Consider the following 144,179-nt stretch of genomic DNA (forward strand, 5'->3'; position numbering starts at 1 on the left):
CGACAAAATACAGAATAATAATTTGTATTGTATACGTGTACCTCAGTGAAGTAATGAACAAATTCTTCCTTTTCTACATGCCCATTATCTGGAGAATGAATGAAGGGGGATTTAACTGTGTGTCAATAATATCTCCAAAAATATACAGATATCTTCAGGATAGACAATAAGAGAATAGAAAATTCTTACCATTGGTATCAATTTTCTGGTAATAAAGATCTAGATCTGACACAGTTACGAAACCATCTCTATTCATGTCAAATTCATAGAAAAGTCCCTGTGCGATGATGTTAAGCTCTGGTTCGTTATGGGCAAATCTACTGACAAATTCTTGCTGCGATACTTTGTGGTCATCTGCAGTTAAGAACTTTTTTTTAAAGACAAACACTAAATCCAATAAACATGGATCGATTCTAATGAAATGTTTGTATAGATTGTGACACCCATAATGCATATAGTGTTGTATTGCTCTATTGAAAGAAATGTGACAAAAAGTTAACTCGCTTTATCCAAATGCAAGATATATTCACAAAAAGTACTGACGTTTTGCACTTGACAACTAGAGATATCACAAGATAGCAATCATCGCAAAAGCACCTGCTTTGTCGCATATTATATGTTAAGTTGAAGGTCCACAACTCTTAAAAAAGGTCAACAAAGGCCAAACTCAAACTTGATCTGTAACCTATTGGTGTAAGTTCATGTATAATTATCAGTTTTCAATCCAGTTGCAAAAAAGTAGGAGAAATGTCTAATCCCAGTAAGTTGCTACGTTCAAGATCTATAACGCTTTCAAAAGTACAATGAAGGTAAAGAAAGCCCAAAGTCAACCTTGTTCTGTATCTCATTGATATAAGTTCATGACTAAAATTTTCATATCAATAGCTGCAGAGATAGATTCAGAAAAGTCAGGAAAACTGCTAATGCACCGACGCATACACACACTGATCACTATAGGGCTAGGCGGTGCCGTAATAGATTCTTTGCACCCCATCCCACTCATCGACTTCCTTAGGAAGTAAAAATCGAAATTGCATTCTGGGTAACACATTGATTAGCATATGATTAACACAGTTCACACTGAGTTAGCTAAGGATTGTGTCGAAATTGAGACTTGTCTGGGTAACCTAAAACAAAAATACATTCTTTTACATTTTGAAACAAAGAACCACAAATGACAAGATTGCTACGCGTAGCCATATGTCCCCCACCGCCGCAAAAAGTTGAAGCACAAAAGTTCCATAACTCCTGTAATATTTGTAGAATCAAAATTGTGGTGGAATATGATCAACTACATATTGTGACTAACAATCCTGCAAAATTTGAACAAAATCCATACAGCGGTCTCTGAGGAGTTGCGTCCACAAAGTGATCCTATAGTAATCCAAAAAAGTCCCATAACTCCTGTAAAATGGCGGTGCAATATGATCAACTACTGATGATGACTAACAATCCTACAAAATTTGAACAAAATCCATAAAGCGGTCTCTACGGAGTTGCGTCCACAAATTGTTCCTCTAGTGTAGAATGTACAAATAAGTCCCATAACTCCTGTAATGTTTGTTGAATGAAAATAGCGGCACAATATGATCAGCTACATATGGCAACTAACAATCCTACAAAATTGAAACAAAAATTCTTTGATCGGGTTTTGAGGAGTTGCGTCCACAAAGTGTCTCTATAGAGTAGAATGTACAAATTCAACAAAGTCCCATAACTCCTGTAAAATTTGTATAATCAAAATGGTGGCGCAATAAGATCAACTACATATAGTGACTATCAAACCTACACAATTCGAACAAAATCCGTTGAGCGGTTTCAGAGGAGTTGCGTCCGCAAAGGCAAGTGGGACGCACAGATGCCGGTGTTTCTATGTCCCCTTCCGCGATACGGTTGGAGACAAAATGACAGGAAATAGAACCCTTATCATGCATGCCTTTCATTTCATTTCTCGTGTATCTAGACTCCTAGAGCAAAACACTGAGTGGCTAAAAAGTCGGGGCAAATAATCATACCCCTGAGTGAAGCAGGGTGTAAAAATGCCTTACGGCACAGAGGTTTTTTCCTCTCATACTACTATCAGGGATGTGAAGGAACTTTCCGTTCCAACTGATTAAACTGCTGTGAATACTAATTTTAAACTATTTTTATAGGTACATATTTCCCACCAAGAATCCGATGTGTCAGTCAGATGTAATGTATTGTAATGATTCAGTTTGGATTTCAATAGAAGATTTTGTGTCGTAGACAAAGACACTTCTTACGATTTGCATCATAATCATCAAATATATGATGCATGTCCGCGGACTCGAAGTGACCATCACCGTCTGTGTCCACTGTAGTCCACAGTGTTGTGACCTGGGTTCTCACAATGCTTTTGAATTTCTCCACTGCAGACTGTGTATGATCACTGAAATGTATGGAATATGTCATACATGTATACATGTAATGTTTTCCCGGGAGAGAGGAAATATCGTTAGTTCAAAGACCAAAGTCATACTGCGGTAGATGAACATTGACAAATAAAATGTACCTATGAGGGGCAGCGAATGTCCCAGACACAACTAGAACCAGCACAAGACCAATCATGTTGATGCTACAATTACATCAAGACAAGATATAACACCACTGACTTACCATTAAGTTGCAGTCCAGCAAAGAATTATGAAGTATAGAAAAAGTGTTTTATTCTGAAAATTGAATATGATTATTTTGAAGATTGATTGATTGAATATTGCTTAATGTTCTTCTCGAGAATATTTCACTGATATGGAGACGTCACCATTGCCGGTGAAGGGCTGCAAAATTTAGGCCTATGCTCGGTGCTTACGGCCTCTGAGCAGGGAGGGATCTTTGTCGTGTCACTGTTTTTGCGGTTTCAACCGAAGGATCGCCCCATTTAGTCGTCTTTTACGACAAGCAAGAGGTACTGAGGACCTACTCTAACCCGGATTCCTATGGAACTTATCTTGAAAAAAATAGAACTGACGGTGTATGTCGTGAACACCAGAACGACTTCTAATTTATCGAGTGTGTACAATTGAAGATAATCGACGGGAAATTTCTGATGCTTTTTATAAAGATTCATTTTATTGCCAAAATACAGATTTATCTGCCCTTTTTATAAGAAATCCGTACGCATTGGTATCACCTATCTCGCACGTGCAAAGGCCATGCTACAAACGACAATACCATTGATGGTATTCGATTTGGAGATTAAAATAAGCAAAAGTGGATAGGTAGCTTTTCATTGATAAATCTCTTTCTGGGTGATTTCTTTGTACAGATGGGTACTTATACGAAAACAGAGCGACTTACCTTTTCAATGATATGATTAACTCAGTCACTATTGTATATGTGTTTATGGATGATTTAGACAGAACAAAAAACTGGCCTCTATACCTATAAAAGCTGTTATAATACGTCAATCAAGTACAAATGATACCACTCATCTGGATGATATAGCAAGAGACTCTTACCAAATTCTCTGGAACAAGAAATGACGATACAGATAATCCCTTGACCTTGCCTGATAAGATGTCAGAACGAACGTCCAAATTATCGAATCCTTGTAATGCATTGAATAAGTCAGTATTGTACATGTATTTAATACAATCCGTTCAATCTGATATCAAAACGAGATGTGTATAACAAAAACTGACCATGGATACATGCATTGGAGAATTCCCCAGTAGATATCTGGCTATATAGCATTAACACATCTGGGATAAAGCAACTACATATGTACATATATATGAGAATTTTCTTCCTCAGAAAGTTCCAGATATATTATGACGTATCTTTGGCTTTACATAAAAATACACGAATAATCATGAACCACATCGGTACATTTAGTTCTACATTATGAATGGTACCACATATCATAGTGAAAAAATAAATTAGTCAAAATAAGTAATGAAAGGTGACGTATTATCACGAAAAATTTCTTTGATGACCAGGTGCGTAGCTGCCTATACGCAAGTACGCAGCTGCTTGCACATCATTTGCGATTGCGAGAGAGAGAGAGAGAGAGAGAGAGAGAGAGAGAGAGAGAGAGATCTATTTTGTGAGATCTTTGCCGTTAAAATATTTGAGCCTAAAAATAACTGCATTATATAGTCGGAGGACGTTAAACAATATAAAATCAACATATAATTTAATCAGCATCATTATGTCCATCCATTTAATCAATTTCAAAGTCCTTTTTGAATTTCAAATCATTAACAATACATGTATGTCAAATACCACTTTAATGTACATGTAGTAGACGGATTAGGTTATTCTTAGTTATCAGTAACATTCACCATATATATATCACTCGAAAACAACGAGAAAAAGAAACGTAGAACGAATGTAAAGTCATTCCAAGTACATACAGTTGGCATAATAAAACACTTTAGAAAATAATTTTGTGAATTCTATTTTTGGAAATTGAGAAGAAACCCTTTTTACCGGTATGCACAAAAATAGTTGATTTAATTGGTAAACCCAGGACCCATTGGTGGCCTCAAGGCGGCCCCCAGACCCCATGCTATACTTTGCGTACATTTCATTGTCTTTCTGGCTATTGCCGTCATATTGCATACTAATGAAGTGGCGGATCTAATATTGTGAAGATGTTTTTGAGATTTGGATTTTTCCAACTTCTAAAAATATCAACTGCACATGGCATAGACTTTTTTTTTTTTTTTTTTTTTTACAAAAAAGGTTTCAAATGGAAAAAAATGTTACACTTGAAATGAAAGTGTGCACAAGACCTAGAAACAGAAGAATCGAAACGTTTGTTGAAAAGAGCATCACCAGAATGTATTTTTTCGCAGGCATCATACTTTCACAAAATAAAATTGGACCATTCATTGAAACTTCACCGTATACAACGTCACGTTCGAGGAGTCGTCATTGTATATCACGAGGACTCGGCTCCGAAGCGGATAGAGTACAGTATCGGTGAGTATGAAATCGATTTTCTCATGAAATATACAATATTTCTTCAAAAATCATATTGCATAGAGTGTCGTAGATATATCTTGATCAATCAAATTTGTCACCCAATTTCAGCAGCCCGTACTTACCTCAAACACTTCGTTCGCGTTTCACGAGTTACAGCTTAGAAATTGATTATTTAAACTCATCTTTCTCGGTCATTTCATGTCTTTGCCTACTTGATTTGTTTGGTAGAGAGTGTCTATATCCCGATAACATGATTTTTTATGATCATATCGCCCGTTTTGTCACATTGCACATGTAATTCGCATAAAATCCCACCAGTTTATAATGTGTCACATGAGGGCTAGAATTAGGTATCCCGCGAGGACTAGGCTCCATATTTTGGACTGTTCGTCAGGCTTTCAATTTGACATTTGGGCGTCTAAACATGAAGTTAATATTACGATTCTTTTAACATCACATATCTATTAGTTTTCTTTTCATATTTCAGAATAAAATATGACGCAAAATGAGATTGTTACCAAAAATATAACCTTTTATCTAATTTGTATAAATCGCAATTATATTGGATTCTCGATAGCTAATATTGCTGAACAAGGGATAATGTAAGGAAAAGATTAATATCTAATATCCAAACTACGCACATGGTTTTGACACAATCAGATCAAACTTGTGTATATAGTATAATAGAATACTGTATATATACATGCAAGTTTGCTCACATTGTGTTAAAATCCTGCGATGCTACATATATCTTGAATTCATAAAATTCTTATTAAAGAGGAGACAATACCTTCAGGAAGGAAATATGTATAAAAGTGAAGGTTCCATGGAAACATGAAACGTAAATCCAAGTTACAGCGACAGTTCACAAATGCCAAAAAGTGTCAACTTCAACATAACAAATCGTCTGCTCATTGTTGGGAAAATCCAAAAGTTACTTATATTCATAAATAAACATTGACTAACTTCCTCGACATCTGGCTTAATTTCTAAAGGTTCCTCGCTGGATTAAAAATGACGACCTCGGTGATTTTTCACTAAAGGCTCAAAATACAATACTATTAACTCGAAGTGAACATACTTGCTTATTATTCCAGATCTGCTGGTATACATGTGACATATTGTTAAAGTTCGATAGCTTCACTAAACTTCCTTTCATATTTAAATAAATTTTCCCTAAAGTAAGTTAGTACAAAAAAATAAAAGGGGGGGGGGGGTACATGTACCATGTGCTTGTCGGTTCGCTGTGTTTTAATATTTGATATTTCATATCAATTCGGTACGTGGAGATCAAACTTCATTTATTTCTGATATATGGAAATGTAGAGGAGGAAGAGGAGATCATGCTGATTGTTCTGTCTTCTGTTCAAAATTGTCACTGAAGCTCAGAATAAATTCTGAAATCTCTTTAGTTATGAACAATCTTTCAAGAGTTGAATCTACATACCAGTAGTTATTGTTGAATTATCTATTCTCCTCGTTTCTTGGATTTAAATCTATTTTCTTATAAATATAGTTTGTTTCATATGGCCACATGTTTGCGCATTCAGACGTCATTGAAGGTTATGTTCATTATGACGCCAGAGCTCATGAATAGGACGAAAATGTGGGACATCCGAAAAACTATAACGTATAAGCTACAAACTGTACCTACATGTATACCATCAACTCCATGTCCTGTATTCAGATCGCCCTCATCTGTTAGAAACATACTTCTACACCCCTAAAAGGAAAACACAAAACGAACAAGTCTTCAAGTAAGATTCTTGCATATAATGCAAAATAAGCAGCAGAACATTTTATTATCGCTTACATGTATGTTAATTAAAGAAGTCCACTAAAGGTGACAAACTGGTCCGTCCCACACAATTCTGACGAATAAATAGACGCTAACATACAACTTGGCTAACGGCTAAAAATATTTATTTACTTACAAATCTAATTCTGGGCCCTGTCGAGCATACAAGCTTAAGAAAAGAAGAAAACAAAGTGACAATCAAAAGGCCAATCAAAGACAATATGTACATACAATATGTATATACACAGGGGCGGATCCAGGAATTGAAATTAAGGGGGCACAACTTCATGAAACAGGGGATCTTGGTGGGGACCCAGAGGGCGAGGCCCCCGGAAGCCTCTGGATTTTTATAGATTATATAGATATTGAAATATGTTTAATATGTTTTCATTTTTCCTATTTTCTGCCATTTATAATGGTGAAATTAATAAAATGACACAATTTTTAAAAAGGATTTTGTGGAATAAAATACAAGTTCTCCTAATAAAAGTAGCAATAAATCAAATGATCTTGAAAATTTTAGGGGGGTTTGAGTCGGGTGAGACCCTCCCCTTTAAATCCGCCACTGATACATGTAACCACTTTTATTTCTACAGGATATGGAGTCAGTTGATGATGAAAAGAATCATTTTGCGGTTGACATCGATTTGCTGGATCATGAAGAAGAAATTAATGATAGAGAAAACCATGTCTGCGAGATTTGTGGCAAATGTTTCAAATATTCCAATTCGCTTCAGAAACACCTCAAAATTCATGAGGGCAAGGACCATGAATGTCAATTCTGTGGGTTGAAGTTTTTGTCTGAATACTACCTCAGAGGACATACACTGTATATTACGAAAACACGAAGACAAACGAGAATGCCTTTGTCCGCAGTGCGGTGAATCTTTCAGATACAGAACATCTCTTAATAGCCACATTAGATTCAAACATTATGAAAAGGGCGTCCATTGTGCTGTATGTGGGAAAGTTTTTCAAGACACTTTTAGTATGAATAGACATCTTGCCACACACTCGGAAGTCAGTGAGCAGTATGACATATGTAAGCAAAAATTTCGGAATGTTTCTTTACATAGGAAATCGTGCAATACCAAACAAAGCTATTTTCATGTGTCATTTGCGCAAAGAAGTTTCTTGCTAAAAAAATACCCACAGAAACACCTTAAATTAAAGCACCATTCACCTGACCAGTATAGATGTCAGGGGGCGGATCCAGGAATTGTGGTTACGGGGGGCGCCACTTTACGAAGCAGTGGTGGGGGTCCAGGGGGCGAAACCCCCGGAAGCTCCTGGATTTTACGGGGCTTGAAATATTTCTCCTATAAAGTCAATTGTACTATTTTCTATCATATTGATAAGGTGAAATTAATAAAATTATCCAAATTTTAAGGGTTTTTTTGGAAAAAATTAAGTTCTCCCAATAAAGTAATTCAAGAAATCAAAGGAGTTTGTCATTTATTTCTCCTTGAGTGGAAGAAATTATTGCTTCTTTTATCGTTTAGTACATTTTCCGAAAGAAGATACAGCGATTTATCTTAAGTTTGAAAATTTTAGGGGGGGGGGGGGGCGCCGGCCGGCTTAATCCGCCACTGGATGTCAGTGTGGAAAGATTTTCAGCTACTCGTATTCCCTCAGGAGACACCAGCACAACGTCTGTACATCAAAGAACACTTTGTAAGGAACCTGATCTACATGTTCGATTGAAATCTGGTTAAATAACTTTTTATTGACAAAATAACTTTTGTTGGGAAGGACAACTTTTTACATCTACATTCATTTTAGCTCAGATAGGCCATTGACTTAGTGTATCGTTCGTCTTTCGTAAACTATTCTTTTTTACATATCCTGCAGGGAATTTTGAAGATCAATTATTTATTTCTACTTCTCAGACAGAGTCAAAAATATATAGCTATATTTGTTAATTTTGATGACATATTCCGATTGTTGTTGATCTCATCTTGTATTTAATGCTCAAGAAGAGTTTTAAAATGTGCAATAAATTCAATTGCAGCAATAAGTTGTTATTATCTAGTCAATAAGATAGTTATATATGAAGATCAGTCTCGTAATTCTATGCCAAGTCGTTTTGTTGGTAAAATTTAAGATTCGTGTTTCCTATGATATTGTCTCACAGATAAAGCACCTCTAGATGGAGGCAGTGACCCAGATCTGTTCCCGAACTTAATTGTTCGTCTACTCTTGCAGGATGGCTGGTCAAACTGATGATCCCTGAATAAAAGGTACAAGAGATATTGAATAACTGTATGCATGGGACAACCACGTATATGCAGTACATCAATAATTTAAAGGATTTAGATAGAGAAAATGCAACTTGGAGTTATTATATTAGAAGATATAGAATCTACTATGGCATTTTCTTCATCAGCCTCATCGTCTGCTTCACATCCGTCTGGATAAACACCGCTTTCTTTAGATGTTCCTATCCAAAATCCTCTGAAATGAAAAATTCTTTCTCTCCAATACTGCATTGAGGGTAATTCAAAGTGAAATCAAATTAAAATCTTACAAACGGATATATTAGCGCTGGTAAACTTGATAAGGGAAGGAACTATGAAGTCTATTTCTTTATGCATCGTCATGCAACTGATCTAAGACATAACCACGTGCAGACCGTGTATTTCCATTAGATGTACATAGAAATGCTTTGACAACATGATACTGAAAACTTTTCTATTTCAAATTAATGGCTTTCGAGTTATATATACAATATATACACTGTGCTTTTGTGAAATGTCCACAGGAAACAGAATACTCGTGAATAACTAGGCAGGGAGACTATGCATAAAAATTCATCTCTGAGATACTAGTATTTTCCTACCTATCCTTCGATCTTTGATATCAAATACTATGATTGGATTATAAAGGCATTTGTTAGGCATTGTTATTACCTAATCTACTATATAAATTGATATTACATATTTTTTTCTGTTTTCCAACTTTAATTAGCAGAGAAATGTCCACAAAATAATCAGGAGTGAAACAGTTCATCACGTGACCTACTATTACCCGATCACATGTCACGTGAGAAATTATTGCCCGAATAGCAAATTAGGTAATAAAACAATTATTTCATGCCTATTCAGGAAACAGTCAAACCTATTGTCGCTCGGTTGTGGAGAAGACGTGGAAAACTGTTGTCCTCGGCCTACGGCCTCTGACAACAGTTTCCCGGATCTTCGCCACTACCTCGGGACAATAGATCTGACTGTTTCCCGAGTAGGTTATACGGTTAAATCTATCCATTACCTTTTTGGATTACCTTTGCACGTCATTATTTCCACCACACCCGAAATAAGACTTGGAAGATCACATGCTTTTATCGACACATGAGAAATTGGAGACAGTGATTGCAGAAGACCAACGGTTGTTTCGGCCGCCAGGCTTTCCTACAGCTCTGATATTGTACGTGTTTGTTAGACCGTGTAGTTGTATCTTGCTGTCAGTGTCAATCAGCATGCCTTCAAATGTAACACTTGGTATTCCTTTAAAATATCTGTTCACTGGTGGAAACTTAGTGAAGTCAATGCTATCTAAAAGGAAAGTTCTCATTTCTAATAAATGTTTTATTCTCTGTATTGCTGGTATTCCTGGGCTATCACTAGCATCATATCAATTCCTCACCAGCTTTGTAAGTTCTGCAGCTCTGGCAAATCCATGGTTTCTCATCCAATTTTCAACTGGCTGAGATATGTGTCCTTGCGTTCGTAACGCTCTGCTTATCGATGAGATCTTCAACTAAAGGCGTAGACAGTTTTGTTTCTTTTGACCTAGCACATGTCCGCCATGCTTCCGATGATATCCCACAAATTCCTGTTGTACTCGTCCTAACACGCAAGTGAGTTAAATTGTGGGAGCAATCAATGCTTTTGGAAAGAGGACTTCCTGTCATTTTGCATCGTTCTGACTGAGAGAAGCAATAATCAACGGTAGTATCTGTTCCTTCTATAATCGCAGGGCCAGTGGAAGGAGCATTATTTTGCCATTTACGCAATTTATTTCGAAAAACGAAGGCTGCATATGCTGCTCTTAAAACTGCCTTTGGATATGTTCTTGCTTGAATGATTTAGTGGCTATCCTCTTCAAAGTAAGGGTTTTTACATTTGATATTTCTTTTAGGATTTTGTGTAGAAGTACAAACGTTAGGTATTCCCAAAACTCTGCAAAGGAAGTTCACTTTTTCACAACCAAATATAATTTCGGTAGTTCCTTTCTCAACTCGTCGTATAAACCGTCCAAGTCTGGATGTCTGAGCCTTTGAAGATTCTACACTGTAGACAAAATATCTATCAGTTGTGTGTCAGTAAGATTTGACCGATTCGAAGCTGTCGTTTCCTTGTTTTGAAAGCTGCGAAGTATTCTGTTCCTTATATCATCTGTCAGGTTAATGATCTTTTCTGGCTTGTTAGGAGAAGCAATTGCTGCTGACTTTTCTATGTCGATTACGTCATCAGTTGTGTTGGGTATTAACTGATCAGATTGCAGGGGATTTTCAAAGTCTAAATTTATCTGTCTTGTATCGCTATTTGCATCCACTAACTCTGTTATTTCACTTGAAACACTGGTGACTGCAGTGTGAAGGTCTTCATCGTCAGTTGCGAGCATTTGTTCTCTTATCGAACTTGGTAGCCAATCGCTCTGTGTAGATTCTCTTTGCTCCATGGACTCGTTGTTTATTTCCATGTCTACGTTATATATATCAAAGTGTCTGTTTTTAGGACAAACATTTCAGCAAGCACCTGGCAAACGTAATATTCTGGAAGTGAATGTGTACGGTAACTTTCCTTTCGTTTGGATAAGGGCATTTGATCTCCACTGCTGAAATTACCTTTTCCGATTCTCCTGAAGAATCTGGAGCTTTGTGTCTGATACCACCATCTGGTGAGACGACACCAAGCACTTCTACTTCTTCTCCTGGAATAACATAACACCCCTCTTCGAACAAAATGACATCTTGGAAAGTAAACTGGCATTACTCTACCAACAAGTGTAGCTAAAGCATTTATTTCGATAATACTTCTATGTTCCATACGTTTTTGTGTCTCTTCAGATTCACTTATGCTAGTATCCTCAAACAACTTTGAAAAGTGTAGCTTTTGCACCTAAGTCCTTTTAAACCTAAAGCTGAATGTAGAGTGCTTCCTGTTATTCTTGCTTGTTTTCTAAATAGATGCCAAATTGAAGACCGTTGTTTCAAGTATCTAAGTTCAATTTCAGAGATGTCTCTATTTGGTTCCTTTAATATGAGAGTATTTCTCTGGTAAGATATGTCTACAACGTTTTCCTTTGCATAATTCTGATGCGTACCAAGTATGAAACTGGTCGACTCTAAAATTGCACTGGTTGTTATCAAAGAGTTTTCAACCAGTTCCGGTCCTTTAATTGAAATAGGGAAGCTTGTAATCCGCTTATGACGAAAACGAATTCTGCCAATTTTCTCCAGCCATACTCTTGAATTTCAAAAGGTCCATTTTCTGTCTAATAATCAACTCTCTGTATTCTTTTGTCCTCTCACCAACAACTTGAATAACATTTTGCAATTTTTGAGAAATTAGTTTTCTCATTCTCAGTTACATAATCCTTTTGAGCAGTTTGAGAAATGCAAACTGTTGCTCCTTTTAGAGTATTAATTTGGTTGTCAAGCTTATTTTTCCTTTCATTGTAAATGATATCCTCAAAACTGAACATGTCACATCCCCCCTTTCGAGTCTACCCCCGCCGTTACCTTTTTCCCATATAGTATGAATTCCCGTGATGGGTGACGTCTTAATACTGCCAATACAGGTTCCAGAAACCTGGCTGGATAACTTTTGCTATGTCTGAATTCTTACTGTTGTAGTCAACCAGGGTAGAGACGCTTGGAACAGCAAAATTTATTTGCGATTATTCTGAACTGCTAAGCCCCGGATCAGCTACGCCTTCCAGGATTTGACCAGTGTTTTTAGGTCCGCTCATATAATACAAAATATTCCCATGATATAATCTGTATCCCGTTTTCCAAAACCTTTTAGTAGTGTCCCAGTACCACATTTCAGATGTAGTATTTGTTGACACGAATCTTACTGTCTCAAGAAAAAGTAACAAAGATATATTGTCTAAAGGAAATTTGTCCTCAATCACGAGTCTTAAAAATGATGAAAAATCTGATGCAATTCCACAAACTTTCAATTTTTCAAATTCTGCTTTGAAATCAGTAGCACCAATATCCTCTTCATAATTGACACTTAACAGTGGCGGCTTTAAGGGGGGCGCAGCCGGTGCTCCCCCTAAAATTTTCAAATTTAAGGTAAATCATGGTATCTTGTTTCGAAAAATGTACTAAACGATAAAAGTAGCAATACTTTCTACCACTCCCGGAGAAATCAATGACAAAATCTTTTGATTTCTTGAATTACTTTATTGGGAGAACTTAATTTTTTTTTCCAAAAATCCTTAAAACTTGCGCCATTTTACAAATTTCACCTTATCAAAAATGATAGTACAAATGACTTAAATAGGAGACATATTTCAAGCCCTATAAAATCTGTAAAATCCAGGAGCTTTCGGGGGTTTCGCCCTGGACCCACTGGGGGCCTCAAGGTGTTCCCCAGATTCCCTGCCTCATAAAGTGGCGCCCCCCATAACCGCAATTCCTGGATCCGCCCATGCTTAAATCATCATTTTCTACAATTCCGAATTTAGTAGGGGCTGATGAAACGTTATCGTGATGCTTGTGCTGCACATGTGGGGGGTTTCTTGGTGTGAACATCTTTCTCCTTTTTGGTGCAAGTCCTTTCAAGGGTGTGCAGGTATGTGTTTTGTCATATGAGGACGATTTGAATTTAGGACATGGAGTTGATGGTTATGCGTACGTACAGTCCATGACTTATACGTTTTATTACTTTTACAGAAAGTCCACTTTGTCATCCTATTGAGGGGAAGATTTGCTTTTCTTTCGTGTCATATTTTATTCTGAAACATGAAAAGAATACTAATAGATATGTGATGTTAAGAGAATCGTAATATCAACTTCATGTTTAGACGCCCAAATGTCAAATTGATAGCCTGACGAACAGTCCAAAATATGGAGCCTAGTCCTCGCGGGATACCTTATTCTAGCCCTCATGCGACACATTATTAACTGGTGGGATTTTATGCGAATTACATGTGCAATGTGACAAAACGGGCGATATGATCATTAAAAAATCATGTTATCGGGATATAGACACTCTCTACCAAACAAATCAAGTAGGCAGAGATGAAATGGCCGAGAAAAATGAGTTTAAATAATCAATTTCTAAGCTATAACTCGTGAAACGCGAACGAAGTGTTTGAGGTAAGTACGGGTTGCTGAAATTCGGTGACAAATTTGATTGATCAAGATATATCTACGCAATATCATTTTTGAAGAAATCTTGTGTATTTCATGAGAAAATCGATTTTATACTCACCGATACTGTGCTCTCTCTGCTTCGGAGCCGAGCCCTCGTGATACACAATGACGACTCCTCGAATATGACGTTGTATACAGTGAACCTGCTCAATGTTTGTGTTTCTGCAAAAGTTACTCTTAGTTTCTGACATCGGAAAGGGGGAATACGTACATGTATTTTATGAATATCCTATATTCGTTTTACCAAATACATAGACTAGAATGTAAGGTGCATGGAATAATGATTGCATTTAAGTAAAGCTATTTTAATTCCAAGAGCGTGACCGAGAGTTCGAGTCATACTCGTGCCATGGCTGCGTCAAACCTATGAAGTAAACATTGGAAGTGATTGCTCCTTCGCCAAACGCTCGGCATTTAGAAATGAGAATTACAGATCTTTCGGATATGACCTTAAAGGGACTGGTTCACGATTTTTGGAAAACATTAAAAATATAACTCAGTTAATATTAACAGCAATATTTTAGCCTTAAATCTGGGGTACCTGTAAAGTTCGAAACGAAACGAAATCTACCGAAACGAAACGAAACCCACCGAAACGAAACCCACCAAAACGAAACGAAACCTACCGAAACGAAACAGATTGTATAATCGAACTCTTAATTATGATAATTAAAAATGGTATCTTAGGCCCCTGTGAAAGTTTACACATATAAATAAAGTTCACCTCCCCTTTGATGTGGGCTTTCGGCTTGACTGATACAAAGTTTTAAAAGTTGGAAAGGGGGGGGGGGGTAAGCACAATACACTTAGATCGATATCCATTTCTTTTGAAAATTTCTTAAACAATACATACCGCAATCGTTGTTTACAAACAAATAAACTCTCTAAAATGAGCTTCTGTGATAATGTGTTCATCTGTAACCTTATTTCTTATTTGAAATCTTTTAAACACATTAGACAGTTTTTGATCATTAAAAGTGAAATGCAAAATTTTGGGGAAAGCCGTGAATCAGTCCCTTTAAAAACAGAGGCCCCGTGTCGAGAAAGACGTTGGCACGTTAAAGAACCCTCACTGTAGCAGTAAAAGCTCCGCATTGGTCTAAATTTGTGGAACTTCACTTGTGACGTCTCATTATGAATGAAAACGTAAACCAACCAACCAACCAATCGGGTGATCAGAGTAATCCATTGTCAAAATCATGTCGGACTGCATTTTACCCAATGACGGTTTGTATTTGTGAATTAGATCGTTTTAACGACTTGCAGAATGCTGACATTAAATGAGACTGTTGAAACTCCTGTAACATTAACCTGTTTGTCAGTAGCCATCCTCAATTTGAAACCTGACAATACATAGAACAAGCTCTTGCTAATCCAATCCGTTCAGAGACATAAACACCATATACTGTACAGATGATAATGGAATATCGATACATAAATATAGGAAGTTGACGACAGTGAAGCTGAAATCATCCTTTTTGTCATGTAGTTGAATCGTTAGTTTGCCGTTAACATCTTTATTCAATAAAATATCTAAGTGTGAAGCAGATGTGGAAGACTCTGCGGTGTGTTTTATTTCGAATTAGCAGCTGGGATATATCGAAATGACATATGAATGCAAATGGTTATTGTTAATAGATAAAACGCCGTCGATATATCTAACTGTCGAGTTGAAGGCAACAGCAAGATATTTTAGCTTTTGAATAAATTCTGTCTCGTAAGAATATATAAATATGTCAGCTAATAATGGAACATAATTCCTGTCCTTTATTCCAACAGACTGATGGAAGACCTGATCACCACGAAAATATTGTCAGAACTCCGGCATCTTTTTAATATCAGCCTCGGAGTACTTGTGCGTAGAATCAGAGTGGTGTTTAACAAAGTGACCGATCATAAGATAGGAATGTTTCCTTTTTCCATTTCTATTGAAGAAGCAACTTTCGATGATGCCAAAAAGTCTAGTCTTTAATTTACTGTGATCAATGGTTGTATAAAGTGTTGAAAATTCATACGTTTTACGTTGTATCTCAAACGTTTTGATTCAACATACAATGTATTTCAAAATCAATACTCGTATTTTATAACAATATGAATTTGATATTTCACATATAAATATGATCATACAACACACCATCAACTGAGCTGCGACTTAACTGATTATGATAGACACTGCAGAACCAGGAAATCCCGAGTTTGGTTTTTAGTTCCTGGCGCTGTCCCGCTAAGACAGTTCAGATTGGTAATGATAGTCTCCTCTCCAAATATAGAAATGCCACGAGAGATATGTACAGTGGGTAGGTTAATTGTATATTGTTTAACGCCCCTCTTGAGGATCTTTCACTCATTGGAGACGTCACCATTGCCGGCGAATGAATGCAAAATTTAGACCTGTGTTCGGCGCTTACGGTCTTTGAGCAGGAAGGGATCTTTGTCGTGTCACACCTGCTGTGACACGGGACCTCGGGTCTCATCCGAAGGACTGCCCCATTTAATTGCCTCTTACGACAAGCAAGGGGTACTGCGGACCTATTCTAACTCAGATCCCCATGGGACTGTTCGATAGGAGTCGGCAGGAAACGAACCCTTAATGCTACGGCTTGGGCATCACGCATAACTCTAAACTTGTGGCACTTCATTTACGGTTCGTGATGTTTCTATATGAGTTCAATATTCTAGAATGAGACGTGACAACCCCAAGCAAACAAAACATAATTCTAAACCATTTCCAAATCTCCAGGATAATCTCTATTACTTCACGAGAGAGAAAATGAAAATAAAAAACTCTGTAATTTGTTAACTATTCTAATCTTAATTGAAAGTGATATAATAATTTATAATTGTACAGCATTTCTTTTGGCCCAATGTTCTCTGTCATGTTTCATAGCAATTGTTCTGCCGTTCCCGACATACATGTGCGTTGCATAAACAATTTAATTATTTGAGCAAGAAATAGGGCTAGCGGCGGTGTGACAGGTCATCACTCAGGGAATGCTCTCCCCTCCTATAAGTACCTAATCCAAACACTGGTTTTTGCAAAAATCTGGTTTTCCCTAATTCTTAAATTTGTATTTTTCATATGATTTATGAGATTGATAACTGTTCGTAATACTAACCTTTTTCATTTATATCAATAGTTTTCGTTTCCCGTGGGGATCCGGGTTAGAATAGGCCCTTAGTATCCCTTGCTCGTCGTAAGAGGCGACTAAATGGGGCGGTCCTTCGGATGAGACCACAAAAACCGAGGTCCTGTGTCACCGCAGGTGTGGCATGATTAACATCCCTCCCTGCAAGCATAGGGCTAAATTTTGAAGCCCTTCACCGGCAATGGTGACGTCTCCATATGAGTGAAAAATTCTCGAGAGGGACGTTAAACAGTATTCAATCAATCAATCAATAGCTTTCGTACTATTAAAGACAAACCCCAGTATATGTAATGGCAAAATCTGATGCTGAATCTTTCTCTGCATCTCTTATCAAGTATATCAAAAATATACAATCACCTTATGATGTATTTCAAAATAAATTTATTAAGGTATCAAAATATACTTCAGATACAGATGTGAGCATACAAAATACGATCTTAATTGTAATACCTGTTGTATAGCTCTTTATGTTAGACACTACTTCTTTGGCAATTAATTGAAATGTGTACTTCTTTTTGAAGCTTGATGGCCAATTCCAAAGATGGCCAAGGTCACAAGAACAAATATCTTGGAACCAGTAGAAAGATCTCGTCACAAGAAATGCTTATGTGCAATATGAAAGGTCTAATATTTACCATTTAGAAGTTATGACCAATGTCAATTTTTTTAAAAGTAGGTCAAACTCCAAGGTCAGCGTCACAAGGTCAACAATTCAAAAAGTAGGTCAAACTCCAAGGTCAAGGGTAAAACATGTTGGTACCCACGGAAAGTTCTTGTCACAAGGAATAGGGTCGGAAAGTCTCGTTTACTTTCACTTTCGATTTACTACTTCCGGGCAGCAGTCAAAAAATGTCACTTTGTTTTGCTTTGGTTATGCTCACATGACAGCGTTAAAATGAACCTACAGCCTATATAGATTCCCTACTTATGCAAAAAGAGGAAGAAGTGGATTTATAGACCCATCTCATGACCGTACGGTCAGTGAAAATGTAGGCGGAGCCTAATCTAAACAGATGTTATTTACAAGGAGTGGCCAGGGTCTACCAAGGTGTTAATTGCTATATCCCATGGCACTCAAAGAAATACACAGAGGCAGAACATGGTAGAAATCTACCTGTCCATGCTTTTTTTTATAGTTTTGATATACACAGGACCTGTCTCAGGGACCTCTGCAGAGTTTCTGTGGTCATAGTGTTTGAATAATGGTTGTATTCCTAAGGGTAGCTGACACACATTCTACACCCACCCCTCTTTCTCTCTCTCTCTCTCTCTCTCTCTCTCTCTCTCTCTCTCTCTCTCTGTCATTGACTCAATGAATAATTTCTGTTATAAATATAGAGGTATCATAAATTGATGACATAAATTATTTCAATGGTTACAAGTTTTAAAACTTATTGTGCAAATTATTGTTTGATTTCTGATTGTGTAATTTATAATACATGTATAGGTATATAGAGGAGGGAAATTACAATTATATTGAAATTGCATTGTTCAGGGGCCTTTTTAAAAACAATTGAATTACAAGAAAATAGCAATTGTGGACAGGTCATTTGCTATCACAACTCAGGTATACTGGGCTTCCTCAAGATCTAAAGAATGCCTGTAGATACTGGCTGTTATTGTTATCAAAACACCTCTCTGGGGTAGCCCCAGACCACAGTGTCTGCAGATGTCACTTCACCTGAAATCATTGTTAAATGTTTGATTGGCAGGCAGCTTACAATTTGGGGGTGTCAACTTAAAATTGGGTCTTTAAACAAGTCTTAATACTTATATTTTTATAGTTAACTCACCGATTGAGAACTCAGAAGCAGTGAGCTTTACCCACGACCGGGTGATTGATCTAAAACATATTTAACTGAATATTTTCGATAATAAACAGTTGTCAAGTTGAAGGGTTTAGTTTTTTATGAGTTACAACTAACATTACATGACACAATTATACAGTATGTTACTTTTGATAAAGGAGACAAAATGAATGCAAAAGGGACGGGGGGGGGGGGGGGGGGGGGGGGGATAAATCAATTAGCTGGGTAAAGTAAATATATGCAGGTATCTATTTGTACCATGTTTTGTCAATCTCCCTGATTAATAGTTGATCATCTAAACTTGTAATAACACATTTTTATGGGATGCTGATAGCTGGGGGGGGGGGGGGGGGGGGGGGGGGGGGGGGGGGGGGATTTACAAGGCAATGCAGTTTCTCATTTTCATTATGTTTTAATTAATAATGATATTGCTTATGTTTTTATTGTGACCCTCACGGAAAATGCTACCAATTTGGAAACAAAAAAATTTCAAAGACGATTGGGATCACTGAAATAACATGTTTTTACAACATTTACATAATACAGGACCTAGAAAAAGTTTTAGATACACATGTACTTCATTTCTGTATATGTGTTTGTAAAACACTAGAGGCAACAAAGAAATAGTAAACATTCATCCATACATTCAGATCTTAAATTAATTCAATTTAGATTCTGGCGTTTGAATTCTTCTTGAAAATGAAAATTTTGATACAAGATGTTTATTTACTGTTTAATAATGCAGTGGTGGGACAAGAGGGGTGGTGGTGGTGCCATCCCCCATTTGGTAGTTCATATGTAACAAATATGGGGATTTGGGTTGCAATTTCGATAATTTTAATTTACACACATACCTCTTTTAGGTGGATAGTATAAATTACACTGCCCCCCCCCCCCTCCTTTGCAAATTTTCTTGATCCACCCCTGCAATACTTTTAATGATATTCACTTGATGTCTATGCTTGTTACAGATGCTGTTATATACATCATTTCCTTTAGAAGTATCAATGTGATGGTGGCTGTTATGAAGAGAATGGGCCCTTGTTAACAACTTCTAGGATGGGCAGTACAAGGGTTCATACCAGTGATCAATTTCTCATGACTCTTATGAAGTTGCACCAAAATCTAAGGGATCTACATTAGGCAGGCCAGAGGGCTCAATGCCGAATTTACCTCTGAAAGAATCGCAATGGATACAACAAACATAACACTGGATTTAACTTTTAAAATGAATAACTAGTCATTATCTGACAGTAACCACATTGTGCAAAATTTGTCACTTATCACTTGTGTAGCACAATTGTTCTGAATTCTATCCTGGATCCACCTCTGATGGTGACATTGTTGATCACTGAGGTGTATTGGAGATGTTGAAGCCAGATGATATATGATTCTTGTTAATAAAGGATTTGATATATTTGATAAACTTTAATCAGGAGTGACATTGAACATATCACCTTTTCTTTCATCAAAATCTCACGTCAGCAAGGATGAAGCACAACTGTTACAAGACCAGGAAGAGTCAAATTCATGTGGAGTGTGCAATTGATAATTAAAAACATCCATATTCTAAATCATATACCTTCACATTACAGACATATATATCTGTCCACTAAGATTTTCAACTCTTGTACATTTGCAAGTCCTCTACTAACTGAAGGAAATAGCTGATATGAATTCCACAATTTATTAAATCTTACCTTTGGACTTAGATACTATAAATGTACAACTTCTTACTCATATTATTCTGCATTGTCAAGTTGTATTAAATGTATTCAAGTAAATGATAAAGTGAACATTTATTTAAGGTTGCTAGTCAAAGAAATTGTTACAATGGTGATTCATGCACATCTTTACACTGATCATTTGTAGCAAAAACAAAATAAAACTAATGGAAGAGATTTGAATTTTCACAAGTCTGTCTAGTTGGTTATTGCAGAGAGGGCACAAAGGCTCAATCATGTATGCCAAGTATAATTCCCATAATTCATCTAGAAGAATGAGAATCACTTCCATGTTCATAAGTGTTCAAACTATGAAATCACAAGTGGTGCCTGTGAGGTAAAGCTGATGGAGAACTTGATGCCAATAACCATGGCTCTCTTTGAGCTACAGCGCACCTTCCGGGTTGCACTCTGAAAATTTTACCCCCCAAAAAAAAATATTTAAAAAGACTGACATCCACTATGTCTATATATTCTTTCATAAAAATACCAATGCTAGATAATTCTTCTTTGGACATTCAACATTTTCTTATAGCATAATAAAATTTATTTACTTATACCACTGTCTGATAGAATTTGTAAAGAAAAAACTTCATAATGATATCTGCATTTATTTAGTAAAAAATCCCTATATGTTTGCACAGGCATCCTTTGCTGTTGCAGAGAAAGAACATTTTTAAAATTTCTATATTGTCTGGAGATGCATTCATTTTTGGTGAACCTTCATATTTTGGGATCACCTGAATTTACATGTATCCAAGTATTCATTACAGAATGAATATCATTTAATATTGATAGCTTGACGAGCATATATTGCATAAAGAGCTCTGGTAAGTTACCTATATTCTGATTGCCTGGGTGGATACATTTCTCTCATTGTCATAGCTTTACGAGGTGCAGACTTAGGATGCTTTATCCAGCTGTGTTGTTTGCCCTTTTATATCTAAAAGATTAACATTGTAGTCATTGTCACACAAAACATGTAGATTATGCACACTAAAATGCAAATTCAAATTGACTATCTGGACTAGTCAATATTTCATAATATACATATAACACATTCTATCAATTCAGCTGAAATTCAGATAAACCAAAATTCATAAGATACACATGTATTTATATCTACAATTCCATGAAATATGCCAGTGGCGGATTGAAGGGGAGATAGACAGACATGATTCCTAAGAAAAGAAAAAAAGCTGAAGGGGGGTCTGGGGGTCCTCCCCCAGCGGGGTGTCAAGGGGCAGCGCCCCTGATCTGGGGGTCCAGGGGGCCGAAGGCCCCCGGCCGAAAATGGCTATTTTAACATTTGAAAGCCCCTCAGGAATGACCTCCAGAGACCCATATTAAAGTTGAGAAGGTTTAAAACCAACTATTGACTGCCTTCTCCAGCTATTCCCATTTCCATACATTACGTAGGCCCTTATCGATAGTTTTTACATCGCCACCTCGCTGCACAACGTGTGCAGACATGGTTTTAAAACGAGATCAGTTACTTAAACAAACTGTTGAGTTTACAAACCGAATAGTGAGACGACGATTCAACCAATGAACAATCAGAAGACATATGTAACTTGAGGAAGGTGAAGATAACGAACAGTGATCAATCTCATTTTACAACAAGTAAAACCCGCATCAATGACGGAAAATTCCGGAATACTAACAAAAGCGGATTTTAAAATTTAGAGCGGAAATGAGAAATCCGGAAAGCGGAATTCCGCTTTAAAGCGGAGAAAAATCATGTCTGGATAGATCTCCACCTCATGACCCCTGCACCCCCCCCCCCCCCCCAACGAATTTCTGGATCTGTTCCTGTATGCAGTTTTAAATACCAAATGTATATACTATAATATTATAAATTACTGCAGCTACATAGTGGAAACAAAACTGACTCGTGGGATTTCCATATGTCACTGGTATGATTAGTGTCAGTAAAAAGTTCTGTCTTCATTTCATAGAAATATCTTTATGAAATAATTTAGATAAATTTCTAAATGAAACTGTAAAACGTTCAAAATCATAGAATAAAATAGGGCTATATATCCATGCTATACACAACAGGAAAAAGTTTTATTCTTTTCTAGTGCTCTAGCGTTTTCACTCGATTCAGATTATTACGGGGGGGGGGGGGGGGGTACCACAACATCAATCAAGAATCAGTCTAATCAGAACTATGCAAATATATTGCTGAGATTTTGATCGAGGACTTTCGATATCTTGAACTAAACTCTGAGATATAGATGTATGGGTGTATATGATGCAAACGACTGTATAGTGCATATGATGCAGACGACTCTATAATGTAAACATACCAGTACTTTGTTGGAAAATGTCTCGTATTGACGCTTGAACAACCGCTGTAATAACTCAGAGCTCTATCTAGAACAAATTTTCTAAACCCAGTTGTTATCCACCGCTCTCTCGCTTTTTGTAGTAAGCTATATGTGGTTTTGAACGTAGCGAGTCTAGTACATCATTGATATACCATCCTGACAACTGCCCGGAAGTACGATTTCACGTTATTTCTCGCGAGTCACATGACGAGACTTTCACTCATGTGAAATATCAAAGTTCTAGCACTCACTGTTCAAAAGTTGTTAGCAAGGTTAATTTTTTTTAAAAGTAGGTCAAACTCCAAGGTCAAGGGTAAAAAATGTTGGTACTCACAGAAAGGTCTTGTCACAAGGAATACTCATGCGAAATATCAAAGCTCTAGGAATTACTGTTCAAAAGCAAGGTTAAAGTTTCAGACAGAATGACAAAAAGGACAAAATCAATATGCCCCCCGATCTTCGATCTCGGGGGCATAAGTTCCGTTGGGATCCGGGTTAGAATAGGTCCTCAGTACCCCTTGCTTGTCGTAAGAGGCGACTAAATGGGGCGATCCTTCGGACGAGACCGTAAAAACCGAGGTCCCGTGTCACCGCGGGTGTGGCACGATAAAGAACCCTCCTTGCTCTAAGGCCATAAGCGCAGAGTATAGGCCTAAATTTTGCAGCCCTTCACCGGTAATAGTGACGTCTCCTTATGAGTGAAATATTCTCGTGAGGGACGTTAAACACTATACAACCAACCAACCATCGGGGGCATAAAAGCAAGGTCGTAAACGTTTTCACTTTATATTGTAGATACATACATGTATGTGTAATGTACATAATGACTAGCCACTGCTGGCTCAGGTATTCGTTACTAGCAATGCATGTTCACCTTTGGTCCGGTTTACATGGAACACCAAGCACCATAAGTCATTACATCGGGACCTACATACACAATAAATACACGTTAAGTTACACAGACATTAATACAAGTCATTACTCACATAGTCCACCATACTAGATACGGGGAACACATGTAATTACAGATGGCAGCGCTGCATTACTTAAACTTGTATTAAATGCTTACTTCACGAATTACACTCACTTAGTTCACTAGAAACTAAACTGCATTGATTGTAACTTACACACTTAACAATTATGATAAATTACATTCACATTATGATACTAAAAATACGAGAGCCATATGAATACATTCTACCCACTCATATTTTCTAAATAAATACACACTATATAAACGAAATAAGTTCTCAAACAAAAGCATTAAAATACTTTGAAACAATAGTTATCCGAGGACCGTAAAATTAAAAAGAGAGCCGGAGAGAGAGAGAGAGAGAGAGAGAGAGAGAGAGAGAGAGAGTATAAAAGTAAATGTTTCACTCACCTCATAAGTCGTGTCTGTAACTTTACTCAACGAATTTCGAACTTAAGGTATTCAATGTATAATGACCATATTTCATATCTAATAAATGGATGGTGGAATATTTGTAATCATGGTATCATTTTGAAGGGTTCATCAAATAAAAATAATCCACCATAGGAATTTTCAAAATTTTGTTTACTGCCTGATTTATTTCACCTAGAATTTAACATTGAAGTATATGGGAAAAGCATGTTTTATCACAATATTTTAAAAACAAATTATGTTTTCATAATTATCTCTTGGTAAAAAGTTACATACACTTTCTTTTCATGAAAATATGAAATAAAATTAACACACATTTTTAGAAAATTAGATTTTTCTTATTTTTACAAAGGGCAGACAACTCTTCCAAAAGGTCTTAAGTGCAAAAAAGGTCAGCTTCTAATCATTTACCAGTCATGTGAATTTCATTTGCTTCACTTTCATCATTATTTAACAATAACTTTTTCTGTTGATCTAAATCCTTCAAAATTGTTCATTATCCTTTCATTATACATGGAATACCTTAAATTTAAGAGTTTGACAAAATGAGAATTTGCAGGGACCCTTGCTTTTGTGTTGCGTGGAACACGGTCCGAAGAGAGTGAAATCTTAAACTCAGGTGAATAAATACAGGTATCGAGGGGTACTCTGAAGGGTGTTTGGCTAGAGGGGTCCTCTATAGGATAACTGTAAACATACTATATAAGCATGTAACACCATAAATATGACAGTGTTGATGTCCTGACGTATCCCTCATATATAGACCAAATTAGAACAATATCACATTTTATTATATAGCTAATAAATAGTCTAATATAAAATCTGCGTAAAATCTAGAGAATGTAAGCGTTCAATATCCTGAGAATTTATTGAACGCTAACTTTGCATTGCGTAAATTGTATGCACCCGAAACATTCCGAATATGAGCGTTCAATATTGACGTTACCGTAACGACGTAAACAAGCGAAAATGGCAGACGACGGTCCTCCGAATCTGATAGAACCGGTATTTGATATTTATTTAAGCAAAATGTTTTACTGTACATAAATTAGGATGTCCCCATTTACAAAATCAGTTTGCTTCATGCATTAATGACGGGCTAAATATTGAACAGTTAAGAAATGCATGCTGTTGTACACTGTCAATATTGATGAATTCTCGTCTATTTTAGAGTAGTTTGAGTGAAAAGGGATATAATTTAACAACTAAATACTTTAGCTATATAATAAAAGGGTTATTGAACTTATATAGGTGAATATTGGCACTCGTTGGCTGTCAAAATGCACTCGCAAGCTCGTGCATTTTTACAGCCAACTCGTGCCAATATTCACCTATATAAGTTCAATAACCCTATAGTACAGAATCCCTATATTTGACGAAAGGATATCAGCGTCTTGTAAATAAAATACACTGTAGTCAACGTATATTAAAGATTGCCACACGTTACACACCTCCCCCTTTTTATTTGAATTGGCAACAATACATTGAGATCCATACAAATGTCTATGATTAATCAAGCTGATCATAATCGCTTACTATTGTATTGTTTCCCTGTCCTTGTGAGTAAAGTTGATTTACTTTTCACTTTGAAACTAACCTCTTGGAGAAAGCCTGCTGCCTAATCCATTTATGTTTCATACATAATAAAATGTTGTTTAAATTAAACTAGGCCTAACCTTAAGACGGGAGAAGGGTTGTCACCAGGATTCACATCACTGGTTGGGGTATACCAAGTTTCATGAAAAGGAAAATGGAAACTCGGCTTGAGGGGTTGCTATTTTTAGATTGGGGAAAAACCAAAAGTGTGTAAAATAAAAATATAAATAAATCGTAATTTAGATCAACCACTGCTTCAGTTGTAGTATGACGTCAAAATATAGACCGTGACGTCTTACATCTGTCATTTTAGAGATTCACGGGTACTTTCCTAAAATGCATTATAAACATGATAAATGGCAACATTTACAAGTTGTGTTTTGTGTAACGTACACTTGTTGCTTAGTGACACAATAGGGCTGCACAGGGTTCGGCGAGATTTCGTTTCTGGAGATAAACAAACATGTCGAGTGTCACACGATACTTAGTGCGATGACGTTTTCGATCTTATACTGGGGATATTACATATTGGGAACAAAATTTTTAGTATCAAATCTTGAATAACTGCTCATTAACATCTGTTGTTAAGATTACTTACGTAAAAGAGATGTACTATGTCTGTGGTAAAACACGAAGCTCAAGGTTCCATGCGAGACTGAAGCTACAGAGTCAGCTGTTACGGTATGTTAAATTTTAGTCCTTTGAGAGATATAATATAGATTTTAATTAACAAGAAACTAATTTTTTATTTCCAATAATTCTAAAAGCTATGTGATGAAGTTTTAAAGGTAAGAAAAACCATACATCACCCCCACCCCCCAGCCAAATTTCAACATGAATTAAAATTATCCGCGGCTAGCAGGTTACAGTTATTGTCAAACCCTGAGTATGCATATCAGTATTCAGTTACTCCTAAAGAAAACTACTATAAAGGTGACTGACTCGAACTAACTTAATTTATATGCTTAGATCATAATTGGTAACATCAATAATCATGGAAAACAGCACAATCCATAAAATTTTGTGAATGGGCATAAGAAAGAACAAATCACTGCACAGCTGGCATTATTCTCTATGTTTTTGTATTTACACAAATAATAGATAAGTGATAGCAAATATCAGTAAAATATAATTGAAGAAAGCTAACAAATAATTAAAGGGGAAAATGTATATATATTTATTATGTATTTGTATTATAAAACTGTCTTGATCCCAGTACATTTGTTTGATCTTTGTTTATAAAATGAAGACAAACTAGTGATTTATTATAGTGAGAGTGTGCAAATATTATATTCATATTAAGCAATAAAATCATTATCATAATTGAAAACCTCATAATTATATAACTTTTTTAAATTCTACTTTTCAAAATGTATTCATTTCAATTATTAGATGTATAGGAATGTCTTGAAAACAGATGTCAAACAATCATCGATGTAAGATCTTAAGTCTGTACCACCTCGGGCTCAACAAACCAAAAAGGATGGGCTCTATTCCTTGCACTGTGCAGATAACCGAATTGTCAACAACAGGTAATCACATTTTGATGAGTTACTGCTAAGCTTTACATGTAAGAAATGTCAATATACTGTATATCATAAGATTTGGTTTCTTATAAATAGGTGCTTCTTTTTTATGTCAGCATTTTATAAGATTATTCTGTTTCAATCTTCAACAGCAATGCATTGGAAACTGGTTCCTGACCATCTGTACCCATCGACTTGGTGGGTCTACTGTGAAGGACCTGATTTCAAGCCATGACTCTCCATCTACTTCATAACCACAAGACAGGCACTAGTTATTGATAGACTTGTAATCTCATGTCATTGCCAAGAATATATTGTACAATTTGTGTGTCATAAATGATCAAATACTACCACTCTAGAGGAAAAATCAATTAAATGTAGGCTTGACTTATGTACATAAGTATCTACATTAAATTGTATGAAAAGAAAATACATGGTGTTGAAGACTTTTATTTTATTTTTAATACTTAATCTGTATTTGTATATCATAAGATATTAAAATCAACAAGAGCAAAGCAGCTTTCATAATCTGTCCTGGAATGGATTGCTCTGGTAATTCGTTAATCCAGTGTCACTTTTCACAATCCAATAAACCACCAAGCAGTAGGCCCATTATCTTCAAATAAACTGAAATTTAAAAAAAAATCACTGTAAATAGCAAAGAAGAATAGTGTACAAGGAAATAATAAATGCATTATGGAAATAAAACTGCAGAATTCAGTTAAATATATGGAAATGAAAAATTACACATCCCTTCCATTGTTAGATTCAAGCATATTTTTCTGCATCTGCACAACTGTTACAAATAAAGTTTGAGATTAAAAGATTGATTGATGTCTGATAAAAATCTAAATTCTTATCTTGATGGGTCAAAAACAAATCAATGCATGAAAAGGTGTGTTTTCTACATGGGATATACTTTGATGGTATCTAAATATTGATATTGAATAAAAGTTGACCACAGCGCTACATGTACATGACTGTATTAAATAAATGATTATATTGCTTTATAGAATTATTTGGATCAACATTCATCAAATTTAGTTTCATAGGTAGGGGTGAAAATACTTGCATGTGAATTAATGTAGCAATTCGAGTGTTTTGTCATACATTTAAAATTTTGCCCTAATTCTTAAATGTGACATTCACAATATCCGAAACCCATATTAGTCCAGTACAAAATAAATATAACCGGGACAAAATTGCAACAGAATTTATTTTTATCACATATGGATATACATGATGATAGAAGCATCATATTAAAAATCTAAAGAAATCTACAGCGGGGAAAGTAAAAAACGTCGAGTTTAAAATTTCGCATACCGAACAAATTCGCCGTTGCAAAAACAGGTTACCGTACGCAACGTTACTTGGCTACCGTAATCAACAGTTCACAACAACGTGCTGTGTACAACTCCTTTTGTGCGCTACATGCTATTTTCATGATGTATGGTAAGGAAATATATATACAAACCATGAAATTAACATCATACAGTTGTTTTAGAAATATTTTATACATTTAAAACTGTCGCCACTTACAACTTATTTCTTATCGTCTGCTATTTATAAATATAACTTACATCTAAATCCTTCAAGAAGCTATACGATACGATTTTCCAATTTTTCAAGTTTGAGATTGCAATTAGAACTGACATAAAATTGCATAAAAGCATTATTTAATCAAATAAATGGATAGACTGACTTTAAGTATTTTGTATTTAAGACTAACTGTGTAGGAACATCGCGGCTGCGGTTTTATTTCTATGGAAGCCCATAAAGAAGAAAATGAGGTAATTATAAGCCAATTTCTTTTACGCGTTGGTTTTCAAATATTTAAAATTTAATTTTAATTTTTATATTTGAAAAATAATTTATCATAACAAATTATTTGGTTTCCGATAATAAATAACGTTCAACTTAAAAATCATGCACTCGGGGAAATAACTAAGATTTAATCAAATATTCATTAAGCATACTCGGCAAGTAGATAATTGTTTTATGCATTGAAGATTCTGATACCATATTTACAACATTAATACATATAACTCTATTATCATATTATTTTGTGGTTTAAAATGAACGGTACATTCTTTTGTGACAATATTTCGCACATTATAAGGAATTATAAGGACCGTGCTATTTCAGTTATCGTTGATGAAATATGAATTTTTATATCTTTTATCGTGATTTTTCATGAAAACACTGTACATGATTTTTAAAAAGATTACGTTTTAACAATGAAGTTTTCATAAGTAAATCCAAATTATTATTATTAATTTAGGTTGGGCCATTTATTATTATTGTTATTTTGATTTGTATTGTGTTATTTATTTTGTTTTGTTTAAATTGCCTGTTTTTCCAAAGATGAGGAGATTGAAACAAGAAATCTCAAAGCTAAGCAATTTATTTTCCTTTGTTCTATAGTATAATTCTAATGAGCAGGAAGTTTAGAAATTTACTTTAAATATCATATACCCTATTACACCTTATTAATTGTAGTATCATATAGGTAAAATGATTTCATTTATTTCTAAGAAGACTTTTGAGTGTTAGTCATGCTTATGTTATGCTTAGATACTTTCGGTCGTTTTACTCGATCGCATATTAATATCTTAAAAATATCAATAAAATGAACTTCCATTATCAGTAGATATTATCTATCAAGAGGTTTAAATGCGTTAATTCAAATTGATGTCTATTTCAGTCCGGAGACGATCTGGCTTTGTATTACACTTGCCAACTTTGTGGGGAAGAGCTTGGAAACAGTGAGTACTCAGTTCTTACTGCAAAAGGATGTAGAGGAATCATTGATGCAGGGAAAATGAGGAAAGAGAATATATACGTTTCTCCAGGCCAGAGAGTTCACAAGGATTGTAGAAGCAAGTACACAAATCTATTGACAATTAAACAAAAACAAGCAAAATTTGAAAACTTCTGCCAAACCCCAAATTTACGATCTAAGGAAAGCTTCAATCTCTCAACTCACTGTCTCTTTTGCGCACAACCAGCAAAAATATCTGATAAAAAGAAGAGGCCCAAATGTTTTCCCAGTCAGAACCTCTGATTTTCAAAATAACATTCTAGCAACCTGTGAGGAAAGGAGAGATGAATGGGCTCTTCAAGTAAGTGGAAGAATACAGTCAATAAACGATCTTCATGCTGCAGACGCATTATATCATCAACCATGCAGTGTAAATTTTCGAACCCTTAAACAAATTCCCCTTGTATTCTCACCATCCAAACATGTCAAAAAGCCTAAAGGTAGACCAAGCTCTCAAGACACAAATTTTCAAAAAATAGTAACCATAGTGGAAGAAAGTTATGATCAATTTACCTTGGCAGATCTGGTATCCCATATGAGAAGTGTATGTGGTGATGAGACATTTACTCCAAAACACATGAAACGTCGATTGATTGAACACTATGGGGACAACATCATTTTTACCACCGAAAATGGAAGACCAAATATCATAACTGTAAAAAAGGCAGTTGCTCCAATTTTACGAGAATTTCACGCAAGACCAAAAAACCAGGATTCAGATTCTGAAAAACGATCCATTATTGAAACAGCAGCCAAACTGATCAGAAACGATATGCTTAATATGGACTCGAAATCTGAAATGTATCCATCACCAGCAGACATATCATCCACTGAAAAAAATCTTCAGTATCTTCCAAAGAGTCTAGTGAATCTTCTTCGTGAAATTACACTAAGCAAAACCGATTTGAAAATTGCAGCTATTGGACAGGCCATTGCACAAACAGCAAGACCTCGAAACCTGCTACCACCATTACAATTAGGACTTGGTGTCCAACTGCATCACCAGTATGGGTCTCGTTTTCTTATTGAAACTCTGAATTCTCTCGGTTTCTGTTCGTCATACTCTGAGGTAAACAAATTTGAGTGTAATGCTGCTTTACAACAGGGGACAGATTTGCACGGATTCAAAGGTAAAGAATTTATCCAGTATTCCGCAGATAACGTTGATCACAATTCGTGTACTTTAGATGGAAAAGGCACATTTCACGGAATGGGGATCATTGCCTGTGTAACACCGGGACTAGACAACTCTGGATCTTCAATAAGAAGGCTTACAGCTTCTCAAGAGGAAATAAAGAGAGTTGGTAATATTGCTGTGAAATACTATGAGCAGACATCAAACGTATTTTCAACACTGACGTACGACGAACTGAAGGAGATTAGAGAAATTGACAACCTTTCAAGACTGGACTTAACTTCTTCCCTTCTCTGGTCATTACGAGAGGAACAGCCTGGATGGTCAGGCATAATGCAGACATGTCATAAAGGAACACATCCTGGGAAATCCTCTGTTAAGTTCCTTCCCATGATAGATTTGAGTGCAAGCGATTTAAGCTGCATATACAGTACAATGCATTTTGTGTGTGATCACGCTAGAAAATACAATGTCTCACCAATCCTAACGTTTGATCAACCGCTCTTTTGGAAAGCGTCAACTATAGTGGAAAACGAATCTTCAGAGAGTCCTCTTAAAGATGTAGTTCTTAGGTTGGGAGCTTTTCATACACAGATGAATTTTTTGGGCTGTATCGGACACATCATGGGTGATACTGGATTACAAGCCGTTTTAGAGACTGTCTATGCCCCAAATGCAGTAAGCCACATTCTAACAGGAAAAGCAGTAAGTAGGGCTGTTCGTGCACACCAGCTTGTTGAAACTGCATTGTATTCTATGCTATGGTCCAGATGCTTCACTGATACATGTCCGGATATGAAGGTTAGTGTGACAACAGGATGCGCCGAGAAAGCCTTTGAGGAATCCCTAGATTCTTTGTCAAAAGAGAATAATGTACCTCCAACACAAAGACCTCACAAAAATGATGTTTTTTTTGAACGATTGCAAAAGTCATTCAGTCTCCTCCAAGAGAATGCAATGTCAGCGGAGGACTTTTGCGATACAGTTGAAGTAAAAGCACTAGAAGAGACACCACTCAGTCAAAAGATATTCTTCATAATCATAATTCTGACCTGTGTTTTAGATTCATTTAGGTCATGCTAATGATGCTTTGGATTCTGGTATGAAACAAGTTTAACACAAGATTTCAGAATTGAAAACGTGCAAATGATATAAAACATGAAATTCTACCGTTAGGCCAACATGGACATTTTAAGGTAGAATATTTATGAATGCATATATACATACATTTTACAGACCACATGTATATTGTATCTCCATGGATAAACTCGATGAGAGTCTAATAGATCAGTTAATATTATTATTAAGCTTGTCATCAGTACCGTATGCTGTATTTCATAGATCTCATCTGTCTTCTCCCATATCATTGACGGATCCAGGATTTCCGAGGGGGGGGGGGGGGCATGTAAAAGTCAAGTTATGAAATATTAGCCAAAATACTCAACCATTGTGGGTGCCAAATCTGGAGTTTTCATCTACATATGCCAGTAATGCCTTTGTGGCGGAAGAAAAGGGGGAGGGCTAACAATCTGCCACTATATGAAAGTCGAAACTATTAAACAGCTGTTAAATGGTGAAGAGGGGGGGGGGGGTCTTTATCCTTCACACCGTCCTTAAATAGCTATTGCTTCTGTTGTTTTTAGTCATCTCTGCAAATGTAAATGTATATTTACGAAATATTTATTCGTGAAATACAGGGAAAACGTGTAAATACGTGTTTTGACATCGATTGTTTACATTAGTACCTGCATTGGTTTCCTCGTTTTTTCGCCAACCCGGGAGTAGATAGGATCCTGGACATCTTACATGTTCGCCGTAAACCAAGTTGACAACACGCAAACACGAATAAAAAGTTATGATCGTTTCTTTTAACTTAAATAAGCCAATTCACAGTCTATTGCTATGCTGAGAAATGTGTGCTTGTCTCCGGAAGTTCTCCACCGGAAGCGAGACTGTGTGGCCCTATTTGGAAATTCCTACTCCGCCTCTGGAAATTCTAGAGTTTACAATAGTTTCCCCGCTAGATGGCGTTTTTGTAAGTAGAATATATGCGAGAGATTTCGAGTATTAAGTGGGATAAAGTCAAATATATAAATCAACAGCTTTTGAAAACAACATATTTGACTTTTCATGCTTGATGCTTACTGATTTTGACTCTTAGGCATCTTGTCTTAAGACTCTCAATATATATTTATGAAATAGATTAAATTTCACCTGCTTTTAAACGTTTCATTATAATTAGAGGCCTATATGGAGACACCTAACTGTTGAGACTTATAACGCAATCATTGCCGTATTTACCGGCCCTTATAGCTCGTTCGTCCCATTAACTGTTTGCCTCATCATTATTTTTATGTCCTAAACGTTTATATGGATTTGAAAGCAATCTCGTAATTTTTCAAAAGCATTATTTTGTATTCATTTTCACTAGCCAAGCAGCTTGAAGAAATACACACATGTAGAACATTTCATTTTGTATTTCAAACGTCCAATGTGATCTTTAACAGGTAACAAGGACTATAGTGGTTTTTTGAATAAATACGTCCATTACATGAGCATATATATGTAACCGTCATGTATTTACTAGTAATCAAAACACAGACTGGTGGTTCGGGTTCTTAAAGCTCTTTATTAGATCCTAATTCTGGAGGATGATCTAAGAGTATGTAAAATAATTAAGTTCTCTCTCACTCTATCATTCACACTTTTAGTTATATTAAAATAATGATTTAAAAATATTTATAAATTAATGTAATAGATAAATATGCTGTTGTGTTTGAAATGACCACGATTATCGTTGCTTTCGTGTGGAATTGAATGGTTTCAACTGTATTCAATTGCGGCAAAATCATTCATGAATTAATTTATGTAAGTTTTCGAACGATTCACATCAAATGTAAGCTGAAATAAATTCAAACCGAATCGCGACAGATTTCCCACATACTTTATGAAGGCTTGGACAGAAACGAGGGGGATAGAAAGACCGAATATAAATAACCCCCTCGTTTCCACAGAAACTATGTCGGGACTTTTAACGACGACCAGATAAGAACTTTTTTAATTTTTGGAAAAGGGAAAAAGTTCCATGGGGCTAGAATTGGAGAGTATGGTGGGTGTGGCAAGACGGTAACCTCCGACTTCAAAAATTGCTTCACAAGCTCAGATGTATGTGATGGAGCATTATCATGAAGTAGACGAACATGCCTAAATCCTGACACAGGGTGTCGTTTATGATAATATTTCTTGAGCTTTTTTAGTATAACATCTCGGTAATACCGACCTGTAACACATTTGCCCTTCGGCACCAGAATTTGTACGGCTATACCATCACATGAGAAGAATAATCAATGAAGAACCTTCTTTAAGGCCTACCGTGTTTAGTTAGCCATATTTTGTTTCCAATTTTTCTTACTGGTTCGAGATAGTGAACCCATGTATAGTCACCGGTAACAATGTTTGCAGATTTTCTTTAAATTTGGGAAACATTTGAGCAATTGCTTAGCGGTTTGCACTCGTACCCGTTTTGGTGATCTGTATATATATGCGGTATCAATCTGGCAGAAATAGTTCGTACTTTCAAAATACGTTTCAAAATGAAATGCACCCGCGATAGCGATATGCCAACAGCTTGGCAATATCACGAATCGTGTATCTGCCACCACTTTCAATTATTTCCCTGACTTTTGAGACATTTGTCTTTCCTGTTGCAGTCACAGGTCGGCCAGATTTTGCTGCATCTTTGATGGAATCTGTGCCAGTCAGAAATTTCTTTCTCCACCTACAAACTGTCTCATAGGATACCTTATCAGACCCATAAATTTCTCCCAATTCAGTAAAAATCTGCATTACCGAATGACCAAGTTTTGTGCGAACTTTTATATAAGCTCTAACTTCTTCAATATTCTCAAGCCATTTCCCAACTATTTTTACAACAGTGGTCAACGACTGGCTCTATTGAAATGACTAAAAGTTTAAAACTATGTGGAGCTGAAGGCTTGTGTTTACACCGTTGGAAAGGTACTTAATAGAGCTATTCAAGAGTATCATCATCCACGAAATCGTGCAAAGCGTTATCGCGCTGTGGTACAATACACATTACATATCGAACAGCCCTCGTAAAGTTACTATCAACATATAAGGTTATTATATAGTAAATCTCTCTCTCTCTCTCTCTCTCTCTCTCTATATATATATATATATATATATATATATATATATATATATATCCAATATTAAAAGTCAAGAAAAAATCAAATAACATTTCACTGCTAGTGCTTTCGTCTTTAATGCCTCTTCAAACAGTTATAAAATGAAATGGAATGAAATACAATACAGCTCATTATATATATATATATATATATATATATATATATATATATATATATCGGTACCAGTACATCATGGAACAGTTTCTTGTATCTTAGACACTTATGGTAGTGTTTTCTAACATGTTTCTTTTATCTCACCTATCTTTTTCATGTACTCAGTAACAACATCTCTCTAAAATTCTATCGGGGACTATACAGAGTGTCTTCTGACAAATTTCTTTATCTCACACATCTCTCTCTTGTACTGATTTTGAAAATTCTCTTTACAACTCTATTAAAGACTATATGGAGTGTCTTCTGACAAGTTTCTTGCTATTGTACTCAGTAACTACCCCTCTCTCTCTCCACAATTGTATAAGGGACTACACAGAGTGTCTTCTGATATGTTTCTTTATCTCACACATCACCATATTGTATTCTGGTAATCGGTGTTTGCGCCAATTTTTACTGTGTTCATACACCAGTCTTCTTGTCCTCTCTAAAGCAGAAACACCTTCCCTGTCTAACAGATAGTCATGTTTCCTACACTTCATCCTGTCTAAAAAAGAGCCATGCTTTCTGTACCTCACTCTGACATATACGTCCACCCCTGCCTCCAGCAGGATTTTCACCTTCTCTGCTCTATATCTAATATCAGACCTCTCATCAATCAATGTATATAATAGATGTCTCACAGCAGACTTCTTATTGGCATGGTATGTATCATACAACTGTATCCACTGATTGACACCCAGACCCATTGACAACAAATGACTCAGTGCATCACAGTCTCCTTCACTGATTGTTCTCCACAAGTATCCCTCTCTATCCACACACCGCGCTGCTCTGTTTGTCAACACGACATTATCCCTACTGTCTGTTTTAACTTCAGCATGTCTGATGTCCGCCAGGCAATTAAAAAGGTGTGCATTACCATCACATGGAATCAATTTATTTTGTTCCTGTACGAGATATTTCACTATATCTAGTTTGTTCAGTATTAATGATCTATATACTGCTGACTCACGAACATTTACAACCTGAGTAGCCCAGTCAGCTCCATGTTCCATAAGACATTTTACTATTGATAAAGGACCATTTCTTACTGCAGTTACCAGTGGTCCATTCCCATGAGTATCCCGTAGATTTACATCAGCCCCTGCCTTCAACAGCTCCTGTACCACAATCGCATATCCTCCCTTACATGCAACATGAAGAGGTGAAACATTATACATTTCCCCATATTCATTTCTACTGACATTACCTATCCCATTAATTGACTTCATACAGACATGAAGCAGAACTGTTTTGACAGTCTCTACATCACCACTATAACAACTCAATAGAAGTAGTCTAAATTGCTCTTTAGACATCTCTGTCTTCTTTTGTCCAATGTAATTAATCCTACTCTTGAACCTTTTAAATATTCCAGATTTAAAATGGTTTGGAGTGTTTTCTGCTATTCTAAATAATTCACTTATTTCCTTGTGTCGTTCAGTCTGTTTTACTATGTATCTTAGGACTTCATGATGTCCATAGTAAATCAGCCAGCTGATCACTCTCACATTGCATGTGAATTCATCCCACAATCTTTCCCCCTCATCATCTCGTTTATACCTCTGATCTAACAGCAACTTCTGTTTTAATCTCTCATCCCTCCACTCAGTCTCCTTACTCTCCTCCAACATCAGTTCTTGTTTACTTACTATCTTATCTACGTTTTCCTGACTGGACAGAAATAAGGATTTCAATTCTTTGTATGATTTTGTCTTTAACAAGCCAATAAAAGCCCGACGCACCTGGGGATGTTTTAAAACCTGATTCATGAAAACATCATACAGCTCCATGTTCTGTATGTCTCGGTACAATCTTTTTGCTAACAGTGGATATTGATCCTCACGTAACCTTATACACAGATCAAACGATTTCTCTCCCCCATTGTTTTGATCACCACTCACCTCTTTTCCATCACTATCATTGCTACTCTCACTGTCATCACTACATTGAGAATCACTCTGTCTCTCTCTCGTTTTGTTAACAATACGTGGTTCACTTGTCTGTGGTTTTACATAATTAGCAATATAACTACTACTCATATACAGCAACATTTGGTCAGGAAACTGTTTGCCATAATGTTTAGCACAGATTTCAAACATTGAGTCATGTATAAATGTGTAATGTGCACCACACTGTTTTGTGTATGTCCCCTCCATTGCTGACAAAGCATTCACAAACTTTAAAGTATCAATATTTTTCTTTAATCTGCAATTCTTTAGAACCTCCTGTATAATTACATTCTTTTCCGTATTTTTGGCCAAAATATGTTCAGAAAGACGATTTTCATTCATCATACACAGGATAAGCGTTGCATAATTCACTTTGTTATGCCTTTGCATGTCATCCAATTCACGAATGACACATTGGAATGGATTCATAAAAAACTTTGAACCAAGAACTTGAAATTTTGCTTCTTTTGAAAACAATTTACAAAGAAGGGGAAACATTCGAGATGTTGATGTCAGCAATGCAGGCAATATTAGATCTACATCTAAACCATACTTCTTGAGAATCTGCATTTTGTCATTGTCATCTAATGCATGATCAGAACTGTATAACTTGATCACAGTTTCTTCGTTGGTAAGAAATGATTTGTAAGGTAGTGTCTCATTGAACACAGCCTCTCTACATGTCATCAAAGTTTTGGACATAGCCATGCAAGGACTTGTTATTTTCTGTTCATAATCAGTCAACACATGTAATTTGCTTTTCTGGAGACCGAAGACACCTACCACATCATCAATAACAAAAACCTGCGGGTTCCTGGGGTCACCATAATCCTCCCTCTTTCCGACGTCTTTAATAGGTACAACTTCATAGCCTTCCTCATGGAGCTTGAGGGCGATGTGGTGAGCTGTGGCAGACTTCCCAGACCCAGGCACACCAACAAACGTTACGTAAGGTTGGTTTCTCACTTTCTGCATCACTGTCGGAAAGCTGTGGGTTTCGAAGTAAAGCTTATCTTCCTCTCTCCATTTCTGAATATCAATATCGTATTGCTCTGAAATTACATGTTAAAGAAACAGCTGAATACCAATAACGATGTTTTTATTTCAGAATACACTAGATGTTTTAAAATAAAATTTTATATAAAGATATTCTGATAGCACTATTACATAATGAAGTGCATTGGAAATGGATTACAACATTGTACTGGTTTCTGCCTGTGTATTATTTGAGAATATTTTCTCATGTGGAGATGTTGCCAGCTTTAGCCTAGGTGTAGTGCCCCAAACTTTGACTTATCAATACAAGGAAGCAAAAACCCGAAAGACACGTGACCTTCACTTTAAATGTCGAGTTCTTGGAGAAGGAACAGTCACTAACTCTATTAAACGTCTTAAAGGCCTGATGCTGAGCAAGGAACATAGTTCCTAAATCTACCACAACCGGTCCTATACATTTGTAAAAATAAAGTGCATCACTAGTTACACGATACGCTCGTATGCAGCTAGAGGTACGTGAAGCTTATCTAGGTTTGAATGGTTGAAGTCTCAAGCTATGACACTGTCAACTGCTATTCAAAAACGAGGTCAGTGACCTACTTTTCAATCGCGACACACTCTCAAGATGCATACACTGACAATGTTAGGTTGTCGTAGACAGTGTGTGAAATAGGATCCAGACACGATTTGAATATGAAAACTATTTCCCCCGAAAATTCCAGGTCACAGATACCTATATATGGATATAACACAACTTTCTTCAAAAATGCGTCAAGTTCCCATGCTTAATAGTCCTAGTTCATTGCATGAATGATATGATAAGAACACGATTTGTATACGAATAACCAAAGCATTCCAAAATGAGGCCAGTATCTTACTGTTGGTTCAAAATACGTATAGCCATAACATTCCAGAAGGAGGCAACAGTGAACAATGATTTGCTAAACACATTCCCATCAAATGATACATGTGGGATAGTCCAAGGCCTCATAGTGTGTAATATATGACTGGGACACGAAAAGACAGAAGGACGGGGTTGACAGATATATCTATATGGGATCTAAAATTGTCACACGATATACATTGTAACTAACCAAAGCTCTAGAGCAACAAGACATATTCATCAACATATACTTGCTCCTTCCCCAAACAGAAATGCAAATGCAATGCATTTTCAAAATATGATAATCTAAGAACCATCCAGGGACCTGAACCCAGACGTCATAAATCTAATTTCCTCAATGTAATGATAATGCAAACAGTTTGTTTGCTTGATGCACAGCCGTAAAGAAAATTTTATGTTGCATTTTCAGTACATAATACAAATGACAAATCTAACCTAACCTTGGTACATGAACCCGCGGGTCATGAATTTCACCTTTGATAGAGAGCTCAATGTCCGTTATAATCATGCAAATATTTTGCCAGAATAAAAGAAGTAAAGATGAAGAATACCTAAAATATAACACATTTTCAATATACATGTACATGTATGATTAACTTAGCTCCAAACCAGGGTCTGGATTCTGAATACTGGACTCATGTATTTCCCAGTTTTGGTAGAAGGTTCAGTGCTCAGTATTTTCATACAAACATTTGCGTCTGTGATGTCCAGGTGGAAAGAAGATATGCTTTTGTATGATATAATGCATTTATGATACATGGCCAACTTAGCTCCACCATGTGGCCACTTCGAACCCATGGTTCATGAGTTTCACAGCTTTAGTAAAGTCAGCAGTTCATAAATTATATGGTCGTTGTATTTATCTAATTTCAAATACAACCTATCATCAGATCAAATGCTGTATGACGTGTTTCATACTAATCGTCAGTTTTTTACATACCAAGATTACTCTATTTACCTGATCACGATACGAGGTTCACAGCAAGTGTGGCCGGTCAACAGGGGATGCTTCCTCCTCATACGAACCTGATCCACCTCTGGTGTGCTCAGGGGTCCGTGTTTGCCCTACTCCTAATTTTGTATCTCTTGTAGGAATTATGATATTGAACACTGTTCGTTATCTTCTCCTTCCCATCAATAGCTTGATATTCAATAGTAAACAAAATTATATTTGAAGATTACATTAATTCGATGGTTTTGGTCACATCCCTAAGACCTAGGGGAGACCATGACATTCACAAATTTTGTTCCCCTTGACTCATAAATGTTATATACCAAACTTGGTGAAGATTGGTTTAGCCGTTTTGGACAAGTGGATGAAGTTATTCAACAGTTTACAATCGGCGCACGACCGAAAACAGACGATGAACTACGACGAAGGAAAACAGATAACAATAATTCACCAGTGACTCTAGTGACAAAATGCTCTTTAATAAGTGTTTTTTTCCTATTGACATACCTCTTACATTTGAAGGAATGGGAGTCATCGTTAATTTCTCCACTTTATCTAAAAACAAAGAAAATATACAGGTTTACTTAATCAGATGATATCATATAAAACAATACTAGTATGTCATGCTTATGTCCTCTTACATAGATTTATAAGCACCTCAAAGGTTTCTTCGACAACCATTTACATGTAATAATATGTTCATAGGAAATATATCAGAGTAAACTTAAAAGAAATTGTTTGATTTGAAATATCGCTAATTTTGTCATAACTATAATTCTACACCAACATTTTCTGTTTGCATCATTTAGAATTGCTTCATTCTTAGCTCGGTCTGACAATAAGTTGCATTCATATGGGTGAAATTGAAATATTCCACTTCAATTATTACCATAGAAAGTGAACCAGTGTGAATTAACAAAAAACCCTATTCCTCAAATCAATTATAATTGTTCTTGTTAAACTTGTAATCCTTTTCTAATGGTACAACAATCAGTATCCACACTAGTAAATAAACATAACTTGCGAATACATATAGTATACTATTATGAAATGTATATACATCATTACTACAATAGCTTGATCCGAAGAGTCGGATCAATTCCTGTTGACAAACGCGGATTATCAGGTTAAACGAGACACGAAGCATTAAGTTTGATCTGATGATCCGCGCCTGTCAACTAGAAAACTGACACGGTCAGCAAGGGCCCCGCTGAGGGTTATTAAAGGAAAGTGACATCTGTATTTGATATAGCAATGTTTGGGGCTGGTATATATGTTAGAATTAATAATATATAAAGATACATTGGAATGCCAATTTGTGAAAAAGGAATGATGAAGCATATTTATGAGACACTTATGCAATTTAAATTACTTCTGTTTGACACACACTCATTAACTCAAACACAACAAAGTGAAACAAAATCCCATTGTAATAGGGGATTCAGAATGGATAACTGGTACAAAATTATGAATTTGACATATTGATGTCTTAGAAAAGGAAATTCTGACATCGGGGCTCTAAGCTTTTACAAACACATTGTCATTTGATAAAAGTGTTCTACATTTTTAAAAATAGATATTAATATGCCTTTACATACATGGGTGAGAAAGTTTCCATTATTCCTAGCCAAGACATACCATGTATGCGCAAAAAATTCATAAGCAAATATCAAAATACTCACGTAGAAAATGTGGACCTTACCTTTTCGAGATTTTCGCCGACGAAAGCTCGGTAACAGTAATGAATAAGGTACACTCATTTTGTATCTGTTTCGTGACTTTCTTTATTAAAAGGAACAGTTCTCTAATGTGTAACGTGCAATTACTACATAATTCAATAACTTGAAGCATGAAGCAGTTTCCCTTTTCAACGGATATAAGAAATTTTATTTCGTATTCCGATCCCGATCGAAAGTTGTTCACTGGGAATGACGTGTTTTAATTCAATATACATGTAACATCAAGCATTTTTTTTAAATATCACATAAAAAAACAACCAAATATATACACATACACAATGTTGTAGAGTTATTTCTTGTAAATTTTCTATATATCAATACAATGCATATCATAATTCAAATTGAATTATCCCCATAGACAATGGTAAATAAATACGGTCATAATAAGAAAGATGATGACATTCAAACAGACAGACAGAGTGACATGACTTCAAAATCTATAGATATCTTCCTCTTATTGTAAAGTATTTCTGTACAAAATTTGAAAACTGTACAATGAAAACTGTTTGAGTTATCGTGTCACAAAGAAAGTGTTTATAATAACAAAGATAATGACACACATACAGACAGACAGACAAAGTGACATGACCCCAAAATTTATAGGTGTCTTTCTCTTATTGTAAAGAATTTCTGTACAAAATTTGAAAACTGTACAATGAAAACTGTTTGAGCTATTGTGTCACAAAGAAAGTGTTCATAATAACAAAGATCATGCCATACAGACAGACAGACAAAGTGAAATGACCCCCAAATCTATAGGCCTCTTCCTCTTATTGTACATTATTTCTGTACCAAATTTGAAAACTGTACGATAAAAACTGTTTGAGTTATCGTGTCAAAAAGAAAGTGTTGACGGACAGACGGACGGACGGACGGACAATGTGATTACTATTGGGCTTCCCGTATTTCATGCGGGGCCCTAACTAGACGTGATCCAACCACGAATCAAGTTACTGTAGTAATGATGAATTTATCACATACCACCTTATGTCTTCTTAAATCCACGTTTATAAGATAGTAAATGGATTCCAAATTATCACAAACACAAACATACAGTGAAATTATTTATTGCGTACGCAGTTCTGTTTGTGACGTGGTCGATATTTTCCACAAAAATGTTGCGTTGATGTATTGTGACGTCATCAGTTTCAGAGAATACTGATACGGAATCAGAAAACTACAGTGTGGTGATCTGGAAAATCGGATCACACTCTGTGAAATCATCAGTATCAAAAAGCGAAACATTGATGGGTATACAATAAAATACAGTATCATTATGATGATTCAAAACTGACTGCAGAATTCTAACTTACTCTTAAGGTTGTCAACCATTTCCCTCGTGCTGTTATCCTGCTCCACCTGCTTCCTAAGTTCTTCTCTGTATTGTAAATCACGGTCAGGATCCATCGACTCGTGACGTAGGAAATCCATCTCCTTTTCATATCTGTTGCCGTTGTTAAGAAAGACATCCAGAACCACCATAGCTGATTTGATGGTGGACCAAATGGAGTTAAAGTCTGTGTGGGACATGAATGGAACAGAGTGAACACAACGATTCCGGATCAATCGAATCCTCTCGATGCTGGCAGAGAGACTCAGATCATGTGGGTCTGGATCATTGCCCCATCCCTTGCAATGGGGGTGAATGCCAGCTATGTTTCTCAATAAGATATATAGTAATGATATGTCCATGTCATCGTAATTGCCCACGTAATTTCCATTTTGAGGTAAAATGAGGTCTTGCTGAACTGCCGTCAGTCGAGGAAGCTTATGTTTTTTTTGTTTGATGACGTGAGAAAATGATTGTGGCGTGATGTAGTAACGCAGTGTGTCACGGAATCCATCCGTACATGGACCCAGTACAACACGACAAGCTCTGTTGGCGTTCGTTGTCTCTGCTGTAGATGCGTAAGCAGAACTTGCCATTTTTTCTATCAAGTCGGGACACTAATCTGTAAAAAGAAAACATAAATAGTGTAACGTGCGATTTATATCTATCAACGTCTACTTATTAAGAGCCTAAACATTTTCTAACCAGTAACTAGGGGCAAAACAATATGCTTCCTTCGCGATACGATATATTTCTTACAATTTTGTCACGATACATTTATTTTCCCTAAGATAAATTTTCATTATAAGCATGTTAAAAAGAACAAATGTCATGTTTTTCTTTCACTTATGTCACCCAGACTCAGAGACAACATAAACCCTATGGACTTGATTATCATAGAAATTGACTAGAATGAATTGAATTACATGCAAATTGATTCTGTTTGGAAACTATTCATATTTTTAAAAAATCACCTAGATAAATGATTTTAAATCATTTTACTCCTACCAGCAACCGCAACACCAATTGCCAAGCGAACACAACATTTACAAACCAGCAACCTAATCATCTGCTGACCAGCATCCTCTTCATCTACTAAACAGCGACCTCAATATCTATTGTATAGTGACTATAATCTAGATACCTAAGCATGCATTAAACAAGCACTTCAAAACTTATCAACCTCAACATTACTAATTATGAACCTTAACATCTATTTACCAGTATCCACAAGATTTACTCACCAGCAACCACAACATCAAATAATCATGTACCACAACATAAATGACAATCAACACTCAATGATTAAGGATCTCGTCAATTAATCAATGGTCAGTCTCCTCAACATATACTGACCAGCAATCACATATCGTCGTAAGAAGCGACTAAATGGGGCGGTCCTTCGGATGAGACCGCAAAAACCGAGGTCCCGTGTCACAGCAGGTGTGCCACGATAAAGATCCCTCCCAGCTCAAAGGCCGTAAGCGCCGAGCATAGGCCTAAATGTTGCAGCCCTTCACCTGCAATGGTGACGTCTCCATATGAGTGAAAGATTCTCGATAGGGATATTAAACAATATTCAATCAATCAATAACATATTACATGTAACTGAAAAGCGACCATAACATATACTGATAAGCGACTACATATTAACTGACAAGTGATCACAATATGAAAGGTGAAAATAACGAACACTGACCAATCTCTAATGAAGACTGATGGTTCATGATGGGTGTGACCGGTCAACAGGAGATGCTTAGGCTATCAATATAAATTGCTGTGCTCCCGCTAAAATCCAAGTCAAAGTTAGAGTAGGTCAGTAGGAAATAAATCACATCTTTTTCCTCAATTTTGATGTACGAACGCACAAAAAGACATTCTGATTGCAATTTCCATTTCAGTTGTAGGTATATCTATATATTGAACATTGGGGACTCATTTTTCACGATGTCAACTATGATTGCAACTTTGAAATATGCATATCAATGCAAATAAAATTACCTAAAAAGTAATTACAAGTGTCAACTCCAAAACATTTCATTTCATAATCTCTTGAACAATATAGAAAAACCATGGTAACAGGGGCGTCAATCTTCGTAAACTGGGTCCTTTTAATGAGAATGTGAATCCAAATAAGTCAGATAAATACAAGTATAATTGAAAACAAACTTTAGGAAGTTATCTAAAAAAGCTGTTCATCATACACGTGCAATATTGATAACTTTGAAACTGAAAGCTGTGTTATCAACAAGAGTGGAAATAACTCATTTTTAACATGAATGTTAGTGCAAGATGATATACTAAACCGAATAGATAAACATATATGCATGGATTTACATTTAGGCATTGTAGTGAATGTTTGTTATACGTAAATCTATAAAAAAAACAACAACAAGAGTTTGTACACAAGTACATTAAACACTGTCCTCATCAACATGTGTGTATTACACTACTTGTGTAAAAGCTCATATTCATATTGCAAAGGAAACCCACCTGTTTGTCTTGGGTCTGAATGAGACATAATACACATTGCTATTGTTTGAATTTTATAAAACGGTTCTTTATATGAAATCAAAAATAACCTTAGCAAAGAAGCATAAGATTCGCAGATTGTGTAGAAGTTCTAATAGGATAAAAAAAAAAACTGAAGTGACTCACAATAAGCATACAATATTTACAACATGTAAATGTATAAGTTCAATGATAATCTCAAGTTAGGCACTTAAAAGTTACAGAAGTGACTTTCAAACGATAATGTTCAAACCGCTCTGTTATACGCAACTAAGCTTCACTGGTCCCTTAACAAAGAGTTTGCGGAATAGGCAGAACCAGTCTAATATCTAATGAATATAGCGTAGGGAGTCAGCCAGTGAAATTTACATAATCAAATCACCTTCATATTAAATGCTGTAAACTCATATACGGACTAAATGTATATCTATTTGGTATCATCATATTCCAGACGTGGAGAGGGTATCGGTCTCCATGATCTTTAATAAAAAAAAAATTCATTACTAATATTGTTCCTGTCAGAAATAATGAAGAGGCATCTCATCAAAAAAAAAACTATATGCATTTTTTTTTTATATGAAAAGATTGTTCAACGAAAACAAAATGTGGGGACTGGGAACAATGGCAGTAAAACCATTCCCCCTTCCATTCCTTCATTCTTTGTACACTGTATGTTCGGAAATACATGTAACACATACCTGTCATTGTCAATTGTTTGTTTGAAGTACAAAGTGAAAACACGATTACTTTTCATATGTGTGTAGCGTGCTGTGGACTGCAAACCATTTTACATCCATGCTTGACACAATGGCAACGTTTATCTAACACTTGTCCTAACCATATGTATTTCCGTAAACAGCCCTCGTAAAATTCCAGGCGGTGTTTTGAAGACTTGAAACCGGGGCATTGTCTTCCGTAAACGCAAACCTATAATTTTTCACCTTTTGTCTTTTCCCTCCCCCAAGATCATTATTTTCAGTCTCATTTTTGAAACGAAAAAACCGAAATCAAATTTCATTGTGTTGACGATGATTCTGAAGAATATCTTGGTCATTTAGAAATGGTAAGGTAAGTCTAACACCGTTGCATGCTCTAAATTCCTGCATGACCTACTTACATGTATGATCGGGGGAGTGCCCCTCTGAGACACCGATCTCTGTCCTTCGCTGTCAAAACATAATCGTACACAAGTTCTTTCTCGTTCACGATCGACTTGGATCTTACTGTGTAGTTAATGTTTTTTACTGTGGTGCACACATTTTTGCTGTGTCGGGCAAAATTTTCCGAGTCGGAACTGCAGTCAAAACACAAATGCAAATCCCTCATGACTCGTGTATAGCTTAACGACGTGGCTTCTAATTATAGATTGCACCAAGTACAGCGATGCATAAATTTGCCTATACAGGTGGCGATAAACCGGAAACGCGATGACGAAAGAAAAATCCAACTGGTGGCAAAAAAGCAGCTACGCGCTTTAAAGATTAATCAACCTTCCACTATTTCGATCTTTTCTCCTAAGTACGAGATGATGGAATGTGGATTTATTTTAATATGATACTAATATGCTTTCGTATGATCCCCACCTTGGAGTTTCCAGTGGTTTATCCTATTCTTAATTTTCTATTCTCATTGGCTAATAGGATTTAAGAGATTAATTGCTCTTTGTTATCTTCAACTTTTTCATTGTCATTTTGTTGTGCAAAAGAACTTTATTTTATAATATGTTTTGGTAATGTTTTTGTTTCTTTATTTGTTTTCTCTGTTTTATTTTTATGTGAAAAGGTGAAAATAACAATAGGTGATCAATCTCATAATTCACATAAAGAATGCAAAATTAAGAGCATGGCAAACACGGACACCTGGAATCACTCGAGGTGGGATCAGGTGTGTAGCAGGAGTCCTAGATATTGATCAGGTAAACGGAGTAATCCATAGTAAAAAAAAAAACAGGATGTAAAGAACGGCCTAACAATTGGTAAGTAACATGTTTGTATTGGTAAATTAAATTAGTTATAACGACTGAAACATCAACTTATTTGTCAGTAGCGCTGTGTCGATTTGAAAACTGATCACACACAGAGCAAGCTTTTGCGAATAGAATCAGTTGAGGGACATAAACACCACATGCACGTGATAATGGAATATTACTACACATATAGGGGAAACTGACGATAGAGAAGCTGAAGTCATCACGTTTGTCACAAAGTCCATTTGTTACTTTACTGTTAACATCAATATCCGCATACAATACCGATGGTCCAAGATTTACGTCCAGTGTACGTAGTAACGAGTGGCATTGCATGCACCCCACTTTTTAAAACAACACATACTTTACCACTGACAACATTCATTTTTCGATATTTTTACATGCTCATTCAGTCAACACTATGTTAGCTGTCTCATTCTATTGTGCTTTTGCAGGGGGGGGGGGGGGGGGGTCAACAAAAATATAAAGGGTAAGGGTTGCGACCCAAGATGGCACTTTTTTCTGTTGTTAAGGAGGGATTCAAATCTTCAACGAAACGAGATGGGTTTAATTCTTGCAGATCCATCACTGCCTTTACCTGTTCTACTTATTTAAAGCATTGTGAAGAAAAAATGTTCATAACGTAATCCAGTAAATTGCTTCCAAATTAGTCGAAGGTGCAAATATTTAGAGCAATCATTTACATCCTTATTTGAATAGTAGGTTCCATTTCTGATTCGGGGAGAATGAATTCTGAAATCATTTACAATGTGTAAGTAGATCATCTAAATTTCCCATTTGTCTACAATATTCGTCGAACCAAAAATTACCCTTGCAAACTGACGGAAACGCCACTTAGGGTGCTTGTCACCACGATCAACTCAAGCATAAGAGGTTTAAAAAGAGCCGTTATCAACATCCTACATCTTTACATTATATACTTCAGAAATGTGCAAATAAGTTGTTGCACACGGTAGAAAAATATCTTGGGGGTTGAATTATCAAGATATTCATTCCTAAATTCAGAGAACCTGGGTCTTTCCGTTACGAACAGAACTTCATCTCTAATGTGAAATCCGTCGAAGATTATGCCAGACGATGGACTAAATATGAAAAAGAAATTGATACCTTGCAATAATGGATTAAAAGTATAATAAGATGAATATCAAATTCCCGTATTAGACACATCAAAACAAAAGTACGTACCATCTATCCTTCTGTGTTTAGTAAACCAGAAGAGATAAAAGAATTAGATAAGTTTGGTTCCACCTGACAAAGCTTGTAACAACATTGTCTTTGTACGGCTCATTATTAAAACTGTATTTTAAACGAACTTGGCATTAATACCACTTTTGGTAATCGTACCTATACTCCAACTGCCCTTTCAAAAGACGAAATTCTTCAAAACCATGCTTCAGTTGTTGACACATTTAATACCCCTAGTCAATGGGTTAGATGAGTATGAGTTACCGTATCTATACTGGATTCCTAAAGTTCATAAAAAGCCTTACAAGCACAGATACATTGCTGGATCCAGTAAAAGTTCTACCAAGCCCCTATCTTTGCTCCTCACGAAAATATTAACAGCTGTGAAGAAGAAAATTCAAACGTACTCTGCAACTACATATGCCAGAAGTGGTGTAAGTCAAATGTGGATTCTAAAATATTCTAAACTTTTAGTAATGAAAACGTGAAATCACAAAACCTTTCTCAAATCAACAACATCAAAACGTATGACTTTTCAACTCTTTAAACGACCATTCCTCACGATAAATTAAAGACTAGACTTCTTGACATCATAGACAGTTGCTTCTTCAGAAAACGCAAATATTCCTATCAAATGCTGTCTGACGTGTTTCATACCGATTGTTAAGCCGTTCTTGGCACACTGATTTGACTGCGGATAACTCCGTTTACCTGATCAGGATATGGGGCTCACGGCGGGTGTGACCGGTCAACAGGGGATGCTTACTCCTCCTAGGCACCTGATCCCACCTCTGGTGTGTCCAGGGGTCCGTGTTTGCCCAACTATCTATTTTGTATTGCTTGTAGGAGTTATGAGATTGATCACTGTTCGTTATCTTCACCTTACATCTATTGATCACTCATCCAAAAATTACTTTGTTAAACGTGACTCTGATTCCACGCACAAGTACTCTGAAGTTGAAATAACAAATACACGTGTAGGCTGGAGTTCCTCATTGACAATATCTTCGTGGTTTTTGATGATCAGGTCTTCCAACAGTCTGTTAGAATCCCCACGAGAATCCCCACGAGCACGAATAGTGCTCCTTTGTTAGTTGACCTGTTTTTATATTCTTATCAAGCAGAATTTATTAAAAAATGACTACGATTCCGTAGGGATCCAGGTTAGAATAGGTCTTCACTACTCCCTTGCTTGTCGTAAGAAGCGACTAAATGGGGCGGTCCTTCGGATGAGACCGCAAAAAATGAGGTCCCGTGTCACAGCAGGTGTGACACGATAAAGATCCCCCCCCCCTTGTTCAATGGCCATAAGTGCCGAGCATAGGCCTAACTTTCGCAGTCCTTCACCGGGAGTGGTGACGTCTTAATATGAGTGAAATATTCTCGAGAGGGACGTTAACAATATTCAATCAATCAAAAATTTCTACGTGAGAAGAAAAAATCTCTTCCTGTGGCCTTCAATTCGACATTTAGATATATCCACGATGTATTATCTATTAACAATAATAATTTTCATTCATATGTTTATTCAATATATCCCAGTGAACTCGAAATAAAAGACATCACAGAGTCGTCCACTTCATACTTAGATATTTTATTGAAAGTAGATGCTAACAGCAAACTAACAATTCAACTTTATGACAAACGGGATTACTGCAACTTCTCCATCGTTAACGATGTATTATAGGATTAAGCATTCTTTTGGAAGAATTTATCGATGTGTAAACTCCGGACATTTTACTCACAAACTGAATAAAAGTACTTTTATGTTAAGTTTACGCATCGATAAATTCTTCCAAAAGAATGTTTGATTCTTATAATTCCAATTCATTGACTTTATTAACAATTGCAAAAATTTGAATAGTTACCCGCACTATGTTGTTTGTTTTCAGGCGTGTATGAATACATCGCGTTTTCGGATTTATTGATGTGTGAACTCTTGTTCAGCTTTATTTTTGTCCAATCAAAACAATTGTAATAAATAAGATTGGAATTATTATCTATTAACAATAATAATTTCATTCATATGTTTATTCAATATATCCCAGTGAACTCGAAATAAAAGACATCATAGAGTCGTCCACTTCATACTTGGATATTTTATTGAAAGTAGATGCTAACAGCAAACTAACAATTCAATTTTATGACAAACGGGATTATTGCAATTTCTCCATCGTTAACTTCCCATATTTATGTAGCAATATTCCATTATCACCTGCATATGGTGTTTACATCTCTCACCAGATTCGATACGCAAGAGCTTGTTCTGCGTATGATCATTTTTTAAATCGAGGCAGGCTACTGACCAACAAGTTGATGGTGCAGGGGTTCCAACAGTCTGTTGTACAGTCAACCATTTACCAATTTCAAATTTAATGAAAGCAATTATAAAATCTATAGTAGTTTTTTTCATTTCAATTATCTGATCAAAGTTTTAATGATTATTTTTCAAAATGCTTAACAATTTGTTGTTTTTATTCATTCTTTGAAATTTTATTGTATAGTTTCAGTGGTAAATATGTGTTATCCTCAGCAAAATATGCTGTAATCAAGAGTTTAATCAATTGACTCACATCAGACTTATTAAAATCATTTGATAATACGTTCCTTTTTGCATTAAACAAAAGTATAGTTGAAAAAATGCAACACAGTCTTAAATATAAAAGTCCTAGACCAGTAGCTCTATAAAGAAATATAACACATGGACACAGCATAGATTTATCTAAACAAATTAGCAGTGAAAGTAAAATTTGGTCATCATACATGTATGCGGAGTATTCGACCACATAAGCAGTTATTTTTCTCTCCATTCAAACTCTCAAAAAATCTTATATTTCGTGCTGTTTAACAAGTTGAGGATTGACATTATCCTCTCAGGAGGGTTTTTCCACGAATTCATTGGTGGAGTTCTCACAGCTACCAGCATATCATATTTTCCATGCAGAAACAAGCAAATCAAGCTAAGCTGGACACTTAAATAGGTAAGCCGGTGGTCAGGGCCTCCATCTGTGTAAATCAGAAGTATAGGTTTTTGGTCTTGCTCGAGTTCCAAGATTTTACTTGCTTCAGTTATGTGTCGAATTGGTGACGATGGCTCCAATACCAAGTCTTTCACACCTACATAAACTTGGCCCCTATAAAATGACCCATATATGGACTTTGGTATATCAAGAAGCATTGTCACACTGGGAACTATACTAAACTTTGTAAAGTCATGATCAGACACTGCAAAAATCCTCTCCTGGCCAACTATGACTCTTTTACCACGGTCCACTGCTGCAACTGGGTGGTTTGGTTCCCCCACTTTATGTTTGTCATCCATACACACAAATGTTGTAAACTCTCGAAATTTCACAGCCAATTCTTTCAAATACCGAAAAGCAGCTGTTGCATAGTGCATGTCAATGTGCTCTTTTCTTAACTGACGACTTTGAACTTGGAATTTCACATCTAATTTTCCTGTGTACTGTAATGAAGAGTATGATGTTGCGTTCTTAGGGGCAAACTGAAATCGCAACCACTGCTCACTTGGTATAGGTGTATCAGGTGGGCAAGTTGATGCAACTTGTCTGCGCAAATCTGGAATTGACATTGCTGTTGCTAAGTGTGTGAATCTGTCATGTCGCCGATCATCCACTGCGGTTTCCACCACAGACTCTATATACTCTTTTGTTTTCTCAAAGAAAATATCATATTTTGAAGGCTGCCCCTTGTTGACCTCACGCAAGTCTTGCAAAATGTCTGGATCTTGCTGATCAAATGCTTGTTGAACTCGTTCATCTACTTCTTTTTCTTTTAGATGTGAGGCAGCACTGTTGTCACCTGTCAGGGACTTGTACACATTTCTTGCATGCATTGGCTTCAAGGAGCATATCAGGGATGTTCTGTCTATAAAAGCCCGCCGCATTGCTCTAGTGTGGTAAGAGGGCATGTCTTTCTGAATTTTCTGAATCACCTCTTGATTTTTTGATATTCGGTCTTCCTCAGTCTGATTTCCTGGGATTTTCCACAAAAAATTGTGTGTTCCAAGGCTGTTACCAGCTGCAAAACGATCAAGTATGCACTTGTGGGAAATGGCATGGTTAATATGCTCAATATAATATCTTCTGTTGCGAGTGTCAGCTGGGGTATATTCATCAACACACATTGGCTCAAACTCCTTCAAAGTGTCCAAATGGCTTGTCAATGATTTGTACCGTGAAAAATAGGAGGGTCTCACAACATATTTAGGTTGAATTAACTTTAATGACTGCATCTCATCCAAAGTGCGTACAGGAAATGTAAGACAGTGATTTGTTTTAGTTTTTTCTAAAGATTTTTTCAAGTAATCTGAATATTTGTATATCATCTCTGCCAAGTCTTTAACTGCAGTTTTAATCGGATGCCACATTGGTCCATTTATCCAGGCTTGCTGAAGAACAATGTCAAGCTGTTGAGCATGTGCCAGTAAATTTGATCTGTCCATTTCTGGCTTTTTATGCTTTGATTTAGATGGATCATTGAAACCAACCAAGTGTTCAAACAACAGAGGATGAAAAAAAAACCTGCTGTGGAAACGATCAGTGAATGGATCAATGTACCAAAGGCTATTTGTCACAGCATTCAAAAAGTTCTTACCAGACTCCAAGCTTTCTGTTGTGAATCCTAGCCCAGCTTTCTCTACTATATGTAATACTTTATTGTACACGATGCGTTTTTTATTATCTTCGGCTAATGGAGACGGAAGTGTAAGACGTTTAGATGCATTCATTAGAACTTTAAATGCATCTGTCCGGGGTTTCACTTTATTGTTGACATCAACAGAACTCGTGCAACTTTCTTCATTGTTTGGATGTAAGGTAAATCTTATGTAACGCCCGAACACAGAGACTACTTCAGATAAGCGCAGTGAAGGCATGACACGATCAAATGAATCCGTTTTGGAGCGCCCGACTTCTATAGTGTACGAAGAACTTAACAGCTTTTCTGGGAAAGTGAAAAATGCCAAGTCCAACTTTCCATATTTCAGATCTTCGTAAAATTCTCCTGCCGAACAATTTTCACTATATCCCCCAATTATGCTCCAAGGTAATATAACAGAAGTACCATTCACAATTTGTGCAGATAACAGAGACATGATCCCGCGAAAAAAACACGTTTCTTTCATAACAGAGATGCCCTATTTATTCCGAATCACTTGAGCGTTTGTTATTTTTTTCAATAAAAGAGAAAACCTATAATGATAAGGTACGAAAAATCCGGGAAAATAATAATATAAAAAAAGCCAGTGCGGCGATGATTTTACCGATGCGGCGCTGCCTGAGAAACTATTTATAAATTTTTTTTGGCCTTATATTCAGATATTTACATTGCCGATTATTTTGTATTTGATATACTTACAAACTGTAATGATAGCCATTTTCTCATGAATGCGTAGTAATTGTGAACAATGCGCGAATGGATTTTGATAAATATAACAATTTTATTTAACGGTTGACAATTGTCCGACAGAAAAGAAAAGAAAATGTTAGTTTAAGAAATAAATTTCAGTTTGAAAATAACCCACTTCATGAAATATGCTGGCGTGAAGCCTCACAGTTCATACCCTCATGCAGAACTTAAGATCAAACAAACAGATCTAAAAAGAAATTAATCAACAATAACCTGTTAATAATATGCATGAAATAAAAGGAAGATACATATTCACATCATGGAAGTTGTTTTTAAAATGACCCATGCAAAGTAAGTGTATTTACTTGCCTTCTCTCTGATATAAGTGAATTTTGTTCGGGAAGAGTAAACTTCCTTATTGAAATCCCATTTTTTACGGAAATGCCTGAGTGAGACACGGTATCGCTTATGCGTACTGCTGATAGGTTATCAGTTTTTGTTGGGTATAAATAAACATATTGAACAATTACAAGTTAATGAGTTAAACGTATTTAATAATTTATCACAAATGTGATCAGTCTCGGGTGTAAATTAACCGTTACCGAAAAATGTCTATAAGAATTCATATCTTCAAAATTCTGCCTTATGTTATAGATATGTAAACTAACGGCAACGTAATCACACATGGCAACAATACACCCCCCCCCCCTTTTGGGGGACAACTGTTTTCGATATTATTATACCTCAGTATGAGAATTCTATGCAACGCGTAATCTGATTGGTCTAGAAAGTCACGTGCCAGAAATGATAAATAGAGAATATTACATGGTAAAATCCATATCGTATGTCATATCAGCCCGAGTGGCCCCATATCAGCCCGAGGGCGGTCCTTCGGATGAGACCGTAAAAACCGAGGCCCCGTGTCACAGCATGTGTGGCACGATAAAGACCCCCTCTGCTCAATGGCCATAAGCGCCGAGCATAGACCTAAATTTTGCAGTCCTCCACCGGCAGTGATGACGTCTCCATATGAGTGAAATATTCTCGAGAGGGACGTTACACAATATTTAATCAATCAATCAATCAATCGTAACGTACAAAATGTTCGGGTCTCTGATACACGGTTAAATCGCCTGGTTTTAGTTGATACAAAAACAAGCATTTAAACTAGATGCTGTCATGAGACAGTAATACCCGCACGTAAGTGTTTGCCTTTAAATGTACTCTCTGTCCAAATGGCGGATCCAGAGGGGAATCCGGGGATTGGCACCCCCCCCCCCTTTTCTGTGGGACATCTTTGTAGTTTGTTTTTTGTTTTTTGTTTTTAAATATGATACTGCTAATATTTGTAGGCAATTATTTTTTATGTACAAGTTGAATAAAATATTAACTAGCACTGGGTGATACACGTATATTTATTTTTATCGATTCATTTTTTTTTTTTTCTTTTTTGGATTCGTGGACCCCCCCCCCCCCCCCCCCCTTCTTTTATATCGCTGATTCCTATAATGTTTAACTAGCAAAGAAACCACAGTGTGATTTGGCTACGTCATTGCATCCTCAGTTCCAAAAGGGGATGAAGAAGTTGACTCAGTAATTTGACAACTAGGCCTAACGCTATTAAAACAAAGTACGTACTTAAAGCCAAACCTCGATATACCAAATCTTCAAAACATGACTGAATTCATCGTTTAAACTTACATTTTCACTACATACCGTTTCGACTGCCTACCAGAGAGAGAGAGAGAGGTGTCAATAAATCGAACTTCTTTCCCATTTCAAAAGAAAAAAATTGCGTTGTCAATAAAACCGACGGGGCTCATATTACTTCGCATTGGGATGGTTTTAAAGGGCAAGTGACTGTAATCGCAAATGAAAGTTCCTAGCAGAAACAACACATAAGACATGGGCGGATCCAGAAGGGTGGGGGGGGGGGGGGTCCAGGGCGACACACTGATAATATATTTACGATATTTTCGTCAGATGCAAATATCGCTTTTAAAAAGAATTCTTAAAAAGTACATTTGTATATGTAACATAATTTTTTTTTTAAGAAGTAGACAATTTGAAAGTGAAAAGGAAGTGCCAGAAAATGTTCAGAATGCAGGAGTTGCACCATTTACACTACAGCTTCTGGGGGCCTAGGCCGTCCCCAGCCTACTGGGAGTAACCCCTCTCTCTCTCTCTCTCTCTCTCTCTCTCTCTCTCTCTCTCTCTCTCTCTCTCTCTCATTTCTTTGCAATATCAGAAATAGATAGCGGATAGACGTTGTGAAAAGTATCTAAACGATCAAGTGCTGGACCCCCCCCCCCCCCCTTTCTCCACTTCAAAAATTCCTATATCCGCTTCTGTACAAGATATACTTCACAAGAGATAGAATCCGGCAGTAACTTGAAAATCCAGGTTTTCTGCAACTCGTCGTAGTTACTTCAGTGTGTAATTTTTAGGACAAGTTTAATTTTTAGTGAATAACATTCTCAAACAAATGTGATAAAAGTTGATGATCAGACATCGTCATATTCCACTTTTCCCCTCTCTAAATATAACTATGATCATTTGACCCGGCATGACGTTTTAGTGAGCAAAATATTTACGAAGGTAATGTGACCAGGGTTAAATACTAGATGATATAAAGAGAAGAAATAATGGAGTTTGAATTATATCAATGTTGTTTATTTGTGTTTGAATGCATGAGGTGATCATTGTACATTGATAAAGTGGCTTTTTATAGGATCCGAAACAGTGACATGTGAGAAAGTTGGTTGGCGGGGATTTCTACTTTCACTTTTGAGGATGCAGTAAACGGACGACAGGAGGGGAAGCTGCGCATTTCCTCGTTGGATGATTTGTGTACATGTGTGGACGTGGATGTCATTTCAGTGAGTTCACTTGGATTTGAGAGGCTGAGCAAAGGCACAAAGAAATTGTTTCCTGAGTATAGAGTCTGAACCGAGGATATTGCATCATTCCTGATCAGGCAAGTCTGGCTTCATTTATTTTATTTATCATTTCTTTTTCTTTCTTTTTTTTGAATTATTTTTTATTCATTTATTGGTTTACAATATTACAGAAGGTGAAATGTACATGTTTAACTATTTCTGTGTATCATGTATGTGTATTTGTTGTAATTTTTAATTTTCTTTGGGAGGGGAGGGGCTGTTATCAGTTTGTGTAGAGTGTCAGTTTTGTGTATTGCTTAAAGATCAGTACCAGTGTCCTACTGTTGAACATTGGGCAGATATGTAAATTGGCACTTGGTTGGTTTATGCAGTCCTCCCTGACATTGACAGGGCTTTCCCATGGAGACTGTTTTCCAAGTTATGCGTAGAGTGTCAGTCATCTATCTGTGTCTCGCAAGTACTTGGTGCAGACAGCTATCATGCTGAATCCCGTGAAGGAAGGAGATATAGACTTCCTTTGGAATGACGTACATACTCAATGTTGCGTCGCTTGTGGAGACCCACATCTTGAAGAGTGACCTTGACTTTTGACCTTGACCCCATTTTTAAAGGTCAACCACCTAATAATTTGTGGAGGAGAAAGTGATCTTGACCTTGACCCACTTTCAAGGTCATTCAAGGTCAACAATCCTAGAATATCATGTGACTACTCCTAAAGATGTAGATGGAGCTTTATGATAGAAAACGTCATTTTTCGGCCCCTATTTGCCCCCTGGGGCCAATATGAAAATTCTGAAACCTTATTGCACATCTACAGGACATTACTATTCAGCTCCTTGAATATCATGTGACTATTCCTAAAGATGTAGATGGAGTTAAAGTGACAAGCTTTGTGATAGAAAACGTCATTTTTCGGCCCTTATTTGCCACCTGGGGCCAATATGAAAATTCCGAAACCTTATTGCACATCTACAAGACATTACTATTCAGCTCCTAGAATATCATGTGACTGCTCCTACAGATGTAGATGGAATTTAAGTGACAAGCTTTATGTTAGAAAATGTCATTTTTCAGGCCCTATTTGCCCCCTGGGGTCAATATGAACATTCTGAAACCTTATTGCACATCTACAGGACTTTGCTATTCAGCTCCTAGAATATCATTTGGATTTCGCTGTAAATGTGGACACAGTTTTAGTGACAACAACCGGGACAGACGGACGGACCGGGATAAAAACAATATACCCGAACTTTCTTTAGAAAGTGCGGGTATAATCAGCATTCAAGGAGAATGGAAATACAAAAACTGGTTATCATACCACTGTATTTCGTTGGTTGTACCTTCTGATACGTCGATAGCACAGTTACCGTTAGGGCGATCTCCGCTACATGTACATACAATTATAGATGAGCGGACTCCAATTTCAAATGCACTTTTGTAGTCTTGCTTTGTTTCGGTATAATACACAATTCATTGCATTAATGTTCGGGAGATATGATGATTTATTCAACCAAGAGAAATGATTTTCTTGGGTGAATATCTCCCTCACTATCATGCAATAGTTATATAATATTGACTTCCCCCTCCCCTCGATTTTTTTAAATTATTAATTAATGATAGTGGAAATATATGAGTGAAGCGTTGAAGCTACTGCCTTTACGTTTATTTTGGCCGATTGGCATTTCTGTAGTTCTCTGTAGCAAAGACGGAAAAGTCGAATTAATTTCAAATTTGGGCTCGGACTGCACAATATGCTCGTGCAAAAGCAGACGATATATCATACTCAAACTATCTTTAGAAGGTACGGGCATGATAAAGAAGTCCACAAAAGGTGACAAAATTGTCCTTCCTACGCAAATCACTAGATCCTAACATACAATTGACTGACGACATGTATCCGGTTTTATTTGTGCTGGGTATGAATTCAGTTGGTGATAGGGAGATAGTAAATAAATATTGTTTTGCGGTTGACGGTGATTTATTTCATCACGAGGAGGAATTTGATAATGGTGGAAATTATGTCTGGGAGATTACACACTTTCCCTTTCGCTAAATCTGGATGTATTTCTTGGTATATATATATTTCGTTCCAAGGGTGTACAAGTATGCTTTCTAACAGATACATGACGGCGATTTGAGTACAGGGCATAGATTCGATGGTTACATGTAGGAGCTTAGTTTTGCGGATAGCCCACTTTTCCATCCTATTCATGGAAAGATTTGACTTCTTTCGCATCATATTTAAGTCTCCCAAGCGAAGTTTAGAGACTTGTTGTTTTTGCTCGGTTCAGATGAAACAAGAAAACATGGACACACTTTCCAGTCATATTTGATATCTGATAAAGACAGAAACTCTTACCTCCTTGGCTTGAGAGAAATGGCAAACAAAAGTGGCCAATGTACATTAGATACACTGAGAGAGATATTAGGGGATATCTCCAAGTATCACCAAGTGCAGAAAGAAAACCAATGTGGTACCCCAGTTGGACAGGAACTATTAAAAAATATTGTTAATACCGTGTCAGACAGTGCAAGCACAGAAAAACACTTCAATAATTTATTGCAAGAGTACAGAAATGAAATTTTGCCTGATTTGATATTAAACTATGACAATCTTGACCACAAAGAACAGATGTTATGTGGTCAGATAAACAATTTTTTCTTGTGGGTTTAGCAGATTTATGCGAGGCCTCTATGAGGAAGTTTGAGGTTGTATACCTTGATGGAAAATTAGTTGGATGAGCCCAAAAACCATAACTGCAACGGTATCATAAGGCAGAGAGTGGCACTTTGCGACTTTTTAGAACTGCCAGCAAAGCCTTTCCATGGGAGAAGATGAACGGAATGGTGTATATCTACCTTGGAAGATTTACATTTCTTCCAAGAATGAGAAAAAACCACATTCAAAGATTAAAAAAAACAATCGTTTCAATATTTTTATGATTATTCAAGCAGTATACTACCATCATGAAGATATGCATTTTTTTCCTTGCCAGTGTGCATGGAACTGCAAATGATCTTCTAAAGGTAGTGAAGTATGATTTGAATGAGCAACTGTTTTTGGCTGGGGCAAAAGTGCTGGGACTTATTTCAAAATTTGTAACTGCTCCACTTTGGAGATTGATAGAAGCCCCTGGACACATTCTTGACATGAATGAAAATTACAATGTGTTTGTTAACTTTTCTGGACAGTGCATCAAAAGATACTGAGATTGCAATTAAGTTCTAATGTGGGAATGATACCCCCTTTCAAACTGAAATTGACAAACACGATGATGTGCTTAAAAAGCTTCTTGAGAAAAATGAAGAAATGGAAGTAGTAACTTTGCCTCTTTTGCAAGGATTGTTTTTAGCTATGAAGGAACTTTTGAAACGAATTATACCGGAACATTTGCCTGGAGGGAAATTTTGAGATACATCGCCTGCTATTTCTGATAAAACGGCTTTAGCAGTGAACCACAACAAATAACCAGAATTCAATTTTGGTCAGTTAGACCACCTGATTTCTTATCGGCCAAATGCGTCAGTTCTAGCTAATGAAGCCTATCTTATGTATTCATACAACAAAACAAATGAGTGGCTAAAAACACTCCCCTCTGATGAAAAAGACAGAATGTTTGAGGAATCAAGAAAGGAAGGAAAGGCGGTAAGAAAGAAATATAGAGAAAGAGTATGTGATATACAAAAAATACGACTGGAAGCACAGAGACAGCAGCAGGAAGAGCTGCAGAAAATTGAAAGACAGAGAATTAAGAAAGCCGAGAACATGACAAATGATTTGTACTTTTATGGTCTGTGGCAAAATATTCAGCAGGTGGAAGAGGATATATCAAGAATACAGGGAAACAAGAAACAGGTCATTAATGCTTTGCATGCACAATTGAAATTCCGAAAAAATGTACTTATTAATAAACAGAAACACCCAGATGCTAAGGTTTTCAATCTTTCAAAAAAAATGCAAGTGGAAAATATGATAAACTTTCAGTAGATGAACTTTAAAAATGTAAATAATCAAAAGTGCTGCAAGTGTTCCCACCACAGAGGCAAAAGTTAAGATGTTCCTCTTCTTGTTGGCAAGATCATTGACCATTTTAGGGACACTTCATACCAAGGAAAAGTACTTGGGGTGGTACCAGGATTTCCAGAATGGTATAATGTGAAAAACAACAATGATGATGCAATTTATGCATACAATTCATTGGATGGTTACAGGAATGGGGATGTAAATATTGTGATTAATCACTAATCCGTGTTACTCAAATGTCAAGTAGGACTTGCTGTGAAAGGTTCAAATTCATTAATTCATTATTTACTTGAGCACAAGGGATGTGTTAGATGTGTAAACACTATATATCTGTATATATCTGAATATATACTGAAAGCCATGAGTTTTTGTGTTAGAATTTCTTTTATAGAATTAGGTACTTTATGGTGTAAAGAGAAAAGAAAACAGATTTATTTTGTGTAAGATATCGTTAAAATGGGGGCCTCCGTGGTCGAATGGTTAGAGCATCGCGCTCAAAATCACACGGCCTCTCACCTCTGTCGGCGCGGGTTCGAATCCCGCTCACGCCGGTAAGTGAGAAAGTTTCCCAGTTTACTTTCGGAAGGTCGGTGGTCTCTTCCCAGGTACATTGTATCCGGGTTCTCTCTTCCACCAATAAAAACTGGGCGCCACCATATCAATCAATCGTTAAAATGTTCGATTTCATTCTGTTTGTTTATTAAATTTCAGTGTTCTGGGGTTTTTTGTTGTTGGATATTTTGCCTTATTTCCAAGGTTTTCATGGTTTTATTTTTTGTTTTTGTTCATACTAATATTGTTTTAAAACAATAAATTTGTTAGAAGTTTTAATTGTGCATGCAAATTTGAATTCCTGTCATTTTTCAGCTAAGTTTATTGTTTTATTACAGTGTATGTATAAGTTTTAACTTTTTAACATAACCCTTCGACTCACTTAGTATGAACTCTGATAATATGAAATTCTAGATAGCATGAAATGAAAAGTTTAGTCCCTACAACACACGATCTTCTATAATTTACCCACTTAGTATGAAACCCACTTAAAATGAAGTGATTTTTGCAGTCCCCAGGATTTCATATTGAAATTAATTATTTTATATATCTACATGCCCATCAAAACAAATAATTGTTGTATTTTGATATTACAAAGCATACATTGCTTGTATTTTAAACGTTTAGTAGAACAAGCAAAAACGCTGCGACAAAAAGATGATCAGGTGTTTTAATACATTTCTTTAAAATTCTTATATCTCAAAAAATTATATTTACTCGTACAAGAACTGGTTACTTTAGCAAGGACATTCTAAGATTTATGTATCCAAAAGTCTCAACTTACATATATACACATGTATTCAAAGGTGAATTGTTTATCAAATAATGAAATATCCTTATTTATAGCCAAGATTCTTGTATATTTTTTATTGCTATTAATCTAAGTCATATTTTCCATTTTTTCCAGGTTTTTTCCCAAGCGTACATACTTATTAAACAAGAAATTTGCATAATTTACATCAACAGATTTATTGAAAGGAAATTAATTTACTTTATTTATACTTTGAAAAAATAATTTCATTAAGTTTTGTTTTAAAATCTCTTCCAATATTCAGATTACAGCATGAGGTCAATTATTTGGCATATGTAAAAAAAAAAAAATGCTATTATTTTAAATGGTCATTTATTGATATTAAAATGCCAATAACTTTTGTTTTTGAGATATCTTTGATATCTTTTTTTTTTAATGATGAGGGAGTCCGGGGGTTTTGATGTATGATTTGTAATTTTAAAGTGTTTTTTAAAAATGCTTGGGTATTGCTAATATTAGTCCTCCTGCGACACATTACAAATTGGTACGAGTTTGTGCAAATTGCATGTGAAATGTAAGTAAAAGGGCGATGTAATCATCAGCAATCATGGTATCGGGACATACATACTCTCTATCAAACAAATAAGGTAGGCAAAGAGATGAAATGACCACGAAAGATGGGTTCAAATCATCAATTTCAACTTTGTAGACCCACTCGTGAAACGTGAACGAAGTATTTAAGGTAAGTACGAATTTCTGAAATTCGGTGACAATTTGACAGATCAAGATATATCTACCATACTCTATGCAATATGATGTTTGTAGAAATATGGTGGATTTTACGATAAAATTGATCTCATTCCTTAATTTTTTCCGTGATTATAGAAGTCACTGTTCCGACTTTTTGTAGTACATATAATTTATTAATACTTACGCGTACTGATTTGTCCAAACACATGGATAAACAAAAAAAAGTTTTTATTTTTGTTGAACATGTTTTGTGATGAGGCAGATCTTTAAAAAAAAAAGTGATAAGTCGAAAAATATTCAATATGTCGGATATCGAATGGTCCGGGACTGTTCTGGGAAGTTTTCGCATTATAACTTTAAAGTTATAATTAATTAAAACATTTCACCGAAATTAGGTTGTACACTACCTGACACTGTCCAAGAAATCAGGCCACTGTTTACAATATAGTAGTTTTATTGTTTGTCATTCATATCGTGCATTGTGTTTTCGATTCTTGTGTTTGACGAGAAAAAACGACGTGTATTAACAAAGCCCTTGTCGCACTGGACAAAAACTACCATTATAAACACATTCGCTATACTGAGTTTGAAATTATGAACGACCTTTCATTTTGTCTTTGGTCAACTATTCGGCATGACGGATTACATATTGCATTCGTAAAATCATTATATAATTTTCAATACGGAGAGAGATAATTTATGTGAAATGAGTAACATTTAATTTGGAGCTCCAATTGACTTTTTAATAATAAAGTTTTATTTACTGTATATGCTATCAATAAATATAAGATAACTAATGCACTCCATTATTGAAAAATTGTTCTCAAATTCATTTTAATTCATTCAATTCATGTGCGCATCAATTTAAACACACATTATAAAAGTCGTTCCTGTATGCAACATTATTTAATTGTGATTCCCCGCGCTTGCGTGAGGTTTCATCTAGTTCTGTATGTAAAACTTATACGGTACCAATTTTGATGCACCAGATGCGCATTTCGACAAATAATGTCTCTTCAGTGATGCTCAACCGAAATGTTTGAAATTCGAAATAACTATGAAGTTTTAGAGCTAAATATAGCCAAAAACAGCGTGCCAAAAAAGTGGAGCCAAATTCGTCCAAGGATAAGAGCTATGCATGAGGGAGATAATCCTTAATTTCGAAATGAATTTCTAAATTTTATAACAGCAATTAAATATACATCCGTATTTTCAAGCTAGTAACGAAGTACTTAGCTACTGGGCTGTAGAGACCCTCGGGGACTAACAGTCCACCAGCAGAGGCCTCGACCCAGCGGTCATAATGTAAAACTTATACGGTACCAATTTTGATGCACCAGATGCGCATTTCGACAAATAATGTCTCTTCAGTGATGCTCAACCGAAATGTTTGAAATCCGAAATAACTATGAAGTTTTAGAGCTAAATATAGCCAAAAACAGCGTGCCAAAAAAGTGGAACCAAATATAATATATGTGACACATTAAGCTTGTTTCGTTTCTGCAATCTATTGAAACTCAAAATCTAATAATATTCATGTTTGCTTCATTTACATACATCAAGTGGTACTTCAACATTTTATAAATGAATTTAGGCGAACCTACTTATATTTTAAGTTCTGCTGCAATTTTAACCGGAAATATCCAATATTGAAACCTTAAAAAAAACGATACTTCATACATTTATATATTTTTTTAACTCTTAAGTGCTCTTCCATAAATGATACTACAGTGGAGCCTCGTTAATCTGGACACTTTAGTTCCCAGCAAAATCGCCTGGATAAATGAAGCGTCCGGATAACTGAATCGCATATTTTCTATCTTTACATAAGTAACCAATATGCTTATTTTATTGATGCGTAGTGAATTAAACACATTCTATCATTGGATTTGACTATTTGCATTAGTAAATAAATCATGATAATGTTAACATATACATGCATTTCAAAGCACTAAAACTGAAATATACGCGTGCAGTGTATTTGCCTATGCTTACATTGTACATGCATATTAGCACTACAAATAAATACAACTGATACAAAACTGTATCGTATGCACTAAAACAAATAATGAAACAATAAATCATTAGTAACTAACATATTCATTTACACTTCAAACATTCCATCACACTTTTACTTCTTAAAGGGGCCGGTCATTTCCATCCGTCACGGTTCACGGGTTCGGCGGTCCGTTAAAACAATCTTCCTCGTCCAAAGTTGATTTAAGAAGTTCGTGTTTATCATGTCAGTTGACAACATTCTTTAACCAAAATTCCATCTACTAACGTTTATATTTTTATTCTATAATTATCCAAGCCAATATCGGGAGAACAAAATCGTAATATTAAGACTTACTACTACTTTGATCTAGCCACGCGCACCTATTATTTTCATGATGCGATAATAACGGAACAATACACGGGTGAAACCAACATTACGGACATCTACAGAATTTAATTATAATTTTCCTTAAAATGGTAATTTTCTCACTTCAACCGAAAGTTTAAAAATTCGAAAGCAATAAAGCTCTACAACAATCGATGACAAGTACAATCTACATGCGTGACATTTTAAACATAAAAAACTTACTACATATAAATGTGCATGAACATACATGTAGATTTCATGCCAATCTACAGTATAAAATCCAGAATCTAGAAGTATAATCTACACTCTTTAGATTTGAATAAGTCGATATCAATTTACGAATCAGTACAACTGATATGTGTAGCAGTTCGATAAAACATGTCATTATGGCATGATGTTTAATTTATTAATACTATTAGGCTATTGATCAAGATTATAAACTACAGATTTATTTACAAAATTCAACACTACACGCAATACAGATCTTAAGTGCAAATATTTGCAATACAATGTCTCGATCGGCACATGCTATCTAACTGACATATCACACACAGCCTAATTAAAGAAAGGTGGTGACGGGTACAGGTAATCGCTTCAATTAGACCACTTGGCTTCTGTTCTTTACAATTACGCCTTGTTTAAATTTGTCCAACACAGATCTTCCCTAAAAAAAATTACCGTCCGGATTAACGGTACAATTTTCAGTGCCTTTTACTGTTTTTTAGTACAAAACAAAAATGACCGTCCGGATCCGGAACGCGAATTTCCGGATTAATGATGCAAAATAACGTATAAAAATTCAGTTCCCTAGAAAAATCGTCCGGAAGGTGAAGCGTCCGGATTACCGAGGCTCCACTGTATTTATGTTTTTTTTTTGTAAGAAATACATGTATCTAAATTGTTTCTTAATTTTGTTTCCATTTTTAAATAGAATATTTCATATTACAATTTCCGTACGTTTCCTTGCAAATAGTTCAGCATATTAAAAATTATAGCGGCCGATTTTATGTTTTTGCTTCAAAATAATTTTATTATCTTGTATATGCTGATGCATTGTCATAAAGTCATTGACTTTGGTACTGTTTAGACTGTCACTATTACATTTCTTTCACTCGAGATCAGAAACTGGTCGAAATGAATTGTGGAATCGTTCATCAGTCAGGGAAACCGAAGATTATTTTCATTATGTATCTTTGACTAAATCGGCATGTAGTAAGAGGCAGAAAAAGGGGGGGGGGATATACGATCTTCTTCCATGCGGACTCCGGACGTGGCTTGAGACAATGATCATGATTCATAATTCAAACTGTTTCATTGCGTAAATACTAATGCATTATACAATAATAATTTAATTCTTATTGTATCCTTTTCTCTGATTGGTCAAATTCCAATTGAGGAACGCAAGTTATTTTTGTATAACCTGGTTTGGTACGGGGACACACCCCCTTGACAACCAGAAGCCGGAACTATTTTTTTTTTTCTCTCTCTAAATTTACATCACAGCACTGTTTTCAGCCTTTTATGGAATAGAAAGTCAACGTGTACAATAAGATACTTCAGTTTGGTACACATGTTGTTTTCTCGTTGTCAATACTGGCATCTACTTGTACGCAAATCACTGTTGTAAAACATCTTTCTCTGTATGTATGGTCGAATAATAGATTAAAACAAGGATATTATATTCGAATTAATGATTTGCCAAGTAAGCATTACCTTGTTCATTTTGAAATACATTTATCACTGGGGAAAAGGGGGTGGGTGTTTCATTGCTTGATCCGTCTTTCAACAAGGCAAACAAAAATTCATAAGTCACATTTTATCACATGACGTCAGACACATTGACATGTAGATCGCGATTTGTCACTTGCTTACATATTTTCTTGTGTCGGATTTAGTATTAGCGACAACGTTGCATACAAGGGTAAGTTTTCATGTAGTAGAAGTTTTCACAGAGTTAAAAGCCGCAAATTATTGCATTTTCTGATATTTGAAGATTTATTTTGGGTAGGCCTAAACAATGCAATTTCCCGTATTTTCTCAATCTGTCGGAGATGATCGACTTCAAAGTCGATCTCTATCTCTAAAGGGCAGCGAAATACGCATTGCATGCATAGTCTACACAATATTTTGATAAATGGCTAGGCTCCGTAGCACTAAGATTAAAGATGGCGACCTTCACAGCTAGACGCTTCGTGTCGTTGTTGCTAAGTGAATCATTGCGCGGCTCAGTTGACTTGTATTTTTCCGATTTTATGTACATTTTGATAAACTAAGGTTAGCATCTTTGTCTCTTGCATTAAATTATAAGGAATGACTTTAATTCTGGGGCAAATTATACGAGTATAACCTGGTTTGGGTCAATTTACGCTTTTTTATAATCGCGGATTATAAAGCGTAAACTGACCCAAACCAGGTTATACTCGTATAACTTGCCCCAGAATTAAAGTCATTCTTTAAATAATTACAATACTTATTATCATTATTACTAATGCATTGAAAGATTTGTTATATAGGAAATAATAATTATTTTTGTATTTAAATAATGGTGTAAATAGATACACGTGTATATGCTAAAACATTGAATAATATCTGCAAGATTATTTTTACTTAGATTTTTCATTGTGACCGTGTCAAATGAGTAGATCTTAAAACTTATCACATTGTTTGTAAATCTTATCACTTCCTTTAAGGTTCACACTCTGGTCCCATTGCTATTCTTGGATTTAAAAACTTTTTAAGATCGTTTTCAATATTTCTTTTCACATTTTTACTTAATCCAATGTAGCATTGTTTAGTGTGGGAGCCTTGGTTGAACAAAAATTTAGTGCGCCCGGAAAAAAAATGAACATAGTGTACATACACACACCACTATAGCTTCATGTACCCATGCGCCATGAACATAATTGATATACATTTAATTTATATTAAAACTCACTCATCCTGGGCACCTGGTCCCACCTCTGGTATGTCCTGGGGTCCGTGTTTGCCCAATTTTTTGTTTTGTATTCCTTGTGGGAGTTATGAGATTGATCACCGTTCGTTATCTCCGCCTTTCCTACAATTGGTTAAATCTTTCGGAGCTTGTGTGTAGAATCAGAGTGGTGTTCAACAAAGTAAATTTTTGAATGGTGATTGATCACAATATATGAATATTTCCTTTTTTCCATTTTTATTGAAGAAGCAACTTTCGATGATGTCAAAATGTTTAGTCTTTAATTTATTGTGAGCAATGGTCGTATAAAGTATTGAAAATTCATACCTTTTACGTTGTATCTCAAACTTTTTGATTCAAAATACTATGTATTTCAAAATTTACCAAGAGTAATGCTAGTATCTTTTAACAATATCACTGTCATGATCGTGTGCAGGATTGGACAAAAGATGGCAGACAGCAGTTCAAATCAAAGGTAGGCTCTTAAAACTCTTCATTTTACCGACTTATTAGACGACGAATTTATGAATTTAAAACACTGCCTGGCCAGGGAGGCATCATTAAGCTGATTGGTTGTTGGAATTCTTACTCATGTACACGTACAACTGTAAATTCATTGATCGAAGTTGACGATGTTCTCTCGATAGAACTCGAAGCGGGCGAAGATGTTTATAATCATGTTTTCATGCATTTTAAGAAAGATACTTTGGGTAAAATAGACTCTCCACATATCTTTTGATGCACACTTGAACCAGTGTATGCGATTTGTCCCTTAAATTGCCTTGGTTAAATATATATCTTGACTTGAACATTTTCTAATGCGCAGGATTGGACTATGGTCGTTTCCACGATAAACGTGCCGGATTGGACTTCAATTTTGGTTCAGGATTGGACCCTCTTTTTATTTTCAAAATCCTTTATATTTTCGAATCTCGACTTCACTTTATCATATTTTAGTTTGATTAATGTAGATTCTCAGACATTTCCAACATGACCATGGTGTATTTTGAATTTTTTTTACTGTTATCAAATTACATCGTCGTTTAAGTTCCCAACGACTACAATTGCTAGTGTAAAAATATCCATTCACTATCTCCTTCAATTTGAACCAATATAGCAGATCTATACATGAATCATCAATCTTTGCTTACGACATATCCAGGATATATAAGGCCATTTTGACCTATAAAACACGTGCGAAATTATCATCATTTTATAATCCTCTGTAACAATATAAATTCGACGTTTCCTGAATTCAATTAACCCGCTTACATATTCCCTAATTCCAAACTCTGTTACATAGATTTTCTCCTTTGTGTCAGGTATCAAGCCCTAGAACTCCATTCCATGAGATGGGTACACTTCGAATATGCGACATTTGTGGTGAGGAATTCAAGAACAATTCTGAATTGCGTAGGCATGTAAAAAGGAAACATCAATCAGAGAAATTGTCTTCGTTTGTGACCAGTGCAACACACGCTTTTGCACATTATAAAAGAAACATGAAGTAAAAAAAAAAACTACATTGTTTTCTGAATACACGAGGTGCATACATATACCATGGCATCCGTTTTATATATCCGTTTATGTTCAGTATGAAACGATTATTTTTACGGTATTATGCTTTGTTTTACAGAGATACTACTAATCTTTTACATTGCATTTTACACATGTTGATTTGTTATTTCATTGAACCAGAAGTGTTCTTAATTTTTACTTGTTATTAAATATATTTCAATGTTATTGTGTTTGTATTGAACTGATAGTAACTAGTGAAAAAATTGTATTGAAGAGTAACCTCTCATCTGAGCAGCAAATATTGAAGAAGAAGAAACACCATGGACAAAACTGCTTTTCATTTAGGTTCATATTTCAACTACAGGAGTGATATTGCGAATTTCGGAGAAAATATCGTTTTTATTTTCTTTCATCAGTATATGCTCTATATAAGGTTCAATTCAATGTAATTACAAGAAATGAAAGGTTTTAAAATACAAAAATGCTGATATTTACTACATTCCAACAAACACGTTTACCGTAAGTAATTATCCTTGTATGTGAGTTGGCCTCGATACCTTGCATGACATATGCACTCAAGATTATTAGAATCAAAATGATAGGGAAATTTTTCAAAAGATAATAAATCTCGCTTTAACAATCAAAACTGGTTCCAGCAGAAGCAAACATATGAAAGGCACAAATGCATGTGGACAGATCATTAAGTATTGAAAACATGAACACCTCAACATCTTATATTATTGTCTTTATTGTCATTGAACAGCTTTGTGAAATGTAAACCATCATGCCTGAAGAGATTATTATACATGTACGTCAAGCCATGCTCAGTTTTAATAATTCCATGCAGATATCACAAATGTTAAGTGGTTGGGAATCGAGCATGATCTACATGTGTATATACAATATAAATATATTTGCTTCTGCAAAATGAAGACTTTTCAACATATTGATCTTCTAGAACAAGACTCCTTCTAACGTGTGGCAGAACTTTAGATTCATGTGCGCGGTGAAATTCTCAAACACTCTAAGATTTTCGAGCTGGTTCTTCCGGCTTACTGATAGTTCCTTGCTCCATGTGCTCTTTTAGGTTTGTCAAAACCATGGTTTTAGTAGCAGACATAAAATAGAACACACTTCATTCACTTGCAACTTTTAAGCTTAAGGAAGTCCGCTCCTGACTGGATCTGTAAGAACATAATGCCTGTATTTAAGAAAGGGTTTAATCCTAAACCAAAATTGAGGTCCAATCCGGCACGTTTATCGTAGAAACGACCATAGTCCAATCCTGAACATAAGCAAATGTTCAAGTCAAGATATTTATTTAACCAAGCCGATTTAAGGGACAAATCGCATACACTGGTTCAAATTTTCATCAAAAGATATGTGCAGAGTCTATTTTACCGAAATTATCTTTCTTAAAATGCATGAAAACATTAGAAACATCTTCGCCCACTTCGAATTTTATCGAGGCAACATCGTCAACTTCGATCAATGAATTTACAGTTGTATTTGTACATGAGTAAGAATTCCAACAACCAGTCAATTTAATGATGCCTCCCTGGTCAGGCAGTGTTTTAAATTCATAAATTCGTCGTCTAATAAGTCGGTGAAATAAAGATTTTTAAGAGCCTACCTTTGTTTTGAACTGCCGTCTGCCATCTTGTTTTGTCCAATCCTGCACACGATCATGACAGTAAATATGAGCTAAATATTTCAGATATAGATATGGTCATACGACACACCGTTAACATAGCTGCGACTTCTCTGTTTATTATAAAGAGTGCAGGACCAGGAGATTCCGAGTTCGGATTTTACTTCCTGGCGCTGTCCCGCTAAGACAGTTCACATACACTGTAGGTAATGATAGTTTCCTCTCCGAATATAGAAATGCCACGAGAGATATGTACAGTGGGTAGGTTAATTGTATATTGTTTAACGCCCCTCTTGAGGATCTTTCACTCATGTGGAGACGTCACCATTGCCGGCGAAGGACTGCAAAATTTAGACCTGTGTTCGACGCTTATGGTCTTTGAGCAGGAAGGGATCTTTGTCATGTCACACCTGCAGCGACACGGGACCTCGGGTCTCATCCAAAGGACTGTCCCATTTAGTCGCCTCTTACGACAAGCAAGGGGTACTGCGGACCTATTCTAACTCAGATCCCCACGGGACTGTTCGATAGGAGTCGGCAGGAAACGAACCCTTAATGCTACGGCTTGGGCATCACGCATAGCTCTAACCTTGTGACACTTCATTTACGGTTCGTGATGTCTCTATATGAGTTCAACATTCTAGAATGAGACGAGACAACCCCAAACAAACAAAACATAATTCTAAACCATCTCCAAATCTCCGGGAGAATCTCTATTATTTCACGAAAGAGAAAATGAAAATAAAAAACACTCTTTAATTTGTTAACCATTCTAATCTTAATTACAAGGTACATATTTATTATGTAGGTACATTGTATAGATCGTTAGTCTGTCTCCATCAAGGAGATACTCAGTCTACATAGACAGCAAGTCTACAGATCAATCGTAAGTCTATCCCACCAAAGGTACATATTTGTTATGTAGGTACGTTGTATAGATCGTTAGTCTGTCTCCAACAAGGAGATACTCAGTCTACATAGACAGCAAGTCTACAGGTTAATCGTAAGTCTATCCCACCAAAGGTATATAAAGGCTCATTGGAAACCGAGAAAGAGTAGACACCATCACAATATTTAACATGGCTTCACCACCAGGCGGTCCGATCGAGATTTGTTTCTCGTTTGATACGACTGGATCTATGTCCAGTTCCATCAATGCTGTTAAACAGAATGTCCAAGAAATGATTCAAAGACTTCAAACGGATATACCCGGTATCAGAATCGCTGTTTTCGCTCACGGAGACTACTGTGATCGGAATTCTTCTTATGTCACCAAATACATAGACTTTTCTACAGACTTGAAGGAACTGTGCCAGTGGGTGAAAAATGTGGGGTCTACTGGGGGTGGCGACTCGGATGAGTGCTATGAACTGGTTTTGCACGAAGTTCAAACTCTGAATTGGACGCCCGGAACTCAAAGGACACTTGTGATGATAGGTGATGCCCACCCACATGATGTGAATTACCCAGACAATAAATTGAAGCTGGACTGGAAGCAGGAAGTCGAAAAATTAGCAGTGATGGTGAGTAAATTGATAGGATGCCTCAAATTGTCCACTATAATTGTAAAATCCTGCAGTTATCTTAGCATGTACCTTATATCGTTGAAGATACCATAGCATGTATCAATTATAAAATTGTAGGGTATCCGAGTATATGGAGTGCAATGTAGAGCTTCGGGTGACAAGAGAACCCATGACTTCTACCAAACACTAGCCGACAAGACAGCAGGCAGACGAGTAGAACTAGACCAGTTCTCCAACCTGTTTGACTTCATAATGGCCATCTGCTACAGAGAACAAGGAGCAGAATTTCTGGACATCTATGAACAAGAAGTACGACAAAGAAACGCTAGAATGGGTCTTCATAAAGACTTGAATGCGATGTTTGGCGCACTCAAAGACGGACAACCTTCTACGTCTTCATCCACTAAAGTGGCAGATTCGCCAGAGTCCAAAACACTTCCCTACAAGCCGGCCCTGAAAAAGGTGTCGTCATTGACAAAAGTTCCTTCCATTGTAAATCTGAAGAAAAAGACTTCAATCATTCACGGGGTCAAGAAAACAATTGTCAAAAGGTCTTCTCGCTCCGTTGTAGATAGGAAGAAAGCGAAAACTTTGGCCATTTCATGTCAAAAGGTATAGAAGTCAAATTATTCCACCTTCACTGTTTTCAACAACAAGGGTTGATATTACTGATTCATATTTCATTACTTATTAATTGTGAATCAATATTTGATATTTAATGATATTCGTATCTGGTGGTAATTTCAATTATCAAGATGAAGTAATTTATCATGAATGGAATATTTCTTTTGCAGATTGATGCTCTGAGAAAACTGAAGAGGGAGATTGTCCCCGATACGAATTTCTCCATGAACAGGATACAATGGTCTCCATGGGAACTCGCCATTACTCCCAATCGACCTGAGGATGACGCTGAATGGGTAGAAAGATACAGAGGAAGAAAGGGTTTCCGAAAATCTACCATCTGTGGAGGAAAGACATTCCCTGCAGCTGTGTACGAGTTCTCGGTGAGGAAAACTGGTGATTCCAAACGTTTTGTTGCATACTGTAAAATGTCCTCGGGATTTACCAAAACAAGGTGTTGGGAATCCCGTCTTTTATCAGATTCTGACGTTCGATCTCAAGTGAACAGAATGGTTTCTTTGGGATATTTTGTGTTTGTGCGCAGATGTTTGGTTACAGACTCTAACAAGAACACGATAAAGAAGTCTCTTTTACGATATGACTATGCATGGAGACGTGTAAGAAATGTTAGAGAGTCTCACAGGGATATGGAGATGGTTTAAAAGTAGTGTCTACCACGAAAAGATGAACAGCAGCTATGATAATTATGTTTTGTATGTTCACATCTGTATCTGAATCATTTTGATTACCTCAAATGGTTAAAGTATATTTTAGTACCTGAATAAATTCATTTCGAAATGCATAGTGTGGTGACTTATACTTTTGATATATTTGTTAAAACATGTAAATAAGAAAGATGTAGTCTTGGAATTCCCAATATACAGATTAAGGTTGGTCTTAGTGTGAATCATAAATGCACTAAATAAGAAATCAGTAGGGTCAATGAATTATGGAGTGTCGTTTCCTACATCTATCTTTGTTCTCTCCCTCCATCTATGTTTAAGGGTCACAGCTCGTTGGCACGCAAAAGAGCGTCGTCGTGATGCTTCATAAAAGAGTAGGCTTATTAAATAATAATAATAGCTGACAAAGCTAGTAACAACATTGTCTTTGTAAGGTTCATTATTACAACTATATTTTAAACAAACTTGGCATTAATTCCACTTTTAGCAATCGTACTTATACTTCAACTGCCCTTTCAAAAGATGAAATTCTTCAAAACCATGCTTCAGTTTTAGACACATTTAATATCCAAGTCAATGGGTCGAATGAATACGAGTTACCGTACCTATACAGGATTCCTAACCTACATAAAACCCTTACAAACAAAGATACATTGCTGGATCCAGTAAGTGCTCTACCAAGTCCCTGAGACAGCAACACAAGAATACAACGATATAAGGCCTCAACCGTGCACAGCTTTTTGTGCACCGTAAATCGAAGGTTTTTATAAGGGGTGGATCTGTAGCTCTCTGTTCCGTCACAATATTTTTTCATAGCGCTACACTTCTGCAGCTAAGACTAACTATACCCATAATTATCCGTTGGGTGTATGAAATTACGATATCACACATAATTATCAGTGTACTGAGTCGTTACTTATTTTCGATAGTATCTTAATTTCGATAGATTGTTATTTTTAAGGATAATTCGGTAGTTGTGACGTCATTTTTCGGAACATTTCCCCCAAAATCAGCGTCAGTAACATAGAGTGTCAGATAGCCGAAAAGATCGAGAATTAAAAATGCTGTACAAAGAGGAAACACTACAATTCTTATGCACCTATTCAGAAAACGCAATTTTCCCTGCATGTAATGCCAAAAAATTCACAATAAACCCCTGATCAGTTTTTATTGAAAGCAGCGCCCTATCGACCTATGCTGTCGTCTGAAAATACACTAATAAATAATTCTCTCTTTTGGTGAACTTTCGGTTCAAGAAAAACGTATGGAAACGCAGGAAAATATTCATTGCATTGAATTTTTTTTATTGATTCCTTGTCGATATTTTCCGTCCAGAGAGGAACTTATAAGAATGATGACCCAGAGGCTTAGGCAATTCTTTCCAGTCGGTAAAAGATGAAATGAGTGTCAATGGTGCTGCCAAACGTTTTCAACTCTCCTAGACAACTTTAAGATATTATAAATGGGCGTATCAGCGTCATCAAGACCTCCACAACCTTATTAAAATTGTTTGAAGTTGCCTTAAAGTATTCAATGTATAACGACCATATTTCATAATTATCTAGTAACTAGATTGTGGGATTTTTATAATCATGGTATCATTTTGAATTTTGTTCACTGCTTGATTTATTTCACCCAGAAATTAACATTGTAGTCTATGGGAAGATCATGTTTTGTTGAAATATTTTTGAATGAAATTTCATACAAATCTCTTGATGAAAATTTACAAATTATTTCTCTTTATGAAAATATGGAAAAAAAATTAATCATTTCCACACACATTTTTAGAAAAGTAGATTTTTCTTATGTTTACAAAGAGCAGATAACTCTTCAAAAAAATCTCAAGTGCAAAAAGATCATTTGCCAGTCCTGTGAATTTCGTCTACTTCACTTTCATCACTATTTAACGATAAACAATTAAGCTGATTTAAATCCTTCAAAATTGCTCATTATCCTTTCGTTATATCTTGAATACCTTAATTGTTAATTTTTCGCGTAATCAATTTAATAAAAAAAAAAGAAAAAAAAAGAATATTTAACATTATTCTATTTAATGTTGTTTTAACACTAACAGCGCGCCATACTCAATATCGGAAATAGGTGACGGTAAGCAAAACAAATTTGATCATGGCGGATCTAAAAAAAAAAATATCTAGTTGAAATACTACCTGGGTTTCGATAGTTTTAAACAAAAACAATCCAGCATATATGTCAGATATAGTTAATTGATTAGGACAGATAAAATTAAGGTGAGAAACAAATTGCTAAATATATTAAATTTGTAAAAATTGTATTGCACTATCGAAAACCGGGGACGCCAGGATATAGATTTAATATTCTAATTACATGAAATACTTTTATTTACAAAGTTACATGTATTAATCTTAATTTTTGACATGCTATAATAATTAGTTTCATTTAAGAAAATTTAACTCAATCTGCAATTAATAGTTCAATTAATATCTAATATACTTACTTATTTTAAAAGACAGAATTCATAAGGTTAGATAAACAAATTCGTTTACCGATATAGATTAATGAAATTAAATCAAATGATAAAATAAAAAATAAATAAACTTGCACGTTTTATGTGAAATACTGATAAAACCGGTAACATTTAGGGCACAATACAAAAAAAGTTTCATATAATTATTATTTCTATTGATTGATTGATTTATTTATTTTATAACAAATAGATAATGGATTTTGAAATCGCGTTCGGAACGCAGTTCATCAAATCTTCCTACGGACGTCGATCAAGGGCTCTTTCCTCTCTATACACACTGTGTATGTGGAGAAAAATATAAGCCTGTGGGTATGTACATTGAGTTTTCAGGAAAAAGACAACTTTCCTCGTTTTGTGAGAAGAGCGGCTGGTCCCTGAGCATTAAGGATGTATGGCTTCAGACTCTGGAAAGACAATGAAGATGGTGGATAGGACGTCCTACATTTCAAGGCTTGGGTAGAACGCCATCCGACGAACTGGAGCCACTTCGATAATGATGAGCAAGAATACGGTAGAAGGCTAGTGGAGTGATCCGTCCTCAAAAGAGGAAGTACAGACATTGGACGCCCGTACTCATCAACTCACTGACAGGTTTTGATATTCAGGTGATGGACTACGCAGATGTTGTCTCCTATCTTCCCCATCTAGAGCGACATGTCCCAGAGTTGTTAATGCTGAAGTGAGCAACAGTTTTGTTTTGTTTTTCATTCAATTAAATTGCCTTTCTGACAATGTTTTTAATTGTATGTACATGTCTTGTGCATGTGTGTTTATGATGAAATGTATATTAGTTGTCTATATACGAGAATGAAAACTTTCCCATGCAATAAAATATATTGTAATGTATGTACTCTATCATTTAGTCACCTGTAATTAATTTCCTTTGTTCTATGATGTCCTTACCTGTGCACCATTCCCATTTAGCTAAAATCACTCACACCTCGATATTTCAGAATTTTAGCTAAGTGAGAAGAGATCCTTAGGCCTTCACTTTTTGGGGGGACAATGTCTGCACTTCCTCCAGTTGTAACGCTCATTATATATTGTATTTAAATTAGATTGACTGACTGGTTGTTCCTTCATCTTATTATGGCAATCAGTAAAAGATAGTTGAAATATGAATTGAATCCAGTGACACCCCCCCCCCCCCCCCCCACCTCACCTTGAATATTTAAAACTTTGAGTTTGGGTTGAATTAAACATTTTACTTATTTTTAAGTGAGTTGTGCCTTTTTCTTTTCCAAAAGTGTGTATATTTTTCACTCCACTTCCTGTTGCTATTTTATCAACTTCCCAATAAACAGTAAAGCAGCTTGTCACTGTTCCGTGATAGCAGTTACATGTAAGTTGTTCAATTTCGATCTGACGCAAAATAGACACATAGCCAGTATCATTCCACATCATCAGTATCGTCATACAAAAACACTGACTGGAGAATGCTGTACAAAAGGGTAAAGCATCGAGATTTAACAAGAATGACATATTCATCTGGTAATATTGTACACAGAACGCAAATACAATGACACTTGGTGCATGGGGTTCCAGAATATTTCAGTAATAAAAGATGCAGACTCCCTCTGGATTCGCTTAGGGACCCCCACTAGTAATATGTTGAATTCTGAAGTATTTTGACATAAAATAAAATACAGAGCTGCAAATGAAAGCTTAGTACATGCAAAGATTCACATCCCTTTAGCTGGGATATTGTACATTATTTCAATAAAAAACATTTCATCTTCCGCTTACTACTGCTCAATAAAACTAATTTTTTATACCTTCGATTAGTTACCTAATGTTTTTTATTGTGAAATGAAAGCCCATGCATTTTAAGGTGAAGCGAAGCCGAATATTATGTTTGATCATAATTACTGGGAGGGGGGAGTGTCACTCAGATACATGCAGTAAAATCCGAACCAAAAATGTACGAAGTGAGAGTCTATTATGAGAGAAATTTCCTCGGGGGGAAATCATATGGTCAGATTTACGAGGGGAAAGGTCACTAGGGGATAGTATATGACACCAGCCTTAAGAAGGTGTCATCACTGACCACTATGGGTCTATTAAATCCGAAGAGAAAGATTTTATCCACACACGGCTCGGATCCAAGTCTGTGTGGCAATTGCAAATCGAAAGAGAGTTAAATCTTATCCCAATTGAATTCATTTTCTAAATGAAAAGTGCATGACTTGTCCAAAGCTATGTATTATACTATAAATCATACTTGATTGAAAATATTGAAACACGTAATTAAAAAAAACATCCTATCACTCGAAGAAAATTCAAGAAAAAAAGTGCATCAAACACGAACAGAATTTAATTAATATTACCCATAAAAATTTAGCCTTCTCAGCTAAACGGTATTAATATGGTAGAGGAAATCTTTGGACTGATTCCATTGCCATTATTGAAATAAAATTGTAGAAATGGAATGCAATTTTCTTAAATTATTATTTAAATAAAATATTGCACTTCAAACAGCTGCTAAGGAAAATGAGTTCAATGTCATAATTAAGGGGTCATTAACACTGAAGTTGTTTAAAGGTCCATATTAAAATCAATCAGAAAAAGGGCATACGTGTGCAATCGAAACGATCGGGAATTCCCCCGAAATTTAAAGTTTATATTCATATCACTTTGGTTTAAACGCCAGGTTAAAATTAAGAAGTATAAGCAATGGAATACTGCACTGCTGTACCTTTACTTTGGCTCTCGTTGATTCTAGTAAGTGTATGTTATTGTATTAAAAACATTTATTTCAACTCTTAATAATTTTTCCTTCACGTCATTTATAATCGTGCTGTCATAAATGTGAAGTGTTTACTTAATTAGCTATATTACATTGTTTTTGAATGTATATGAGAATAATATTGATTGTTCAAAATGTACAATATTCAACATTTACAAATACTAGTTTCTTGAAATACTTTTCATGACATTTGGAATTTATAGTTAAAATTATCGGAGCGGTCATAACTGTTTTCCGTCAAGTAAACATACAATGCAACTTCAATCAATACGGAAGTTCATGGAAGTATTTTACTTTCATAATAGATACGTATTGATCATGATGTAAAGATTGACATATTTAGGAACTATTTTGAATTACTCTAAACAGTTAATTTTAAGTTTGTAAATGATTTAAAGGCATAAATGAATTTAAAACAGCTTCCATTAAATAAATAAAATGTAGTAATATTTCAACGATATATACAAATGTACCTTGCATTTTATTGATCTGAAAAATTAAAGTACATGCACGAAGGAAAATTATGAACGTAAAAGTCAGCAGCGGGTCTTTAAAAAGGTTAAGGGGGCGCGATCCAAGTTTGTATTTTTTTTTTCTCTCCAAAGAAGGAGGGTTGAAGTTCCCGAAATAGCAAAGAATGGTATTTTTTAAATAGATTTAACCAAAGGAGGAGGTGGTTGCAACCCCGTAACCCCCTCTAGATCCACCGTAACCCCCTCTAGATCCACCGTAACCCCTCTAGATCCGCCGTAACCCCCTCTAGATCCGCCGTAACCCTCTATTGATCCGCCGCTGACTTGAAATATTCTAAAATAGGAGCAAATAATCATGGTGATAGTCAATTCAATTTCAACAGAAGAACAATATATCGACAGGACACTTGCAGTTGTAATTAAATGTCCATCGTCCTTAATAACCCGCATTTAGTATTCAAATTTGGATACGGTCCAAAACTTCCTGGTAGAGAAAATCTTCGTTACTTCAATTCTTCGAATAAACATTTGAAAACCTTTGAATTATATTTGACGTATAATCCCATCCCATATGCACGGTTCTTCCTGGTCATTTTTGAAAACAAATTTGTATTCGATAACTAATCAAAAGTGCGTAACATTTTATCTCCGTTTTGTAATTAAGATATTTAGAACTGTCGTGTTTTCTATTTTGACAATTCTAATTCAAACGCATTGCATCATAACCCATACGATAAAATCATATATTACTCCACTATTTAGTGATGATATACATGTATCATCAAGTGATGTACGCGCAATGGGAATGGTTAATGGTAAAAACAAATAGCTGTCTTTTTTAAAGGACTGTTGTACGTGGATCATGGCCATGCTTTTCTAACAGAAATTTAATTTTCTAAGTTGAAATTAAAATGTTTTAAAACAGACGTTTCATTATAAGTCTTATTCCTAGAGCTGTAATGATAAATGAATATAAAATATTTGTAGCTTTGACACTTTAACCCTAGAATTCAGAGTCATTATTGTATTTGATCTGGACCTTAAAGTTCAATTCTGACACAATCTGGTCTAGAAATCATATTTTAAGAATATAAATCTGACCACAAAATATCTTAATCCAATGAAATAAATCTGGCAACAAAGTATTGATGCTCACTGACTTGAATTTTGTTTTAATTATTTTTATCAAAAATGGTTACTAAATTGATTTCACAAACCATACAAAACATTGTTTTTAATTATTATTTAATTTAGGATCTGTTTATGAAACTGCCGATCCCGATAAACATGTATTTGTTTATGCACAAGCTATCTTTCCCCCACGTGGACGGTCACGTGCTACATGTACTAGTACCCTGTTACGACGAGAAAACTTGTTGACGCACGCGTTAAATTCTCAGTAACCATCAACACTGTAAAACAAAGCACTTAGTAACCATCTTGTTTTTATATCAAAGCTCTTTATTCCTGCATTATGTTTTCCAAAACAGTTATTTCTAGTATTGTTCACATTATAGAAAACATTCCATTGTATTAGATAATATCCCATTGTATTAGATAATATCCCATTGTATTAGATAATATCCCATTATATTAGATAAATTCCATTGTATTAGATAATATCCCATTGTATTAGATAATATCCCATTGTATTAGATAATATTCATTGTATTAGATAATATCTCATTGTATTAGATAATATCCCATTGTATTAGATAATATCCCATTATATTAGATAAATTCCATTGTATTAGATAATATCCCATTGTATTAGATAATATTCATTGTATTAGATAATATCTCATTGTATTAGATAATATCCCATTGTATTAGATAATATTCCATTGTATTAGATAATATTCATTGTATTAGATAATATCTCATTGTATTAGATAATATCCCATTGTATTAGAAAATATCACAATGTATTAGATAATATCCCATTGTATTAGATAATATTCCATTGTATTAGATAATATCCCATTGTATTAGATAATATCACAATGTATTACATAATATCCATTGTATTAGATAATATCCCATTGTATTAGATAACATTCCATTGTATTAGATAATATCCCATTGTATTAGATACACTCTGTAGTTTCATCTGAAAGGAAATAAAAAGTAAGTCATATGTAGGAATGTATTATATTCATTATACCTCTGTAAGTAAGAAACATGAAACAGTTTTCAGAGACACAAAACTAGGAATTATATTATGATTAAACATTCATTTTGAAGAATTTCTCTGTGTGTAAACTCTAGACATTTTACTCACAAATTTAATAAAAGTGCGAGGCACTTTTATATTAAATTTGTGAGTAAAATGTCCAGAGTTTACACATACATAAATTCTTCATAAAGAATGTTTGATTCTTATAATTCCAATTCGTTCCCTGTATTATCAATTTAAAAAATTTGAATAGTATCTGCGCATTATGTTATTTGTTTTCAGTCGCGTATGTATACATGGCGTTATTGGATTTATTGATGTGTAAATTCTCATTTAGCTTTATTTTTGTCCAATCAAAACAATTGTAATAAATAACATTGGAATTATATCATATTAATATAGACATGATATACTTGCAAGGTTAACTTTTTTGACATTAGTATACATATAACAAACACAGATCTAAAATGGAGTACCTTGTGGAATCTAAAGTTCCAAAAAGCTTTAAAATAGAGTATATTAGCAATGACGTCGCGCACGGTACTGGTGTTACTTTCATACGTGCATTAGAAAATGTTTCCGCTATGTTTACACAGTTGTATATTTTGTGGATTATTAAAGTCTTATACATCAATGGCAAGGAAAATATATAAATAATGATAATAGCTTATATAAAATATAATTTACACGCATTTCATTAGCAATAAATACACGCAGATGTCGTCATTTTTCGTTGTCCCGCGTTACATGAAATACGCATACGCTTTATCCACAGATTAATAAAATGATTGATTTTGTCCCAAATAACGTAAGAATTGGTGTATGATTGTGACGTCCTTATCTAAAAACCATAAACCAATTACTTTAAACATTTAGTTCATAGAATTGATATAGCGACCTTAAAAATGACAAAGACAGTGCCTGTCAGTGGTGTCCCGTGTTTGTAGATAGACTGCAAATGCAAATCATCATGACCAGTAGCACGCCTAATACAGGGGGAAGTTGACTATCCTTGTTACATTTATAATGTACATGTATCGTAGAGCACAATGTATACCAGTATTATAAAATTCTGAGTATATCCATGAAGTAGATTGATTTTATCGGTGTCCAGTGAAATGTCCTTATTCTACAAATACCGCGCTTTTTAAACAATTCTACCATTTTATGTCTTATTTCTAAGCATTATTCCAACGCGAATATTTTAATGAATATAACTTACAGAAAGTACATAAAATTTACTATATAGAATATACAATATTTCATTTTATCCCGCGTCCATTTAGGAAAACGAAAAGATACTTAATGTCCAAATAAATGTCCCATGTGATTTTGTCGCGCAATGACGCGACGTCAATGTACACAACCTACGTCTAGCTAAAACGTAAAATGTTGCTTTTATTATTTTTGAATGATCTAAATTAAAATGATTTTTAAAAATAGTATACAAGGTATTTAAGCTATAGCATGTGTATCTCATAGATATGTTTTGCTCTAGATCTGGTACATATACTTTAATTGACTTTATCAAATGACAATTGTACAGACTACATTTTGTTGCATGTACTACTGTATGTCATCGTCGCAAACCACGGGTTATTGTTTCATTCTATTTCACAAACGTTTGTGAAATAGAATGAAACAATAACCCGTGGTTTGCGACGATGTACTGTATGTATGCATATAAAAATTCAGCATTGAACAGATACACTTACGGTGTGTAAAACGTTGCAATATTATACAAATCTTGATTTATATACGAAACTCTGTAATCATATTCGATAATCTTGTTATTCATATATGAGAAAATTTTAATTATATTCGATAATCTTAATATTTATATGCGAAAATTTTGATTTATATTCGATAATCTTGTTATTTATTTACATTTGGTAACTTTGTTATTTATATTCGATAATTATATAAATCTCGATTTATATTCCATAATATTTGATTCGTATTTGATAATGTTGATGTACACATGCTAGATGTACGCATGGATTTAGTCATTATTGATTGTAGGTGAAATGCATAATTTCAAAAATTGATAAAAGAATTAGCTTCATTGACCATGACCTGACCTCGGATGTCTTAAATTTAACTAGAGGAGCTACTCTGCTAAAATTAAACTTCTTTTTTTTTTTTATATTTATTTATTATTTTAAACATACACACAGTTTAGTTAAACATACATACATTCTGCAAAGAAACTTGTACAAAATGTTTATAAGAACTATCAAAGGTATATGTATATATTATTTCTGAGAGAGAGAGAGAGATGAATTCAGTCATTATTTAATATATTTTAAAAGGGTACATATATATTGAAATTTATAAAAAAGATAATTTTTAAACAAAAAACAAAAAAAATAAACAACAACAGCAAACAAACACTCAATGAAATAATTGATTCCAGCGGTTCCAGCAGGTGTCAAACAAATCTTTTTCACCATTTTTATATGCAATATGTCTTTGAGTTTCATAAAATGTGTTCATTAGCGATATCGCAACATTTACATTCAGTGTCTTCCCTTTACACCTCATAGTATAGATATAATATTTCAGCCAAAGAACAAGATTATTTTGTATAGTTTTCTTTTCATCCAAAAATCCAAAAATAAAATTATTTTTTGTTATTGATATTTGAAGATTGGTCTTATGTTCAAAACAAACTTCAAATTCTCTTAAGAAATGCTGAACACTATCACATTCCCAAAACAAATGTTCAATTGTTTCTTCTTCTATCTGACAGAATGTACAATTCTTATCATCTCTAATTTTGATTTTGAATAAGTATGAGTTTGAAGCTAAAATTTTGTTCAGAATTCTGTATTGAAACATGTATAGTCGAGTATTTTCTCCTATATACCTATTAGAAATGAAGCCAGTTTGATCAGGATTGATAAGTTTATCCAAGTAAATCTTTAATCTATTTGCAATGGTACCAGAAGCTATTTTATATATAGTGTTCAGAAGTGTAATTGGACGCCAGTTTTTAAGATAGTGTCTTGGTTTGTCTCCTTTAGGTAAAAGTGTAATAATTCCATGTCTCTATGTTATTGACAGAGTGCCATTTTCATATGCATAGTTGATAGACCTTACAACAAATATACCAAGGTATTTCCAAAAAACCTTAAAAAACTCAGCTGAGAACCCATCAGAGCCTGGTGATTTATTTGCTTTCATTTTACTTAGTGTTGTAGAAGCCTCCTTCAATGTAATTTTACCATCTAAAAGCATAGATTCCTCTCTGGATAACTTGGGAATATCCTCATACTTTAATTCCGAATTTAAGTCAACTATGTTTATTTCCTGGTTAGGTATTGAATATAAATTGTCATAAAATTGCTTTGTTTCATCCAATATTTCAAAATTAAAATTAAACTTTAATAAATATACAGCACTACCAGCCGTGAGACATTTGGCCTGAATTGAATAGTTGACCTTGCCCTAATATGCTGAATAAACCCAGTAGCTATGTCGAAGCTTGGGTGACTGCCCTGTAAACCCCCATAGGCTGCTTAGCTAGCTGGATTAACAAGAGTGATACAAATTTGAATATTTATTAATCGTAATCAGAAACAGGGTGCAAATTGACATATATGGCGGAAAGGGTCGCGTGCAATTTTTTGTGGGGAACTGGGGAGGCGGCCAGTTTGACTACCAACGTAGGGGCAACACAGGGGGCCCTATGTGGACATAGGTGCCTGGACCTGAACGGGTGGTCACGTTCTAAGGGGGAAGAGATCTCTGCGCATCTCAGCTGTCTCCTGCGTGCTACCTGGTTTAAAGAGCAAGTACAGAGCAAACTGTGGACCCTCCTACAGTTTCCAACATGCACCAGCCTGTAGCATTCCCTAGGAGGTGGATGTGAGCACAGGCACCAGAACGGTGGATATATATAGCGTGTTAGATCTTATGTACCCCCCCCCCCCCCCTTCCAATGAATGAAAGATATATACATAAGTCACATATTAAATGAATTGAATGTCAAAATCTTGTTAGAGTATCAGTGACGTGTTGAACAACCTCACTGTTGTATTTAGGACCCAGGTGATCTCTGGCGGGTGTGAGCGATTGCCCCTGGAATATTTCGCCCACATGCGTTGGTACTCCAGAAGAGTAGAGGAAGCCTCTCTCTCTCTCTCTCGTAGAGTAAAATAAAAAAAATTCGCATATGAATATCAAGATTTCTCACATATAAATCAAAATTTCCGTCCGCATATAGATATCAAGATTTCTCACATATAAATCAAAATTTCCGTCCGCATATAGATATCAAGATTTCTCACATATAAATCAAAATTTCCGTCCGCATATAGATATCAAGATTATCGAATACAAATCAAGATTTCCGCATATGAATAACAATATCATTAGATCAAAAGTTCAACATCTGACAAAAAAATCTAAAGTCACACGGTTTTCACGAGACCACCCCTTCAAAACTAAATATGATATATATTGAAACTAACCGATTCGCAAGTAAAACATACGAGTATAAATAACACTCTGTATACCTTTTCTACTGTTTATTCAGAAATGAAAGTGAACATTAAAACGTTAAAATGTAATATTATTTGGAAGTTTTTAACTCTCACTTCAACTCACCGTGGTTATTATTATTATTCATTTATAAAGCGCAAAACTACATATACTTTCTATGCGCTGGTTGTTGTTTTTTTTCCACTAGAGCGTGATCGATGTAGATCGATGACAGAAACGTACGGGAGTTTTTAACCCCCCCCCCTCCCCCTTCCCCTTCCGTGTTTGGCATTAATAAAAAGTATTAAAGAGAGCAATGATTATTAAACATAGAGACTTGAACAAGTCTATATATATCCTAGAAAAAACCAAAACTGATTTTTTTTTACTGTGTTCAAATTTTTCAGAGGTCATATTCATAAGAATTGCAAGCCTTATTTCATGGGATGGTTACCTGTAAAATGCGAAACGAAATCGAAAGGAAACGAAATCTACCGAAGCAAAACGAAACCTACCGAAACGGGTACCCTTATTTCATACGACATGCCTGCTGTTGTAGGCACGGTGAAATAAATACAGTACGTATACTTTGGAGTATTTCTAAGAATTCATAATTTTTATGAATGTACACTATACACGTACAAAGATTTATTTTCAATTTTTAAACATTAAATCATGCATGTGCTTTAGTTATGATATTACAGCTTGGAGATAATGAATTTGTTTAAAATGTGACGTTGCTTTCGTGATTATATTTTGCCACAATTTATGACGTTATAAGTGTAACGTAAAGTGACACCAGTACCGTGCGCTTAGTGAATGTATATCTTTGAAATTTGGCACAATCTACACATTTGTGCACACAAATTGTTTGCCTTGTGGTTTTTAGAAAATAGTAAAACATGTATATATTACCAAACGGAACTAAAAAGCAAAGGGTAAAAGTAAACAAAACACATTTTACACAGTCTTAGTTGGAGAAATGGTCAAATCACACTACATGTACAATTTATAAAAACACTCGAGTCTTGGTAATAGAACAAAAAGAATGTCCCCACGAAGCGTGCATGAAAGTAAATTAATAGCATATTCATGTCTTTAAAAAAGTAACGTATGGATATATTTAAAAGAGAAAGAAAATAAAAACTAAACTCTAATTACTTAAAGGAAAACAATAAAGGAAAGCAAAAAATTGTCTCATATATAAATTGAAGTAATATTACACGTGTAAAAATGCATAAAATAATTTTAGGTTACATGTCAAGCGTAGGTGAGAGCTTATTGAAAAAGTTGATATGCAACATGTAGGTACCACCATGATCCCTAGCATATAGATAGATGCAAATACGAAACTAAGACACGCGGTCAGTTGCTAAAGAAATTCAGGTGAAAACATGCATGGTCCAGCAAAAGGTCTGTAGCTGAGAGGGAAGGTAGATGATCCCATATGAAAGGTAGATTTTTAAGAAGGGCAGACAGGGTCCTTGATTATGCACAGTGTCTAAATCCCCTCGCACGGTACTGTGATGGTGTGGGGTGATGCGGATTAGCTTAAATTAAAGAAACTCAAAGCGATAAAGGAGCACTTGCTCAGAGCATGTTTTGTGCAACAGTACCAGTATGTATAGATTGCATGTAATTTAGGGTCATGATTTATTACCTACACCAATATGAAATACAAGTATTGACAATAAAAGGGAAATATTATTTTTCTTTAGTCTGTCATAATCTGACGTTCAAGTACATACCACCAACCAACATGTTTCAGACCCCCCCCCCCCCCCCCCAAAAAAAAACCAAAAAAAAAAACTGTCCCCTGCCACCAATAAATCTAATGTTATTTATCAAAATCGTGAGTATATATATGTAACTACATTGATTAAATTTAATAGAATACATATTCAAATAACCATGATGACTTTGGATATATATTCTAATGTAGATTCACAGATAGTGACGGTCGTCTTTCTAAAACCACAACATACAAAATATAGCTTTTTAACAAAGTTTGCCGTCTTTAGGAACAACCTTATACAGTAAACTGATATAAATATATGATATGTTTTAAGCAGTTATACATGTATGTTTTTCAAATGACCACATAATCAAACATTTCTAAAATGATAAATAAAATTATTTTTTTTCACACAACAATGAACAAAATATCTTTGAATTACCCAAATTCTCTCGAGAAGAATGTTAAGGTTGCGTGCAATGAAAACCATTTCTGTTATTTGTTGAATTATAGAAACGTTTTTGATAATTGCTATGGATAAAATTGAAATATCAGTTTCATCATATTGCAATTTTCTTCTCAAGCACATTATCTCCCTTGCGTTGAACAGGATTTAAAACAATGAAATAGATTAGAACATTTTCACATCATGCTTTTTTCAACCAATCACAGAGAAAAGAAAGTGCACTGTCCGAAGACTGTGAAATACTTGAACTATTTTCATTGGAATGAGCAGTTCATTTCAAGCTTGCAAGAATACTTTTGATGACAGTGCCAAGCCTATTGAAACAGTTGATTGGAAGCCTCTTGGCGGCCAGTAATCAAGTTAAAGTTTCTTGATATAACAGCCTGTGAATCCCGATCCCTATTCAGATAAAAGTACATGGGCAAGCTGATTTCCCCAAATAACATCCGTCTAAACCTAGCTTATACATTTTCTGCGTGGACCTCAGGATGGTCTACAAAATTGATTATCTATAATATTTATAGATATTGCGATTTCTTTATATGAAAAACTCATTCTAAGCATTAAGTGCTACGAGTGCGACATTTGATGAGACATTAACGGTTGTTACAGAGTTCATAAAGGTTAAACTAGACTTATCATCGACAAGGTTTTTTTTATAATGTCTGTCTGAATTTTGCCACATGTGTGAATCCAGAATCTACCTAAACTGAAACTACTTCCTGCCAATCATCAGATCTAACTTTCAGCGTGTTATACATTTCATGTAATCATCAGCTCTAACTTACAGCGTGTTAAACATTTCATGTAATCATCAGATCTAACTTATACAGCGTGTTAAACATTTCATGTAATCATCAGATCTAACTTATACAGCGTGTTAAACATTTCATGTAATCATCAGATCTAACTTTCAGCGTGTTATACATTTCATGTAATCATCAGATCTAACTTATACAGCGTGTTAAACATTTCATGTAATCATCAGATCTAACTTACAGCGTGTTATACATTTCATGTAATCATCAGATCTAACTTATACAGCGTGTTAAACATTTCATGTAATCATCAGATCTAACTTATACAGCGTGTTAAACATTTCATGTAATCATCAGATCTAACTTTCAGCGTGTTATACATTTCATGTAATCATCAGATCTAACTAACAGCGTGTTAAACATTTCATGTAATCATCAGATCTAACTTACAGCGTGTTAAACATTTCATGTAATCATCAGATCTAACTAACAGCGTGTTAAACATTTCACGTAATCATCAGATCTAACTTATACAGCGTGTTAAACATTTCATGTAATCATCAGATCTAACTTATACAGCGTGTTAAACATTTCATGTAATCATCAGATCTAACTTATACAGCGTGTTATACATTTCATGTAATCATCAGATCTAACTTTCAGCGTGTTAAACATTTCATGTAATCATCAGATCTAACTTATACAGCGTGTTAAACATTTCATGTAATCATCAGATCTAACTTATACAGCGTGTTATACATTTCATGTAATCATCAGATCTAACTTATACAGCGTGTTATACATTTCATGTAATCATCAGATCTAACTTTCAGCGTGTTATACATTTCATGTAATCATCAGATCTAACTAACAGCGTGTTAAACATTTCATGTAATCATCAGGTCTAACTTATACAGCGTGTTAAACATTTCATGTAATCATCAGATCTAACTTACAGCGTGTTAAACATTTCATGTAATCATGGGTACAACGAAAGATGTAAGTGAAGCTAAATACATTAAATTCCAAGCCATCAATGGATGTGAAACTCTCTGCTTCCTTATTTATTTCGTGGTTTTGCAATTCCAGCGAATTTTCGGTGAACCCACGGATACCTTATCACCCTGCCCTTTTTCTGATCTTGCACACGCCGAATTTCAAAGTTGCAGGAATACATTTGACGACAGTGTTTTGCCTATTGAAACAGTTCTATGGGACAGCCTTCCACCTTTCACTATTTGTAACTACAAATGTATTTCGAAAGAAGGAGAAAGCGTTTCACGCATGTGTGAGAATGGCCGATGGACAGGACCTAAATGTAGTAAGGAAACAAACTCTTATTATAGTTTATAAAGTGTATATACATGTTTCTGAAAATTTATATTGCATATCATCACGCCTTCCTCTATGTGTGTATACATTTATTCCATTATAATTGGGGTCTATAAGTTATAGGGCACTCGGGTGACAAAAACATTTATGGAATCCTAAGCAAGTATACTGGTCACTGAATAAATCCAATTATTGTCTCGATTTCAGAGCATATCATCGTTAAACGCTTTTGGAGAAGGAGAAGGCGATATTCTCCTCCACCACCACCACCTCCAGGTAACATCCGTCTGTTATGAATTCGGAAATGCTGATAGCTTGAGGAGATGAAATCCATTTTTTCTTTCACGTTTATATATATTAATATATTTTTCATCTCTTTCTAGATACTACACCTCCTGTTATTGGTTGCCCAGGTGATATATTTGTCACTGCTCTCCAGTTACAGACGACTGCTGTGGTATCCTGGACCGAGCCGTCTGCGCATGATTCTAAGGACGGAAACGTGGCGTAATATTTGGATTACAATATTTCATATCATACAATCCCATCAAACAATGTTATGATTTATTCGTATTTCCACGAAGTGATTAAATAAAATATTATAGCAAGAATCTTATAGAATATTAAACCAAATGACTGGTGTTGTAGATTTATGGATCTTTCATTTCAGCACAATAAGGTCGGGTCCTGCACCTGGAAGCGTATTTTCGGAGGGAGTGACAACCATTAGCTACACTGCCAGAGACAGTAGTGGAAATTCTGCATCCTGCTCCTTTAGAGTACACATCACAGGTAAGCTCTATCACCGCCATTTAAGTCAATAATATATGTTCTAGTTCAGACACTACACTGCCTCATAAATGTACCTATAGGTTTCTTACAGGTTTTACATATAAAATATGAATGTTACTTATCATAACTGCACATTCTGCTAATGAGATTCTTTGTAACTTCTCAGTTAAACGTTGTTCGGCGCCCTCTTATTCCGGATCCTTCACATGTACTGCCGGATCCTCGTATCTATACGGGGCTGTTTGCACTTTTGATTGTTCGGCTATAGGGCATGAGTTGATTGGACAATCTACAGTCACGTGCCTATCATCTGGATCTTGGGACAATGCTATTCCATCATGTCAACGTATGAAATTGCTAGAATACTCTCTCTCTCTTTCGTTCTCTCTCATTTTTGTTAAGATTTCCATGAATGTATTCGTTCTTACATGATGCTAAAATCTTTCTCTGTACTTATACAAATGTTAAAATTAGTACACGAACTTTTCTTTCGCAATGTAGGTGTGAATTGTGGTGATCCCGGCGGATTGACCAATGGCGGAGCGGTTACCTCGGGAATATTATACGGCGATAACGTGACATATACATGTCAAACGGGATACAACATTACCGGAGATGTAAATCGCACATGTCAATCAAACGCAGTGTGGTCAGGATCACGTCCAAAATGCTGGTGTATGATGCTTTTCATTTTTTTTTTTTTGGAAAAAAAAAAATTCTTCACAGAATACAAACAAACAAGCTTCAGTATTTAGAAAATACCAATACATACCATTAAAATATATTCTTGCCTTTCCAGACTCAATCAGCTGTTCTAGTTCTCCTTGTTTAAATGGAGCTACTTGCACCAATACTTTGGGAGGATACAGATGTTGGTGTACACCAGGATGGACCGGAAGCACTTGTCAGACAGGTACGGCGATTATTAAAGTTTAGATGTTTCTGTTTGCATCGGAATATTTTCTCTTGAACTATTTTATTAGTTATCATGAGCGACACACTGTTGGTGTTTTTTTTCTCTCTCACACACTTATCAAAACTTTCTTTACACAGATATTCAACCACCTGTAATGACCGGCTGTCAGAATTCAGAAACCATTCTGACGACACAACCGGAAGCCTTTGCCTCATGGAACATACCGTCTTTTCAAGATCCAATGGGAAGACAACTAATTGTTTCGTCCAATTACCCAACTAATTCGACCTCTTTCCCCTGGGGAGACTTTACTGTACAATACTCAGCATTAAAACCAAGCAATGGTTTACGCACGGAGTGCAATTTCACGCTCTCCATTAGACGTAAGTTGATATATATATACAGTATCACCTCAGTATATCGCCAGCTTTGGTCTTAGCATATGCTGGCGTTATATAGAGGGTGACAGTATAAAGAGTTTAACATTTTCAGTTCATCAAGTTGATCAATTAATGAATTATTGTCCTTTTATTGTTGTCTACAGATGACTAGATATGTAAATGAATGATTGTTTTTGGTTTAGTTCTTAAAACTCCGTTAAATAGTGGGGTGTTTTGCGCTAGTGCATTTGTAAAGAACATATATGTAGAACCGATTTATTTGTGCCATGGACTGCATATGTTGAGCGGTTAACAAACACAACTTATTGGTTGCAACTTTATTCTGGAACACAGCGATATGACGTCACACATTAATACACACAATGGTCTCATGATACATAAACTTTACAGCAGCTGATACTAGTTTGGCTTCTCTGTTGTTTATGCGTTGACAATTCTACTGGACAATTTCAGAGACAATGTAAATGAATATATTCAAGCTATAATCTAGACTGTCCTCGTGACTCGCGCCAAAGTTAGATTCGGTATAATTCAACGGACACCAAATATGTACAATTATGGCTTCGTGTGTGTGTGTGTTTATTCAAGATCTTTGTGCTTTAAAATACCTCAAATGTAGTACGTATCTTGTGTGATCCTCTTGAATTTACATCAAATGACTGTATCCCAATGACTGTATAGCGTGTGCCAGCATGGCGAGAATTTCATCGTCATCGAAAGCTAGTTTTATAACTTGCCTAGATGCTAGGAGATTTGCTTTCACAGCTCGTGAGTTCAACCTCAGGCAGGGGCGAAAGTGGGTATCCATATAATAGTGAATTTCTTTGTGCTTTATATATACTATATATGATTGATTGATTGTATCTTATTTAACGTCTCTCTCGAGAATTTTTCACCCATATGGAGACGTCACCAAGACCGGTGAAGGGCTTCAAATTAAGGTCTTTGCTCGGCGCTTATGGCCATTGAGCAGTGAGGGTTCTTTAGCGTGCCACACCTGCTGTGACACGGAACATCCGTTTTATGGTCATCTCCAAGGACCCGTGACATTCACACCTGATGCTGAGGGTTTGGCGCACTACCAGTTTTAACGATTCGAACCATGGCCTTCCGCATGCGGGGCGAACGCTTTAACCTCTAGACTAACCCTAACCCTAACCGCCGCGGTTATATATTCGAGACCATTTCCAATGTTATGTATAAAGAAGCTCTTTTTTAGTTTACGGTTGTCTTATACCTGCACGACAATGTATGCATTCTTTCTATTTCACAGCTGTACCATGTACCGATCTGGTGATCCCTAACAATGGAGCCATTCTTTGTAACGGTTGGGATACCGACATACTAAATTTGTGTGTATTAGTTTGTAAATCTGGGTACTCCGTCCCCCTCGGTTACAGTGAAGATGTTGTATATGTGTGTGGGTCTAGTGGAAATTGGTCACCTGCTGGGTCACTTCCGGAGTGTATAGGTAAGAATCTAAAGCCAATTCTTTGCATTATTTAGTTGGCACCCGCCCACTGTACAGAAAATATGGCTACGTAGATAAATAGATAAGCTGGATATTCAAAATCCCTTCTTGTTTCGTTTGTTGTATGAGGTAATAGGTTGTCAATATAGTTACTGTAGATATTTTGATATAGGCAGTGGCAGCTGAATTTTAATATCAAATCATTGGATAGGCCTATTGCTTTTAAACCCCCTTTTAAGGTTGATCTTTTAGTAGTCGATTTGTAAAGCAAGCTGAGCGAGCCATTGGATTTTGACCAGTTAAATATAGTTTATCTGTGGTTTTATTTCATAGATACATCTTGACAGTTTTTGGATCGAACTAGCTAATCCAATGATTATTTTTTCTCGTGCTCAGTTTCTGATAAAATCTTCAACTTGTTATTTTATACATTTCAGTGTACTTGATCACAGCATTATATTTTTCAGCCGTGACTTCTACTTATTCTCGGAGTGCCCCGTCTTTTACCGACTGCTCTAGTAACACGACACAACCGGATCTCTCCAGCCATTACATTGACCTTGTGAAAAAATCCAATTTTGCTCACATCTGTAAAACATCAACATGTGATGTAAATAACATTGATATTCGATGTTGAATATTACATATGCAAATGCATTTTTGTGTACAAGTGATGATCATGCAGTATTTACTTTACTTCGATTCCAGGGCATCTAGTTTTAGGCCTGTTTGTTTGTAGCAAAGACAAAATTAACATTGGTCATATATATCTTTTACATCATAAGAGGTAGACCTTTGATATTTGGTATGTGTAGTCCTGTTGGTCAGACCTTTTCATTGCCATCATTGATATGGTGACCTTAACATTGACCTCTCACCTACTTTTAGACAATTTGAATGTAAGCCACCTCTCATACTTCAAGTATCACATAAGTAGCTTCATAAGGGTGTATTTTGAGTTCTTTGTTACATGTACTTGTATTGTACATTATTGATAATTATACATGTATATTGAAAATTGTACACTAGAATTTTTTTGCTGATGATGGGCATTACATATGAGTAAGAATGGCTTATTATGTATCTATAAATTTCTTCCTTCGGATAATTGTTAAATGAATATTTTTTGCCTACAAATTCAAATGATTTTTAAACCTATCAAAGACAAAATGAATGCTTCTGGGTACATATTAAAGAAAGTCAAAATTCGTTAGATCTCTAGTTTCTGGTCATCTACTAGAAAACTTTGCAGTGAAAATGTACTTGGCGTCCACATACACAATACACTCCCAAATTCTTCTCACATCAACTCAGTTTACAAATCCATTGCTGGTCAATTATATTTTTGTGTAGAATAAGAAAATACCTAACCCTCAATTCAGACAAGAAAACTATTTTACAATGTGAGGTAATGCTTCCCGAAACAGCTAACTTGTATTCATAAACTTGAATAGCGAGCAACAAGGATTATACTGAAAGTTGCTCCGGATTTATCGTCTTTATCACTATTTCAACACTTGAACGGCTCACTGTGTTCGAACAAGTCCAATTTAAGGTTTACAAATACATTGAGTTGTACAATTCTTTCACTGCATGGTCCCTGGTTATCGGAATGATTTGTTTATGTTTCATTATTCTGAAAAATATACTGTAATTTACGATCTCAATCCAATCATGATCTGAGTATGTCTATATTCAGATTAAGTTTGTTCAAAAATTCCCTTCAGTATTCGAGTGTAAAGCTCCGGAATTACCATTACATGTATGTGTAGGATCATCGCCCTCAAATCTCAATTATAAACTGCATGTATGAAAATGCATTGTACGTAAACGAAATGTCTTTTCTAATCATTAGAATATTGTGAAGAATGTAATTCATTTCATCATCAATATGTGTTTTTAATTATCTGCTCGTGTTATGAAAAGGTGAAGATAACAAACAGTGATCAATCTCGTAACTCCTATAAAGAATACAGAATTAATACTTGGATTTACACAGACCCTTGGATATACCAGAGGTGGGATCAGGTGCCTAGGAAGAGTAAACACCCCCTGTCACACCCACCGTGAGCCCTGTATCTTAATAATGTAAACGGAATCATCCGTAGTCGAAATTTGTGTATAAAGAACGACCAAACAATAGCTATGAATACATCAATATATTTTGTTCAGTTATTGCACATTTACAATGAAACACGCTTATAACGAATTTACACTTATCAAGAAATGATACTCCCGTATGAGAAGAAAGTAACGAAAATTGCCTTGGATATAACGAAGTCTAGTTATAAGGATTTATTTTCCGCCAGCCCTGGAGCTTCGCTACAACCGTGTTTTACTGTATTGACTTTAGGAAGAGGGCTTCGAAAATGGATAGTGCTATGCAATAATCGAGCAAAACTATCAATGTCACCTTGGGTGGTTAACATGGGATGCTTACTTTTCCCGATCCCACCTCAAGAGTTTCCAGGGGTCCGTGTTTGTCCTACTCTCTCAATTTTGCATTCTTCAATAGGATTTATGAGATTGATTGTTATCTTTTCCTTATCATAATTACCATTGTTAGCTTAATCAGTATTTCATTCAATGAATAATTGAATAGGATTAGGTCAAAGGCATAATCCGTAAATACACTCTCCCTTTTATTATTATAACATGTACTAGGTTATCATTTAGAAATGCTTTCCTAAATAGTTCATGTGTATCTTAACACAACGTAGATTGTACATGTATTATTCTGATTTTACGTTTTCTCATTACGTGTCTCCTAAAGTGCCAAACATTTATATCTGAATTATATATATGCTCTTATTACATCTACTTGGGAATTCAGACTTTTTTTTTTTAAATGTAAGTCTGCAACAGTGTTAAAATCAGCTAGTTGTACAAATTTGAAATCTATGAATTCCTTATTTCATTGGAAATATGATCGAGATAAATATGTGTACCAGGAAGTTTGAGCATGAAAATTTAATTTGATTGACATATACTTTGCTCTACATGCTATCTACAACATGCTATCTACAAATCAAGACATGATCTGTTTCAAAATTTAATCAAGCTAATAAAATCCCTTAGTTTAATGAAAAGTTTGTTAGCTATATATATATTTTTCTCGGTGATTTGACAATTACGAACATAACATGTACCACTGTATATCTCATTTTATGTGACTATTTATATAGATAATAGGAATTTTATTTATTCTTCAAGTACCTCAAAATTGTAATTTATCCGGGTATTAGTCCCTACCGACAGAACTTGCACTACATGTATATTCAGTCCATCTTTTAAAACTTTTCCGGACCTTTTTGTCATCAAGCCTTGATTCAGGGAGCTGAAATGTATGTGGTTGACAACTGTATGCTCCGACTTCACAGATCAAGCATACGTTTCGTCACATTTCAATGAATGCCTTTTACGAGATTTATGGGACTTTGTGCCGAATATTGTGTTTCGAACTTTCCCCCACTGTCTTAACTTATATGATTCTAAACTTTGGTAGATGTATGTGGTTACCTAATACAAATCAAGTTTCATTTTTGCTAAGGTTGACTTATTCTAACAAGAAGTGTAGGTTTTAGCTTCATGATTGAATATTCTTCATCATTTTCTCCCGGACCTCGCTTCCCATGCTTTGATTTAGGAAGCTGGAATTTGGTATATGATTTACCGTTTCTAAATAAAATTTAAGTTTCGTCACAGTGGACTTCTTTTACAATATTGATGGGACTTGACTTGGTACCGCAATGGGACATGTATTGCAATACATACATAATGCTTGTTATCATATAAATGTGTCTGTGATACATACTGCGTGTGCAAGAACATACATTTTCTAAATTGAAAAAGTCTAGTCTTTATATGTCATATCTGCATATGTCTAATATATGTAGCTCTATTTCATCACATTAAAAACTTGTTATTGTGTTTAGGTATTTGTTCAATAAAATATCTGTATCCATCAATATTTTCATTTATTACTTACTGCATAAAACCTTAATAAGTCTGAATTATTCAATTTCAATCTCTTGTTTAAGGCTAGGGATTGGTTGGGTAGACAACGGTCGGTTAATTATCGTTCTTACCACCAGGGGATCATCGGTTATCTCATCAGGAAACAAGAGGCCCATGGGCCACATCGCTCACCAGAGTCACCTTGGTCCATATCAGAAGACTTTCCATATACATTTGCATGTAAAACTGTAGTCCCTATTATGGCCCCAACCTACCCCTGGAGGTCATGCTTTTTGCAAACTTGAATCTACACTATGTCAGAAAGCTTTCATGTAAATGTGAACTTCTTTGGCCCAATGGTTCTTGAGAAGAAGATTTTTAAAGATTTTTCCTATGTATTTGTATGTAAAACTTTGATCCCCCCTTGTGGCCCCATCCTACCCCCAGGGGCCATGATTTAAACAAACTTGAATATGCACTATGTCAGAAAGCTTTCATGTAAATATCAGCTTTTCTGGCTCATCAGTTCTTGAGAAGAAGATTTTTAAAGATTCTCTCTATATATTTGTATGTGAAACTTTGAACCCCTATTGTGGCCCCATCCTACCCCTGGGGACTATCATTTTAACAAACTTGAATTTGCATTATGCCAGAAAGCTTTCATGTAAATATCAGCTTTTCTGGCTCAGTGGTTCTTGAGAAGAAGATTTTCTCTATATATTTGTATGTAAAACTTTGATCCCCTATTGTGGCCCCATCCGACCCCCGGGGGCCATCATCTTAACAATTTAGAGTCTGTACTATATCAGAAAGCTTTCATATAAATCTCACCTTTTCTGGCTCAGTGGTTCTTGAGACGAAGATTTTTAAAGATTCTCTCTATATATTTGTATGTGAAACTTTGAACCCCTATTGTGGCCCCATCCTACCCCAGGGGGGCCATCATTTAACAAACTTGAATTTGCATTATGTCAGAAAGCTTTCATTTAAATATCAGCTTTTCTGGCTCAGTGGTTCTTGAGAAGAAGATTTTTAAAGATTTTCTCTATATATTTGTATGTAAAACTTTGATTCCCTATTGTGGCCCCATCCGACCCCCGTGGGCCATCATCTTAACAATTGAGAGTCTGCACTATATCAGGAAGCTTTCATATAAATCTCAGCTTTTGTGGCTCAGTGGTTCTTGAGAAGAAGATTTTCCCTATATATTTGTATGTAAAACTTTGATCCCCTATTGTGACCCCATCCTACCCCCGGGGGCCATGATTTTAACAATTTAGAATCTGCACTACATAATAAGCTTATTTATAAATTTCATCTTTTCTGGCCCAGTGGTTAATGAGATTTTTTAATGATCCTACTATTTTTACATTTTCTTGATTATCCCCCCTTGGAAGGTGGCCTGGCCCTTTATTTTAACAATTTAGAATTCCCTTTACCTAAGGATGCTTTGTGCCAACTTTGGTTGAAATTGGCCCAGTGGTTTTTGAGAAGTCAAAAATGTTAAAAGTTTACAGACGGACGGACGCCGGAATACGGGTGATCAGAAAAGCTCACTTGAGCTCTTAGCTCAGGTGAGCTAAAAATACTGAATACCCTAGTCTCAAACTATATTTTCCATAGTAGAAACGACGGCACTTTGATTCATGGTTAACACTGGCCTGTGAAATTTGATTAGAGCTGTTTAATCAGCTAGATGTTCGAGAGAAAAACATAAATAAGAAGCTAGACAAACACAGCAAAATTCATTCTTTATAATTATGCAGAAATACCTGATTTGAGTCGAAGCATTAAAGCTAATATAGAAATTAACATAATAGAAGAAAAATGCATGAATATTAAAAATACAAATACAAAGGAAATTTTAAAACGTAGCGGATGTTGAACTGGAGATGGACAACATGTACAACAACAAATAAAAATAAATGAGATGATAATTTCATAATGCACAAATTGGTTTATAGCGATAGAAATCGCCCTGACATTTTCTACAAATCCAAACGCTTCTTAAAGCAATGAGTATCAGCAGAGGCTATAGGACATAGTATTAGGATTTAGTGAGTATTAGTGGGAACGACGGACATATTTGAGGTACGCGGTTTTAGTGAGTTTGAGAAGTAAACTATATCAATGTTACTGTCATTGAAACATAAAAGAAGAGGTGGGTAGCCCGACTTTCTGTCTATGACATTTTGCAGCATTTGCCATCCACTCTAGTTGCTCTAACATTGGATTGAGGTCTGACTTCAATTTTTCATTCAATACATTTCCATCTTCGTCAAATTCGTTTTGGACAAGTGGAATAGCAAAAACCCGGGACACACAAGGAGAGGACAACACCCCCAGTACGGTTCTCAGAGCAGTAGATGAACAATATCCACCATATGGCCCTTCAATCAAAGAAAGCAAATTATTATTGGCTGTTATACATGTATATGGCATATTACGTGATACATGTACATGTAACTACGTTTTGTTACAGGTACATGAACGAAATATTTACAACAGTTACTATACACAAGAGCAACATACCTGTGGAGTACCACACTAGAGAAAAAATCTCTATTACAGCAATATATCAACTGGAACATACTCAAGGAGTAATATCCTAAATGTCAGCTGTGACATCTTACATCAAGGCAAGCTACTGACAAACAAGTTGATGGTACAGGGGTTTCAACAGTCTCGTTTGAAGTCAGCATTTCGCAAATGCTATGGTCGGTATAACGATCTAGTTCGTCAATACAACCTATCATTGGGTCAAATGCTGTCTGACGAGTTTCATACCGATTGTTAGGCCGTTCTTGGCAAACTGATTTTGAGTACGAATAACTGTTTACCTGATCAGGCTATAGGGCTCACGGCGGGTGTGACCGGTCGACAGGAGATGCTTACTCATCCTAGGCACCTGATCCCACCTTTGGTGTGCCTAGGGGACCGTGTTTGCCCAAGTATCTATTTTGTATTGCTACTGGACTTTTGCGAGATGGGCTGACTTTTACAGTCAATGGCTGACTTTGACACGAGCATATAATATGGAAACCTTTTTGTGACATATCTGTATGAACCGATGCAATGTACAGAAATGGTCAAGTTCTTCAAACATTATAGAGTTGTTTCCATACTCATACACTTTCTAAAACAGTAAAGTCTACGTGACCTAATATCCCCATAAATATTTTAGGTCACCTGACCCAATGCAATTGGTCAGCATCCGTCGTCGTGCGCCGTGCTTGAACGCTTGACCATTCTTAACTTCTTCCTGATAACTACCATTTATTTTATTTTTTTCAAATTTGGTATGAAGCATCTACGGGACAAGGGGGTATAAAGTATAAATTTCAGGACTTCTGCACCCCCAGGACCTTAAGGATGGAGCAAACATTGACCAATGTTAAAAAATCTTTCTTACATCTGTAACAAAAACCGAAAACATAGATCTGGTCTGGTAAATTTCATGATATCCGGAGTAGACGTTCTGACTTCAGGACGGGGCCAAACTGGGTACTAGTATTTAGTGTTTATGTGTAAACCATTTAAATAGCATATATCTTCTTCAATGCTATGCTGTGGGCCTCTTGTTTGTTAAATATTTCAGATGAAATAATTCCAGTTCCATCCCCGCGAAGCTCTGTTTTTACATGTCAGTAATGAAACGATTAATCGGAGACTTGGACAAGACTTACGGCTTTCATAACGTACTAGGATTACTTTTCAATATTTACGTACTTCATATTGGATAGAATGAATACCTCACATGGCTATTTCTACAAACGAAATATGAGTTTTCGGTTCACGTGCGGCTTTAATAAATGTTTGGACAGAAATATACTGGGAAAATAAGGTAGAATTTTTTATATTATGATGCAAGAATACAGCGACCTGCGCCGTAAATCGAAGGTTCTTATAAGATGTGGATTTGTAGTTCTCTGGTATGTCCAAATATTTCCCCCAGAGAGCTACAGATCTGCATTAGTTCAGATGCACATGTAATTCCCAATTGTAGGTACGTTCATCATGTTCTGTGTTGTACCTGTGTGTGTTTGATTGAATAAAGCTATATAACAACTTCATACATTTTTATGATAAAATAAAACGCAAAACTCCTGCATAATAAACTTACATTCGATTTATCATGATGCAATGATTTTTTTTTTTTTGGTCAAGTCTAAACAATGAATCAAGGTATCTTTGCAAGTTAAAATTTTATACCCAGGTATGCATGCATAAATGAAATGAATAAATAGCCTTGTGTTTTTATATTTTGACAACTTCTTTAACAGGCCTACTGTAATAGTATTGTAACGTGCAGCGATCTGAATACGCACGCCGTTGCTTAGAGAGAGACTCTACCATATCACAAGAAAAGCTAGCTCACTAGTGAATAGTGATGCCGTAAAAATTCCCTACATACTGTCTGCTACACATCCCCCGCTCAGGAAAGCGTCATCCCGAAGCTTAGCTTGGGTCTTCTCCGATTTTTGGCACCTCTTCAGCAAAATCATCTGCCGTTCACGACGACAACCGCCGTAGTCCAAGGACGAAACCACGTCCGTGCATGGGCACAATGTTCCAAACATACTCTACGTGAAGCAAGCCTCCGGACAGCCAAATACCAGAGTCACTACACTGTCACCATTTTGTAACGTACAACGGTTTGAACACGCTCGTCTTTGCTTAACTTGTGTGATCAAGAGAAATCACTAACAAAGCTAGTTCAAGAGCGAGGCAGAAGTTCCCTATATACTGTCTAACAATTCGACATTACATATATTTAACGATATCGTGCTTCCATAAAATACCCCGGTTTAAATGTCCAAGTCAGCCGTTGACTGTGAAAGTCAGTCGTTCTCGCAAAACTCCAGTTATGAGATTGATCACTGTTCGTTATCTTCTCCTTTCATCAATATGTCAACAGTAATATACCCATGGAACAGTAAAATCCTACATCGATATACCATCAATTGCATACCCATACAGCAATATCCTACATCGATATGTAAGCTGTAACATGCCCAAAATCAGTACCATCCCACATCAATAACATAACCTACTTATGAAAAGAGAAAGACAACGAACAGTGATCAAACTCCTATAAGGAATACAAAATTAAGAGCTGGGCAAACACGGACCCCTGGACACACCAGAGGTGAGATCAGGTGCCTAGGAGGAGTAAGAACCCCCTGTGGACCGGTCACACCTGCTGTGAGTCCTATATATTGATTAGGTAAACGGAGTAATCCGTAGTTAATGTAAGTGTATAAAGAATGGCTTAACATTAGGTATTAAACACGTCAGACAGCATTTGACCCGAAGACAGGATGTATTGGCAAACTATATAGCTGTAACGACCATAGAATTTGTGAAATGCCGGCTTTAAACGAGACTGTTGAAAACTTGTTTGTCAGTAGCCTGCCTCGATTTAAAAACTGATCAAAACCAGAACAAGCTTTTGCATATCGAGTCGGCTGAGACATAAATACCATATGAAGGTGATATGGGATATTGCTACATGAATATGGAAAGTTGACGATGGAGAAGCTAAAGTCGGGGTGACTTTAACTTCTCCATCGTCAACTTCCCATATTTTTTCGTTGTAATTATAAAGTCGAGTTCTTAGTTTGCCGTTTACATATATGTTCAATAAGATATCTAAGTACGAAGCAGATGTGGAAGACTCTATTCTATACAATAACATTGTACATTGATATACCACAATATCCATGGAGTAATATCCTGCATCGATATACATATGTACCAACAATTGCATACCGATGGATCAGTAATATTCCATATAGATTTACCAAAAATAACATACCGATGGATCAGCAACATACCAACAGTAACACATTCAAGGAATAACGATCGATATCACTACACGGAGAGTAACGTACTCCTACACTGACTTACCGTATCTATACTGGATCCAATACCTTACAAAAAATTACATAGATATATCGCAGTATACAGTAAATGTTTTTCCAAGCCACTATCTTTACTCCTCTTGAACATTGTTGAAAATATTCACTGCTGTGAAGGAGAAAATTCCGAAATATTGTGCCACAACATAAGCGAGAAGAGTTGTAAATTCTCAAAATTCCAAAAAACGTTTCGTAAGTTTGAAATCACAAAACTTTTCCAAAATCAATAGCATCAACACGAACGATTTTTCAACGCTTTATACCACCATTCCTCATTATGAATTAAAGACTAGGCTTTTTGGATATCATAGATAACTGCTTCTCAATAAATAAAACAAAGCTCGGAAATATTCACACCTTGTTACCAGTCATCCAAAAATCACTTTCTTAAACATCACTCTGATTTTAAGCACACGTACTCTGAAGATACCGGAGTTCCTCTTGACCATTATCTGTGTCGTCTTTGGAGATCAGGTCTTCCAACATTTTGTTGGACTTCCCATGGGCATAATTGCGCTCCTATATTATCTTTTAACAATATCTCAATTCCATATATTTAAGTGAATTATAAGTAAAAGATACTATGGTTTTCCACATTTGCTTTATATTTGGATGTATTATGGAAAATATATGTTAACGACAAACTAACAGTTCGAACTTCATGACAATTGGGCTGATCTAAGTTTCTACATTGTTAACTTCCCATAGTTATGTATCAATATTCCATTACCACCTGCATATGGTGTTTATGTCTCTCAACTGATTAGATATATGAGAGCTTGTTAAGCCCAGAAATAGGCATATTTTAATTTACCCGAAAGACCCTGAATCTTTCTCCTGACCCTAGTTTTCCGGATAAATTCCAGTCCATAAGGTGGCTCACTACACCCAGAAAAAGTACCTCAAATGAGTACGAATTAATTTAATGATAAAAGATATGATGATTTACAACAAGTATAGATGCCAAAAAGGCAAAAAATATGCAAATTTGGATAAAAATATGATTTTCAAAAAAATTACTTCAACACATATGAATAAAAGGCTCTGGGGGATTTGAACTCGAGATCTGCGGTTCAGTAGTCCAATGCTTTAACCACTGAGCTACGATCATCGTATACAACGTCACATTGGAGGAGTCGTCACTGTGGAGCATGAGGGCTCGGTTCCGAAGCGGAGAAAACGCAGTATCACCGAGTATGAGATCGATTTTCTCATAAACTCATCATATTTCTGCAGACATCATATTGCATAGAGTGTGGTAGATATATTTTGATCGTTCAAATTTGTCACCGAATTTCAGAAACCCGTACTTACCTCAAACACTTCGTTCGCGTTTCACGAGTAGGTCTACAAAGTTGAAATTGATGATTTAAACCCGTCTTTCTTGGTCATTTCATCTATCTGCGTACTTGATTTGTTTGATAGAGAGTATGTATATCCCGATACCATGATTGTTGATGATTATATCGCCCTTTTGCTTTCATTTCACATGCAATTTGCACAATATCTTAACAATTTGTAATGTGTGGCATGAGGGCTCAAATATGGCATGCCGCGAGGAGTAAGCTACATATATTTTACTGTATCGCGAGGCTTTGAAGTTTGACCTTTGGGCTGATTAACATTATGTTTACCATGATCCTTTTAATATCACATATTTGTCAGTTTTCTTTTCATATTTCAGAGTAAAATATAATGCGAAAGAAGTCATATTTGTCAAGGAATAGTATGAACCACAAACGGTACATAATACGCCCGTGAAATGCTTACATAGGGTGTTTTTCTTGTGTATAATTTGTATAACTTTGCTTAAAGTAGTATCAGCCATCATGAGGCTGTGACAAACTTTCATATCAACAAAGGGTCTGTCTTAGCTTAAAAATTGAGATTTCCTCAAATTAGACCAAGTTCAACAACCTGCAATTTTTTTCAAAAATGGAAGAAAATCAAAATCCTTCACCAGATGCACATCTTCAGTAGCTATACAAACACTCCACAAAATAAGGTCCTCACTTGAAAACTGTGGGAGGAGTTGGGCAGACAAATTATGTACCCTTCATAGAATATTAATTTCTAAATAGACTAAGTTCAACAACCTGTAATTTTCTCAAAAATTGTAGAAAATCAAAATCCATCCCACATGCACATCTTCAATACCCATACAAACACTCCACAAAATAAGAAGGCTCTCACTTGAAAACTGTGGGAGGAGTAGGGTGGACAAATTATGTACCCTCTATATAATAATTATTTCCAAATAAAGGTGCAAAACTCCTGGAAAAAAGGTCGAAATGGATCAAAATTGCAGTATGATCCAGAGTGACCCACAAAGAAGCTACACAGCAAGTTTCAGCATGATATGTGAAAGGGAAATGAAATTATAAAGAGAAAACCCCGAATGGACGGACGGACAGACAGACGGACGGACGTACAGACATCGCTGTACCATAATACGCCCCGTCTAAAGACGGACGTATAAAAATGGGCTATCGGCAAAACTAAAACCTAAACAATCTAATCCATGTCCTGTACTCAAATCGCCCTCACCTGTTAGAAAGCACACTTGTATACACCCTTGGAATGACTAACGCCAAAATGAAAAAAAATATATCCTAAGAAGTACATCCACATTTAGCGAAACGAAAATTTGTAATCCCCCAAACATCATTTCCACCATTATCAAAGTCCTCCTCGTGATCACACAAATCAAATATTGTGGAGATCCGGGTTAGAATAGACCCTAAGTACTCCCTTGCTTGTCGTAAGAAGCGACTAAATTGGGCGGGCCATCGGTTGAGACAGCAAAAAACCGAGGCCCCGTGTCACAGCAGGTGTGGCACGATAAAGATCCCTCCCTTCTCAAAGGCTGTAAGCGCCGAGCATACATCTAAGCCTAAATTTTGTAACCCTTCACCGGCAAAGTTGACGTTTCTACATGGGAGGGACGTTAAACATTACACAATTAATCAAGCAAGGCACCGTCAAAAGCTAAACAATATTTATTTACATTCTCCCCATCAACAACTGAATTCATACCCTGCACAAATAAAACGGGATACCTGTATATACATATCGTTAGCCAATTTGTATGTTAGCATCTAGTAGTTTGTGTTGGAAGGACAAGTCTGTCACCTTTAGAGGACTTCTTTTTAATGCCCGTACTTTCTAAAGACAGTTCGGGTATATTGTTATCCTGATCCGTCATTTCCTCTGTCACGCTTTTTTCTTCCTCAGACTCCTCTTTCATTGCAAGTAGTTGCTAATCAATATTTTGGAATATGATAGGTGATATCCTGTAGATGTGCAATAAGGTTTCGGAAGTTTCATTTTTATCCGGGGGGGGGGGGGGGGGCAAAAATGACATATAACCCCCTAACCCCCTGCTTCCCAAAATTCCACTTCCATTTAACGCAATAGCATAATCATCTCTTCGAAGGTAATTGGTGGTATCATATAGATGTGGAATTAGGTTTCAGAATTTTCATTTTCACCTTGGGGGCTAATTAGGGATTGAGAAAACGATTTTTTTCTATAGAGAAAACCTGGTTCCCAGAACTCGTCTTACACTTTATACAGTAGCTAAATCATCTATTAGGAGGTTATTTGTGGTGTCCTTTTTAGATGTGCAATAAGGTTTTTTTCACCTTGAGGGGCAAATGGGTGGGAAAACGTGGTGTTCAGTGCATTGTGTCATGTGCAGCAAAAATATATTTACATCTCAATCATTTTAAAGATATTTGAACAATCAAAAAATGATGGGAGTTGGAATGACCCTAGGGTTCGTGCCCACCAGAATTCTTAATGCAACTTGATATGTGAAGCAAGAATATATTTGGTTTAGGGGTTAGAATCTCAATTGTTTTAAATATATTTCAACAATCATGAAATAGGGTTGGGATGACCCCAGGGTACGTACCTAACAGAATACCTAATGTATCTTGACATATATAGTAATAATAGTATAGGGTATGAAAAAGTGAAGATAACGAACAGTGATGAATCTCACAACTCCTATAAGCAATACAAAATTAAGAGTTGGGCCCCCTGTTAATTGCACCCACGGCTTGTTCGCTAGTTATACAAGTACAACGAAAATTATATTTAAGATATAATCGCATTTTCGTGTACCTTGCATGATAACCTCCGAAGTTGAGAAATGTTTTGAAATATAAAAACCGAGGCTTTTCTTTTTCAAACAACATTTCGAGACAAAGGATGTTATCCTGCAAGATACGCGAAAACAAGAACGTTATATGTATTCTAATACATTTTACATTGGTCATAACTTCTAAATGGTATATATTAGAGCTTTCATATTGTACATAAGCATTTCTTTTGACAAGATCCTACTACTGGTACCAAGCTATTTGCCCTTGTGACCTTGGCCATCTTCGGAATTGGCCATTATCGGGGGCATTTGTGTTTCACAAACACATCATGTTTTCCATTTAGTTTCAATATATATACAGACCCTGAAACGTGCTACTACACCTTAAAAACGAACCGTGCAAGAAACGAACCGTACCGTTCAAGAAACGTACCGTCCCGTTCAAGAAACGAACCGTATCGTTCAAAAAGCGTACCGTACCGTGCAGGATAATACTATGCAAACCCCGCCCCCAAAAGCCCGAAAGCGTACCGTACAGTGCAGAAAGCGTGCAATTTATGTCACGTGACCCACTTTTTCAGCCACAGTATATTATTTTCACAATGGCGCCCGATGGGAAAGGAGGTCGTAGACTATCGCTCATAAAGTCAGGGAAATGAAAATCGGACTTCGCGTGATAAAGGATAGGAATATATATGTATTATCATCATTTTATTTGATTCAAAGACAAATGCAACAGATATCTAACATTATTAATTATGAATGACTGAATGCTGACAAAAAACTAAACACGATATTTGTGAAAATCCTTTTTTTAAATCTTCATTTTCCCCCTCTTATTTTCTGGCAAAAGATCATGAAACATTGGAATATCAAGAGTAACTTACCCATGGAGTAACACACTACACCACTCGGCTTGCAACCGTACGCCCCGTCCGGGAAGGCGTCTAGGAAATTCTTCAGGGATCCTGGAATACTATTATTATATTCGGCGGACACTATCACGAAGGCGTCAGTTTCACGGATCTGTTTCTCACAGTCTAACAGAATCTGAGGAGCCCCAGAGCGCTCTGGTCCAAGAAAGTGCACAGGTTGTTTTACCATCGGAAAGTTCATTTCTAGTAGGTCTACAATTATAGATAATGATAATGAAGCAAACAAGTTGCAATAGGACATATGACAAGCTACTTACCAAATTGTTGTATCAATATAACCTGAAGTACATGTACGAAGGCTTCCAGCACAAAACATATCAAGTTATCCAATTTCATTCATGATACTTTAGCTGGTCAGAGTAATACAAGACGTAAGAGAAGGGGGTAATTGGGGCATGTGTCCCCTCCCCCACTTGATAGAGTGGTTAGTACAACCATAGTTGTGTCCCTCCCTCCAACAACAACTTAATATCAGCTAGGTAATGTCTGTCACTATTTCTTTTTCCTCAAAACTCTTCTTTTATTTCAAGCAGTAACCAATTAATCTTTTGAAATATAATTGGTGGTGTTCTTTAGATGTGCAAGAAGATTTCGAAATTCTTAGCGAAATCATATTTTGGAACATGGTTGATGGTGTCCTGTACATGTGCAATAGTTTCGGAATTTTCATTTTCACCATGGGGGCCTAATGGGGATAGAAAACGACGTGTTTTCTTTTAAAAAGCACAGCAAGAATATAATTATCTGGTAATGGGGTGAGGATCTAACCTGTTTCAAGTACAAATGACCCAGTGACACTTGCAGAACAGAATAATACATCTTGATATTTAAATAGAGATTTCAGGCAATATAGAGGTAATGCATTCCTCCAGGGGTCGTATTCTCACCTGAACATTTTAGGCTAAATTTGATCGGGTACATTCAGGTAAATTATAAAATAACTATTGTGGTTTCTTTGCTAGTTTCCTAAGTACGACGAAATGTTATTTAAAGACAAACACTCGCGTGCCGTTATTACTGTCTTATAACAGCATCTAGTTATCATTGAAATTAAACTAAACTTGTAAATTCATTAAAAAGGCATATTTGAGTAACGAAACAAAAACAATGAAAATTCCGAAACTATTGGCCTAGTCTGTTTCACCGCGAGCATCTGTTCATCTTCTTTGTCATCGCGTCCATTGTGTCATACATATACATGATGTAGCATAGACACAATACCTAATTGGTAGGCTTATCACATACAAAGACACGCTAGAATGTAAATATCGTTAGTCCTACCACAGTAGTAATAAGGTTTTTTTTCTTCTAATTTGGCTTTGCGCACGTACATGTACAATACGTCTACACACTTTATGTACATGTAAGCCATGAACAGTGAATGGACAGTGTATAAGAATGAGTCCACTTATCATACCAGTAGTACAGAAAGATGAAGCAGAGCATGAATAATATTAAGTCAGTCTATTTATCGAAGTTGATGGTCGTGACGGCTGATTTTACAGAAAGATGAAACAGAGCATGAATAATATTAAGTCAGTCTATTTATTCGAAGTTGATGGTCTTGATGGCTTATTTTATAGTGTAGTGTATTGTAACACCTTGCGAAATCTAATCTTGTATGTCTGCAATTCCCTATGAAAGCTTTATCTAGAGAGCAAAACATGAATATGTGGACATGGCGTTCTAAGTATGTAATGAGAACTTGTGCTAAATCGATTTCAAACCCAAGTTGTGGCTGAACAGGATTACAAGAACGTGTTTTCGAGAATAAGAATTTATAAAGTCAATTCCCTTACCGTAAAAAGTCACCTCAAAGTTTCGATTTTCTAGCTGTTTTCGCACAAAATTGGCCACTTTTATTCCTTGTCTCCCATCACGGATACTCCCAAGGACCAACAATACTTTTAATTTGTCGCCGTTTCCCATCTCAGCCTGTTGTCTTGCCAGTGATGCAAGGTAGTTTCTATACATTTAGATTCACAAAACACCTTTATATGATCAACATAACACACTGTGACCGTATCGTCGTGCCCCTTTGACCTCTCAGCACACAATATGGATTACCTTTTTTTTTTCAATTCTGTTAAGCGGCGATTTAATTCCGCCCAGAACGCAATTACATGTAGGTTAAGGACTTCCATAGCGAAATTCTTATAATTTTGGCGAGAAATTACTTCTCAAATTCACAAGTACATTGTACATTGATTGATTGATGTTTTTCGCCACACTCAACAATTTTTCAGTTATCTGGTGGCGCCCGTTTTTTTATTGGTGGAAGAGAAAACCCAGATACAATGTACCTGGGAAGAGACCACCTACCTTCCGAAAGTAAACTGGGAAACTTTCTCACTTACCGGTGCGAGCGGGATTCGAACCAGCACAGACAGAGGTGAGAGGTCGCGTGATTTTGAGCGCGATGCTCTAACCACTCGGCCACGGACGCCTCATAAGAGAGGCCCATGATCCACATCGCACACCTGAGTCACCTTAGCCCATATTTAAAGATTTTCCCTATATATCCGCATGTAAAACTTTGATCCTTGTTGTGGCCTAAACCTATCACATGGGTTATGATTTTTTTAAAAAGCCCTAATTTACACTACAAATTCAATGTATATCAGGAAGCTTTCATCTAAATGTAAACTTCTCTAGCCCATTGATTCTTGAGAAGAAGAATTTTAAACATTTTCTTGATACATTTGTATGTAAAACTTGGATCCTCTATTGTGGCCTCACTCTTTCCCTAGGGGGTATGATTTTAACAAACTTGAATCTGCACTATGTCAGAAAGCTTTCATGTAAATGTAAACGTTTCTGGCCCAGTGATTCTTCAGAAGATTTTTAGTGGTTTTCCCTATCTATTTGTACATGTATGTAAAACTTTGATCCCCTATTGTGGTCCCACCCTACCCCAGGGGGCCATGATTTCAACAAACTTGAATCTGCACTATGCCAGGAAGCTTTCATGTCTGAAATCTAAGTCAAGATTACTATGTTGTGCAATCATAACGGACTCCTTATCTTCACCTACTCGTCATTTGTTCTTATACGACTTATTTAATTGTTTAAATATTTAAATAGCGTTTAGGGCAATATGGATTTTACGCTTTAAAAATAAATTTATTATTATTTCATGTAAACTTGTCTGGCCCGGTAGTTCTACAGAAGATTTTTTAATGATTTTCCCTATATATTTGTATGTAACACTTTGATCCCCTATTGTGGCCCCATCCTCCCCCGGGGTCATGATCCTAACAAACTTGAATCTGCACTATGTCAGAAAGCTTTCAAGTAAATGTGTACATTCCTGGTGGCATGAGGAGTATGTGCACCAAGGCTGACGGTCCTAACGACAATAGTTAGGTTTGTATCCTGTCTATATACACTTGATGATGAAAAACATTTTTTACTGTCATGTTCTCATAATGAGGAAGAAAGAAATGTTTTATATAAATTGGTGAATAACTGCTGTAAGAACTTTTGTAACCTGAATAATGATCAAAAGTTGATCTGACTCATGACAAATGAAAATGCACAAACAAATCAGTAAAATGATTTTAAAAACAGGGATATAGAATACTAAGGGTTGTATAACTAGTATGTATAATTTACTCCTTGTCGCTTTCAAATAAACACATCTATAAATAAGCTAGCTGTCTCGAATACTTCGGGTACAAGACTGCCAGTCTGATTGACTTAGCAAAGGCACCGTCCCTTGGTACCCCCTGTATTCGTGACAACATATTATGATATTGTTTTATTTTCCTACCCATGTAACATCCTTGTTGTACATCGCATTTTCAATCAGTACTATAAGCGAACTCTAGACCAACATCAATGTAGAAATGGTATACATCTGTATATCGTATTGTGTAGTTCTATTTAATTGTATACAATACTCAAGTAAGCAGTCTTGAATATATAGCATCTGTATATGGTATGCATGTGTATATATTGTGGTATCATGTATTTATTTTTGTGTATACTATAAATAAGCTGTCTTAAACACTTAGGGTACAAGACTGTCAGTCAGATAGACTTGGCTAAGGCACCGTCCCTTGGTACCCTCTGTGCTTGTGACAACATTTTATAATATTGTCTTACTTTACTTCCCATATAGCACACTTATTGTACAGTACATTTCCAATCAGTATTGTGATGAGAATTCAATACCTATGTCAATGTAGAAACCCTTAACGTGTATATGGTACACGTGTAAATTGTATCATGTAGTTATAATGTTTAATTGTTAATTTGTATATGCCCCCTGAGGGCCCTTGATTGGTGAATAAATATATAAATATAACGTTTTCTATTATTGACCTTGAAACAATAGGCAGCTTTCTCCCATCATGGTACAAAATATACAAAGTTGTAAGATCCTGGAGCTTACGGTTTAGTCCGTACTCTGACTACAAAGCGTGGAACAATTACATAAATCGAAATCAGAAGGGGAGGGTAATAGAAGTATCCTTGCATACATGTACGTCAGGTGTCTGTGATGTTTTGGAGCTGCAAAATGAGACACTAGTAGATGCAGTGTGTGTGTGTGTGTGTGTATTAGTTGTCTTATCCTGTGGGGATCCGGGTTAGAATATGTCCTCAGTACCCCTTGCTTGTCGTAAGAGGCGACTAATAAATGGGTCGGTCCTTCGGATGAGACCGCAAAAACCGAGGCCCCGTGTCACAGCAGGTGTGGCACGATAAAGATCCCTCTCTGCTCAATGACCAATTTTGATTTCCATAAGATATCATGCATCTAATAAGATACTTATTATTGACCCTATTCTGGCCAGCGAGGATTTAATACCTTATTCACACAGCACGGAGTTCAAGCCACAGACTGTTAAATCGCTAAACTGAAAGTTCTTATAAGGTCATGGCGAGGTTTCAAACAAGGGGGGGGGGGGGGGGGGGGGGGGGGTGCTAAAACGCGGAACGGAAAATGGAACGGGACAAAAATGGAACGGAATTTAAAAATTGGAACCATTTAATGTAGCTAAGATATTATCTCAAAACAAGCTTTATTTAGGATGTTGCTAAAAACGCGAAACGGAATTTAAGAACAAGAATGATTACTGTGCTATAAATATAACAAAAAAATCAGGGGAAAATGCTTTATTTTGATTAAAATAAAAAAAATTCGGAATTTGGTTACAAGCAGTAAAAAAAACGTCTATCTTAAAATTCTGCATCATAAACCTTTGGACATCGTAAAACCCTCATCACTTTCTGAAATACCTCCATAGAAACTACTAAAACCCAAAGTAGACACATCACTTTCTGAATATAAAAAAATCTGAAAGCGAAAAATATCCGAAATAAAACAATCCAAACATACTACAATTTCTTTTTTTTATTCAATATCTTTTATTTCTAGCTAACATACATTTGATATTTGGGGGTAATGTCTCCGCAGAGACCCCCGAATAATCCTCACCTAGGGTGCCAGGGGCTCCATGGATTGGAGATATATATATATATATATATATATATATATATATATATATATATATATACACTGTACATATATATATGTTAACTATACATGTGTATGCATATTTAAGAAATATATCTACATGATATCAAACATAGTATAGTTGATAAGATTGTTTTTCTTTTACACTTAAATATTTACATGCTAGATAGCAATATTTTTCAATTTAAAAAAAAAGCATGAAATAATATTGTTCATGGTAGAGATAAAATGACGAAATATCAGTGTAAATCATTCTCGCATTAATGGCTGTAAATGATAATGATAGTAATAAAAAGACAAATTAGGTGTCAAAAGGACATCAGCATGTAAAATCTAATCTACACTTAATACATATAAAGCAATGATTGATCCATATTGTTGCAGGGGAGACACAATCACAAACAGTTCACCACTCCCCTAACAACAAGTACTGAGGAACAGGTCACCCTCAAGTACTGGTGGAGTGCTATTGTTGGAAACTAAATATCAAATACATAGTACAGATTATTGCAATACATTTGTGTTATAATATAAAACATTAAAGTAACAAAGAAAGTCTCTCAAATAATTTGTGATCTAGGAAATCGTACTTTGATTTCTTTAATGTTTAGTATGTTCTATAACAGTCTAATTTAACCTGTATTAACAGATTATTCACACTTTCAGTTTTGTTTTCAAGTCTTAACATCATTTTACTTTTGTAAATTCTGAAAGCAATATATGAAATCACAAAGTTAAATGCATGCACTTTAGGATTATCTTCATGAAAAAAGCCGAGAACAATGTTTTCATCGAATGTCAAATTCGAGCACCATTTCAACAGTATTTCATATCTGTCTTAGATTTTAACATTCAAAAATTAAATGTGCATTGTTTTCAATGACATTAGCACAAAATGTACAGTTTCTTTGAACATCTTTTTTCCATTTGCTAAGTAGATAATTGTTGCATAAAATATTATGCAAAAGTTTGTAGTTAAATTCAGCAACATTTTTATCAACAACTTTACATACATTATTTCTATAAATATTAGTCCAGTTTGACTTTTCCAACATAAAAGTCTTTTCCCACATACTTTCCATAAATGATCTTTGAAACTTATCATCAATAAAAATGTCGTAAAAGAATTTACAAGATTTGCCAATTATAGATTCAATTTTTCCATTTTTAAATGAAAACATGTTTTCTTTTTCTACATGGTATTTTGTTTTATGACTTATTTTTATTAAAAACATTTCTTAGTATTTTACATTCACACAACCAGTTATGTTTGTTTTTAATATTTGAAAAATCAGTAATATCCTTGAATCCAATTTCATTAAACAGATCATCTACTTTTAAAATACCACTTTTCATCCAATTTGTAAAACAAAGTGTCTCATTTTTATAAGTAAATCTTTTATTTTTCCAAATATTTTGAGAAAATTGTAATGTTGTTGATTTGCCCTTAGCTTCATTGAAATATGTAATAATTTCTCTATAAAAATAGGGTATGTATTTATGTAACATTCCACTTCAACTAAAAAACAAGAGGCCCATGGGCCACATCGCTCACCTGAGTCACCTCGGTCCATATCAGAAGATTTTCCATATCTATTTGCATGTAAAACCGTAGTCCCTATTATGGCCCCAAACCTTCCCCTGGAGGCCATGGTTTTTGCAAACTTGAATCTACACTATGTCAGAAAGCTTTCATGTAAATGTGAACTTCTTTCGCCCAATGATTCTTGAGAAGAAGATTTTTAAAGATTTTCCCTATATATTTGTATGTAAAACTTTGATCCCCTATTGTTGCCCCATCCTACCCCAGGGGGGGGGGGGGGCATGATTTTAACAAACCTGAATCTGCACTATATCAGAAAGCTTTCATATAAATCTCAGCTTTTCTGGCTTAGTGGTTCTGGGAAGAAGATTTTTAAAGATTTTTCCTATATATTTGTATGTAAAACTTTGACCCGCTATTGTGGCCCCATCCGACCCCCGGGGGCCATGATCTTAACAATTTATAATCTGCACTATATAAGGAAGCTTTCATATAAACCTCAGCTTTTCTGGCTCAGTGGTTCTTGAGAAGAAGATTTTAAAAGATTTTTCCTATAAATTTGTATGTAAAACTTTGATGCCCCCCTTGAGGCCCCATCCAATCCCCGGGGTCCATGATTTTAACAAACTTGAATCTGCACTATATCAACCAAAAAAAAAAAAAACGAAAAAAAAAACAACAAAAAAAACCCCAAAACTTTGACCCCCTATTGTGGCCCCACCCGACCCCGGGGGCCAGGATTTTGACAATTTAGAATCTGTACTATATCAGGAAGCTTTCATATAAACCTCAGCTTTTCTGGCTCAGTGGTTCTTGGGAAGAAGATTTTTAAAGATTTTCCCGATATATTTGTATGTAAAACTTTGATCCCCTATTGTGGCCCCATCCGACCCCCGGGGGCCATGATTTTAACAATTTAGAATCTGCATTATATAAGGAAGCTTTCATATAAACCTCAGCTTTTCTGGCTCAGTGGTTCTTGAGAAGAAGATTTTTAAAGATTTTCCCTATATATTTGTATGTAAAAATTTGATCCCCTATTGTGGCCCCATCCGACCCCCGGGGGCCATGATTTTAACAATTTAGAATCTGCATTATATAAGGAAGCTTTAATATAAATCTCAGCTTTTCTGGCTCAGTGGTTCTTGAGAAGAAGATTTTTAAAGATTTTCCCTATATATTTGTATGTAAAACTTTGACCCCCTATTGTGGCCCCATCCGACCCCCGGGGGCCATGATTTTAACAATTTAGAATCTGCATTATATAAGGAAACTTTCATATAAATCTCAGCTTTTCTGGCTCAGTGGTTCTTGAGAAGAAGATTTTTAAAGATTTTTCCTATATATTTGTATGTAAAACTTTGGTCCCCTATTGTGGCCCCATCCGACCCCCGGGGGCCAGGATTTTAACAATTTAGAATCTGCATTATATAAGGAAGCTTTCATATAAATCTCAGCTTTTCTGGCTCAGTGGTTCTTGAGAAGAAGATTTTTAAAGATTTTTCCTATATATTTGTATGTAAAACTCTGATCCCCTATTGTGGCCCCATCTGACCCCCGGGGGCCATGATTTTAACAATTTAGAATCTGCATTATATAAGGAAGCTTTCATATAAATTTAATCTTTTCTGGCCCAGTGGTTCTTGAGAAGAAGATTTTTTAATGACCCTACCCTATTTTTACCTTTTCTTGATTATCTCCCCTTGGAAGGTGGCCTGGCCCTTTATTTTAACAATTTAGAATTCCCTTTACCTAAGGATGTTTTGTGTCAACTTTGGTTGAAATTGGCCCAGTGGTTGTTGAGAAGAAGTTGAAAATGTGAAAAGTTTACAGACGGACAGACAGACGGACGGACGGACGCCGGAATACGGGTGATCAGAAAAGCTCACTTGAGCTTTCAGCTCAGGTGAGCTAAAAAAAAACGAGTCGTTTGTCTTTAATAGATAGTAAATATCGTATTGATTCCTTTGACAGAAACTCTGGAAAGAGTCTTTTAATTTATGGTTACATGAGATTATTTTTGGGATCCATGATGCTTTAAGAGCTTTGAATTTGGATTTTAAGTCAACTATGTGTATTCCTCCTTTTAGTTTATCTCCTATCAGGGTGTTTCTTTTAATCCTGTCTTTCTTATTCCAAATGAAATTAAATATTATTTTATTTATTTCTTTGATAAATTCACCACCAGGAGTTGGTAGTAAAGTTGCTGCATATACTAATTGTGATATTGCCAAAGAGTTTATTATGCAGCATTTTCCAAATATTGTAAGTTTTCTGGTTCTCCATGAATCTAATAATTTTTCTATATCTCTTCGATGCCGTATCCAGTTTTTTTTCAAAACACTCTTCTTTACTATGATCAATGTGGTTACCTAATGCTTTAATTGAATTTTCATTTACTTTCAGATTAAGAATTTCTTTTGTTGTTCCTCTAAGCTGTCCTAATAATAAACATTCTGTTTTATCTTTATTTAGTTTTAATCCTGAATGTTTACAGAAAATATCAATTGTGTTTATGCTATTTGTAATGATTTTTCATTCTTAAGAGCTTGTTAAGAGCTTGTCTACGAGAAAACCATGCAAATATATAAAAATGAAGGAAATGGTGGTCATCAATATCATTTCTAATCATTTATATCATTTGAGTATATAGTTGGAATAATTATAATTTGAGGTCAATTTATTGATAGGTCGTTTCTATTTTTAGTAACAGCGCATTCTGTATGTACACGTGGATTAGTCTTTGAACACAAGAAAAATCCTTAAATATTAGGGTTTTATTTTTTCAAAAATGCAAATCAATTCTGAAGACTTATGAAAAGAATGGATTTTTTTATGATATTTCCATGTAAACCGCTTAGGGAGAAATCATGTTTGACATCATAAGTATCCATATAGAGATTACATGGAGCCTGTAATTTGGCATTGTGCCAAACTTTTTCATTTTCTTGTTATATGGTCAATTTTGAAATAGGTGTTGCTGCAAAAGTAACGCTTAAATTTCTTTAAAAGTGTATAATACTTAAATATCTGTAAAATATAAAAAATTGTATTTTGGACTTTTGGCCGTTCATTTGCAATTAAAATTTAAAAACTGACAAAAATGAATATTTTTAAGCATTTAAAATTATCTTTTAAAGGATTAAAGATTTAAAATTTGTGATATTAGATGCATAAATTGTTTGGAAATTTAAGTTTATTTATACATTTATCATTTTCAAATAAATGAATCCCAGTAATCTACTATTTTATATGAAAAAGGGGGTCTTTTAATGAAATAGACCTGTTGCTGGAATTACCTCCCTTTGATGCACTCTTCATACGTAGAAGGTACAAAACGATAGCAATATTATGGAATGTTATGATTCCAACTTGAAATGGGATTTGAGAATTTGTACATCATGTTTATGTGATATCAGTGAAAGACATAACAGTATCTGTGAATGTAATCCAGAAATTTCTAAATATTGGTATGGTTTAAAAAGTATCTGGTACTTCGTCCTGTTATACTGCAAACTAGTACTAGTGGCCATGCATTTTGTCATTGAAGAATTGAAAGCGTTCTTTCCTGATAATACATGCATTAATTGAGAATGCTTAGATGTTATGTGGAGGAAATCAAAGAAAGTATGCATTTATACTCAGTCCAGATGGAGCATGTGAGGATCTAGTGAAGCCCCCCCCCCCCCCCCTCCCCCCCCCCCCCCTGAATTTGCAAAACGTATTTACCATCATGGTTGATGAAAAAATTAGTTATTGGTTTTACATATATGCACTAAGTAATGAGGACAGGACAAAATAACAAAAGTGTGAAATAAAAATGCATAATGTGTTCTCAATCAAGAATGTATACTGTAACAGTTCGGTATCATTCTTTCTTCTTCAGTGATCAATGTAACAATATGACACACTTGATGCTTAATCATAGGTTACGATTCAACATGCAAACATTTACACCTTTCTCTATTTTACCAACAATAAAGATATAGATATTGTAAACTGATGGTATTACGTATATGTATATGCTAATGTAGTTTCTTAAAGTCATTGATGTAGGTAGAGTTTGGATCGTCATTACTTTGTTCATCATGAGAAATTGATCGGGAAAAAATTTGGAAAAATCTTTCATCTGACAGGGAAACCGAAGATTATTTCGATCAGGTCTCTTTAGCTAAATCACCCCCACCCCCTCTACTTTTTTATGGCAATCAATAAACAACTGAAATGGAAGCTTGAACTGATGAATTAAATCCTTGGATCCCCCCCCATTATTATCATTATCAAGGATTTTGAGCTTTGGGATGTGTTAAACTAATTTTTAGGGAGGTTGGGGGTTCTATAAAAAATTTGCCACCCACCCACACCCTCCGCCCTGGTGATGAATGCCAACTACGGGGCCTCTCCACCTACACTGTACGTGTTTAGACAGGACAGACTATACCAGCCGGGTCAGGTATAAACAATACATTTCATTACAAATTATATTTCCAATTATTACAAGCGAACTTCTTTACTTTTGTGCGAATTCGGACGTTATTATTATCTGACTTTCATCTTCGGTGCAATTTATGTGATTACTGTCAGTTAGTATTTAAGCTATATTTCATATGTACGTGTAACGGTCTTGGGAGTGGAGTGTTGATGCAAAGAATATTTCTGTATTTAGATATAGTCAACATTATTGATTATTTTATGATTTTAACAAGATCATTCACTATCTAAGAGCATTTTACCATTACCCCCCCCCCCTCTCCTCTCAATATAATGTTTATAATTATTAATTTCCGGTATTGAATATGGCTGCTTTGAATCCTTTCGCATGGATTTATAATGAAGAATAATACGCTACATGTAAGAATAAGAAACAAAAGAAAAGAACATGCACATTCTTTTTAGCTCACCGGGACGACTACCAAAACAAAGGTCTCTTCATGAGGCATATATATGTAAAATATCAAAGCCTTTCCCTATTGGTTCAAAAGACATAGCCCAGGTTGTTTTTAAAAAATAGGTCAAGGTCGAAAGTCTTGGTACCACATCAAAGGTCTCTTCATGGGGAATCAATAAGGGAAATATCAAAACCTTATCCCCCTTGGTTTAGAAGATATAACCCAAGTTCCTCAGTGTTAGTATCAATAATAAAAAACGCATGGTTGAATGGCTCTGTTTATTTTTAACGTTCAATATCGTGACTGTCATACAACTTTTCAAAAGTTACATTGCTGTCTGGCTTAGTATTTGCGATTGAGTTTGATTATTTCAGAATGTTTTCAATAACCACTCAGATTTTAAAAATAGATTTATTCTTATTGTATCCATAGGAAGAGCAAATCTATGAAGAAATATGATCCAATTGCTTGTGGTATATTTAAGTCTCTGTAGGACTCTAAATAAAGAATTTATTATATATACCATAATATAAATTGGCATGAAATTTGTTTTTAAAAATTGCATTTTGAAAGTACACATATGTCAATTTTGTTAGATTACAACTATTCATACGATGCATATTAGTTTTTTAAAAACGTTATTTTTTTTTCAAATTTTGCAATCTGTCATCATGGAAACCAGGACCCATAGCAACAAAAAATGATTGATACATACTTCTGGTCATCTGATGTGAAATCATAAAGTTATATAAGACTTAATAAAATAACAAGGACCATGCATGGCAAACACGTTTAGGTGGCTACCAGAATAAAAGCTCTACAAGCAGGAAAAAATGCCCAACTTTGAAGTATTAATATATTTACTATAACCGAGAGTCCAAAGACAAATTTTTGATATATCATAAATATACTTCTCCTCTATAAGATGAAAGTAATTTTGAATAAATCAAAGCGTTACTTTTTTACTACTAGTTGATTCAAAAGTTATCATTTTCTGCAATTTATCAAAATCTGGAATCGTGCCAAATTTGTGACCTTTGTGCACTTAAACGGAAGTAAAATTTTAGAGTCCCACTAAACAATATGAATATGTGTATCCAGTTGTTTTATAAACTGTGTCAATTTTTAAAAATCCATTTTCAATAACCTGTTAGAATTTTTAAATAAAAAGGGTAAAATATACATAATTTTACCCTTTTGTCAGAACAAAAGTGCTATTTTTAGTAACATGGCTGTAAATCCCTATCCAGTGACTACATCCCCGAAAAAAAATATGCCACAGTATTTGATATTGATGTACTTTATTACACTCAAAATATGTTGTTGATCCGACAACCTTGCTTCCATCACATTTTGCATGGTTTTCTCGTAGACAAGCTCTTAATAGGAATCGTACAGTCGTCAGCATGCTGAACTACTTTAAACGTACTTTTCCCACGGGTTCATAAGTCCGCGGAATCACAATTTCTGTTTATTCCGCGGGTAGAAAATCGGGCGGATTTCTTAGATTGCCACTTAATGTCTTTCATTTACTTTAAGTACGCTGGGATAAATTTCCGCGGAAAATTTGTGACCACGTACATAGCGTAGATTAATACCGCGCGGAAAAAAGTACTTCTACAGTTACCCATTTATATCTTTATTTGATCTAATATTACAGGCAAGGACATCTGCTACAAAAATAAAAAGCAGGGCAGACAATGAACAACCTTGTCTGATTCCTCTATTCATTTTACACGTTTTAGAAATCCATTCATTATTTTTCACTCTAAAAATAGGGTCTTTGTACATTATTTTTATCCATTGCATGAAATTTGCACCAACATTAAACTTCTCCAGTGTTTTAAACAAAAAATTCCACTTCACCGAGTCAAAAGCTTTCTCAAAATCACAGAATAACAAAATTTGTGGGTCATTTGAGTTTTCACAATATTCATATATATCAGGGATAGTCCTTGCACTAAATCCAATAAATATGCCTTTAATATAAGCAGTTTGGTCTTCACTGATTAGATTATCAACTACTTTTTGTAGCCTTCTAGCTAACACGAATGCTAAAATTTTGTAATATGAATTTGTTAAGCTAATCGGTCGATAATTTTTTATCTTATCCCTTTCTCCCTATTTATGCAGTAATGATAAAAGTAAGAGCCTTTGTGTAAAGGGCATATCACCAGTTTCAAAAGTGTATTCAAGAGTTGCATAAAAAATGTTTTTAATGCAAGGTGAAGACAACGAACAGTGATCAATCTCATAACTCCTACAAGTAATACAAAATAGATAGTTGGGCAAACACGGACGCCTGGACACATCAGAGGTGGGATCAGGTGCCTAGGAGGAGTAAGCATCCCCTGTTGACCGGTCACACCCGCCGTGAGCCCTATATCATTCCAAAAGGTTTTATAGAATTCATTAGGAATTCCATCCATCCCGGGTGATTTATTATCTTAAGATTCATTACCGCTTCGCTTCTTTACATTCTTGAAGAGTAAGCATTTCATCGCAAAAGGATCTTCCGTTTTCATCTAATTTTTGTTGAATATTTAGTTCACTTACATAATTTTGTATTTCATTATCATCAATGTGCTTTGATTCATATAGTTTGTCATAAAATGAACATATTTCATTTAAAATATTATTATCATTATAAAAAATTTTTGCTTTTTCTGTTACCTTTCTAATCACATTGTCTGATTGATGGTGATTTTCTAATCTGAGAAAATAAGACGTATTTCTTTCTTCCTCTTCTATCCATTTTATTCTAGATCTGATCTTGATTTTTTGTCATACAGATGAGTTAGTTCATTTTCAAGGTTCCTTTTTTCTTTCATATTAATTTCATTTGCAGGTTTATCTTTTATATCCTGTATTTATATTTTCTAGATCCATGACAGACTTTTTGTAGCTTTTTGAGAGTGATTTTGAATATTCAAGGTGAAGATAACGAACAGCGATCAATCTCATAACTCCTACAAGCAATACAAAATAGATAGTTGGGCAAGCACGGACCCCTGGACACACCAGAGGTGGAATAAGAAATACTTTAGCTACGAATTTCTTGTTTAAGTTGTTCCCAAAGATCATGTACATTTACAGTATTCAAATTTGCTAGTTTAACATTATATTTATGAATTAAATCATTGATAATCATTTTATATTTCTTATCGTTCAAAAGACTCGTATTAAGTTTCCAATAACCTTGACCTCTTTCATTTTCATTTACAGTAACAGTTTAATAACTTTGTGGTCACTTAACCTGATTCCATCAGAATGAGTTCCTGGCACTTGTTGTACACGTATTTTGTGAACTTTACCTAACATGATTTGACTTAAAAAGATATAATCAATACGACTTACGGGTTTGTTGTTTGAATTACACCACGTAAATCCAGGTTATAACCCCTGAATTTTTTTCCAAGTACAGTATCATTAAGATTGAATTTATTTAAAATTTCTAGCAAAATGTTTGTGCTTTTATCTGCAGCCGTAGTTTTATTTTTCCTATCCGTTTTGTCAAAAACACAATTAAAATCGCCTCCTAGAATTATTTTTTCTTCATGTAAGGTTTATTTTGAAATATAAGCTTTTAGCTTCTTGAAAAAAGACAGTCTTTATGTTTTTGAATTTGGACTATTAATATTGATAACTGTGGATGTATTATTTTGAAAATTTATATTAAGTAGTAAAATTCTACCATCTTGAGTTTTGTGTACATTTTCAACATCAATATCTACATTGTTAAATAGAACTGAAACACCCCGTGCATGGGATGAATTCAAAAAAGCAGGAAAACATTTGCCGAACCAACGGCTGTTATACTTCGATTGATTCTTCTCAACAAAATGCGTTTCTTGAATTACATGTAAAGCTATATGAACATTAGTGTCTCTTAACCAATCGAATTTTTGGGGGTCTTTTTTCATAGCTATTCATCCCTCTAGCATTGAGAGAAATAATGGATAAATCATTCATTACGCTAAAGTTTTAATCTGATTCGCCAGAATTGAGGATTTCATTTTGTGACCTATTTCTACGCATTTTGCTGCTTGTCGTAAAAGGCGAGTAAATGGGGCGGTCCTTCGGATGAAACCGCAAAAACCGAGGTCCCGTGTCACAGCAGGTGTGGCACGATAAAGATCCCTCCCTGCTCAAAGGCCGTAAGCGCCGAGCATAGGCCTAAATTTTGCAGCCCTTCACCGGCAATGGTGACGTCTCCATATGAATGAAATATTCTCGAGAGGGACGTAAAACAACATTCAATCAATCAATGAGGACTTTGGTGTTGAGTTAAGTAATGTAATCTTACAGATGACTTAAAATCACAGGGGCTAAGCCCGTTTTGGGCCCGAACTCTGTGATACCATAAATATAGAAAGGGGTCTAACTCTGACACAGATAAAAAACTAACCACTCGCTTCAAATGCCTAAAAAATCTTAAACTAGGTAAGCTATGCGTAGTTTGTCGTTTTCCTTGCATAGATTAATGTTTTAACTACTTGCATGCCAAATTTCAAGTCACTGGTTCTTAAAATAACAAAGATATACGTCATCGTTCTCTCGATTTCACTTGTTTATTTTTACTAGGACATTTACCGGTCCAGGTCACAGAGTCGTTTCTCGCCTATGACAGCAGCGAAATTCAGACTAGTATGGAAGATTTCGGACCTGTCGATTAAAATTTCACATCAATTATACGCTACTTACTTCCTCATATTTTAATAATGTTGTTCGTGTAGACGTTACACGACTTATTTTTCCTCAGCAGCATCAACTCAGGGCCGTAAATTACATGGAGGCGGAGGAGGCAGCTGCCTCCTCCAACTTTTGAGCCAAAAAAAATTAAAATTTAAAGTTCATTAGAATTTATGTTGTTTCCAATAACTAAGAACATGATACCTCCCTTAAAAAGCATTCCAAATCTTTCTTTTAGAATGAGTTAGTCAAGTAACATCTTAGAAGGCCCTAGAATCAAGGATTTTGCACGAAACGTGTTCAGTGTGCACAAAATGTGCTCAGCGTCTGGGGCCCCCCAGACCCCCGCCTAATTTCCTGCCTCCTCCAAATTGAAGGTTAATTTACGGCCCTGCAACTGTTGACAAGATCTGTCGTTTTAATGAACGCACTAAATACCCGATAGACTTAAAATCTCAAATACCTTAAAACTGATCAAAACATTATTCTTGTGATATTGCACTTAGAGAAGGAAATTGAACATTATTTCTTGGCTTTTTAAATTTTTTGTTTTTGTTTATTCTATTTCATTTAGATTATTATTACCCCTTCTTTAAAGTTTTAGACATTTCGGGTATTTAGTGTATTCATTAAAATGGCAGATCTTGTCAACAGTTGATGCTGCTGAGGAAAAATAAGTCGTGTAATGTCTACACGAAGAACATTATTAAAATATGAGGAAGTAAGTAGCGTATAATTGATGTAAAATTTTAATCGACAGGTCCGAAATCTTCCATACTAGTCTGAATTTCGCTGCTGTCATAGGCGAGAAACGACTCCGTGACCTGGACCGGTAAATGTCCTAGTAACAAGAGATGTTTGTAAAACACATATGCCCCCCATGGTGCAAAATTGAAAAGGGTTATACACACACACATCATTTAATTGAGAGTAGTACCATTAATTCAAAATATTGAGCAGACAATATCTTCCTATGTCAAGAGTGGATTGACCATGTGACCTAAAAATCAATAGGGGTCATCAACTCCTGAAGATGTACCAGTGTACCAAGTTTGATGTCTGTTAAGCAAAGGGTTCTCAAGATATTGACCGGACAGTATATTCCTATGTACAGTTTAACCCTTGACCTTTGACCACGCAACCTCAAAATCAATAAGTGCCATCTTCTCCTGAAGATGTACCAGTGTACCAAGTTTAATGTCTGTCAAGCAAAGGGTTCTCAAGATATGGAGCAGACAGTATATTCCAATGTCCAGTTTGACCTTTGACCATGTGATCTGAAAATCAATAGGGGTCGTCTTCTCCTGAAGTCGTATCAGTGTACCAAGTTTGATGTCTGTCAAGAAAAGGGTTATCAAAATATTGAACGGACAGTATATTCCTGTTTAGTGTGACCCTTAACCTTTGACCATGTGACCTCAAAATCAATAGTGGTCGTCTTCTCCTGAAGTCGTATCAGTGTACCAAGTTTGATGTCTGTCAAGAAAAGGGTTCTCAAGATACTGAGCAGACAGTATATTCCCATGTCAAGTTTGACCCTTGACCTTTGACCATGTGACCTCAAAATCAATAGGGGTCATCTTCTCTTGAAGATGTACCAGTGTATCAAGTTTGATGTCTGTCAAGCAAAGGGTTCTCGAGATATTTGACGGACAGTATATTCCTATGTCCAGTTTGACCCTTGACCTTTGAGCATGTGACCTCAAAATCAATGGGGGTCATCTTCTTCTGAAGATGTACTGGTGTACCAAGTTTGATGTCTGTCAAGCAAAGGGTTCTCTAGACATTGAATGGTCAGTATATTCCTATGCCCAGTTTGACCCTTGACCTCAAAATCAATAGGGGTCATCTACTCCTTAGGATGTACCAGTGTGCCAAGTTTGATGTCTTTCAAGCAAAGAGTTCTCAAGATATTGAGCGGACATTATATTCCTATGTCCAGAGTAGATTGACCCTTGACCTTTTGACCTGAAAAACAATAGGGATCCTCTTCTACTCATAACTTACCCACATATGAAATATCATTATCATCAAGTGAATGGTTCTCAAGATATTGAGCGGACAACACATGGTCTACAGACCGACCGACCGACAGGTGCAAAACAATATGCCCCCTCTTTTTCAAAGGGGGGCATAAAAATAAACAAGTGAAATCGAGAGAACGATGACGTATATCTTTATTATTTTAAGAACCAGTGACTTGAAATTTGGCATGCAAGTAGTTAAAACATTAATCTATGCAAGGAAAACGACAAACTACGCATAGCTTACCTAGTTTAAGATTTTTTTTAGGCATTTGAATTGAGTGGTTAGTTTTTTTTATCTGTGTCAGAGTTAGACCCCTTTCTATATTTATGGTATCACAGAGTTCGGGCCCAAAACGGGCTTAGCCCCTGTGCTTAGAATACTACTGTAGGCACTGTTACACACAGGAATCCCAAGAAAGAGGAGATCTGGTATTTACAACTTAAAACATTTTTCTTGTTTTCCATCCAGATACTATTACAGTGCTTTTGAATTGTTAATGATTGAATGCTGAATTCTTCTGAATGTATATCAGGCCTATATTGTATTTTGTATGTTTTTTACTTGCAATTCTTAATTTTTCCAGGTTCAATGCACGCAATGCACAGAAGCAAAATATTTCCATGCAACATGTGGATGTTCTCTGCATCCTGTTGTGAAAGGAAGGAACGACCAATCAGAAAACCAAAATAATGTATGTATATTTATTTAATTTGACTATATAGCACACTAATACCAATATTTCACTCCATATTTGTTCAATGCTATATAGTCTAATTATGCATAATTTACATGAATGCTGTTTCAATTAGAGTAGGTTTTTGCTAATTTGCAAGTTTATTTCACAAGGTATTGAAAGGAAGATGACAATTAATGTCCATTTGACATAAATGTTTATGCCAGAATGTTGAGAAGATGGCATTTAACAAGAACATAATTGGTTATGTCCATTAAGAAATGAAAATGCAGAATGCCTTGTCGATATATTCATGAACATACTGCTTATTGTTTTTAGGATCTTTTGGAATACAATCTAAGGAAAGACCCGCCAAAGGTAGTTATTGTAAGAGTGATCCAATTTTGTGACAAAGACAGCCCCTCAATGAACATTTCGAAATGAAGAATTCCGAAAAGGGAATGGAGGAGAGGATTAAACTGAAACTAAATCGGTAAAAAAAAAACAACCCAAAAAACAACCAGGGGTATTTCCTGAACCAACGGCAACGGTCTTCTCGTGCATGCTTGGTCTTGCATATTGTCCCGCTTTCCCATATTTGATATTTTCTTATCTTTTTTGCAAAAGAGACTATTTTAAGTACAACTTAACAGATGAAATACAGGGGCAATTAACTCATTGTGTAGGGGCAGGTAACTCGTGGTCGTCGCCCTGCAAGCGGTACCAAATTTGAAGCCCTTCACCGGCCTTGGTGACGTCTCCATATGAGTGAAAAATTCTCGAGCGAGACGTTAAGCAAGATACAATCAATCAAATAGCGGCTTGAATGAGAGGTATAGAAGAAAAAAGAAAGAGAGCAAAGAGACAGAATACATACAAAAAAACATGATAAAACCGTTTGTATTGATACAGTCATATAGACCAACAAAAGAGCTAATTATTTGTTTACCTTATTATATTTTTTAAGGCGATTCGGCACAGGAAACACAATACGATAGATAAGGGAACGCTTACTCCTTCTAGGCACCTGATCCACCTCTGGTGTGTCCAGAGGTCCGTGTTTGCCGAACTATCTATTTTATATTGATTGTACGAGTTATGATATTGATCACTGTTCGATCCTTTCATAAAAGCTCAAGGCATAAATCTCAACAGCTCTACTTATTCCGGAATTCATTTAGTTCAAGACATTCTCAAATAGACCTAAGCAACAAAGAGGGGGGAGGGAGATATATATATATTGTCTGTACATCTATGATGATATGTTAATTCATTTTTGAAAAATATAAAGACACGTTGCTAATTAAGAGACATTAAATAAAAAGTGTTCCGGTCGTAACGATACAAACAATGAAAAAGAAAACCTTTTTTGATATATACATGTTATAAGTCAAAAATCTTTTCTATAGGATCGTAGTATCCAAATCAAGTAGAAATATAAATAATACCAAATGTTTTTTGTTTTAAATGTCATTTTCAGTTAACTGTTTTCAGCTGGAATTCGGCGACGGAGAGCGTGTGTATTAATGGTAGTTTATTTAGTGCACCAAACAACATTTTTCATGATTTCGAAGCGTTTCGGACCAAGATGTCTTCCCATCATACGCAAATTTACCACACCCACATTCCCTATATTTTGTTCTTGTAGAAGTTTTAGCATTTTCCTACCGGCCCCGAATTCTCTTTCATCACAATATCCTTCGTGGAGAACTCCGGTATTGTCCTTAAATCGGTATATAAGGATGTTGTGGTTGGCTTTCCCATAGACTGGGTCCATCGAAATCTTCTTGTAGAAGTTCAATGTCCCAATATACACAAAAGTACTGACATTTTGCCTCAACGAGATCCGAACACAATGTTATATTGTGTTATACAGGTATTTTCCAATTTTCGGCCTTATTATGTGGCTATTTAGCTCAAAATTGGTCCAAGAGTTTCCTCACTAGAAAAATACATCCACCATAGTCAATAGTCACGTGATTCTCCATGATAAGAGTCCAGGGCCAGATGGCTTCTCTTGAGAGTTTTTAAAATTCTTTTGGAAAGATTTAGGCTCTTTTATCACAAGAGCCATTAATAATTCTGCAGAGGTTATGCAGTTTACAGAACCTAATAAACTTGTCATAATTACATGCATACTAAAATCTGGAAAACCTAAACAGTATTTGAAAAACTGGCGTCCAATAAGCCTCTTAAATGTTCTATACAAAATAGCTTCAGGATGCATTGCTGGAAGATTAAAAATATTTCTAGACAAATTAATTAATAGGCATCAATCAGGTTTTTAAAAAAGGAAGATTTATAGGGGAAAATATTAGGCTGGTGTACGATTTAATGCAATATAGAGAATATAATCAAATACACCGTACCTGGTTTGTTAATGTTGATAGCCTTTGACTCAATACCCTGGAACTTTATATAGGAAACCTTTGACTTCTTTAATTTCCGTACATCAATAAACAACTGGATAAAACCCTTCTTAGTATAATGAGATAAAATCTTGTGTCATACAAAATGAGATAACCTCAGAGTATTTTCACCCACAAAGAGGCTGTAGACAAGGCGACACCATATCACCTTATCTTTTTTTGCTCTGTGTAGAAGTCCTTGGAGTAATAATAAGTAATAAAGATATAAAAGGTATAACAATCCTGCTGATGATACCTCATTGGAAAGAATAACAATTATGCTGATGATACCTCATTGCTCCCGTGGGGATCCGGGTTAGAATAGGTCCCCAGTACCCCTTGCTTGTCGTAAGAGACGACTAAATGAGGCGGTTCTTCGGATGAAACCGCAAAAACCGAGGTCCCGTGTAACAGCAGGTGTGGCACGATAAAGATCCCTCCCTGCTCAAAGGCCGTAAGCGCCGAGCATAGGCCTAAATTTTTGCAGCCCTTCCCGGCATTGGTGACGTCTCCATATGAGTGAAATATTCTCGAGAGGAACGTTAAACAGTATAAAATCAATCAGATACCTCATTGTTCTCAGATGGATCACCTGAATCCATGGACGGTATCTGAAGAGAACTAGATAACTTCACCAATGTCTTTGGTCTTAAAATAAATTTCTCCATAACTAAAATGGTATGGATTGGCAGGTAAAAAAAAATCAGATAAAGTTTTCCATCATTCCGGATGGAAACTTGACTGGAAAAATACAACCTTTGATCTTTTAGGGATTAAATTTTCTGTATACCTTATTGAAGTAGTTAAAATGAAACTATAACACAAAATTATCAGAAATTAAGCACCTCATAAATCAATGGAAATTAAGATTAGTTGTGATAAAAACTTTGATTATAGCAAAGTTGAACCATTTGGTACTTACTATACCAAACTCTGATCCAGAATATATCAAGAAATTTGAAATCGAAATCTTCAGTTACCTATGGGGAAATACAATTCAAAAAACAAATACTATCATTCAAGAATATAGAAACGGAAAATTAAAAATGACAGACTATTCAGAATTTATTACTGCTTTAAAATCAAGTTGGATTCGAAGAATGTTTCACTCAAATTCAAAATGGGTATATTTACTTGAGGCAGAGTTGAAGACAAATATTAGTAAATTAAATATATAGTCAAGAGGGACTGACTACATCCCCACAATCTGTAAAACAATAAATTATAATCTCAGGAAAGAAGTGTTTTCTAGTTGGATAAAAATTATAACCCCTAACAGACCTATATATCTCTTATTCAGCATATATAGTATAGCCCAAATGGCCGAGAGGTTAGAGCGTTCGCCCCGCAGGCGACAGACCCAAGTCGTTAAAACAGGTAGTGACAGTTCCATCGCCAAACGCTCGGCATCAGGTGTGAATGTCACGGGTCCTCGGAGATGACCTTCAAACACGGATGACCCGTGTCACAGTAGGTGTGGCACGCTAAAGAACCCTCACTGCTCAATGGTCATAAGCGCCGAGCATAGGCCTAAATTTGAAGCCCTTCACCGGTCTTGGTGACGTCTCCATATGAGTGAAAAATTCTCCAGTGAGACGTTAAACAAGATACAATCAATCAAAATAAACAATAGTTTCATCTTCTGGAAGAGTGACTTCAAAGCTGGAATGATATATCGAGGTAAGCTACTGACAAACAAGTTGATGGTACAGGGATTTCAACAGTCTCAATTGAAGTCAGCATTTCGCAAATTCTATGGTCGTTATAACGATCTAGTTCGACAATACAACCTCGCATTGGGTCAAATGCTGTCTGACGTGTTTCATACCGATTGTTAAGCCGTTCTTGGCACACTGATTTTGACTGCGGATAACTCCGTTTACCTGATCAGGATATAGGGCTCACGGCGGGTGTGACCAGTCAACAGGGGATGCTTACTCCTCCTAGGCACCTGATCCCACCTCTGGTGTGTCCAGGGGTCCGTGTTTGCCCAACTATCTATTTTGTATTGCTTGTGGGAGTTATGAGATTGATCACTGTTCGTTATCTTCACCTTGCATGCAATTGATCTTTTTTATTCTGATGACAACTTCAAAAGCTTCAAGGCACTCAGTGAGTCAGGTATCAAAACAAATATTGTAGAATATGCAGGTCTTAGACAGGCAGTCATAGAAAGAACTAGACATGTAAATATAAAAGAAATTAGGGAAAAAATTAAGCCGTTTCTCCCTAAAACAATTTCTATATTTTATAAAAATGAAAAGGGCTGCAAAGATATTTACAATGTTTTAATAGATAAAAAACGGGTACCAATAACTATCAAAATGGGTAGATAATGGTGAACTGTAGAATGGAATAAAATATTTGACGTCCCCTTTAAAGTAACAAAAGAGTCAAAGTTCCAATTGGTCAGAAAGCGTATGACACTTTTGTTGCAGAACGCATCAAACTTTTTTGGCACGCTGTTTTTGGCTATATTTAGCTCTAAAACTTCATAGTTATTTCGGATTTCAAACATTTCGGTTGAGCATCACTGAAGAGACATTATTTGTCGAAATGCGCATCTGGTGCATCAAAATTGGTACCGTATAAGTTTTACATTATGACCCCTGGGTCGAGGCCTCTGCTGGTGGACTGTTAGTCCCCGAGGGTCTCTATAGCCCAGTAGCTAAGTACTTCGTTACTAGCTTGAAAATACGGATGTATATTTAATTGCTGTTATAAAATTTAGAAATTCATTTCAAAATTAAGGATTATCTCCCTCATGCATAGCTCTTATCCTTGGACGAATTTGGCTACACTTGTTTGGCACGCTGTTTTTGGCTATATTTAGATCTAAAACTTCATAGTTATTTCGGATTTCAAACATTTCGGTTGAGCATTACTGAAGAGACATTATTTGTCGAAATGCGCATCTTGTGCATCAAAATTGGTACCGTATAAGTTTTACATTGCCTAAATGATGTTCAATGATAATAATTACAAAATCATAGGACTGGTCATAAGCAACAATGTACATGCATCTAATGTTTCTCTCATACAAAGTTATTGATAAGATTTACATTAAATTTTTCTACAAGTGACCTTAAACTTACACTATAACCTTGTGTAAATGTCATGGTACAAATGTATATAATTATCTCTGTTTCCTTGAGCATGCAATTCGTATTTGTTACAAGAAATTTCAAAGCAGGAATTTACATAATTTCCTGACGGACTAAGACTGGGCTTGAACTAATACAAATGACCTTGGCACAAGGTCATGACACAATGCCAGGTCATAAGTAATCTTTTTAAAGCAGGAACTTCCAATGTTTCTCAGATAGTTATGGACAGGATATGAATTATACGTAAACATTTTCTGTGACTAATAATGAACTTGCCTTAATGACGTTGCTTTAACATTGTGACATATCCTCAATACAATATATAGTTGCTGTATGGGTACACTTGCACAGACATACCGTAAAGTTGCTGCCTTTTGTAACAGTGGATAATAGAGTTGATTCATCCTATATTTTGGTTTTGGAGGGAGGTGGGCAGAAACTAATAATTCTGATATTTTCTAAAGATTGCCTACCATTGTATCAATATTCCTTCTAAAAAGCACGCCAGAAGTCTATGGCTGTGGTTGGATTCATGAATAATATGTGGCCATCTGCGAAAGCCCTCTGTAAAGCAATGAACAAAAAAAAATATATCTAAATATTAAGACTGGGCATGATTTTGATATCTCATTTCTGTTCTCCGATTCTTATCATACAATTAAATAACAAGTTCAACATATTCAAAAGATATCAGAAACAATATACATGTCTTTAAATTCTAATTCTTTAACTATAAAAGAATTTCAATCCTTACCAGTGCAAGGGTCACCTTGAAATTAATTTTCACATCCCACTCAGACGGCGACACCCATAAAGCTGAGAAAAGGTACCTCTGCAGATTTTTTATCGGCATCATCTCAACCCGCTCCTCTTGAGTCACTAGCTGAAATTTAATGTATGCATGAACAACAGGAAAATATCACCATAATCACTGGTATTAAACTGATGTACGTAACTGCAGTTACGTACATCCCAAGATGGCGGAAGAAGAAACAGATAATTAGAATAGCGATGTTTTAAAGAAATTAAAGACTAGACTTTTTGACACCATAGACAGTTGCTTCTTCAACAAAAACGGAAATATTCATATCTAGTGATCAGTCATTCAAAAACTTACTTTGTTAAACACCACTCTGATTCCACGCACAAGTACTCTGAAGTTGAAATAAAAAATATGCTAGAGTTCCTCAATATCTTCGTGGTCTTTGGCGATCAGGTCTTCCAACAGTCTGTTGGAATTCCCATGGACACGAATTGTGCTCCTTTGTTAGCTGACCTGTTTCTATATTCATATGAAACAGAATGTATTCAAAAACTTCTACGCGAGAAGAAAAAATCTCTCGCTGTGGCCTTCAATTCGACATTTAGATATATCGATGACGTTTTGTCTATTAACAATAATAGCTTATATTCATATGTCGATTTGATATATCCCTGTGAGCTCGAAATAAAGGACACCACAGAGTCGTCCACTTCTGCTTCATACTTAGATACTTTATTGAAAGTAGACATTAACGGCAAACTGACAACTCAATTGTATAACAAACGGGATGATTTCAGCTTCTCCATCGTCAACTTCCCATATTTATGTAGCAATATTTCATTATCACCTGCATATGGTGTTTATATATCTCAACTGATTCGATATGCAAGAGCTTGTTCTGCGTATAGTCAGTTTTTAAATCGAGGTAAGCTACTGACAAACAAGTTGATGGTGCAGAAACAAGTTACCTGTTTATATATATATATATATATATATATATATCGGTACCAGTACATCATGGAACAGTTTCTTGTATCTTAGACACTTATGATAGTGTTTTCTAACAGGTTTCTTTTATCTCGCCTATCTTTCTCATGTACTCAGTAACAACATCTCTCTAAAATCCTATCAGGGACTATACAAAGTGTCTTCTGACGTGTTTCTTTATCTCACACATCTCTCTCTTATATTAATTTTGAAAATTATCTCTACAACCTCCCTCCCTGTGGACCCGGGTGTGAAAAGAGTAGGTCCTCGACACCCCATTTGCCTGTCGTAAGAGGCGACAAAATAGGGGCAACCAGTTTGCCGTGGGTTGCAACCCGAAGGGACGGAGAGAGGGATCCTGGTGGCTGGGGTTTACAGACACTGGGGTTTATAGTGTCTGTTGACCAACACTCCACTTTGGCCCCGACTTCTGCTAGACGGGAGGTCAAGTTTGGCCCGACTGGATCAATCGACTGGTCATGCTGATCTGATAATATCTTCATGACATTGTATTGATGTATGTGCAATACCCTTATAATTAACTTTCCTGTTTTTGCAATTTTCCACAATCATTATATTATACAACATTTACAAAAATGCGACTTTTATAGAAAAATTTGATTGATCGATTGATGTTTTCCGTCACACTCAATAATTTTTCAGTTATCTGGTGGCGCCCAGTTTTTATTGGTGGAAGAGAGAATCCAGATACAATGTACCTGGTAAGAGACCACCAACCTTCTGAAAGTAAACTGGGAAACTTTCTCACTTACCGGCGCGAGCGGGATTCGAACCTGCGCCGGCAGAGATGAGAGGCGGTGTGATTTTCAGCGCGATACTCGGCCATGGAGGCCCCCTAGATAAATTTGAAAACTTTTATAATACAACTATTTATATACACGAATTATTATTATTTTTTAAAAACCTATTTATGTATTTTTAACTTTTGTCCGTCGGATGGGACGTTAAAGGGTGCCCCGTGTCAATGATCACAACCCCCTTGGCACGCAAAAGATCGTTTTCCTGATGTTCGAAAAAGAGTAGACTCACTGAGGGCCGTCAGGGAAACTCAAAAGACTCATAACCAAATATAATTCAATTAGTTAATGGCCGTAAATTGGCTGAAATATTGCGAAAACGGCGTAAAAAATCAATCAATCAAAGCATACATACATGGAATACATGTAGGTTCAACACAGGCATGTTGGACATCGGCATACATAGGGAATACATAGGATAATACAATAACACATCTGAATGGTTACATGGTTTGACTTCGAGTGAGTATCTTAGTACGGGAAAACCGCTCGTGTGTGGGGTCATGGTTCATTACGCATAACCCATCTATTTACGGACACCTACCTGGACGACAATGGCGTCAGGTAAGCTCTTTCGGTTTGAATTAAAGATGCCCTTCTTTCAGCTATTACTTTTAGGTACCGTAACAGTATTTGTCATCACAACGACAGAAGTTCCTAGATTGTGTACTGCGAGTTGTCAAAATAAGTAGTTGTCACCTTAAGATAGTCGATGGGCATTTACCACATTTCCGTATATATCAGTCCATAGACTTACATAATTATTATGTAACAATGAAAGGGGGCGTTACCAAAGAATTCCTCCACATGAGAGATATTATCTTAGATGCAACAACAATTCAGTGGATGATGAAAAACATTTTTTTTAAATTCTAATGTAGTCATGTAACAGAAGAAAGGGTTATTTTATATCAGACAAATCATTTAAGAATTTTGTAAGGACAGTGATAAAAAATCTGGCATTAGTACAATGAAGATGAAAATATCCTCATCCACATTAGTAAGATGATTTAGTGGAATATGATACTACAAGTATTACATCTCATTGCATTGTACACATTTTCTTTTTCATGTTTTACACTTGTAAGCTATTTTGGTCACTTATAAATTTGAATTACGAGAAAATGGCAGTTGTGGACAGGTCAATGCTATCAAAATCAGGTATACTGGACTTCCTCAAGATCTAAAGTATGCAGGTAATTATTGACTATTATTGTTATAAAACACCCCTCTTAGGTACCTGCAGACCACATTATCTGCAGATGTCGCTCCACCTGAGATCTATTGTTAAATGTTTGGTTGACAGGCAGCTTATCATTGATCATGATACAGGTAAATTTGGGGGTGTTAACTAACATTGGATCTTTAATTACTTGCTCTTGTGGTCAGCCAGGTTCAATTGACAGTGGCCAGATAGCTGAGTTGGTAGTGCACCTGACAAGAGATTCAGGGGCCCCGGGTTTGAATCCATTGTATTTTCTCCCTTCCTGTTACACTTCTTAAGCAGAGGCACTTGTTTCTGGTTGTGAAAAATAGCATGAATTATCAGTTTTCCGGACTTTTTTTTTTGGTTGTGCTTGCAGATATTCATTTGATATTTGGTACATTGCTTTGCCATAACAAGTTACAGATCAAGTTCGAATTTCATCTCGTTCCGTTGATTTTACATTAAGTTGTGGCCCTTGGACTTAGAAAAATAGCATGAATTGTTAGTTTACATCCAAGTTTCTTATCTCTGTAGATAAGAATACTAAACTCATTAAAACTTCTAGCATATTAATACAACAATATAGCTAAATTATTCATGATCACCTACATGTCACAGTTTATTGACTTGGTTAAAGACCTAAACCTACATGTAATAATAAGTTTGTCTTTTTTCCTGGTCTAGTCTCTACTCGAATAGTAATTATTTCCAACAATTCCTATCCTGGTTCCCCAATTTTCGCTTTTACCATAACCTCCATAATGAACTTTGAATATTGTTGTGGTACAGTAATTTTTGCAACCGGTAGGGGACTATGTATTGCCATGCAATACTCTCAGAATGCTTGTTATTTTTCCAGGTCAGTGGTCAAACGTCAAGGTTGTAGTAAAATGTATCAGTTAATAGGTAAACCTTGTAGGCAGAATATAGACTGAACTATTAGGGCTAGAACTGTCAAACGCGGTACACATACTACTCGTGTCAAGTAGTGGAAGCGTTTTGTTTTTGAAGGTCAGTAGTCAAACGTCAAGGTCGTAGTATCACTTAGTAGGAAAACCTTGTAGGCAAGATGAAAAACTGAACCATATTACAACTTGGTACATTTGATCGCCATGATGAGAGGAAGATGCCTTGCCTATTATTTTTCAAGGTCGAGGCCGCAGGAAAACCTTGTAGGCAATATACAGACCGAATTGTTTGGGCTAGGACCGTCAAACTTGGTACACATACACTTATGCCAAGCGGAGGATGCCTATTGTTTCTCAAGGTGAAGGTCGTAGTAGCAGAATACAGACTTGAACCGTTGGAGCTAGGACCATCAAACTTGGTACACATACATCTTATGCCAAGTAAAAATATTACAGAAAGAGTACATGATTTGTCTGTTTTTACGTTGCAAAGAAAGTATGTCACACCCTGATGATTGCTGATACTACTTGAAGCAAAGTTCTACAAATCATGGTGTAATAAAAACACCCTATATTAGCTTTTCACGGGCGTATTATGTACCGTTGGCGGTACTCTTGTTAAATCTCTATTGATATCCATCGAATGACCGGTTTTTAAAGTCTTTATTTATATCAAGCACGAGGTAGTCCAGATTTCTCCTTTCTATTATAATTCTCTTTTGTAATAAAGAAAATTATATCCAGAAGGCAAGACTGGACAATTTTGTGTTGTTGATGAAAGTCATAAATCTGCAAAAAACTATACCAGCCATGTGATAATTGAAGAGCGTTTTTTGAAGATGGAAAATAAAATTATCGAAATTGGGACCATACAACTTTAACAAGTTCAAGTAGTATAAATAGGGGTGTATTCGATTAAGCGACTCAAGTTGCACGGATTTTACTCCCGACCAATCGAACGCCGAGAGTTAACGATTCGTGTTATACACGACTGACACGAGTATACTCTCCAATTTTCCAGGAGTATAAGAGTTGAAAGATGGCGGCAAAAGGGAATTACCAGTAAGTCAGCTTGTAAAAAATCATCTATTTTGAGCAGAATATGGTGTTTAAGTATATGTTCGCTAGTACATTTAGAAAATGTATATATTTTGATTTTAATAATAGCAATTATTAATCAAATGACAAATTAGAAATTGATGAATATGCTTAATGCATCTTTTATAAATTGCTGCGGCATGTGATTTTCCCCTTTTATTGTTATTTTAAAATGTTTTTCGTGCTATATTATATAAAAAAAAATTAATATTTTGACACCGCAAAATTAATCCTGTAAATTACGTTGACTTTTGCAATTGCAATATTCATACTAATTTTAATCAATTCGTCATTCCTTAGCTTCTTAATATCTATAAATATTGATGGTAAAGAGTACCAGGTCATGGGCAATTGATCTTATAGAGATGCTTAATTCAGACGGTGAGTATGACTATTTATTTTGGTGCATCAAAATTGGTACCGTTTAAGTTTTACTTTTAGTACCTACTGTTTTATGAGATTTTCTTTCATCAAAATTAAGAACAATGACTACTCTTACAATAGGAAGAAAGAAAGCTGTCTTTGTTTTAACAGACCAGAGAAGAAAAGACCACGCACTTGAACTTGTAAGAGCAAGTTGTCATATTGGTAAGCTGTAACATTGTATGTCCTATTTTCTGAAATTTGTTAAATATATGATAGATTTTCCTTCAACACGTGTTACACTTGCATAAAAGTATGATGATCTTTTAACTACAAATTTACAACAAAAAACTAAATGTAACTAACATTTCCAACATTGTTACTTTACCCAGTTTTCCTCTATTTCAGATGACTGCACAAAATCATGTGGTGCATAATGCAGAATCTGAGCAACCTGACCAAAAGGTTTGGAATAAGGAAAACATAAAGACATTAGAAGCAAAAAGGAAAAAGAATTTTAACAGTAACAAAGTCCATAAATCTCTTTGGGAAAGTGTGTGTAAGGAATTATCTGATGTTGGTGTAACAACCACTGCAACACAATGCATGAACAAATGGAAGGCGATGAAGTTGACAATAATGCGCAAACAGGAGCAGAAAAGAAAACATGTCCATTTTTAAAGCAGTTTGGAGAATTTTATGGACATAAAAGTGATACCCAACCCACATATACATTGTCTTCAGGAATCCAACAAAATGAGTATTCAAAAAATGAAAATGATGAAGAAGCAGAGGGTTCTAAAGATTATAATTCCTCGAACGTTGTACTCCTTCGAAGAGGAAACCTCTCAAGCGCAAGAAGAATAACCAATATGCAATCTTTGCTTTTGAGGAAACCACAAAAAGACAAAAGGAATACAGAAAAGAAAGGTTGGAGGTTTTAAAAAAGGAACCTGGGGAAATAATGAACCCGATGGAGAAACATATTGAATACCTACAATCAAAGCAGCCTAAAACTGATCAATAATTGATAAGTACATGTAATTGTAAATAAATATCAATTGCGTCTTTGTAGATAATTAGAAAAATACGGATACAACTTGAATTTTATTACTTCACCAAGAGTAATGAGGACTACTGCAAGGACTTGCAGATGTATTTTTTCCAACTCCCAAAGTAACAAAGTGTTTTAACTCACCCTTTTTATATTGTACACCTGAAATGCCAATAGAAAAAGTTGATGATTCGTTGTCATGTGAAATTTCCACCAGGTGTATTAAACCAGATACTTTACTTAAAGAGACTTGTTTATATGTACAGTCGAACACACAATCATGTAATATACAAATAGGAAACGATGCCTTTGTCCCTGCTAGAGAATTTCATGCCATGGTAACCAGTTCATGAGAGAAACGGATTGTCTAACTTTAATGCTTTCAGTCACGTTTTTATTTTAGATTCATTTACCATACTTGTGTTCTGAGATGCCAAAAAAGGCCCGGTCCACAATTAATTCAAGAATTTTAACTGACATACGTATATTTTTATGCTCCCCGAAAATATTTTTTTCAAAATATAGTCACTGTCATAGTTGTACGTCTGTCTGTCCAAGCTTGTATCTCCTAAACGAGAAGTGACGATAACGAACAGTGATCAATCTCATAACTCCTATAATCAATACAAACTAGAGAGTTGGACAAACATGGACACAACAGAGGTGGGATCAGGTGCCTAGGAGGAGTAAGCATCCCCTGTCGACCGGTCACACCACCGTGAGCCCTATATCTTGATCAGGTAAACGGAGTTTTCCGTAGTCAAAGTTAGTGTGCCAAGAACGGCTTAACAATCGGTATGAAACACGTCAGACAGCATTTGACCCAATGATAGGTTGTATTGGCAACCTAGATCGTTATAACGACCATAGAATTTGCGAAATGCTTACTTTAAACGGGAGTGTTGAAACCCCTGCACCATCAACTTGTTTGTCAGTAGCCTGCCTCGATTTATAAACTGACCATACACAGGGTAAGCTTTTGCGTATCGAATCAGTTGAGAGATATATAAACAGCATATACAGGTGATAACGGAATATTGCTACCTAAATATGGGAAGTTGACGATGGTGAAGCTGAAATCATCCCATTTGTCATAAAGTTGAGTTGTCAGTTTGCCGTTAATATCTACTTTTAATAGGGTATATAAGTATGAAGCATAAGTGGACGACCCTGTGGTGTCTTTTATTTCGAGCTCACAGGGATATATCGAATCGACATATGGATGAGAGTTAGCATTGTTAATAGACAAAACGTCGTCGTTATATCTAAATGTGAAATAGAAGGCCACTGCAAGGGATTTTTTTCTTCTCACGTAGAAGTTGTTTTTTTAATAAATTCTGCTTCATAGGAATATAAAAATAGGTCAGCTAACGAAGGATGACAATTCGTGCCCATGGGAATTCCAGCAGACTGTTGGAAGATCTGATCACCAAAGACCACGAAGATATTGTCAATGAGGAACTAATGCAAAGTTATTTACAAGCCGTTAACATGATTGTCTCTTTGTTGATTTATTAAATCTAATCTGTTCATGAAATGGCTAATAATTATTTTTAAACCCCGGGGTCGCATATGAAGTCGCACATAATGACCCGTAAAATATCGAAATTAAATATGCATATTGCAAGATTTGAATTTCAGCGCTTTCAAACTCGAAAACTATGCAAAATATTTCATTTGAAACACATTTAAAGTAGTTTTAGGCATGAAAAGAATTAATTTTGCTGCAAAAAATTAAAAAGCTTAGTATATGTAACATGCAATCCAAATGTGATGTCTTAGAGTT

General features: G+C 35.7%; 7 protein-coding genes and 4 long non-coding RNA genes across 20 annotated transcripts in view; 5 read left to right on the forward strand and 6 right to left on the reverse strand.

Annotated features, from left to right (window-relative positions):
* Nucleotides 1-3,555, reverse strand: part of LOC125682285 (uncharacterized) — a 3,738-nt gene extending 183 nt beyond the window's left edge. Inside the window, exons 1-5 of the mRNA XM_048922752.2 lie at nt 3,480-3,555; nt 2,534-2,596; nt 2,265-2,410; nt 190-354; nt 42-88 (exon numbers count right to left, since the gene is read on the reverse strand). Of these exons, the coding sequence (XP_048778709.1) occupies nt 42-88; nt 190-354; nt 2,265-2,410; nt 2,534-2,589 (414 nt within the window). The 5' untranslated portion in view covers nt 2,590-2,596; nt 3,480-3,555. The remainder of the gene's footprint in view (nt 1-41; nt 89-189; nt 355-2,264; nt 2,411-2,533; nt 2,597-3,479) is intronic.
* A 17,208-nt stretch (nt 3,556-20,763) lies between these two features.
* LOC125681950 (uncharacterized) lies at nt 20,764-23,294 on the reverse strand. Its single transcript, XR_007372372.2, has 3 exons — nt 23,129-23,294; nt 21,656-21,759; nt 20,764-21,227 (listed from the first exon to the last, which is right to left on the reverse strand). It is a non-coding gene; the product is annotated as an uncharacterized LOC125681950 (long non-coding RNA).
* Nucleotides 23,295-26,565: 3,271 nt separating this feature from the next.
* LOC125682356 (uncharacterized) lies at nt 26,566-28,106 on the forward strand. Of its 2 annotated transcripts, XR_007372523.2 has the most exons (3): nt 26,583-26,831; nt 27,543-27,682; nt 27,829-28,106. It is a non-coding gene; the product is annotated as an uncharacterized LOC125682356 (long non-coding RNA). The 2 variants fall into 2 exon arrangements; XR_008799946.1 differs by having other exon boundaries at nt 26,566-27,720.
* A 2-nt stretch (nt 28,107-28,108) lies between these two features.
* Nucleotides 28,109-33,581, reverse strand: LOC130051672 (uncharacterized). The gene is made up of 2 exons (XR_008799945.1): nt 33,378-33,581; nt 28,109-28,303 (listed from the first exon to the last, which is right to left on the reverse strand). It is a non-coding gene; the product is annotated as an uncharacterized LOC130051672 (long non-coding RNA).
* Nucleotides 33,582-35,909: 2,328 nt separating this feature from the next.
* On the reverse strand, nt 35,910-45,651 carry LOC125681807 (uncharacterized). Of its 2 annotated transcripts, XM_056153990.1 has the most exons (4): nt 45,566-45,651; nt 43,850-44,488; nt 41,305-41,352; nt 35,910-38,997 (listed from the first exon to the last, which is right to left on the reverse strand). In XM_056153990.1, the coding sequence occupies exons 2-4, from the start codon at nt 44,460-44,462 to the stop codon at nt 36,323-36,325; spliced, it is 3,336 nt and encodes a 1,111-aa protein (XP_056009965.1). In that variant the 5' UTR covers nt 44,463-44,488; nt 45,566-45,651; the 3' UTR covers nt 35,910-36,322. The 2 variants fall into 2 exon arrangements, with proteins under 2 accessions (XP_056009965.1, XP_048777993.2); XM_048922036.2 differs by lacking the exon at nt 45,566-45,651 and having other exon boundaries at nt 43,850-44,536.
* A 6,604-nt stretch (nt 45,652-52,255) lies between these two features.
* LOC125680416 (uncharacterized) lies at nt 52,256-55,266 on the reverse strand. The gene has a single exon (XM_048920001.2). The coding sequence runs from the start codon at nt 54,693-54,695 to the stop codon at nt 52,368-52,370; it is 2,328 nt and encodes a 775-aa protein (XP_048775958.2). The 5' UTR covers nt 54,696-55,266; the 3' UTR covers nt 52,256-52,367.
* Nucleotides 55,267-73,426: 18,160 nt separating this feature from the next.
* Nucleotides 73,427-75,314, forward strand: LOC125680970 (uncharacterized). The gene is made up of 3 exons (XM_048920837.2): nt 73,427-73,885; nt 74,006-74,500; nt 74,683-75,314. Exons 1-3 carry the CDS (start codon nt 73,442-73,444, stop codon nt 75,172-75,174), a joined length of 1,431 nt encoding a protein of 476 aa, XP_048776794.2. The 5' UTR covers nt 73,427-73,441; the 3' UTR covers nt 75,175-75,314.
* Nucleotides 75,315-80,318: 5,004 nt separating this feature from the next.
* Nucleotides 80,319-99,422, forward strand: LOC125681106 (sushi, von Willebrand factor type A, EGF and pentraxin domain-containing protein 1-like). 3 transcript variants are annotated; one of them, XM_048921031.2, is made up of 12 exons: nt 80,376-80,422; nt 87,989-88,159; nt 91,630-91,861; nt 92,080-92,148; nt 92,256-92,379; nt 92,543-92,664; nt 92,831-93,010; nt 93,166-93,339; nt 93,464-93,577; nt 93,718-93,963; nt 95,255-95,452; nt 95,920-99,422. In XM_048921031.2, the coding sequence occupies exons 2-12, from the start codon at nt 88,028-88,030 to the stop codon at nt 96,087-96,089; spliced, it is 1,761 nt and encodes a 586-aa protein (XP_048776988.2). In that variant the 5' UTR covers nt 80,376-80,422; nt 87,989-88,027; the 3' UTR covers nt 96,090-99,422. The 3 variants fall into 3 exon arrangements, with proteins under 3 accessions (XP_048776990.2, XP_048776989.2, XP_048776988.2); XM_048921033.2 differs by lacking the exon at nt 87,989-88,159 and having other exon boundaries at nt 80,319-80,422; XM_048921032.2 differs by lacking the exon at nt 87,989-88,159 and having other exon boundaries at nt 80,352-80,428.
* Nucleotides 99,423-101,147: 1,725 nt separating this feature from the next.
* On the reverse strand, nt 101,148-115,839 carry LOC125681209 (quinone reductase-like). 2 transcript variants are annotated; one of them, XM_048921192.2, is made up of 4 exons: nt 112,173-115,839; nt 110,326-110,565; nt 106,145-106,212; nt 101,625-101,799 (listed from the first exon to the last, which is right to left on the reverse strand). In XM_048921192.2, the coding sequence occupies exons 1-4, from the start codon at nt 112,345-112,347 to the stop codon at nt 101,764-101,766; spliced, it is 519 nt and encodes a 172-aa protein (XP_048777149.1). In that variant the 5' UTR covers nt 112,348-115,839; the 3' UTR covers nt 101,625-101,763. The 2 variants fall into 2 exon arrangements, with proteins under 2 accessions (XP_048777148.1, XP_048777149.1); XM_048921191.2 differs by lacking the exon at nt 106,145-106,212 and having other exon boundaries at nt 101,148-101,799; nt 112,173-113,896.
* A 22,409-nt stretch (nt 115,840-138,248) lies between these two features.
* The window catches only part of LOC125681772 (L-proline trans-4-hydroxylase-like), a 24,695-nt gene continuing 18,764 nt past the window's right edge, over nt 138,249-144,179 (forward strand). Inside the window, exons 1-2 of one of the 4 annotated variants that reach the window (XM_056153995.1) lie at nt 138,309-138,327; nt 140,121-140,297. In XM_056153995.1, coding sequence (XP_056009970.1) covers nt 140,205-140,297 — 93 coding nt within the window. In that variant the 5' untranslated portion in view covers nt 138,309-138,327; nt 140,121-140,204. The other 3 variants (XM_056153993.1, XR_008799947.1, XM_056153992.1) reach the window with 3 other exon arrangements.
* LOC130051673 (uncharacterized) lies at nt 140,314-142,638 on the forward strand. 2 transcript variants are annotated; one of them, XR_008799949.1, is made up of 4 exons: nt 140,314-140,940; nt 141,277-141,357; nt 141,481-141,564; nt 141,748-142,638. It is a non-coding gene; the product is annotated as an uncharacterized LOC130051673 (long non-coding RNA). The 2 variants fall into 2 exon arrangements; XR_008799948.1 differs by having other exon boundaries at nt 140,314-141,357.

Source organism: Ostrea edulis, chromosome 2 (genome assembly GCF_947568905.1).
Source record: "Ostrea edulis chromosome 2, xbOstEdul1.1, whole genome shotgun sequence".
NCBI lineage: Eukaryota > Metazoa > Mollusca > Bivalvia > Ostreida > Ostreidae > Ostrea > Ostrea edulis.

Excerpts from the sequence above, each read along its gene's own strand:
- LOC125681807 (XM_056153990.1), bottom strand. The coding sequence starts at position 44,462 with ATGGCAAGTTCTGCTTACGCATCTACAGCAGAGACAACGAACGCCAAC. Across the intron at positions 41,353-43,849 it reads AATGGTTGACAACCTTAAGA|ATAAAGTGGAGAAATTAACG; the intron begins GTAAGTTAGAAT and ends CTTTGTTTTTAG. Across the intron at positions 38,998-41,304 it reads CATTCCTTCAAATGTAAGAG|AGCAATACGATATTGATATT; the intron begins GTATGTCAATAG and ends ATGTAATTTCAG.
- LOC125680416 (XM_048920001.2), bottom strand. The coding sequence starts at position 54,695 with ATGAAAGAAACGTGTTTTTTTCGCGGGATCATGTCTCTGTTATCTGCA.
- LOC125680970 (XM_048920837.2), top strand. The coding sequence starts at position 73,442 with ATGGCTTCACCACCAGGCGGTCCGATCGAGATTTGTTTCTCGTTTGAT. Across the intron at positions 73,886-74,005 it reads TCGAAAAATTAGCAGTGATG|GGTATCCGAGTATATGGAGT; the intron begins GTGAGTAAATTG and ends ATAAAATTGTAG. Across the intron at positions 74,501-74,682 it reads TGGCCATTTCATGTCAAAAG|ATTGATGCTCTGAGAAAACT; the intron begins GTATAGAAGTCA and ends TTTCTTTTGCAG.
- LOC125681106 (XM_048921031.2), top strand. The coding sequence starts at position 88,028 with ATGGTTACCTGTAAAATGCGAAACGAAATCGAAAGGAAACGAAATCTA. Across the intron at positions 92,149-92,255 it reads TCCACCACCACCACCTCCAG|ATACTACACCTCCTGTTATT; the intron begins GTAACATCCGTC and ends ATCTCTTTCTAG. Across the intron at positions 93,964-95,254 it reads TTTCACGCTCTCCATTAGAC|CTGTACCATGTACCGATCTG; the intron begins GTAAGTTGATAT and ends TCTATTTCACAG.
- LOC125681209 (XM_048921191.2), bottom strand. The coding sequence starts at position 112,347 with ATGTATAGAAACTACCTTGCATCACTGGCAAGACAACAGGCTGAGATG. Across the intron at positions 110,566-112,172 it reads CTTTGAGGTGACTTTTTACG|ACCTACTAGAAATGAACTTT; the intron begins GTAAGGGAATTG and ends CTATAATTGTAG. Across the intron at positions 101,800-110,325 it reads TGTAGTGTGTTACTCCATGG|GGCCATATGGTGGATATTGT; the intron begins GTAAGTTACTCT and ends CTTTGATTGAAG.